This window comes from Osmia lignaria, chromosome 5 (assembly GCF_051020975.1).
Source record: "Osmia lignaria lignaria isolate PbOS001 chromosome 5, iyOsmLign1, whole genome shotgun sequence".
NCBI lineage: Eukaryota > Metazoa > Arthropoda > Insecta > Hymenoptera > Megachilidae > Osmia > Osmia lignaria.
The window spans coordinates 3,912,779-4,047,341 of NC_135036.1; the positions used below are offsets into that span (position 1 = coordinate 3,912,779).

Consider the following 134,563-nt stretch of genomic DNA (forward strand, 5'->3'; position numbering starts at 1 on the left):
ACGTGCCCTATTATACCGACGTGGTGCTGATGCACTTGATCACGATTTTTTTATTAAAAAAAAAATTAGATGAAAATGTAAAATAAACGTTTTTTATACAAAGTTTTGTTTTTGAAGACGCTGACTGTAAATATTCACCTGGTACACATGTATTTTTTTGGTCCGGTTTTACAGACCGCGCTTTCATCTGCACTTGCGTTTGTGTTTATGAATACATAAAATGTTATGGACTGATATATTGATGAAAAGAAAAATTTGTTTTAAATTCGGTACACTGAACAGTTTGTTGTATTCTGTATCTTCGATGATCAATTAATCGTATACACACATTAGCAATGTTCACAAACATGAATAGAGTTGATATTATGAAATCTGTTGGCCGAGACTTATCGCTAATCAAGCAGGTACAAGTGTACTTGACGGATGATTGAAGTCCATTTTCTCGAAAATAAAGCTTGATATGAAAAAATTTTATTCAACATTTTCGTCTCATTTTGTTATGTAGAATCACCTCTTTCTAGGTTGTACCACCAGTTACCTGACATCATATATTTCTAAATAAATTAAAAAATGTAATCATTTTAGTTCGCAGAAGTCTACACGTATACATTTAAGTTACTTTCAAAGTTGCAATATCTTGGGATGCAACTGTAGTATAAGGGATGGAAAATTCATCATTTATTGACGGTACCATGGACAATTATGGGCAAGGTAATATTCAACCCTTACAGAAAAGTTTGCTTTTGGAAATTAATAGGTATTCCAACAAGAAAACCTACATACCGAATTATTAAGGAATGGTTGTTATATAACACAGCAGGGATCCAATGCAAGGGAGAACTATGCTACAACAATGGTGTTGTAAAATATTAATGAAAAACAATGTTTGGATAGAAATTGCGTAATTAGGATTGCTATTATTTTATTTACACTTATTAATATAAAAGTAGAGTGTTTGGGAAAATGTTTTATCTTTTATGCTTAAATCTGAGGATTGGATTACAAAGAAAGCTTTATAAAACTTGTTCTTATTATAAAATATTTTATTTAGGAGTAGTTTACTTGACAAATTATATTTTTAAACATTTTACTTGCATTAAAGTTGATGCAAAAATCCTAAAGGTTTCTATATATCTTCTGATACTATCAGTCACATAGTATCACAATAACATGTGCAATAATTACAAATAGGGGGGTGGGACAGGGACTTAAAATTTTACTTTTCTAGAGTGTGGCTCCAATGTTAATTAATTAGGCCCCAGATCCCTACTGGTCCATCGGAAATTTTGCCGAATTCCTGATGGCCAGTTCGTCTATGGTTACAAAGATTAGGCTAAATTCTGTATATGGCTTAGCACCCTCTTGCACTGGACCCCTCAATTGTGTACTCCACGCCAATCGTCCGACCTGAGTCGAATTGAACATATTTCATTGAGTTTCTACAAATTAAACAATAAAATAAAAAAGTATATTTTACAGATGAGGAATTTTGAATACTCATTTAAAACATAAGTTTAAAAAGTACCGTAAAAAAAGCTATTTTTTATCATTTGCCTAAATTTTATTATTACACAATCTGATGCAGAATAAATAATTGGAGCAAACATAGTAAATTTATAGAGTGTATGTAAACTTTTGCAATTTTGTAACTTCTGGGTCCCGAGGCTATCAAAACTTTGCTGATTTCTTCGGTTGATAAACTTGATTCAAAAATTGCAATTTATTCTAAATAAAATTAAATAACATTTAATGGTAACGAAAAATAATGATTTACAAATAAACAATATTAAAGAACAAATATTGAAAAAGTATATATTTTAACAATTTAAAAATTTAAAAAGTTCAAACGGAGAGAATTTTTTTTACATTTGCAGTTAAGTCCAACATTTGCAAAATTAGAGTATATTTTAAATTTTAGAATTTTTTGACGTAGTGAATGAAAGGCTTAAAGTGAGATTCCCTTGGACAGTGAAGCCCGGGGCTATAGCCCTCTTTGTACCCCCTTTGATCCGGTGCTACTTAATAAGATAAAAATATTGAGCATTAATAGTCAAACTTATCATTATCCTCTGCAGGAAATACAAAAATCACAGGAAAAGACTGGAATATAAGTATGTAGTCATCTACCCATGGAAAATACATATATAATCAAGTACACTCCAGTAGTTACCACATATGCATGTATAAGAATTTGAAATATAAGAACTGCACTTAAGAACATGCGTTATAGGCATTGAAAATGAAATTGTAAAAATAACTAATATTGAGGATCAGCATGAAATGGATAAATATGAGAGAAGCTAGATGTTACTACGTTCCAAACTCATATTGGTCTTTTTTATTGATTGAATTTTGTATATTACATGAGTAACTGTTAGTAAATATTTTTTAAGTAATCAGGTCACTTGAAACTTGTTGTATAATATCTCAGATCATCCGTTTTGATCGAAAATCCATAACGAAACAAAGAAACAGTTGTGCCGGTAAACTTGTAGGTATCTGTTAGAAAATTGTGGGAAATATGAATATTTTATCGTACGATGGGTTAAATAAAGGTGTATAACAATCTATTCTGTATATATACATATCCATTGGCGTAATTAAGAAGGGGCTAGGGTGGGCTTAGACCCCCTAAAAATGTGGGTTTGGTGGTCCCTCACCATTCTAAGATTCTAGGGTTTTAACATTCTTTAATTTTGAAATTTTAAAACTCAAAGATTCTAAAATTCTAAGATTCTAAGATTCTGTAGATTTGGTCTACTTCAGAAAAAGCTTCTAGTTACGCCAATGCACATATCTTCACGAATATATAATATATCAAATCAAACCAAATTCAAAATTAAAATTTCACTGCATAATCTTTATTTATTCGTAAACTTCAATATAAATTTCAGCCCTCGGAAAGCGGATGTTCCTGGTAGCAATCACTTTAACCAATAACCAAAACGTCATTATATATTAGTCTAAAGGTTGAATCGTATGAAAACCTTAAAATATACTTTCACGCGTAAATAACTTATGCAAAATATATATTCTGTATCTAAACTAAAATAAGTTTGAAAGTCATCGCTGCGAGGGTTAAAAAATAATCTCGAAACATCATCGCTTTCCCTTAGTTTTTCATTGAACGGAGTTGATTAGTTTGCCTTCAGCCAGTGAGTGGTTTAACTATCGAAGAAGATCGAGAGATCGTCGCGTCGAGGTAGTAGCAGCAGCGACGAGCGAGCGAGCAGTTTGATATTCGTTCGACGCGCGCCATGGAGCCCGTCTGCGTATGGACGCGGAATAAATTATCCCGATGTCTATCCCTCTTCTTTCCCTCCCTCGATTCTCCTCTCGCTTCGTTCAACCGTCTTTCTTCCAACGCGATTGTCTCTTTCTCCAACGATCTCACTCCCACCGGCCATCGCCTGTAATGATTTCTTATTCGTAGTAGTGGGACGATACCGGAAGTGAAGTCAGAACGGCGGAACCGGGCATTCACTCAATGGAAAGTTTAAGTTTCTTTCAGTGCGTGGAAGAAGGGCCCGAGCGTGGATCGGTGTTCCGCTCGCGTGGAAAATCCGCTTCTTTCGCTAGGTACGCAGCATTCCCGCTCGTGACTCGCGCGTGCACGGAAGAAACTCGAGGAACGGGAGAAACTCTTGCCAGTCGCTCGACCTCGCTGTTCTTTCTTTCCTCGCGAATCAACGTCGCCAATTTACTTACCTGAAGAGTGAAAAAAAAAAAAGATTCCCTCGGAAGGGTTGAAAATTCGCGCCAACCGGAGATTCGCATGTGTTTTCGCGACGTTTTCCTGTGCTGCGAGAATTACTGTTTCCACTCCGTTTCGAGGGAACAGGAAAATTGTGTGCAATTTCGTCGGTGTCGAAGAACGATGGTTTTGGTTGATCTTTCGAATCGAAACTAAACCGAATCGTTTGGATTTCGGTTTATTCGTTTCTAATCGTTTCAACGGGATGGCAAGGAAACGTAACAGAACTAGACTTTTACCTCGAAATGGAGGACTACGATAATTAAATGAACCTCGGAGAGTCATCAACTAGTGGAATTAAACGAGATGAAATTTTATTACGTTACTCATCTTCTCGGTTTATAATTCATCCTCAGACGTTTATTCGCGTTTGAGGTGTTAAATTTTTTTTTTTATATCAAAGCTCTAGATTGAATTATTCTGGAATATGTTTATGAAATTTTTCGAAATAACACAGAAGGCGACAGTGGTTGTTGAATTAAGGATAACATTCTTGTAACGTGGCAAAAATGACTTTATTAAATTAGGGTTTCGTCATTTCAGTGCTTCAATTTCGATGATAAAATGTGACAAATGGAATAAAAGAGACTTTGATTGCGAAAAAAGAAAGAGTTGAAAATGCGCAAGACGACGAGGCTTCGTTTTATTACTTATGTTAGTTTCACGGTTGGCGGTTAATTTTCAGCATTTTCTGCGAAATAAGAGAGGAGGTACTTTCACTTCGATGCCCTGAGTGTTTCTCGATGATAAACATCGATTCGAGTATCGGAAAAAAACGTTCCTCGACGAAACAGTGACAAAGTGATATATGGGACGTTGTTCAAGATATAACAAATCAGAGAGGCGTTGTCGAGACTGACAGAGAGGGTTTAGCTGCATTTGCGAGAGTATTCTTCAGAAATGGTCAGCCAACACGCGATGGCCACCACGGTTCGAAAAGTTAAGCAGGAGAATCGTCTCAGGCGGCAAAATCAAAACCAAGGTACAGAAATATACTGATTGACATTAACATTCGGATACTCGATATACTCATTTATAATTACGTTACAAAAATAATTATTTTATGGTATAATAACATTATGGTACAATATATTCTAGTTGACGGAAAAATACCTAACTTTCGTTTATTTAGAATAAAATTATAATATAATTGTATTGATGAATTGAACTTTTAACTGGGAATGACGAGTTAACTCGTCACTGGAAAATGCTTTTCCGAAGCACATGACGACTTAACTCGTCACTGGAAAATGCTTCTCCGAAGCATATGACGAATTAACTCGTCATGGAACTTTGGAGACGACCCACGTAAATTTAAACTTGATACATTTTTAACTTTTTAACTGGGAATGACGAGTTAACTCGTCGTAATACAATTGTGACGGCGCGAATAGAATGCGCTTTTGGTAAGTTAGCTCTTCAATTAAAAAATTAATTTCCGTGTGCCACTGACGTAATTAATTTTATAGTGCTACTCCAACCAAAACAGTTGTACTGACCAAAATTATGCTTAAACATTTTTTATAAATATTTATCAATTCAACTAAAACTATTGGACTCGTACTGTTTTTTAATTAGAACCGTTTTTTAGTTAGAAAATTTAAATTAATTTATTAACTTTAAATATAATTGAAATAGACGTTATGCAATGGAAAATGATTATTAACACTAGAACTACCAAAGGGATCAAAATGTCTGTTTTCTAGTTTCTTATTTTAAATTAAACAATTTTATTAAGGTATTTTTCCTGGAATGTACATATGTTGGTTATTGTCGAGATAGAGAATGGATATATGTATGGAATATGTTGACTATTGTCGAGATAGAGAATGGAAACATATTAAATTATGTTTCACCCTGTATTTATTTAATTTTTTGTATTATTTTCAATTTAGAAATTAGTGTTCATCAAACGTCGGAAGTTATAGTGTTAAAATAAATGTAGCGTGTTACATATTCAAAAAGTCAGTTACTGGTTGTTGGTTAGTAATAACTTTCTAAAAACAAATTTCTTGATATAATGTTGATGTTTATCTTTGGAAGAACTTGCTTCATTAATTTAATCACATGTTGAATCATTTTCTCATTTATTGCCACCGGTTCTGCGTAGGCACGATCTGTTAGTAATGTTTGGTTGGCTTTGTCTTCCACTACATACCTTGGAAGTTACAATGGACAATTCATCAATGAAATCATTGGCTTTTATGTATCCTGGCATAACAGTATCGTAAACGAACATTTTGATCTCTAAAGAAAGTGCAATAAACGTACGCTTTTTTCTGGGAAAAAAGAAAACGGAGTTCCAAAAATATTATAAATATTATTTGTGAAACTGTAGATTATCCCAGTAAGAACAATATATTAACTTGAAACTTTTTCTATAGCATCAACGAAGAATCCTCCCACCCAGTAAATTTTCTCGGAAACAGATTTCATACATCTCATACAAATCTTCAAAATTTCAAAATTTCAGATCTTCTAAAAAATTATATAATTACAAAATTTCTATTTGATCGGGCCTACCCCAGAAGAATGTCCAAGTTACCCCAATGAGTATAATGAATCTAATGTGAACGAATTTTTCATTCAGCAGTAAGTTTTCCATGACATAAATAGGTTGGTATGGATATGGATAAAAAAACAGTAGTAGCATTACGACTCATAATTAGACAATCGCAACGACTCATGATTTCTGATATAACAAAGCGTACAGGGAACATGATTTAATTTCAATTTACAAATAGACATTAATTCCGTTACGGTAACGCTAATTATTTTGTTAAAGAAGAAGACATCTAAACTCAGAGCAGAATTCTATGGTGGATACATCAAAGTTTGCTCGAACTAAATGCAGCTTTATATGCAACCAAGCACTGCATTAATTACAAACTGTATACAATTAATTCACACACTAATTATTCTTTCATTAGGGCTTAATGTAATACGTTTTTTGTATCTCTACTGTTTCTTGTTTGAAACAATAGAATTTAATCACACTTCTTACTGTTATGTTTGATTATTATTAACATTAGAAATAGCAAGCACTCAACGATAGTATCTGTACCTGAAAGCCAGACTAATCCAACAGTATTTTATTTCTTTAAATTCAGTTATGTACGTACATCAGTTTACTGTTCTTTCCTTATTTTATAAGAAGTATAAAGATATATTTATATTGCATTCTAAACAAAGAAGGTATACTCATATAAACTATTTCGATTTTTGTACAAAGTAATTGGGTTAGTTTGGCTCTCAAGTACATATATGTAAATTGTTAGAATTATTGTAGCTTGTATTCAATATTTATAAAATAATTTAACAAATTTTGTGAAAAATAAGGCTTTCGAATTTTTTGTACACTATTTCAACCTACAGTTTTGAAATAAAAGAAAAATTAATTGATTATGATTAGAAAAGGGAATTTGGGTATAGAATTGAATCTACAAAAGTTTTTCCAGTAGATACTATTTTTAGATAAGATTTATAAACAAACTATTGCTGATATTAAAATGATCCACACTATAGAAGGTTTGGATAGATTATCCAGTTGTAGGAAAATTTAATAATATGATATCTTGCACAAAGCTGAAACCGTTTGCATTCGCTTTCAAATACTATCAAAACCAGTGACACAACCATAACTATCCAGATTTTGGGGGATTTTATGTCTACCTTCTTATCGTTAGTATCGTGATAATATTCAATTAAATTTTTTTTTATTTCGGTTTATTTACAACAATGTTTTCTGAAATTTTCGAAAATATTCTAGTATTTATTAAAAAGAGATGTTTTTTAATTTCTTAATAAGGGAATGAAGTGACTCGTCCTAATTGCGTTACTGACTAGAAATATAGGAGAATAATATAGGAGAAAAAATACCTTTCATATAATCTCGTCGTAGATTTATTTATTAATTGACAAGTGTTAACATTAATGTTTTTGACAATAAAACAATATACCGTTAGAATCTTTGAAACGTCTCTACTTTCGGGAACGACACATTATATCACATGATGTTTCACGCGCTACTAATTTTGTCTAATAAAAATCTTTTCTGTCCTTTACCGTTTTGGAACTACAATTTGGCATATATGTATCTACTTAGATCTCACAATAAAAATGATTGCAATATTCAATTAGCACAATAATTGCAACATTGAGGAAAACGTACTCCATAAGGTTTAGAAGACTCAGGTGACCACTCTATCAAAAATCTTTTCTTTAATAAATATTTAAATATTTAAAAAATTTTTAATCACGTTGTCAAAAATAAACAAAAATTTAAAAAATTTAATTTAATATTATTATGATGTTAATAAGGTATGAAAAAACTTTGTTTGACTCTTCTATCAAACAATTATGGGTGCATCACTGTTTGAAAATCGTATTGATTGACCTATTAACGCATTTATACAAAAGAAAATAATAAATCCTTTGGAATAATAATACATAACCTTCTAGATACATAAAATACAAATTACTATTTACTTTTTCTTTAAAATTAGTCGTGTAATAATGTTTCTTATACTTATTATTAGCCATAAAAATTGAATTTATTTTGAATGCTCATACGAGACCTCTTTTAATTGAATTTTCAATTGTTAAACCATTCTTACACGAAAACTTCGATAAGATGAAACCTACTCAATTTAGGTTTAACGAGATTTTAGTGTATTTCTATTTTCGTCATATCGGCGGCCCAGTTTAAAAAGGCAACAACTCAAAATGCTATGAGAAGTGTTTTGAGAAAATTCCGTTTCAAAATTTAATGTTGCTTTGAAAATTCCAATTAATATCACTCTAATTTAACATAAATAACACATTTTGGAGTAATTTGAATCATCACAGAATTTCGCTTGCCCTCTTGAAATGGTTATTTCATAAATAATTAGTTCTGTACAGAGTTAATCCTTATATGCTGCGAATAAGCAGAGTTTGAATTTGTGCAACAATGGCACATGGTTTGAAATTGTTGATTTTTTCATGTTTTGCACCTACGATGAGCTGACACATTTTCTTCTTTTTATGATATAAATAATACAAAAGATCTATTTTTTTAATTGTTGCCTTTTATAACTAGATCATTGACATAAGGAACACCGTTTAAATAATTTTAATAATTATAAGACAATATCCCTTCTGGAACCACTTGTCTCAGTTAAGTATCAGGACACAATAATTACATTCTGCAACAACATAGGAATTCTTAACAGTTTATGATAGACAACTGAGGATAAATATCAACACGCCACTCACCGCATTAATCAACCTTATGTTCATTATATGTATATTAGAGTTATACTTATTTATATTTATATTATATTATTTATTACTCATTTATGATTATTATATACCACTAACATTGTAAGCCTGTCGGGCTAAGTCGCTAATGACCTTTGCTGTCGATGCGACTTTAAATTAAAATAAATAAATAAGTAAATAATATCTCTTCTGAAATAAAATGGATCTAGTTGAACAAGTCTAACAAAATTATTCTAATGTAATTATACAAATAAGTGGAAACTTATACCTAAGTGGTTTTTATGTAGGTATTGTTAAACTGATCGACTATTCAGAAGCTGATTCTTGAAAATATAATTACCTTCGAACGAAATATGTATTCCAGATGAGGAGGAACTTTACAAGCCTGTACCACCACCGAAACCGGTGCCGAACAATCAGAAGAATCAGAACGGGCAACAGGAGAGCAGGGTGCAGACGGTAGCCGAGCAATCATCTCGGACGACTTCCGGCGTAGAAAGGAACGCCACGTTAGACGACAACCAGCTTCGAAGTTCTGGGCAGACCATTGCACCGGAATACAGGATGCCACCGCTTTACGGGGAGGAACAGAGCTCAAATCAGTCTCAACAGGCAGCTAATTTGCAGACTCATAGTAGCAAATTTCCGGTAAGCGCTAAACAGCTTATATATTCCTTACTTACTGCAATAATTGTGCTGTTGGATACAAAAAGGGCCACTAGATGCTCAGGCTCTTTTTTAGCAAAATGATTAATTAGATTCTACACTCTTTTCTACGTTTCTTCGTTGCATTCTCAAAATTGACGAAGTTACAGCAAATGTTGTAAATCAATGTTGATCAATTATTGCCGCCCTTTCCATGGCCTGCCGTCCGATGGTTAATATATTACATAATTCAAATTGTGTTAATAAAACTATGAAAAAGAAATATCAAACTTTTTAACGTTACAGATTGTTTTGCAACAATTTCACTACATACAAGACACAATTAGGTACCTTTTAAATTTTTAGAAACATTTTTCTTGAATTCAACACAGTACTTTCTTTGTTACCTCCAACAGTAGAATTGCAACTCATTAATCATAATTTTAGTTTGAATATCTTGAAGCGTTACAGTTTTATAAGAAAAATGCCAGAAAATACTAAATTGGTGTGATAAGATATCAAACCTCCACAAGAGTATTATAATATTCTCATTTAATATCGTACACCCACATTTAATTATAAAACAACCTCTATATTGAGCTATGCTACTGTTGCTGCGAAATTCTCTCTCTGATCAAGAGTAATTTAGTATACTATGCCGCTATTATTAAAAAAAGATCAATTTCTTTATGTTTTAAAATACTCTAAATTTTGTCGTTGTCATAAAAAGTCATCAATGTAAAAAACAGTGAAGGTAAAACATTTAAAAGAAGTAACTTTATTAATTTAACTATCAAAGATTTTCATTAAGCTACTTGTTTTTATCAATAAAATTGAATCCATAATATCACTTTTTTCTTATTAAAAATGATTAGCTTTAAATAGAAAACATTTGTTAATTCAATATTGTATGTATTCTTTCCAGTTATAGACGTTATGACTAATTCACGAACTTCCCTCCTCCAAAAAATATAATTCAAATAAACCTACATACTAGGTTTAGCAAAAATAATAATCACAAATTAACCTGAAATATTTTTAGTATTTAATGATTCATAACAGCTATAATTATCACATTGCAAGATTAGTACGAATTACTTTAACAACAATAACGACGCATGGAGGTAGAAATAATGGATAAAAAATATGTATTCGATAAGAGAATCATAATACAGGGCCGAATTAATATTTCTGGGGCCCCAAGGCTATCAAACTTTCGAGGGCCCCCTTGGTAGATAAATTTGGCCCAAAAATTAAAAATTTATTCTAAATAAAATTAAATAACATGCAATCAAATAGCAGCAGCAAAAAAAGATTTCATTCAATCTTTTTTAACATAATAAATAGGTGGTTTATAACAGAATTCGCGACAAAGTGGAGCCCGGAGCTATTAACACCTTAGACCTTCCCTTAATCCTGCGCTGTCATATGTGTAAAAACAAATCGAAAATTATAGAAAGTAATAAATGAAGAAATAGTTTTTGTAATAATATTTTTTAAAAATATTTCTAAAAAGAGCTTATCTTTAAACAGTGCCAGGTCAAGGGGGGATTAGAGACCCCGTTCCAAATTCATTTATTGTATCAAAAGTTTCCAAATTTTGGAATCCACTATAATTTTGTAAATTTTAGTTTCAGTTGCTATTGTAAAAATAAATTCTCTTCTTTTAAACTTTTCAGATCATTAAATTATTAAAATATGTAATTCTTTAATGGTTGGTTGGTCTCTAATATTATTTATTTGTAAATAATTATTTCTCTTTACGATTAAATGTCCTTTCATTTTATTTAGAATAAATTGCAACTTTTTAACCAAGTTTATCCAACAAAGGGGGCTCAAAGCGAGTATTAGAATTAATAATAATAGCAAAGAAGGAAGAAGCTATTTTTTGTTTTCTTGATATGTATGTACTTATACTATAGAAAATATTTATCAGTCACGTGTCATTTGAAGGGTAAACGTAATTAAAATTAATTAGACGTATAATTATCTAAGTAAAGAAAAATCAATTTTTCAATAAGTCTCCATTGTAGATCATGTGAGAAATTCGATATTTTCCAATTCTGTATTTCTCCTCACTTTAAAAAAAAATTGAAATACTTGCTGAGAATTAGGTACATATACCTAATTCAAAACGAACGTGTAATTTCGCAAACATTATATTAAAATTAACCGGAATTGGTTAGTATATATTGGACTTAATTCCATCCCTAGCAGTGGATGGAACGAACAAAAAACCTCATCATAGAACTTCCATTAATTAACGCATAACCAGCCGTGTTCAAACATTGATCGTGAAAGATAGATATCATTAAAGGAACAAGTGGGGGAGGAAGGAAAGATAACAGGAATATATGAAGAATAATGTAAGCCGTTCTACGCGATGTAACAGCGTCACGAACAGTAACGCCGTGTGTTAATTAGCGATACACCGTATGCATTAATTCCACGTGCGCGAGAAGATTGCGGGCAGCCACGGTAGCTTCGCTTCCTATACGAACAACAGAAACTGGAAACTTTTGTTATAAACTCGAAATAGGCGTGCCGATGAATTTTACTACTACCGATAACGCGACGAGTTCCAAGGTGTAACTGACTGAATATGGCGATTCCACTCGCGGACTTTGATGCACCTCCGTACGGTGACTGGACTTGTTTCAAGCCGATGAAAAACCACCACGGTTAGAAGTCAAGGCGTAGCGCTTTATTCGGTATGGTCTGCTCCGACTTTCTAGTCTCCTGATTTCTTTGTTCGTGTGATTCCTTTTAATTGCAGTTTTCTCTCGACGAAAATGTCCAAGGACAAATCTCCTGCATGATTTTCTAAATTCATGCGATAACAATACCGTTTGTTTGTTTGTGATTTAAAATTTCTTAATGCCGAGGAATACGTGTGTCTGTACTAAAATGGTGAGTAGATCCCTTTTGATATTTACTGCGAAAAAGATTTTTCTATTTTTATAAAAATAATTTAAATACATATTTGATAAAATTAACATGTTAATTGACGTGAAGGTCACTAATGAATTAGCACTACAAATTCAATATAATCCTACTATTATATAAAAGGACAGCCCCTTTTTCGTTTGGAACCGCTAACCGCGAAAACTACTGAACCAATCGTTACCAACTTTTAACTACATCATCTTCATGGTCCACGGAAGGTTTAATAACAATAAAATCTACCGATTTTCCATTAAAATGTTATTATGCTGTTAAAAAAGTGATTTATGATATGTGAATCCCTGTCGCGCATGCGCTTTTACCGCCTGCAACTGCGCACGCGCTCTTGCGCCGCTGGAGTGTAGTTTGAGAATCATCCACTAGATGGCAAACGGCATCTCCACGAACTCCACAAGTGAGTTGGTGAGTTCAGACCTATAAGACAGGCATGGGCAGCTAGTTCAGTATAATTCACCAATTAAAAAAACGAAAGAGAAAGTATAATTTTGGTTATTATTCTTATTATTATTATACTATACTGTACTATTAATATATCGTATTCTCACAATTTTAATAACCGATACTATTAGACTGTGAATAATTATGCACGTTTAATATAAAAAGTCATAAGTATATAAGATATGCTTAAGATATAAAATATTATTGTTATTATTAGTATATTTAATAATATATACAGGGGTATTTAACAACACCTTTGCAATTGTTCTGGTACATTATAGTTTGCGGTACAATAAATTGCAAGCATTTTTTATAAACATACATAATTTAAAAAACATTTTTTAAATAGATAATACAATTCAGTCATACTATGTACATATATTATACATCTCTATAGAAACTAATAAAAATAAATCTATGGAACCCAGTTACTGAATCGTAAATTTTGTAACTGTGTTTTATACTTTTATCGTAAATTTTGTAATAGATACTTTCTTTTATCGATTTTGTCAATAACAAAATTTGTATCACTTTCAACCTACCTCTGCATTAATGTTTGTCTCCTTTTTTAGTGTGATGAAAGATACATTTTTTTATTATCATATTATATTTACAACTAGCTTTAAAAATCTAACCAGTTGTATTTTTACTTACATCGAAAGTATTTATATAATCGATAGATTTATCCCTTTTAAGTCTTCTGATTTCTTTAGCCAGTTCATTAGTGTAATTGTTCTTTCTATTTTTGTGTATTATTGCGAATTTTTCTATTGGTACTTGGAAAATTCTGTAGCTTTAAGTCTTTATGAAGAGTATACTTGAAGCCTTATTCCGGAATCATTGGATGATATTTATATCGCTTTTTAGGCACATCCCTATAGTCGTATTCCGCATGTCCATTTTGGAACGATAGCAGCTTTATAGAGTAGTTTATTGTGTAGCACGAGTGGTGATTTCAGTCCCAGGATCCAGTAGACATGCTTTTCGTTTCTAGGTTCAGTTGTTTCCTCTTCATTTTTATGTGATTTTTCCATGTAGGTACATAAGTCTTGTGTCTAGATAGAGACCAAGGTATACGACGTTCTTTTTTATCTTGAGATATTCATTGTACAGTTTGACGTTCGAGCATACAACATATTTTGAGGTAAACGTGCTGTGAACTGATTCACTAATATTCAATTTTAATTTTTCACTTTTTTGTCCATTCTGCTATCTTGTTCACTACTTCCTGCAGGAGTCGTGATGCCACAAAAGGGTTTCCGCTAAGAACGCAGTGTCATCTGTGTACATCGCTGATAGCACACCGTCGCTGTCAGGGAGATCTACTTTGTAGATGACAAATAGTGAATGATAATACACTTTAGCAGCATTGTAGGGTGACTAGATCGATGTAACTAAAAGTCGGGACAGTATGTGATGACCAAACAAAAAAAAATTAACAAGTAAATAATTTTTGCTACACTTTATGTATGTTTGCATTATACTCTATCGAGTGAATAAATGGCGAATCGATCAATCGATGATTACTGATTAAATCGCTACCACGAAATGCAATACGTACATTGGAATCTTCTACAACTCTAAACTCTAAATTTTTCACTGAAACAGTGAAACGTCGAGTCTATTTCTAGAGGTGTGCGAATACTCGATTTATTCGAATATTCAAATTTCGAGTTAAACAATGATCGGTCGGTTGAGCCGAGTCGAACGCTTGAATTTGCCGAGCTACTCGAAATCGACGAATTACTTGAAACAAAAGCGAACTACTCGAATATTCGAGCTAAAAATTCATCTTCAAGTAAATCGAAGTTTTACGACGCGACGGCTCGAATATTCGAGTAGCTCGCTTTTGTTTCAAACAGTTCATCGATTTCGAGTAACTCGGCAAATTCAAATGCTCGACTCGGTTCGAATAATCGAAGCGAGTTCAGCTCGGTTTGTAAATTACGAGTACTCGCATACTTCTATTTATTTCTGTCATTTCTGCTATATGGCAGTACGGAATAATACAAGTGTTTCGACATTCGATCGTAACGATTGCGGAACAATTAACAATAGCGGAAAATTAAAATCATTCAATAAGCAAAATAGCGACATTATTTTTAAAAATAACCCTAATCTAATCTAACCAAAATAACTACATGGAACACCTTCCGAACAAATATAATTTTATTAGGAAAATGAATACAACAAATGTAATTTCTAACTTTCCTCTTAAAAACCAAATGATTTAAATTTTCCGCCGTTCTAACGATAAGGATAATGATGATATCACTCGTGCAAATATGACTATCTTTAGAAAGCAGTCCTGATTTTCTACTTTAACTGCAGTATTAATAATAACATTCATTATTTATTATATTTAGATGAAAGTTGTTGAAAGTCATTCCCCTTACTATAAACAAATTTCCTTATAAATATTTTAAAGAATTGTAAAATCCAATTTTTTTTAAAACGAGGCTAAAAACGAATTCTAAGGTAACAGACACAGTGGTTGAACGAGTACGACTGATTAAGTAGGCCCAGTTATTGAATTTGCTTTTCTTGCATCTGATTAATTATTAGAGTTGTTCAAACATTTGTAACTTATTTTACTACGTTGAGGGGGGGGATATTCTAACTTTTGAACAATAATGTAAAATTAATGAAAAATTTGTTTCTTTTTTTAGAAAAAGAAGATAAAAATACGGAAATTGCAAATATTTGAAATTGATCCAGCGAAAAACGTGGATATCTCTATGTGGGCAATTATTTAAAGAAATAAATAATCTAAAAAATCATATTATTGAAACGTAAAGTAAAATAAGAGAAATCAGAATTTCCACTAAATATTTGTATAACTCGTTCTGTATTATTTTCATATAATAATTCTGATTTTCTGTATGAATCTATTATTTTATCTTAACTATTTTGTCTAACTTATCATAATATGTATAATATATAATCTTGTTTTAAAGCATGGTATTACAAAATTATTTCAAATTTAATAAAGAGACTGGAAGGATAAGGAATGGTATTACAGAATTATTTCAAATCTAATAAGGAAATTATAGTTGTAAAATTATAAAGCTACATTTGTTAAAACTATTTAAATGAATAATTATTATCTGACATGTGCTACCATTTTGTCTCACAATCAGAATGTATTTTGTATTCAATACGACGCGATGATTGACTTTGGGTTTATATGTATGGAAAAGGCTATGCATTTTGATCATGTTTTGAATAATTCTATTTCCATATAAGTTAATATTGTGTTAGAAACCATGAAAATCAGCGGAGCAAGTAAAAAAATTCATTGCGGCAATCCCCGCTATAAGAGGCAGTATAGACTTAAGTAGTGCAAATTACGTTTGAACGAGTCACGGTTGCAGGGAGAGCGTAATTATAAATGCAGTCGAGTGAGAATAGTTGCTCGTTTAAAAATTTCCTGTTTAAGAAATTATGGTAAATTTGAAAATAGCTGATTATTTTATAAAATTGCGCTACCTCCGACAGTGAACAATTTTAATAAAAATTACCTTTTCATGTATTCACAACATCAGTATTAACCCTTATTGGAATAGTCCATTTATGTAACGTGAACAGACAGTCGGAATTCGTTCAAATATACTGCCGCATCGGCTAAAAGCATGGATCCATCTTATTCAAATTATTCTTTACGACATAAATCACACAGGGTACACCAGACTCTTATTATATTGCCACGGATGGAGCTGCAGAAGTAGAAAATTTATCAACTTTCCAAGTTTTCGTTTCGATGGGGGAGAGAAGATAGAAATGTTTTATTTTCATAAATTTTTTTCGAAATTTACAAGCCGAGCTGAACTCGCTTTTTTTGTTCGAGCCGAGTCGAGCGCTTGAATTTGCCGATTTACTCGAAATTAACGAACTGTTTGAAACAAAAGCGAGCTACTCGAATATTCGTAAAACTTCGATTTACTTGAAGATGAATTTTCAGCTCGAATATTCGAGCCGTCGTAAAACTTCGATTTACTTGAAGATGAATTTTCAGCTCGAATATTCGAGCCGTCGTAAAACTTCGATTTACTTGAAGATGAATTTTCAGCTCGAATATTCGAGTAGTTCGATTTTTTCGAGTAGCTCGCTTTTGTTTCAAGCAGTTCGTCGATTTCGAGTAGCTCGGCAAATTCAAGCGCTCGACTCGGCTCGACCGATCGATCATTGTTTGACTCGAAATTTGAGTACTCGAATAAATCGAGTACTGGCATATATCTACTTCTAATAAAGTTTACTAAGTAATTTACCAAGTTAACTAATTAAAATTTAAAAATGTGTTTTTGTTTTAAAGTGTGTTAAAATCCTTTTTGATCCACTGTATGTGCTTAAATTTAACTATTCTTTAGTAGGTTCAAATTGTTCCGTTAATCCTGTTTCTCATGTATAATTTAAAATATCCATAGAATTTGTAATTTATGTTACACTTTCTAACAACTATCTATCATAAAATCTAAACTTGGTTTCAATTTTCTCCTAACTGTATTGATATCTACCTATTTTTATTGAAACACAAGATTTACGATTCTATTGTATTTTGCGAGAGAAAGTTAATTGTGAATAGTTATTAACACGTTTATACTAATTAAGACTAAAGCAGGAAGCAATTATTTTTGCCAAATAAAGCGCGAACACGATTTGCGAGTAGAATGCAAAGTACTGTATTGTATTTAACGACTTATGAACAGTTCTTCAAGTTGCCGACACAAAGCAAGCATGCATAATTTCGTCATGCTAATAACGAAAACATAATCATGCTCTTCATATTAATTGAGACTAAAACAGGAAACGATTATTTTAACTACATAAACTTCTAATATGATTTGTAATTATATCGTTTTCAACAAATTATGAACATTTCTTCTAATTACTGAAATAAAGCAAACAGTATAGTTATGCTAGTACAGTGGTACCTTGGTATACGACCTTAATCCGTTCCTGATGTTTGGACTTATACCGAATAGGACGTATACCAAACCAACCTTTCCCATAAGAAGTAATGAAAAATGATTAATCCGTTCTCATGTAAAAAAAAGCTTCTATTGATATTATACTTACATTAATGGGGTTGTAAAATAATTTAAACACTGTTTATGTCATGAACAGCATTTAAACGATTTCCTAGAAGTTTATAAAAAATAATCACTAGTTTATTTAACATAATTAATTTGTAAAATATAAATGTAACCTAATGATACATTCTAAATTAACAAACCAAATGGAATAAACTTTATTGCTTCCTGTATTGCAGTTGTATTTTGTTATATATGATATTCTTACTTGTATTAACTTACTTGATTATTAACTTAATTTTTCCTCTGAGATAATTATTTAAAAATGACGCAAAATTCACATAAATAATTGATATCGTATACCGATCAAAATTTGTCATTTCGAATTGGACGTATTCCAAAGCGGACGTATACCGAGGTACCACTGTATAATACTTAAAGAATTATATAATTTTTTCAAATATTCAAGTAATGAAATTTTCAAACATTTAACATGTACCGGGTATTTCGTCATAATTGATGTATTCGCGATCAAATCAAGCTTCTTCAAGAAAAATGGTGATGTCCTGGGTGCTTGACCCTTCTCCATAGGCATCCTCGGAGAAAATGAAATATAGCAAAAGGGAGCCCATGTATACAGGAATTTAGCCCTATTGTTTGCGTGTAAATATTCACACCGGTAAATTTAAATTGATATTTATATATTATTCATATTTCTCAATTATATACTAAAGTTTGTAATATTTAATAATTAGTAGTTATATTACTTTTGTCCCTAATTACTTTTAATATTAATATTATCAAAATTAAAATTTTCAGAACTTCTACTTCCCCTTTACTACTACTTTCCCTGGGGAAGCCTGATTTGATCGCTAGTTTGCAACCGGAAACCGGGTGATTCTATACCTATGAGAAATAAGTCGAAATTAAAAAATTAAATTGTTTCATGTTTGATCAAAAAAAATACAGAACATTTATTATTCAATTTAGTAAATTTCATAAATTCATATGAAAACACGTTCGAACTTAAACACTTAAGATAAGTCTGAAAAATTATGTTTCGAATGCAGCACCGGCTTTCGAATTTTTCGAGTCTCGATTTGAGTTCGGTTCCCAAAATTGCGGGTATGTACCCGAATAAATTTTCAGGTCCTCGTCTGATCCGCCCGAGGCTTGGGTGCCCGCACGCTCCTATCGATAAATGAAAAACAAGAACGTTATTGTTTACTAAAAATGTTTATTATTTACTAACAGAGTCGAATTCTTATTTGACACACTGTAACCTGAAGTTTCTACTTTCTACAGATTCTACACTTTCGCTATTTAGCAATTCTATTTGTTAATTCATGAAATTCTTATTACTGGTGAATAAGAAAATACCGTTGAAATTGTACACAACTTTGTATCGTATCAATTAACGTTGTTCGGTATTTCTGAACAATTGTTTCATGGAATACTCTTTTCATCGCATAGTTCTTTTGACAAAGAAACAAGTACCTGATTCTCAGTACAGAACAACAAAAAGCAAATACCTGTAAAATCAGAATCTCGTTACACGAGTCGTCCGAGGAGCATGTGATTTCTCGTACTACTATAAGGTGGTGTTTGAGGAAACACACATTTCTACAGTTTTAGTAAGTTACTATAATGCTTTTTACGTGTACATTAAGACTCGAGTATCTAATAGAACGTAAATGATAATGAAGTTTAACAAAATGATTCTCACGTTATACTTTCATATTTATAACCCATCCACAAATCAACAGTTCGACACCTGATGCGAACAACATTGTAACTTTTGTTACGCTGTTTTGCAACTATAAAAAATTAACTTTTTTAATAATAATACTCAGATATCAGTATTGTATCTTTCCAGTATATATTTTGCTCTATTCTTGTGATAACTTCGAATTTTCAAAAAATAATAGTTTTACCTCTTTAAAATTTGAAGAATGTTTAAGTAGGCTTTTTATTTAAGAAAAGAAAAAGTACCTCTCTTATTATTACTATCACTGGTAGTTATTATAGTAAATATATATAATTTTATAGTTATTTAAGCATTATTCGTTAATTGTAGAAATATAGTACATATTAGAGTGCATATTATAATGCATATTCTAGTTGCATTAGATTCACATTAGATTCTACAATGCACATCTAGATTCACCTTGCTTCGAATAATTAATTTGTTATATAATGCCTTTATCCACTAGTGGCTTGAATTAATGCTATCGCAAATGGATCGATCTCGTTTAACGTGGGGCAGTTTGTGATTTTCTATTGATAATAGAATTTAGATAAAATTTAAGTAAAAGTATTATTATACGCATTGGAAGAAAATTTAAACATGAAAATCGCATAAAATTCGCAACCAAGAGGTTTTAGCATTGGCGTAGTTAACACTTTTTTCTAGGATGGGCCAAGCTTCTTATTTTTGTTAACAAGTATTAGAATTTTGGTATTTTATAATTTTTGAATTTTGAAGTTCTAAAATTTTGGAATTTTGGAACTTTAGAATTTCAGAATTTCAGAACTGTAGGACTTTGGAACTCTAGAATCCCAGAACTTTAGAACTTTAGAGCTTTGAAACTTTGGAGCCTTGGAGCTTTGGAAATGTGTAACCTTGGAACTCCAGAACTTCAGAACTCTAGACCCTTATAACTCTGGAACTTTGGAATTTTTGAATGTAGAACCTTAGAAGTTTTGAATCCCGCAATTTTGGAGTTTTAGAACCTTTTTTTTTTTTATTTTACAGGAGAGAAAATACCTTTATGTACGCACGGGTGCTCCCCCTGTCGCACTATTCGGTTAAGGGGGCCCGGACACTGTGGGACTCGTACCACTCACGCCAAAAAACTCGGAGTAGTACCGGAGTTTTAGAACCTTAAAATCATTTTACGAGTATAATCATATAATTATAGAATTATAAAGGGGTCAGTTCAAACTTTGAGGGGGCCAGGTCCACTCCAGCTTCCACCTAATTACGCCAATGGTTTTTAGTTTAGAGACAGAAGACAAATTATACAGAAAGTGCAAAAAGTTTCTCGATTAAGTGCTCTGAAATTGGCGAATGAATTCGATCAAAAAATGGAAAGACAAGTGCGTCTCCAAGGGATTCCGCAGACACTCATAGAAAATGGGTGTAACGGTCGAGTATCAAAAAGAACTGATAAACGAATAAAAGAAAATGTGTGAAATTCAGGAGATACCTTAGCTGTATAGAAGAGGTATAGTTTGCTGACGAAAGGAAATTTAACATTTTTTCTGCTGATACAGTACCTTTAATCCCATACATGGCTGTGACAGTGACAAACTGATCGCAGTACGTTGTATGGGGTTCTGATGAAAGATAACAGTGGCCAAAGGATTAAAAGTGAAGCGCGGTTTATTACAAAAAAAACTAGACACTGAGTTATGTGTCCCTCGCTTTAAATATGTCATAATATTCAATCTTTCGGGCATATTATAATTGAATATTATTGAATGTGCGCATTTAGCTCTGAATTTTGTTTTATTGAACACATAATGGATTAAACAGGGCAGAAGAAGTATGCTCACCCGAGGCAGTATTTCAACCATTAGAGCTAAAATATTGGTCTTCGTCGAGATAATAATTTAAGAATAATTTAATACAAAATATTGTACGAATATTTATACGATATTTAAATTTGTATAGAATAATGGCTCCGAACACAACGCTTGTAAGATCTCGATTTCTACTCACTTTGTATCTTTTCTGAGATTATAAATAAAAAGTATGCAGTAGTTGTAAAAAAAATTTTAATTATTTTAACATTTCCGCGACTGCTGCGTGAATCTCTGATAGATATTTCTCAAGAAAATGAAGGAACTTATTTTGATTCCAAACAGGAGGGGATTAAGATTTCTGGTGCCTAGAGCTATCAAACTTTCAAGAGTTCCCTTGGTTGATAAACTAGGTTAAAAAATTCAGATGCATTCCAAATAAAATTAAATACCATTTAATCGTAAAGAAAAATAATGGTATACAAATAAATAATGTTGAAAAGATACATATTTTAATAATTTAATGGTTTAGAAAGTTTAAAAGGAGAGAATTTGTTTTTGCAATAGTAATTGGATCTAATATTTATAAAATTGTAGTGAATTCCAAATTTTGGAAAGTGGGGCCCACGACTATAACCCCTTTAGACCCCCATTGATCCGGTGCTGACATCAAACTTTAATTGATAAAAACACTAAATTATCGGTACTACAGATTTAACTTACACAAATCAATTCTTTTCAATCAGAACGAAAGGATTTTTTACGTCTGAGAGACATATTAAAAATTATGTCAGTTAACACATTAAAGGTCGCTAAAAATCCTTCTCGCAAACATTTTTTTATGTAAAATGAGGTTATGTACAAAAATTTCAGTCGAATCGCATTTGACAGATTTTCGGAAATACAACTGTATTAATCACATTTTTATTTTACGCAATTGCAATAGATTATGCGATGGAATACCACGGATATGAACAATTAATTGTTTTCTTAATTACCTTGTATAATTCTTCAGTTTTTATGGTTTTCTCCACTAGTAAACCTTTCATTTCTAACTAACGGCCATTCGACTTAGGACCACTACCGGTTCTCGTCCGATCACCGAAGTCAAGCTAAGTTCGGCGCGGATAGTACTTGGATGGGTGACCGCTTGGGAACTCCGCGTGCTGTTAGTTCTTTTTTTTTCTTGAACTAAAAAAATTTTTTGACAGCCGTATTCGATAAAACTCTCGTATTTAATTTTTAACTGACTTCGGAAAAGGAGGAAGTTATTCAATTCGATCAGTATTTTTTTTTTTGTGTTCGCCAATTACTCTGAGATGGATGGATCACCGGAACGGAACCTTTTGCATCTTGTAGAGTATGCCTCCCGATTGGTCTCGCAAAAAATATTTTGCATTTTTTCATTGCTAACGATTTTTTTGCAAAAAATGTAATGCTTCATTTATATTTTTCACCGTTTACTCTGCAAGGAACCTACCGATTGCGATGAAACCGTTTACATTTAGTAGGAGATATATCCGCGATGATCCCACTTGCAAAAATTTATGAAATTTGTTGTTGTTAATAACTATTATTATTGCAAAACACTCCTTGTTTGATGGCTGCAGCATATAGTCGTTACTCTGCTGATGAGTGAAATATAAATTATTTTATACTCCCTCTGTCCCATAATGATACAGGGTGATCCTCTCGCTACGCTACCCAAAGGAAGTGCAGCCACAATAGAATGTAGAAGTCGACATCCCATTTCTGTCATCGCTTAATTGACCGAGGTGGTCCCTGCAGCGAAGACGACTGCGTACGTGAAAATGTGTTAAGAAAATATTCTGTTTTCCGCAGTGCTTAAATGGGATTTTTCTGCTCATTACACACATTTTCACGCACACAGCAGTCTTCGCTGCAGGGGTCAAATAAGCGATGACAGAAATGGGATGTCGACATCTACATTCTATTGTGGCGGCACTTCCTTTGGGTAGCGTAGCGAGAGGATCACCCTGTAGTAGCAGTTGATGAATTTAATTTGTCCCATAATAACAGTAGCAAAAGAAAATAAATGTAGAACACAACATTTATTATCAAAAAACTAGATTAAATTGAACAATAAATTAAAAATATTACTCCTAATTTTTATTTTGAGTGTTCAGATAGTTTTTCTGCATTTATTATTCCATACAACTTTTGCCCAACGAGTCCTACTACACCAATGTGGTGCTGATGTACTTTGGCAAAGAAAAAACTTGTTTAGAATCACCTTGTCAATCATCCTTCTTCGGTTGTTGATGTAGTCGTTGGACACCCTGTATGCGTGAGCTTAAACGCCCCACGTGGCATGGAACATAACGTGTACAGAAATTGGTCCAGCACCGAACGTGTTAAAATCTGGATCAAGAATTGGCAAGAACTGGACAATCGCAACTCGATTTTTGCTTGAGAACTGTTTTTTTTCATCTTACTTTTATAATGGGTTGATATTCATCTGAAATAAAACAATTGATTTCGATCGACGGATGAAATTAGAAAAATAGTTATAATTTGTAGTTAGGTTGACCTAAAAATCGAAAGATGTGTCAAAACAAATGACAGATGTCATGAAACATTGATTTTGATTGAAGGCTTCGCAATTTTGCGCTACAATATAACTTAGAGCTGCATTCACCAATAATTATTCCCGTTTAAATATTCACTTGCTACTATTATTATGGGACAAAGGAAGTACTTTTTAGTTCATTTTGTTAATGCAGCAAGAGGTTTTATTAATAATTGTCACGTAGTTGTACAAACGAAATATAAATTATTTTACACATCTCGCAGTCGGTTACATTTTTTGTTAAAAATTATTTTATGTAATACTAAAATTTGGAAGATTTATAATTCTGAAATTCTGAAATATAAAAAATGTAAAATTTTGAAATTTTGGAATTCTAGTTTTGAAGTACTGGAATTTTGAAATCTTAAAATTTTAGAATGGTGAAGATCTATATTTTTGTGGAGCGGCCAGTTCAGATTTTTTAGTGAAGACAGGCTCATTCTGATACTTACAATTACAATGGTTTGGGATGTATCTTAAATCAGTAAGGCAATCTAGACAATCTAGCACATATTAACATTTTTCTGAGAAATCATTGAAAATAATGTAATATTTTATTCAGGAGCTCAAATATTTTTGTAACACAAAAATTGAATATTTCATTTTATTTAATTTTACTTCTTTAATACATAGTAAATAATTTATTGGAAGAAAGAAGAAACTTGTTCCCTTCATAAATAATCAAGATATCGATCTATTTATTCAATCATACTCTGGTGTCCACGCTGTATCTGTATATGATGAGCCAGTAAAAATGACCATCTGAAATCAATAGTTACCTACTAATTTTATTAAGAAGGTGTTTTAAATAAAATTCATTCTATTGTAAGAAGACCAATTCAGTGATATATATTCTAATGACCAAATAGTTTTTCATAGTCATTGACAGTTTTTGATAAAATTAGGTAACAAGTTATTACAGGTAATCGTTCTTATTAACTTACCTGGTTTAATAAAGTTGTATTATACTTTTCAGTTGATAACAAAACAAGATTAAAAAAAAGCAAGTTACTGATTGGTTATAAATTTTAATTACATAAATGAGATTATTATAAAATTAGTGTCTAATGATATCATTTAGGTACTGAAAGTGTTTTGCTAGAACACGTTTCCTGAACCGTTTTAGTTGACCATGTTCTAATAAAAACATGGCCTCAAGCACTTATACGACTTATAAGAATTATTGTACGCTCTCTAATAACGAATCGTTGTTGTGACAGATTGATACGTATTTTGACGTTCTACAATATTATAAGATTCTCGAGAGATCTGAACCCAACATCGACTACTTTCATAACCTAATTATTCCATTTCTTCTTTTGAATTCAAATACTACTGAACACTTTAATATCTATACACATACTGTGTGTTCCACTAACTCCGTCCACCTAAAATATATTCGTTATTTTATCAATACTGTGGTGCTTATAAGCGGAGTATGACGCCCCAGGCACCCTTGGGCCTCGTTTCCGTGATGGCCGCAAGATGTCGCGCGTATAATCCATCCTTTTTCGCAAGCGCTCCATCACGGGCCTTGTCGATATATATACAGGGTATTCGACAACAGGTGGGAGATTTTTTAAGGGGTGATCCTAGGGATCACAATAAGACGAAAATCAAGAATGACGAAATAGCGTTTGCGGTTTTGTTTTCCAGTAATTAACGTTTAAAAAATCGAGTAAAACGCGCCTAAAACCTGCAATCTGCCCAGCACCGACGACTGAACGTCAGGTCAGCAAGGGTAGATACAGTCATAACCAAGAATCGAAGCCGAATGCTGCAGTACCGAGAAACAGAATAGCACGAGGTAAGTTTATACTATTCAATGATTCTTGGTTATGACTGTACCAACCCCTGCTGACCTGACGTTCAGTCGTCGGTACTGGGCGGATTGCAGGGTTCAGGCGTTTTTACTCGAATTTTTAAACGTTAATTACTGAAAAACAAAGCCGCAAACGCTATTTCGTTATTCTTGATTTTCGTCTAATTTTGATCCCTAAAATCACCCCTTAAAATTTTGCCCACCTGTTGTCGAACATCCTGTATATCATCTGAGAATATAGAACCCAGGCGTCTGTGGCAGGGACCATCCACGTCAACCCCACTGACGAGTTCTAGTGGACGGTTCCCGAGACGAAACGCCATAATTTTTCCACCGGCATCCTACAATACGCAAAAATATTTCAAATAAAAGTTATAGGATTTAAAGCAGTTAATAATAAAGTAATAGTAATTTCTTGATAAATTGAGAGATAAAGAAGATATGAACGTTACTTTCGCTTTTTTAAATGGAATGCTTAAAAATTACCGTTCCTGAGATAATTTGACTTTATTCGTTACATTACTTTCCTTATGAATGCTATGGAACATGTTCGAAGTGTCGTCCATGTGCATCAATACATAGTTGTAACCTTTAAACTGTTGAATTCGTTATTGTAGCAGATAATCCAGATCGAATAATCCAAACTACCATAAATTCAAATTATAGAAAATTGTATTACGTCATTTTTGTTGGAATAAAAAAATAGAAAGAATATATCTAGCAATTAAATAAATTTCATTTTACAGCAGATACTCATTAGTATGAATATTAATTCCACAAATATTCTGGATCTGACTGACTCTTTTAATTTAACATTTATGTATATTCGTAGATATTTTGCATTGGTTATATACAAGTATTATCAAAGAGACGATCTTAAAAGCGCTTTGACATTTTGCTTTCAAAAGGAATGAAAGCACTTTATTCCCCCTCTAACCCTTTGCTCCTGTCTCCTTCTGAATGCTCTATTTCTTCTCTGATATCAACTTCAATCTCGGCTCTTTTTCTCTGAGAATAAGCAACCGCTTCACCGGCTGCTGAATTCTTGTATGAACAGCAAGTATGATGCGCGTGATAAAACGTAGCGTCCCAAACTCAATGGACACGAGAATATGTGAGATGATTCGTTGAAAAACGAACGTTGACCCTTTGTACGGAGGATAATGGAAATCGGATCAGTACCTTTATTAATTTCACACTTCCGCTACCTTTGTATTTAGAATGGTCTTTAACTGACAAGGAAAGGACCCTGAATAACCGGCTTCAATTTTAATATGCTTTTGCAGGCTGTTATTCCAGATCTTTGATGATATTGCATTATAAAATGAAATATATGAGATGTAGTTACTCGGTAGCTTTAAACATACAGTAATTAAAAAAAGAAAAAACACGTGGTTGAATAATGTAATATGAAAGCTTATTCAAAATTTTCGAATCAAATGATTATAAAATTAAATGTTTAAGTTCTTCGATTATTCAATACAATTATCAATGGAAATATCGAAAAATAACTGTTTAACCCTCGATCGGCGGACCACGAAGAAAGCCACAATTTTAATATAATTTTGTATTTCATATAATTTTCATTCTCTACATTTTGCACTGTTCTTTTAAAAATTATTTTTCCAATATATAAAACTCTAATTAAAAAATTATACATTTAACTTTAGGTTAATATTCTTATATATATTCTATAAATGTGGGTCACGATTGACCCACGCTCCGCTGTTCATGGGTTAAACATCGTCGTGTTGAATATTAATGAGAGGTACTATAAACAATTAAAATTACAGAACAATAATTAAAGTTCAATGTGTAGCGTAAATGCAACTGGAAATTGTAACAATATTGTTGGCAAAGTGGAATAATTGCGTGAATGTACTACTACTTCTTGACTGAACAATTATAAAATGGAATATTAATAGTCATAATTATAGTATACAAAAATTATAACACTTAGCTAAATAATAAATATTGGTCTTTAGAGACTTTGTGCAATTATATACCACAAATAATAGAATCATACGTCAGTATAACAAATTTGACATCATTTTCATACGATGGGTGCTAATAATAGTCGCTAATTAAAAACCTCCGCTTGTACAGCAGAGGTGACGAAGTGGAGGCCCGCGGGCCAAATGTGATCCGTTCCCCTACTTGCCTGCTATGAAATATCGCAGGAAAGCTATCCCCTCCATACGTACATGATTCCGCTATCTGTATGTAAGCTTGGCGGTAAGACAAATAGTGGGGGGGGGGGATAACTGGGGTTGACCCCCCCTCCAGATCTGCGTCTACTTACATCCCAGAGTTTCCAGCTTTCCCCGGAGGATTTCCGAGATTTCCGGGTTCCCGATCATCCTCGTAGGCCTCTCCTCATTTACTCATCGATGTTCCCAAGGAAAGTGGTGATGTAATAGGAAGGTCCTATATACAATATACTCGTTCGGAACCGAACAGTTGTTTATTACGAAGCAGGTATGCTATTGGGCTTGACGAATGAGAGATCGTCAAGATACGTCACTCGTAGATACGATTGAGAGATCCAAGGTAGTGGCAAACGGACCTCTCACTCATTTCTCGGACCTCTCACTTTGCGGGCCACTTTAAACAAAGAAGAGGGGATACCGAGTTGCTTATTTCGAAGCCGAGACCACTTGCTTATTTCGAGACAATACTGTACATATATAGGTTTATTGTCACCCCACCATTTACGCACAAACAGTTACGCGGGAAAATTTGATTTGATATCTAAAATATTACTTTCTTCTAAATATTTTTAATATTAATGTTGTCAAAATTTAAGCTTTTGAGAATTCCTACTTCTCCTGTAACGCCATTTTCCTCGGGGAAGCTTGCTTTGCTCGATACTGTTATCAAAAAGTGATATGCCATACAAACATTTCTGACTACAATTATGACTCATTTCTGAACTGACTGCATAAACTGTGTAAAATTTTGCTTGCTGAAATTAATTAATGAAACGTTGCACAATGACGCTAGATACTTATCGTGTTAATTATAAATTAGAGGATCGCACGACGCGACGAGACGGATTCTGCATAGTGAATCTACACACACTTATTAATGTTTCTAGACAGTTGCAGCAACGTACATTTGCATTTTTGGATTATGTTTCATTGATCTCCTATTTAAACACTTCATATTTTATTTTTATTATAAGTTAAAAAAATATTGTTTTATCAGCAACCAAACATTTTAAATGCATTAAGCTAATATCATATCAAATAAAATCCATATAATTTAATTTTTGTTGTTTATTTTAAAATATTACTTGATGAATACTTGTACCTCATTCATTTGTATTATTACCTCTACAATATGATAACACTATTGAATCACAAATATGAAAAGCTAGTTTTCCTCAACAATTTTTATCAAATGAGAAAACTGTAATGACAAATTGTTGAAATTTGTTTTAATTTTACTTCTTACCAGCGTCGAATTTCCAGGCCCCATTTTCTAACATGCCCTGTTATAAGTCTCCTATTAACTATGTCAAAAAATATTGAATTAAATTTATTTTTACTGTTGCCCTTTTCCTTTACAATGAAATATTATTTAATTTTACTAAGAATAAATTTCAATTTTTGAACCAAGTTTATCGACTAATGAAGTCCTCGAAGATTTAATGGTCCCAGGCCTCAGAAATCTTAATTCGGCCGTGCTTCTTAACTTATTAACATTATTAAACTATTGCTCGAAATAAATTTTTTGTCGGACAGTAAACGAATACCAAACCAGTCTAAACGACTAGCTTCAAGTTTCTTGTATTAAATTATAAACTTTGTCGAGGCATTTTTATTGAAATGTATATTGATTATCGTCGATATAAAATTGGATGTGTGTATTAAATTATGTTTCATCCTTTATCTATTTAATTTTCTACATTATTTTCAACTGAAAAATATGTAACTGTACATCAAACGTCGGTAGTTCTAATGTTAATTAACATAACTAGGAACATTGTTGGTGTTTAATTAATAAGACTCTTAAAGATGATGTGTTTTGTTTGCGATCACATTTTGAAATGTTCTACGAAATGTGTGACCGTCGGTGTGTTAATACACAGTTGCCCGAGGATCTAACAAAGGGAAACTAAGAAATGCTAGGTGTATGTTCCACATTCGAGCCCAAGCATTGCGTAGAAACTAGTGTTCGGTGAAATCTTCGGTAACAGCGCGTTGTACGTTTGTTATGTTCTTGGGAAAATTCTCAGAGATTCTCTAGCGAGACAAAGGGGGCATCATACCTGCGTACCGTTTACCGGAAGTCAAGAAGGGGGTTGCGATAGCCGTTTAGATACATCACTTTTCTCCGTGGATCGGACTCTCAGAGGCGAGAACAAATCGGACAATTGTCGATGACGACATCCTACTTCCATGCTAGTTTGCTGCCTCGAACTTTACAGACTTGTCCTCCGTACCTTTGTTGCGTCTTCGACAATGCAGTTACGCGTTTCAGTCAGTTAACTACTGACGAATTATCTACCATTACGATTCAAATTGGTAAAGTGCTGTCTCGTTATATTGATTTATCAATCAATAATTAAAGTACATTTAGGTACAATGCGGCATTTTCCCTACTACTGCGTTAAGATTAGTTTATATTATTCAGTCAGAAACAGGAGGTTTACGAATATTCTACTCCAGCGATTCCCAACCCTTTCATAAATGCGTACCACTAAAATATGAATTCAAGAATTCTAGTAAATGCTATCAAGGAAAGTATGTTCTGTACAATATCGAGCAAAATTGACTTACGTAGGATAAATGGAAATAAAGGGGAAGCAATGATTTTGAAAATCTTAATTTTAACGATATTTATATTAAATGTAGCTTAATATAAGAAAAAAATTATGTAATTTTTAAGCGCCAATAAATATTATAAAATTTAGTATATAATTAAGAAATATGAATAGTAAGATTAATGTCAATTCAAATATTCTTGCGTACGTACATGTGCAAGTAATGGAAGGCCACAGATTTATATCTCTCTATATTATCATTTCCCCTAAGAAAGCTGATTGATATTTCTCTATATTATCATTTCCCCTATGAAAGCTGATAGATATTTCCCTATATTATCATTTCCCCTAGAAAACCTAATAGATATTTCTCTATATTATCATTTCCCCTAGCAAAGTTGATAGATATTTCTCTATATTATCATTTCCCCTAGCAAAGTTGATAGATATTTCTCTATATTATCATTTCCCCTAGGAAAGCTGATAGATATTTCCCTATATTATCATTTCCCCTAGAAAACCTAATAGATATTTCTCTATATTATCATTTCCCTAGGAAAGCTGATAGATATTTCCCTATATTATCATTTCCCCTAGAAAATCTAATAGATATTTCTCTATATTATCATTTCCCCTAGGAAAGTTGATAGATATTTCTCTATATTACCATTTCCCTAGGAAAGCTGATTTGATCGCGAGTGACATAAGTATTGCAGAGAGACTATACGTTTAATTATATTGTTATTATATGTTTCTTTTCTTGTTTCTAATAACATAATTGTATAAAAAACTGTTAAAGATCTTATACTGTATAATACACAAATTATCCACGTACCACCCAGCTGTTTTTCGCGTATTATTAGTGGTACGTGTATCACTAATTGAGAACCACTGTTCTACTGCATTCTTCTTACACTCAAATTTAACAATACCTTTTTAGAGCGCGGATCTTCCCTTCTTTCAAAAATTCTATATACATAACATTGCTAGACGTAGGAGTGCAAGTAACGATGGGCAGAAGGGTTACCTATCTACTGAGAAATAGCAACCTTTTTTTTTTAAACTAGGTAAAAGTAGAGCGAGATTCGCTCTAAAGCTAATCCTTGGAACTAAACTAAAACTTTTCATCAACTTATTTTGAAGTGGCAAAAAAAAAAAATTTGTCGGCCATTCGTTGAGATTTTGACCCACTAAACACAATGGCGCAAGAATTTTTTCGATAACTCTTACCGTTTGGCCTGTACAAAAGTGACAGAAAGTCTAAATGCTTTAGCCCCCTTCTCAAGATTTTCAATCTTAGATACGGGTTGGCTAATAAATACTAAAACATTTTCGAAAATTTCAGAAAACCTTGTTAGGAATATATAAAAATAAAGGCAATTAATATTATTGCGATACTTATAAGATGTAGAAAAACTGTTTTACTCCGCATCGGACAATTATGGTTGTCCCATCGGTCAAATGATATGTCTGCAAACTCTACTTTTAGTCTTCTTGGTTCTTGAAATTCTAAGGTTTCTTCTTTGTCCAAGAATGATTGAGTTTGAACTACTTGTATTATGATTTTTTCAAGCATTTTGCACAGTGCAGCTTCTATAATAGAATTTATGGAGTTGAAGAGTTAAATTCGATAAGTTTGCAGTAGTTAGTAGAAAGTTAATTACATTAATTTTACAAATACCATTTTGTAAAAACTGGTTATTACTCGAAGAGAATCACTATTTGTACTTTCAAAACTAGTTAACTGCTCGTCTAATCGTTGTACCTTGATATTTACCGTTATTACCTTTTTCGTCGTTGATATTATCTTTAATTATATGATTTCTAATCATTTTGCACGTGTAATGACCATGCAATCTTAATGGCAAGGAAAGCAAACATATTTTATCATCAACGATACCCATTTATGGATTATAGTTTACACTGTAAACTAAACACTTTAGTGATAATTTTGAACACAGTAATTATAGTAATTATGCAATACTATATGTTCAATTTATAATAAAACGAAGACTTGATTCGTCTGAAAGACAATACAAACTTCTAGAAAAGGGGGGTAGGAGCATTTAATTGTCTTGAAAAAATTATTTCCATAGATACATAGACCTTCAGAATTTGTATAAAATTGATACAAATATTTTTTTAATATCTTTTATCGTTTAGCAGTTATAAGCGGATAAATGGAAGGGACGATATAGATAAAAATGGTAATTGTTTACGTTCCAGACTTTTGCTTCATGTCGAAAAATGTTACGGAATTAACCTAGTGGGCTCAATTGTCATTACGTTTATAATCTATAGTAATTGTACATTGCTAAAATATTACGTGCATTGACGTAACTAAGGAGATGTCAGGGTGAACTTGGTCCCTTCAAATGTTGACAGACCCTTCATAACTCAAAAATTTAATAATTTTAGCACAGCAAATTTCCGAAATTCCAGAACTCTAGAATTCCAGAATTCAAAAATTTCAAAATCCCGCAATTATAATTTAATAATTTAAGTTCAAAAATCCATAAATTCAAATTTTCCAAATTCCAAAATTCTAGAATTCAAAAATTCTAAGATTTCAAAATTTCAGATCCCAAATTTATAAATTTTCAACATTCAAAAATTCTAGGAATTTCTAAGAGACCTGGCCCATCCCAGAAAAAAGTCCTATTATACCAATGGTTACATGATTGCGTATCAGTATTTTTGCAAGTTGATTATCTTCAGATGCAAATAATTAGATAATTAACAGAAATATAAAATTATATAAAAGACATAGTTATTGCGGTGCATAATGTTTCCTAATATAACAAAAAAAGCGCAATCGCACTGGCACTTTTCGAACGTACAATGATTTATATTGTGTTTCTGTAAGTAACCCTGGCACTCAAACGGTTAAAGCGCCAAAGTAACACCAATTAAATACGACAAACTTCTTATGTTGGTCCAAAACAATGTTAGGCTATGTAAAAGTCGGTGTATGTCTTTATTCATTTGACAATATTACACGCTTCTTCAGTCTCTTTCATGACGTTAGCAATAGATTTATAATTTCTATGGCGGTTTCAGTGGGGGGATGCGTTCTCCTAAGGGTAATAAAATTTATAAATATAATGTCACATTCGGAAAATCTTTTTACATGTATACCCAATAAAATGTTAGAATATAAATTACAAGCAATTTTTAAATCTTATAAAAAAAGAAGTATACTTATGTATGTACTCGTGTACCCCCCATCTCCCTCGCGACTCTTGAACCGGCCATTGTAAATTATTCGTTCAGAGAAGGAAAAATTCTGAGATACTTTCAAGAAAAGATTGTTATAGGTAATAAGATGCGAATTTTTATACATAATGTAGTAGATCCGTTCAGACACATTATATTTTTAGACATTTCACGTCCGGCATTCTCGGCAAAAATGTTTTATCGGATGCGATACGTGTCCGAAGTTGCCGGAACATGTATGAATGGGCACGTCCATATGGTATGCATTATGTTCTGACAGTTTACTTTCAGTTGTATTCTGTTTTTTAATGAAATTTTCTATTTTTCTTAAAGAAATATGTATTGAATTCATACATAGACATCCTGTAATATTGAAACAATTTTTCTTCCTCATTCATTAGTTCTTTAAACAATGTTCAATATCTGTATGTACATCAGTTTCTTCTGTTTTAGCATTTTATGAGCAGCATAACGATGTTTTCTGTTTTTATTATTTGTATCTAATAACAATTCTATGCAGGCTAGATCTTTTGTGAGAACCTTATTAAACGATAGCTATTCTACAAAATATAGGCGTTTAGTGGAGGGGGACACGGTTTCGTCTTCCCGGACGCCTTTAGTTTGGACCGGGGACCGCTAGGTGGTAGCGAAAGATCGGTGAGTGTTCTCGCAAGCAGTCACCCGGCATGCAGTTCGAATATATACAAGTTCCGAATTACCGTATGATAGGTGTCTGGGGCAGGGATCGTCTGTTGTCAGCCCCACTGATGAGTCTGACCAGGCGACGATCCCCGAGGCGAAACGCCGCCTTTTTTCTCTCCTACAAAAATAAAAATATATATATGTTGCAAGTACTTTACTGTCCCACCGACTACAAGAAAGTCCCATGAGAATAATGCAGTCACAACACTTGACGTCGGCCGTGACGTTATGATTGGTCGACGTGGTCACAGCTACTAATAAAATAATCAGGCTCGTGTAAAACTATAAGGGAGTCAGTCGATGTGTGTGCGTTATTAGTAGTAGTAGTATCTCCTCTTGCCCCTCTTCTGCCCTCCCGCGAGATTTCTTGTCATAGGTGAACAGTACTCTTTATATCTGACGCTGCCGGGGACACATATTTAGAGTACAATTGGCGTTTGCTAATTCCCCCCAATGGAATGTGTGTGTTGTAGCTATGTCACATAATAAACAAAATTGAAAATAATAGCCAGTGAAATGTTATAACTACACCAGAAAAATAATAAAAAAACTGGAAAAGGCACATATGCCATTGACGCTTGAAACTCCCCCGTGTCTTAGAAGAGACCTCTTCCAGAGTCCGGAATGCGAGCAATTATCGAGCGCTTATTTAAAGATCGGTTCTTCACAGCAGATTTACTGTTTATTGTTTTGTGTACATATTTACCAATTTTCAATAGGTTTTCATACTGTTTATACTGTTTTCCTAAATTATTGAATCTTTCTATGTTTTTTAACACTTGAATAGCGAAGTCTGGGTCAATCGTGTCCCAAATTTACAAAACGTATACAAGGATATTAAATTAAATTTAAATGCATAATTTCTAGATAAAAAGGTTTCATATGTTGGAAGAACAATTTTTAAAGGAACAGTATAAAATTTAGAAAATGAAAATAATATAAAATACAAAATTAAATTAAAATTGTGGCTCCCTGTATAGTCCGTCGTCTGAAGGTTAAAATGAAAAGTAAAATGTTATAGGTATATGGTAATTTTGGTATGTATCAAATATTAACATTTTGTTCTCGTATATTAGAAAAGGGCTATTTGAAGGACCATAAAGATATTTAGTATATTTATAATGAATTTATTTATAATCACTTTATAAACTCTACACTAAATCATTTATTAAGCTTGCTTATTGTCGGATGTACACATAACATGATACTTTATCCAACTTACAGGAAGAGCAATTATTTTCGACATACAATGTTACATATTCATTAACGTATATTACACATCATTATTACGATGCAGTATAATAAACCACACTGGTTACTCCATGAAGAGCAATAAAATAACCTATGTGCATATGTATACATAGTCATAAACATATTTAAACAGTATTAATGTTAAAAATATGCATTTTTATAATAACAAGTTAAATAGCTTTGGGTCTTAAGTGAATTTATACAAAAGATACATTAGAAAACTTTTACAAAATTAATAAACTTTTTGGTATTATCTACCGTAAATTCTATAATACACTAATTGTTAAAAGTTTTTTATTGAATTGTCATTATTATGGTATTATTACAATATAATTAGTATTAAAGGAATCATCGATTGATTCCCTTCTTGAAAAAATTGAAATTGGAATTGTGGGATAAAATTTTGTTACATGCAGTTTTCGTTTAAAAAAAAAATTAGTTTGTTAATGAAATTATAGATATGTATACATATGTATATGTATAGTTGATTTTGGCATGTCATAAAGAATTCAGTTTTTTAATTTTTATTAAACTACTTTCTACAATCTTTAACAATTTCTGTCTTGCGTTTTGAAGTTCAAACTTTGCAGGATGATTTTATCGCTTAAACTTGAATTGCCGCAACTAACAAAATTATGTATGTATGATTTTCCACTGTTTTACTAACAGAGGCGGAATCGAACTTACATTTCTATCGACATTAATGACATGACGGTCCGTCATGTTGAATACGGACCTTAATTTTAATTAATTGAATCCCAAACTCCTACCGTCCCACTGGAAATTTTCCTAAACTCCTGATTGCCGTCCATCCCTCTCTACAAGTCTACAAAATTTCATCCACGGTTGTTAAACACTGTATATAAATTGCTACCATAAGATTATAATATTATCGTTATTACTTTTTAAAGAATGTTATTTAACAGACAGAATTTTTTAATTTAGGTTAAATAGTTCATTTAGTTATGCTCCATTAATAATGACCAAGTTTGCAAATTAACTTAATATAAAGTAATTACATGGTTCATTAATGTTGTAAGTAGACTGGGAATATTTATGCAAGGTAATATCGGACATTACTTGATTGTTTTCTCCAATATAACGTTTGATTTCTTTAAGGATCCTTGTCTCTTTTGCATGGAAAGATAAGGATAGATTTCGCAATTTCGTAGTTCACAGATTTTGTGGCGAAGAAGCAATATTTTCCCATAATTCTTTTTTAAAAATATTCTTGGTACAATTATACAATGCCGTACAGAGCCAGATCTTGCGATTTGGCTTTTGAAACATTTTATGAAATACATTTGTGTAAAAGAATTGTTTACTATTTTTTCCAGAAAGCGCTCTGTGCCGCGTTAGACATATTTCTGCTGAATACGAATATCGTAATCATTACGCGTTTCTCTCAGAATTGTTTTCGAAAAACATGAATTACTTTTTTGTGTTTCATTTTTACTCTGCCAATGGTGCTACTGTCATATCCATGTAGCTGTCGAGTAATAAACAAAACCATTATTTAATTAACTAGGTACGACCTGCTCGTCTCTCGCGGGCCCTTCGTTCCCCGGAAAATTCGCGTTTTTGAAATATAGATCGTCAGAGTCTGAAAAAATTATGGATGAAGTTCCGAATACGACCGGTCGCCGATCAAGATGAAATTTTGAGGGGGGGCGGGGAGGTGGGAGGGAACCCCAAATATAAAGTTGTATCTTCGGCTTCCTATTAGTTTTCGAGATATTAATTAAAAACTTTCGTACAATACATAGAATTTTTCCTATACAGACGTAACTAACACAACCGTCTTCGCTGTAGTAAGCTGACATCGTCAAGTGTCGAACAGCCGTTGACACAGCGGGGATTCCAACCTGACTATCTATAGGGTGTCCTATTCAAAACTTTGGAGATACGACGACTGTTGTAGCGTTGCCGGCCGCCTTCCGGCGGTCGGAAATTTATCTGCCCTAACCTAACCTACGTATAAATCAAATGTGTTTAATTCCTTGAGAATTAGTAGTAAAATATAAAACATAACGTAATGTAACTAAAGAAATGGATTTTACATGGAACACCCTATAGAAACGGAAGCCGATATCGCTATGGTGTGAACGACTGTTCGACACTTGACGATGATGGTTGCTACAGCGAAGACGGTAGTGTTAGTTGTGTCTACAGGAAAAATTCTATGTATTATACGAAAGTTTTTAATTAATATCTCGGAAACTAATAGGAAGCCGAAGATACCACTTTATATTTGGGGTCCTCTCCACCCTCCCCCCTTCCCCTCAAAACTTCATCTTGATCGGCGACCGGTCGAATTTGGAACTACAGCCAAAATTATTGTTAGGCGCGCATGCGCATCCCTTTTCAAAGACATTTTCAAAGCGCTGCTAAAATGTGCGACCTATAGACTTTCTACAACAAATGGAAACCCCTGTAACTTTTCACTCCGACCACATAGACGCACAGACGCAACGGTTTTGAACTACATAGTCTCAGCGATATCTTTCTAATGACGTGTAGAATGTATCTCTAACCCCATTAGTTCTCGAGTTGAAAAGTGACACGGACAGACGTCTTTAAGCTTTATATACCGGGTGATTCACGAGAAACAGAACACCTAATTATCTCCGTTCGGTTTAAAGATAGAAGAAAATGTTACAGAAAAAAGTTGTACTGTTTAAGGAGACAAATATGGCCGTATAAACAGAATTTCCGATTGTTATCGTTTTCAAGGTCTTTTGAAGGTCATCGATGATTTTTAGATTGCACCATATATTTTCAACATCATAGGGTTGTAGCTGATGTCAAGACGAGTACAACGATATGGTACACTATGACCTTCAAATGACCCTGAACTGAAGAATAGGTTCTATTCCCTCTGATCAACGATTCCAAGTAGCTGGATAGGACGTAATGGACACGTACCATAGCCATCTCGCTCACCCGATTTAGCTCCTCTTGAGTTTTTTTTATGGGGAACACTGAAAGATGATGTGTATCGTGATCAATCAAGTACACCAGAGAACATGCAAGAAAGAATAATTAGATCTTGTAGATCAATTTCAACAGAAACGATTGAAGGGGCAATTAATTGCCTTGCAGGACGTTTAAATTCTTGCGCCATTGCTCAAAGTCATCATTTTGAACATTTAATTTAATTTAAATAAATTGATTGCAAAGTTTGAAGTTATCATTGCTTTATCACTTATTTCAAGGTCATTAGAAGGTCATAGTGTACCACATCGTTGTACTCGTCTTGACATCAGCTACAACTCTATGATGTTAGAAGTATATGGTGCAATCTAAAAATCATCGATGACCTTCAAAACACCTTGAAAACGGCAACAATCGGAAATTTCTTTTATATCCCCATATTTGCCTTCTTAAACAGTACAACTTTTTTCTCTAACATTTTCTTCTATCTTTAAACCGAACGGAGATAATTAGGTGTTCTGTTTCTCGTGAATCACCCGGTATATAGATAGATTATTTAAATTATAGTTTACTTCGACAACGCTCATCGTCAGTACTGTTACAAATGTATAAACATTTGCAGTCCAGTTATAAGTGTCTGCAACCTGACATAATTATTTCGCTCATTTCTCAATGTCCTGATTAATTATAGTATAACGATATACAGTTATTTTGTTAATCTAACAATGTTCTAATCATTTCCAATGTTCTATCTCTGATCTACAATCACATTAGTGTAACGTAATTCCAGAAGATTCTTCAGAATATTCTGTAAATTATACTTTCTTCTCATCTTTGTCGTAACAAGATAGCGCTAATTAGATACTTCAGAAACATGTGGTAGCGATGTACATCTTAATGGGACACGGAAAGTACGCGTGATTCATCGCATCAAGTAAATCTTATCGAAAATGACTTAGAAAAATTTTGTAATTACACTTTGTACCACGTAACAATGTAAACATGCATAAATGTATAATTTCGTGTTCTTCATAATTATAATCCTTCGACTAAAAATTTACCGTTTGCAAATTCATATCTTGAGTATCTCGCACTTAACTTAAAATTTCAATTCAGTTTCAATTAGTTTACTACAGTTGATTTGTAACAAGTGTTATCTGAAAATTATTAAAAACTTTATGATGAAAATAAAGTTAATGTGAACTTTAAAATACTGAAATGATATTATTTTGAAATGTCATAAGTTCTATAATTGACTGTAAGATGAATTATGTTACTTATGTATTTGGATAGTTTTCTTACTATAAACCTGGGGAGTTATGTTTTTATCATCATCTCTTATGTACTCGTTCTTTATTAAGCAAGGTCCCCGATGGCTTTTTTATTATTACCTTAATTTGCGTTATTGTAGGAGAGGGGAGAAAAAGGCGTTTCGTCTCGGGATCGTCTGTCCGACTCGTCCCCAGTGGGGCTGACAACAGACGATCCCTGCTCCAAACAGATTATTGTATAAGGGAGCCTTTGTGGAGTTTAAAACCCGTTCTGCCGTTCCCAAGTTTGCACTTATACCGGCGCGGCGATGTTAAAGGGCGCGATTGCGCTATTTATACCTACCTCCCAGCAGCCACCTCCCAACCAAGTGGCGCCAGGTAGGTCAGCGGGTACGGAAGGCCCAACACTTGACTCATTGTCGGCGTGTAAGGAATTTTGGTCTAAGACGACGCTTCTACTTTAACACACTCACCTGAGGGGGTTAGAAATTACACTCACCAGACGCTTCACGTCCACAGCCAGAGAGTCCCCCCGTTTGCCATCGGAATAGCCAATGCCCGGACCACACCACGAGGAAGAGGGGTTGGCACAGCACATGACACCGCTCGCTGGGGCTGGGTGCAAGGTCCCGAACGGCACCTTTGTGGTCCCCCTGCCTCAGACACCTATCATGCCGCAATTCGGAACTTCTATATATTCGAACTGCATGCCGGGCGACCGCTTGCGAGAACACTGTCACCGATCATCTCGCCGCCACCTAGCGGTCCCCGGCCGAACTAAAGGCGTCCAGGAAGACGAAACCGTGTCCCCCTCGCCACTTAAACGCCTACATTATGTTATTTTGTGTTACAACTATGTTTTTTTCGAAGCTAAGGTGAATGTTATTAAAAATCGTGATTTTTATTCTTAGTTAACAGCATATAGCAAATAATATGTAAATATTATTTAATAATAGATAAATACCTGCGGAATAACTAGCCGTTAGGAATGCCTCATGTTCATTATTTATACAAGCGCGAGTGTTTTACTCGTTGTCACCTTCTTTGTAGCCAAGAGTAAGGAAGATAGCCCGCCAGAGCTTTATCTTACTTAGTTTGAACATTCCTATAAAAAAAATCTTCAAGCCTGTGGAACGGCCATCACGAAAAAATAAACAGACGTTTTTAACAATTTTACCGTGACGTACAATCCTTGCAATAATTGTTTCATGCAATCCGGAACTTCTGAAGTGAGTTACCGAAGTTTAATGGTGTAGTTATCTCGAGAAATAAGCATAACGCTAACTATGGGAATAGCTTATTTTCACGTCACGGTGGTTTCTTATTTGCAAAAGTATACAGGGAATTCGTGACAACTTGATTACTAAATAATAATTTTCTTGTACTGCAAAATTTATGTAAGAGAAATTTAAATGAAATATGTTTCCTTATGTAGAAAAATAATAAGTGATTAAAGAAAACTGATGCAAAAGTTGGACATACAATTATCAAGGAAATCTATGACTTCAATTAATTATCTATTCATAAATTACTATCATGTAATTAACATGATATTTACATACATAATCCATATTCACATGAAACAATGAATTCAGAGATGGTGAACTATTCAAATATTAATATAATTTCAATTCTTATTGTTTGTATATGAAAACCCTATAAATTATTTCAATAGAAGAATATAATATTTCAGTAATAAAATATAAAAATACAAAAAATGGATTCGCATGCGTAACGGTGAACTCGTTTTACGGACAACTAATTTACAATTAGCAACATGCTCGAAAGTTTCCTTCTTTGTTCGTTTTTATTTTTTTGTTCATAAAAAGTTATAACATATAAAACGGTATGAAAATGTACGGAGAATTATTCATAAACGTTTCACGTTGCAACGCCATGATTAAACGTGCTCGTTTTCCGCTACAGTAGCTTATTTTATCACACTTGCTTTCTTCAGGCCGTGATGCGATCTCAAGGCGAGTTTAGTTCAGTGACACCTCTTTTTAGATACATTATTATATGAGAGCAAACATCGTGCAAGTTGCTCGTTTCACGAGCCGCGTTTCTGAGCTTTCAAATCCTGTTCTTGATGTTGTTTGGAAAAATTAAATGGTTATCGTGCAAGCGAGAACGGCATACTGTGGAATAAAACGAACTAACTGCAATAAAAAATTCAATAAATTGAAGAGATATTAACGTCTTCTGAAACAGAACTAATTGTGTTACAATATTGGAAGCGTGGTTTCATTTATTCATTTATGATATTTATAGATTATATGCATACAAATGCAGTATACAGAGTGAGATATCTAAAACGAATCATCTGAAAAATTATGCAGTTCTGCATCGATGTATCGAGGTGGGGGCCAGGGTAAGCTTGCCCCCCCCCCCCCCCCCTCCCCATCCTAAAATTTGGAGTGACTCCTAAAAAATGTGGACCTTCACCATTCTAAAGTCCTAATCGTAAGGTTCAAAAATTCCAGTATTTCAAAACTTTAGATTTCTAAAACTATAAATGTTAACAATTTCAAATTTCTAAAATTTAAAAATATTATTCTAGAATTCTAGAATTTTTAAATTTCAGATTATCAAAATTCCAGATTTCCAAAAATTTCAGACTTCTAAATTCCAGATCCTAAAAATTTAAAAATTCCAGTATTTCAAAACTTTAGATTTCCAAAACTACAAATCTTAACAATTTCAAATTTCTAAAATTTCGAAGTATTATTCTAGAACTCTAGAATCTTTAAATTTCAGATTATCAAATTCCAGATTTCCAAAAATTTCAGAATTCTAAATTCCAGATGCTAAAAATTAAAAAATTCCAGATTTTCAAAATTCAAAAGTTCAAAAATTTCAGACTTTTTACATTCCAAAATTCCAAATTCTAAGAATTCAAAAATTTCAGACTACCAAAATGTTTGAAAAAACCATCAAAGAAGAAGGTCCAAGTTACGTTAATGTAGTTCTGATAAAAAATAGAAATAGAAATGCACTTTTTAAACGTAGCTATATACTCCGGTTAAAATAATGTTAGTAATAAGAGTAACAATTAAACAATAGTTTTTTAATTTACAGATAGAACGCGAGGTGGTTTTGTCGTCAGGAGACAAGAATTCCAAAATCCCTATTCTTCACGAGTACAAACAAAGGACTGCCGGAAGAATCGCTATTGCACCGGATGCACCGGTCAAGCAACAAGCTTGGGTTCAAGAGGTAGGTTAATTCTCTCACTAATTACCATTATACTCCTGACGTGCAGTATCTTACTCATAATTTGTAAAAACAACTAAGTTTCTTTATCTGTATAATTACTTTATTTTACTGTACACGTAAGAAATTTTGCTGAGAAACGGTGTTGTACAAAAGAAATTTTTTTATTACTCTACATTTTATGGAAAAGTATTATACCTTTCTCTTAAGACTTTAACGTATATTTTTTCTTTAATTTTTTGTTTTAGAACAAAAATTATTCGATAAAAGATTTATAAATAATATTTATGTAAAATTCTATCAGGTACAAACAGAGGAGACTAATTGTAAGATAAAACCGAGATGTTAAGATAAAAAATCGTGACTCTGAAATTAATAAACTAAACTACAAACGGCAATTGTGGTTTATTACAAAAATCTATGCTATTCTATGATAGCTTACGTTCAATTTTTTTAGACAGAAGAAAATTGTTGAAAAGTGGTGATTTCAAATATCGGTTCAAAGTTATGATTTTCTATCTGTAGCAATGGAATTTATCCAATTGGTTTTCCAACTAGCACCGCTTCCATAGGCTCATTCATAGCATATTCTACACTGCACCTAGTCTTCGTTCAACTTAAATATACCATAGCATTCCTGACAATAAACATCTTTCTTTCTATTCAGTATTATTTCTATGACTATCTCTTGATCTTTTGTTTATTTTTACAGATTTGTTTCTTCATTATTATTTAGTTTTAATTTTAATTACCGTATCGGTATACAATTATTATCACTACTTTCGTGCTGACGAGAAACAGTTTTCAGATTTATAAATATCCAACATTGGTCTAATTAGATAGGGGCTAGCCCCCCACCGGGGGGGCCTTCGTGTGAATTAATCCCCCACCATTCTAAAATTTCAACACTCCAAGATTTCAGGATTTCAGAATTCAAACATTCCAGATATTCAAAATTTCACAATATCAAGAGTTCAAAATACCAAAATTTCAAAATTCTCAAATTGCAAAATTGCAAATCCAAAATTTTTAAATTTCGGAGGGACCTGGTCCACTCTAAAATAAAATCCCAGTTACACTAATAGTATTCACTATATAAAAAATGTATATTGGATGCTAAAAGTCTAAAGGGAAGATGTATTATCAGCAGTGAAAGTATAGTTTGGAAAAATGATAAATCGGTTCCCGATCGGTTCTTCTAGTGATGGGATGTCGCGTAGCAAATTTTTTTTTTATATATTGCATGACTGAAATCGACGGCTAGCGACTTTTAGTGATGGAGGGTTGGCGAACCTGAGTGAAATCAAAAAGAGACGTTACGTTTTTTCAGTTAAAGCTGAAGCTTATTGCGTTTTAGTTATTTGTCTTATTGTTAGAAATTATGGTTTTACGTTTTACAAGGGGAACTACCCAAGTGTTACACTCACTTATTAATGAAACTTTGCCAGCTTGTAGAGCTCGTCGAGCTGAACACGCCTATACCCCGTTTTGTGGGCAGACGACTAATTATTTAAAAGATATTAATAATTAAAGTTAGTTACTACTTACATTGAGAAGTATGACAGATTCACATATACAAGTCGCAATCTAGAGATCCACGGTTCAAATCCTTGATTCCCAACATTTTTTTTTTTTTTTTTTTAATGATAATTTGTTTCTTTTTGAATAACTATTACATAAAAATTATCGTAAAAAAAAAATTTTTTTGGAAACCCAAGGATTTGAACCGAGAACCTTTAACTTGCAAGTCACGAATTTGCTCCATGGTTAAACACATGACTCGTAATCTAAAGGCCCTCGGTTCAAATCCTGGGTTCCCGTTTTTTTTTTTTTCTTTATAATGGTAATTTTTATGTAATAGTTATTCAAAACGAGACAAATTATCATTAAAAAAAAAAAAAAATGTTGGGAACCAAGGATTTGAACCGTGGATCTCTAGATTGCGAATTGTATGTGTAAGTTTGTCATACTTCAGAATGTAAGGAATAACTAACTGTAATTGTTAATATCTTTTAAACAATTAGCCGTCTGCCCCCAAAAGAGGGTATAGGCGTGTTCAGCTCGACGAGCTCTACAAGCTGGCAAAGTTTCATTAATAAGTGAGTGTAACACTTGGGTAGTTCTCCTTGTTAGTGTTCATGCATGATGCAATTTATATTTTTGTTTCAATTATTTTAAGAGTTTAATATGTGTTTAGTTCCAAGTATTTTTTTACATATAATAAATAATATATATATATATATATATATATATATATATATATATATATATATATATATATATATATATATCATAGAAGATGAAAGTGTTTAATATTTTTCAATCCCACAACATCTAGTCTTACCTAAGATACTGTAGAAGTTTCTACTGTTTGTTAGTTGTTCGTGTGAGAGGCCAGTTACGGGGTTAATGAGAATCTATCGTCAGATCTTAGTTATTACGAAATCTTTTATTGACGCGATTAGTTCACGCGAGTGCAGCTCATGCGGTGATTCAACACCTACGTGAATTGTTGAAGGTGCGAGTAGGTGTCGGTAATGCACGTGTCACAGGACAATGTTCCACAATTGTAGGTTGCTTAGGGTACTAACGCCAAAGGGCGTGCAAGGAACGTAGAAAATTATCTTATGGATCTGTGATCAGATTATTCTCTTTCTCCAACATACTGGCACACCAATGGCATTTAAATAACATTAACCACAGGAGCGGACTAGGATTTAAATTTTTAGTGGAACATTAGTGACATGGACTATTTTGTAGTATACAGGCCTAAATTTTAATTCATTAGGCCCAAAATGCCTACTGGGATTCCTGGGACCTACCAGAACTTTCTCCAAACTTCCGACGACCACTTCACCCCTGACTAACTGACAGCCAATTTGTATCCCGATACTCAGTCAATTAAAAATCTGGAAACCTATACTCTCCATCATCCCTAGGTTTTGAGAAATTTAATTTTAAAAGATTTGAGCTTTTTGTATTTATAAACGATATTCAATTTTTGTTTACATAAAATAATTCTGTAGACTCAGGAATAGATTAAAATTTCTGGGGCCCGGGGCTATCAGACCTTGGAGGGCCCGCTTAATTGATAAACTTGGTTTAAAAAGTGAAATTTATTCCAAATAAAGTTTAATTACATTTAATCGTAAAGAAAAAGGGCAATAGTAAAAAAAAATTTCATTCAATATTTTGTGATATAGTGGATGAAAAATTTATAACGGGGCCCTCTGCAAAGTGGGCCGGAGATTAAAACCCCGCTTAGTCTTCTTAAATCAGGGTTGTGTAGACTTTACTGACTACATTGATATGAATTTTAAATACCTTATAAATGTTTAGATTATGTTGTTAATTTATGAAGAATTAATTCAGTGCTAATAATTTTGGTAATCAATTTAATATTTAAAAAATCTTTAATCGGTTTTTTTGGAAATAAAGTCTGATTTGAACAAATTTTATTTTACATTTCTGTTTTATGTTTTCATGTAGAATCTCAATTTTCCCGGTTGTACCGCTAATTAAATGACACACTGTGTGTTGACATCCGCCTTTTACTTACTAACACATTACAATCGTCATATATTTTTCTTTCTATTCCTCTCCCATCATTGTTTTGTTTATTTCTTCATCTTTCTAACTATTATCTATGATGGAATATAACATTAATTAATAATTCTAGTTGAAAGGCATATTGATCTGAAGGTAATTGTTAATATTTTCTAGAATCCAATCTTTTATTACAATCAACTATGATTTCGTGTAAGAATATATCGTACGCCTTTTGCAAGTTTCTGATATATTAATGGTAGTCTCTTTCTAAAGCTAAGAAAATAGAAGAACAAAAAACAATTGAAAAGTGGAGGTGCTTATGTTACTCTATTTGAAAATGCGAAACATAGGTAACTGACATGATTGAACAATTGCGCCCATGCACAAGCTCCTGGAAAGCAGTATTCGCATTCCTATGATACCTCCTCTGTGCGTCTTTTTCTCATTGACAACAAGCCTGAAATTTAAAAATGTTTTGCTGATGGGCCAATTGTTACATTCATCATTTCTGTAATTGCTTTCATTAAACATTGATACGTAGTAATATTTATAATTTAAAACTTCACGCTATAAATGCTTAGAAACTAAGTACCACACTAAATCGTTAAAATTTTAATTATTTTTCGAATTGCCATTTAAACATACCTGTAGTAATGTTGTTTAATAAATTCTTGAACTATATCATCAAAGATACTTAACTTTTATCACTAACTTTTAAGGGTTGAAAGGGTTGTTCTCACTGCCTAAATTTTGCGATAGCTTGTTCTCGATTGCTCAAGAATTTGCTTTTTCCAAACTCGAAAAAATCAACTTTTCTGGTGTTGACTAAAAAAATGGTTAAGTGAAAACACGCTATCGCTACTTAACTAACAATAAGTAGATATGTGTCTTGAATATCCTGGAGTTGACAGAACTTTCAATTTTTTAATGTATGTATACTGCTGATGTAAATACCTTAACAGTATCTTTTAATTTTTTACATAAAATTGTGATAAGGAATTACTCAATTTAAAGTATATATTTTTTATTATTTTGAAAGTAAAAAGATTCGATAGCAATTTCCAATTCAGTAATCTGTTTTTAATATTCTCACTACAGTAACCTATTTATTCAAATCCAAAAATCCAAAGATTCAAAGATCGAAAAATACAAAAATTCAAGAATCCAAAAATCCAAAAATTGAAAAATTCAAGGACCTTTTCTTAAAATTGTGCAAAATATTAAGCACTTAATACTGTTAATAAAGCTAAGGAACTAAATTTAACTTAAGACAATCCGAGTTACATCAATGAGTTCAATACCTTTTTTTATTCATACACATCTAATTGTGGAATATAAATTTCATAATAAATAATAATTCCATTAATAGTTTATTGGAATAAATGGCTATCATAATAAACTTTTTATATACCTATATGTTATTTATGTACTAAAGTGATCAGAAATTGAATTCTTGATGGAATAGCTATCATGTACGAGTCGAAGTGAAAGCTTTTGCCTACGAATTTAAAGATTAAGAGACAAGATTTACACAAAAGGTTGGTGTAACTTCATTCCATTATATCAAGTGCAGATGATTTTAATGATGATAGTTACATTGAATGATTCGTAGGTGAAACGTCGATGCAAACCACAAATAGAACAAATTAACATATTTTTTTACTACTTACAATTGTACCAACATTATTATCACCACTCTAATAGTAAACGATTTTCTAAATTGTGTTTTAGGATTTGAAAAATTTTAGAAACGTATGTATCGTAATTATTATGCGTTTCTTTCAGAATTATGCCCGAAAAATGAGAATTATTTTTGCATGTTTCACTATTATTTCATTGGAGGTACTTCTATCATCTTTAACTCAGAACTTACAGTATAGTGTTTGGAGGTTTTTAGCAAATAATTCCCGAAGTCATATACACGATACCACCTTTAGACATACATTTCTTTTTACGTTTTTCATTAAATGTTTGATAACATATAGCATAGTTTGTAATCTTACGAGTAAGTTTTATTCTGTGGAGAAAACTGTTGTGTAGATTCAACGAAAATATAAAAACATAATAATCTATTCCCAAGATATCATGTTGATCATGTAAGAAAAACGACTTTAAAGTTTTTAAACAAGTTCGTGTTTTCTTGTGTTAAGCCGGTCGTTATCTTTTACACTGCAACATCTATCATTTTAAGAATTTTTTATGGAATTTTCTGTTAAAAATTTCTAAGTTACGAGGCTTTCATAAACAATAAACAACAATTTCGTTTTCTAAAACTGAGATATCCATCTAGCCTCTTAAGTTTTCGAAACTTAATGGCATTCAATAGGTTTCATTATTATAATCCTGTTTTATAAGCTTAATATTGGAATTAGATTTTTCATTTAACTGAAATTAATTGGTTCGACTACACGCTTTACAGTTACAATATTTTTTTAATATTAACCAACGTCAGAGAAAGTTACTTTCCATTTTCCTTCATTCCTTGATAACAGCACAAAGTATTTTATTCTTGAAAGTTGCATTTTATAATTCATAATCATGGAATGGTTGACATCAATAATTTCTCTGTTTCATGCTCATTTTCTCACCATATCTATTGTTCAGAAGTACACACTGTGTCTTGTTTTCTTTTTCCCAACTCTCTATTCAGGCGAAATTATATCACAAAGAAAATAAGAATGGTTAGATACACATGACAAATATAACCAAAATGTCCTATTTTCACGTTGTCTTAAATATTGCTAAATTGTTGCATATTAATCCTTTCAGCTCTGAATTTTCTGATACTCAAAAAAAAAAATTGTTTATTACTGCCATAAGAACTCCCCTGCAAGTTTAAACGAATTTCCACTATAGACATAGAAACCAGGACATCGTGGCAATTGCTACCACCAGGTTCACTGCAAGTACAGCAGAGCTCTAAATAAAGGTGGCAATTACCACCAACAGCGCCGACAAGGTTAAATGGCCTATTTCGAAACATTTACTATAAAATTACACTTATATCTTATTAATTTAAAGCTTTAATTTTGCTTGGAATACATCAATCGTTCATCAATATTTTGAATGTGAAGCTATTATATTAGTTACAGTGAACAATGACCGACTTTTGTAAGCATAAAATTTGATACAATTTGGTGACATAAAAATATCACAAAATAACTTCTGACACTTTTAAATAATATATTTTCTTATTTTTTATTAATAAGGTTAAATGAATGTATTGCTTATATTTTCATTAATTGTAAATACATTGCTTGCTGCTGCGAATACAACGTTTGGGATTTACCTACTTGTCATTTGTTTTATCCATTTATGACGAATTTATCAGTCAATTTTTTAAATGATTATTTCACTGATGGAGCATTATCTGAAAAAGATAACGAAAGATAACGAAAAATGATCAGAAAGCAAAATTCTAAAGTTTTCATCATTTCTCCATGACCCGAAGGAATATAATAATTATGTGTTTCGTGCTGTTTAATACTTGCACAAGATATATTCCGTAAAAATAAAAAATTTCACCTAAAACTCATAAAAATTATTTGTATTTTATTTATTGAACAAATAAGATTTCCGTATCGCGTGTACATTCAATTTTATGAGTAACTGTACGTTAGTTTAACGTAGCATAATCCTTACACGATAATCGTTACTTGTGGGGGAACCATAAATCAGAAAATCCTTTTTGGTATGCGTAAAGCGTGTCGCGTAGCCCTACGGGGTATAACTTCACTCTTCTTCTCTATCTCTCTCACCCCCTCCTCTCTATCTTTTCGCTTAACAATGTCAGTTGTTATTCCAACCACATCCCTTCCTAAGAACCGGAGGATTCAGTCTGACAACTTTGAAATTCTCTCTGCGGTTTTGAACGGACACGCTGCTATTAGCCATTCTCCGTTTTCTTCGACAGAGAATTGTTTTCGGTGGTTCCAGGCAAATTCTGTCAGAAAATTTCTCTGCGTGTCGGTTCAGCGAGAAATTTGTTTCGTTTCGAAGGAATGTCCGCGAGAGGAATGATTTGAATAATTTTCGTGTATGCCTTAAGCCCTAATGCTATGAAATCTCCGTGTTAAATAAGAGACGGAAATTTCTGTAAAGCTACAAAGGTATAGGGTCATCTTATTCAAAATTGCATTTCATCACACCAGTTAATCCACGAATTGGCGGACCATAGAGAGAGCCACAATTTTAATGTAATTTTTCATTTTCCAAATTTTACATTGTTCCTATAAAAATTATTGCAATGAAACTCTTTCGTTTAAAAATTATACTTTAATTTAATATCCTTGTATACGTTTTGTAAATTTGGGTCACGATTGACCCAGGCTGGGCTGTTCAATGGTTAAAATCATTTATATATATTAATTATAGTAAGACAACTTATAGGCTACAAGGTAAAGCTTAATTTCTGAAAATTCGATTAAAATATGTAGAATCAAACCAAGGGTATACACATGTATTCTTGATTGCTACATATGAGATCGTTTTATTCCCCTTTGTATCGTGAGAGTGATGAAAAAAAGCATTTGAACATGGGACATGTTTCATATTGCCCGTACTCGACATGTTCCATATTGCCAGCACCTACACTACAGAATGATTTACAAAAGGCACTGGAAGTAATATATAATATTATAGACTTAAACGTGCAATAAATTAACAATTAAAAAAGCAGATAAAATTCAACAGTTAGTACACTGTTCTTTCTATCTATTACGTTACATACATATGGACCACTGTATTACACCCATTGCAAATGCGTGTTCCCCCATTAAGATGTGTAAAAGGATGTAATTAAATTTGGTAAATATACTGAATAGGGGACACCCTTCCATTGATCTTTACTTATAACTTAACCGTCAGTCAATGTTTATTAAAAATTTATTAACAAAAAAATTTACAAAATTGAATTATTTTCCTAACTCAAAGTAGTATTGAAATCGATGTATAGTTAGGGAAGGGGCTCATCCCGTCCTTCTGCGCCCCACCCATGAAAACACCCTAACGTAATCTAACCCTAACCCCGTTTTTATTTCCCATGAGTATGATTTCAAAATAGAAATCAGGTTAAGTTAGGTTAGGTTAGATTAGGGGAAGGGCAAAGCCTTTTCACCGAATTTCTTTTTTTACTTTATCTAATAGAAAATTATTTTTGCTTGCCAAAAGAATGCAAAAGTTTATTTTTAATTGGCCACATTTCATACTTAATGAACCAATACTGTGAACTTCTTTACATTTCCAGCACCTTAATTTATTACTTTGGTGCAGATTATCAAACACTATTAATTATATTGGCAAATATAGGTAATAAAATTTAAGTTTATTTTATTCGAAGCTCCAATCGGTAAAATCAGGACCGGTTAAGATTTCTGAGGCCTAGGGCTATCAAACCTTAAAACGCTCCATTGGTTAATAAATTTGGTTCGAAAGTTGAAATTTATTCTAAATAAAATCAAATAACATCATAAAGAAATAGGGCAACAGTAAAAAAAGATTATAAAGAAGCCTCCTGCAAAATATGGCCTGGGTCTATAGCCCCCGTAAACTTTCTCTTTATCCAGCACTGAATAAAATATGAGTCAATAAGAATCTGAAATCCTCTTATATTTTGAAATGCAATTTGAAAAAATAAATGTAATAATTTTTCAGGGAAGTCAGATGCAAGAAGTGAGACAAGAGGGTCAAACAAGGAATTATCAAGCCCCGGAATCTTACGCGTAAATATTTCCTCGATAATACCGCTCGATGAATCTATGAATTGATTTTTCCAATAAAATCCCGATTTCTACGAAGGTCGACGTCCGCCGCATCGGCACCGAGGACGACGAAGATCGATGAAGAGAAGAGCAAGTCCTTATCGAGGACTTACCATACAATTAAGGACATGATATCCAGTCGTTTCGGTCAAAATCGTAAGGACACCGAAGCGGAACCGGAAGCGAGCTTAAATAACGTCACGGAGGAATTAAGGAAGTCTAGTAGAAGCATTGACGAAGAAGAGGCAAAGAAGAAGGAAGGAATTTATGGGAAACCACGGGCACAGGAACCTTCCATTAATATGCAACAATATCCGAAAAATGCTTGCGGTAAGTGTTTCTTCAAGACAGAACCATTTATCTTAACCTTTACGGCTTAAATGTTTTTTTAAGAACTCAGGTTCGGTATATAACCTAAATTGACTACAAGAAACCGATTAAAGTTGATTTCAGAGCTGGATGTCTTACCGTTTTCGAGATATCGTGGTAAAGTTAGTTTCTGTGTATGCGCAGTATCGAATAGCATATGTTCAGTATCGAATAACGCATGCGGATTATTGAATAGCGCATGCTCAGTATCGAATAGCGCATGCGCAGTATCGAATAGCGCATGCTCAGTATCGAATAGCGCATGCGCAGTATCAAATAGCGCATGCGCAGTATCGAATAGCGCATGCTCAGTATCGAATGGCGCATACGTAGTCCCAAAATTGTATAAAACTTCCTTACCACGATATTTCTAAAACGGTAAGACATTCAGCTCTGAAATCAATTTTAATCGGTTTCTGATAGTCAATTTTGGTTTCAAAGCTTCTTTGAACCCGTACAAAATTATAATAAAACTTCTGCATCTTTAAGAAGTAACTTCAGAGGTCTACCTATTTAAATAAACAAATTGTGTAGAATTTTAACTACCATTGAAAACAATCGGTAATTACCAGTATCAAATTGGTCATCGATATCTTAATTATTTTAATTATAATAAAAAATTTCTAACTTATCCTTTTGAGAATCTGTTTAACTGCCTCCAAACTTTTGAATGATATTATATATTTAAACTAAAAATTAATACCAATATATTTGAAAAAATCAACTGAAGTTTGAATCTTTGTCAAAACCAACTTTCTAAAAAACTGAAAGTGATGGAAAAAACGGTTCACTGATTAGTAATCAGCGCATGAAACTGTAAGAAATGCATACTGGATATCGGAAAACACAAAAACAGTTGGAACTTGTTAGTCAGTATAATTAACATTTCCTAAACTCATGCGTCACAGTTTATTGCCATTCATGAAAACTGTTATTTTTGCTTGCTTCGTAGAGCATATCGAACGATGACCTCCTAACAATGCAGTAGTTTTTAATTAGCTCCAGAAAATGGTTGCTGAAGAACCTTTAGTAGTTACACGTGATGTTTTTATTTCAATCACAGTTATAACTTTTAACGAACAAAAGTTTAATATAACGAGGAATAAAATGTGTAATTAATAAACAGATAATTTAAACAAATTGTTCCGTTTGAAGAATAATTTTTTGCAAGAAATAACTCGCCTATTTTGCAATGCGAAATTAATTAATTCTGTTCCTCATTATTAAATTTATAACTTGCAATTATTATTTATGAATAATCTTTTTGAGTTTTTATTACTTATTAATTATTATTTATGAATAATCTTTTTGAGTTTTTATTACTTATTAATTATTATTTATGAATAATCTTTTTGAGTTTTTATTACTTATTAATTATTATTTATGAATAATCTTTTTGAATTTTTATTACTTATTAATTATTATTGATGAATAATCTTTTGGAGTTTTTATTACTTATTAATTATTAAATATAATAAGTTCTATAATATAATAAACACTTACCCATTAACAAAATGAAGTACCAATTTCTTTTTACCTAAAATTTTTAAGACATGTATTTTTACATTACAACTTTACTCGATGAATTAAATGGTGTAAAAATTAGTTCGATAATAAATTCGTTTCATTGTTTAATTAAACAACTTTGGAGTAAAATTGATCCTATTGAAAAATTTGTACTATTATTTTTATAATATAATCACACGCCATACGTATATGTATCATGAGTTCGAGAATGTCAGGGCAGTCAATATAGCTACTCTACATTATTCGAGAGTGAGTAGCCCCAGATATGATAAAAGTACATCATTGTTTTAGAGAACAAAAAATATGTACAAAATGAAAAATATGAATATTAAGAAATTGAAATTTGACCACGAAAAATGACTTTAAAAATCTCTATGGGGTAGCCAGCAGTGGTTATGGTCTGTACCATCTACATCAGCATTTCTCAACCTGTTTTTTGTCTTGTCAGGAATTTGTCTTCAATGCTGTGCTAATCATAAATTATGTAAATTTAAAATTAGTTCAAAAAAAATTTTTATTTTGTAATTTTATAAATTAAAATTTTATTATTATGTTTTTTTATAAGAAAATTTTTTAACGCAGGCAGGTAAAAAAAAAAGGTAAAAAACCGCCGGACCGGCGCGGCGGTTGAGAATAGCTGATCTACACTATAATATAAAACGTAGTACATAATATTTGTGTAACATTTTGATGCTCCAGGTCAATATGGACACTCGTATAGTTACCTGAGCAATCAACAGAACGTCCCACTTCCTGGACAACTTCAGCCGACATCGCAGCTTCAACCTAATTTGCCGGGTCAGAGTGCTCAGCTTCACGTGACGCACCATGCACCGCCTGGAGGAGTTCAGACGGTCCATCAAACTCAAGTTCCCACTTTCGGCCAATCAGCGACAGGTGGTCAACAGGTGCAAAATGTTGCTAGGGAATACGTTGTTCAGGGACCATCTGGATTGCCAAGTCAGCAATTGCATCAAGGACTACATCAGAATTCTCAGAACCAGGTAACCTTTAATTTCCTTTTACGATCCGTGAACCACTTCTAACTGGGAATTTTCATCTCAATTTCAAGCATTCAACGTAAGAATTCTTTCTGAACGTGAAATTGTGTTTGGTAATACCGGTTAAAGTATTATTTCAAATAATATAAATAACAAATAGTTCATCTTATTTCAAATCATGAATATAATTGTGGAAATAAAATATTTTGTTTATTGGAATAAGTTTTCAAAGTACAATTGTTTAATTTTATTTCAAAAATTTATTTCATGGAATAAAATATTTTATCCTAAAACATCCATATATTTTATCCTAAAACATCTATATATTTTATTCGTTGAATAAAATACATAAAATTCATGAAAGAATCGAAATAATACAAGCTGCAAGGTGATAATTTATTTATGGGTAATATTTTTCTTTAAATTTTTATAATAGAAAATAATTGATGGCGTATCAAAACTATTGAAAATGATACAATTATTTTAAAATAAGAATTACAAACCCTTAAAGCTGCCCTTAATATTAAGTTTAAAAACTCGTTTCTGTTAACTGCGCGATTTTTTTAATTGCATCTGTTAGCTATTCAATATGGAAATTAAAGTGCATTTAAAACAACTTAAGCAAAGATAGACGTGATCATTATGCATTTTTACTTTTTTACCACGCTATATAATGGATTCCCGGTTTTGTCTAATTCAAACACTACAAAAACTTTAAATCTAAATTTCCCTTTTATTTCGATGAATTACGCAATTTTAAATATGCGCAGTTATTGCTTGTGGCGTTCTATATAATTGTACATATAAAGTTTTGATAAAATCGATGTTCCGAAGGGGGTGCGTTCCCCCTTCCTAGTTTAGGCAATTTCTCCTCAGAAATCGGTCATGCGGAAATACCGTTTAAATAAGGAATGATTGGAACGTTTCCGATACGCGTCAAATGAAATTGCCGGAGGCTATTTCCGCCATCATCTCTGGAAAGGTTGTTTTTACGTAAGGGAAGATAACCTTTTCTCGTACAAATTTAGAAGGGGCTATAGCGCGATTCGTGCAGTGACGAACATACTAGCTTGCCCTGGGGAAACAGACGAAATAGAGGATGGAGGCTCCGCTAATCACTTTATTATTCGAAAATTAATACCTTTATTCAATCTGGAATTTACTTTGGTAAATTCAAATTTAAGTTGATTCATTCATTAATAACGAATAATGGCCTATTTATCCATATTGTTAACAGTTACGAAATGTACCCCCATTCTGCATCTATTTTCCCCTCACCGGTTTCAAACAAAAGTTAACACGTTCGCGGGCGACTACTACTGCATATGCAGTATTTCCGCTTTGTTTTGGTGGGTCACCACTGCATATGCACTACATAATCTTTCAGACTATTGGAAATTATATGCCATATTCAGCTAAACGTTTTGCTGGCTATCGCCTATCGCGGAAGTGTTAATATTTGAATTTGACAACACATTACCCCTAGGAATGATATGCATTGATTGCTTTAGTCGTTACTAAATGAACCAATTCACTTTGAAACGAATTAAACCGAATATTTGCCTTATGAAAATCACGTAGTATCTCTCGCGTATTGCATCGAGTGATGGGTCCCTTCCCTTATAACTTACACCGTCTTTTTCCCTAGGGAAAGTTGGTGCGCTCGACACTGGAGGTCCTATTCAAATATCCACAGTACGTGATACGTGTTCTATATTTATACCATTTAAAGCCGACCACACGCGAGACAACATACACTGCACGTACAATCCTTGTCAGCTACCTGATGTAGCACCTTGCTTTACGGAAGAATTTCAAACAAGCTACTAACGACAGATTTTCATGATTCTTCCGATATGACTCATCAACGGCATAACGTGTGAATTGAAGGTGTTGTTGTCGGTATCATATTGATACTTTGTGACGGCGAGAAGTTCGGGTATGTGACACACGCACTTAACACGCACCTGTCACATTGCGAAATAAATGTCGCTTGATTGATTGATATTTTTCCCTCGATTTTGAGGGCGGCATTATCTAGGGGTTAACGGCCCCCTTTCTGCCCGAGGAAAGTTAGCGTCCACGCGCACATGTACGCCTTTTTTCAAATCTCGTCTATTTTACCATACTCTTATTTTCCATTCATACATTTCGCTTATTCATTACTCATTTTCGCTATCCGCTATTCGTTGCCAATGATTTACATTCCAATTTAATTTGGACATTCATTTTTCGCTCAGAACTATTATTTTTTAATGCAAATGATTATTTAACTAGGGACAGAACTCCCAAATGCAGAAGGCTCACGGTCTACCCATGCAACAACATGCAGTAGGAAACACTATGCAGCCAACAAATCAAAACTTCCAAAGTCCGCAACAGCTTTTGCATCAAAATCAAAACCATCATCAGAGTCCCAGGTTCGCACAGCAGCACGCGCAGAACATGCATCAACGTCAACTGATCCAGCAGATGCATCAGCAGCAGCTTGCTGGCCAACAAAACACTCCATCCGGCGTGAGAAACGTGCAACAGAGCTACTTCTCGAATAACGTATCCTATCAACAGTATCAGCAGGCTCGACAGGCAATGTCAAGGTCTCAAATCGACCTGCCTAGTACTTCGAGGCAGACACAGGAGCTGAGATTGTCTGGGCAAGAAGTGTACTATCATTACGCCCAAGGTCGACCAAGGTACGGAGTGCCTCAGGTGTACATGAAGACCGAAAACAATCAGGAAGTCGAATTTCAGCGACGAAACTCGACGAAGGGCATCGAAAAGGCCGCATCGCAACCTCAACTCTGTTACGAAGACGAAAGGGTGAACGAACAATCTAGAAATCCAGTTGACGCTATTAAGGCTCTCACGGTGGATCCGTTAGATAAAGAAAGGTACGAAATCACGGTGGAAGACCGTGGGCTTGGCGAGTTTGGTCGAAGCGATTCTCAGAGAAAGGACGAATACAGGCCAGAGACCAGTTTCGGTATTCGTAGAGATGACACAGTTAGATGTTCGAAGAGAGAACAGGAACAAGTGGGAATATCTGGCCAAGACAATCAAGAATCAGAAGCAACATCCGTTCAGAAGAGGATCGAGGAGTTACAGAAGCGTGCTGAAGAGAATCATTACTCTTCGAAATCGTCCAAAGAAGGTATGGAAACGGACGGAGCCAGAAATTCATCCAATTCGAAGATTGGAAATGCCGATAGCTCGAAAAGGGCCGAGAATCAATATTCAAAGGAGTCAACAGTGAAATCAGAAACGAGGAAAGACGATCTGGAACATAGCATTGGCCGATTGAAGATTCAGAATCAAGGATCTGGATCGGATTATGACAAAGCTGGACAAAGCTCCTCCAATGTTGATTCGGGAAGAGGATCTGCTGTTTATTCCAGCGGAAGGAGACCACCACCGGAAGACCAAACTCATCCTCCAGGTTTGTTGTTTAAACTTCAGTTATGCCTGTTTGCTGTGATGCATGTTTCAAATGTTTTGCAAATACCCATCTCCCTTTGAGTTGTGCAAAAATGTGTTAATGTTGCTAGACGAGGAGTTGCTGTGAGTCACTTAACATAACCCTTCCGGTCATGGCGTCCTCATATGAGGACATACTATACAAGGTGTTAAAAAATACTCTTAAGACCCCTACACCGCTGAATAGATCACGAAAAATCAAAATGAAAAGTTCTGTAACATTTTTCGATGGGATCAGTAGTTTAGCCACATTTCGTTGTTGAAAATTGACCAATCAGCGCGCAGCTTGAGTGGCAAGACCCGCGAGTAGAAGACGCATGCGCGTTGAAGGCGACACATCCATATATCTCCACAGACTCCTTCGAGGCCTCCTCCGAATCGATGTAAGCGCCATTGAAAAGAATCGGCCAATCATGAAAACACTTAATTGAGAAATTTGACATTTCACGGTGTGACATCTAACGTCATTATGTAGAATAATAAACAAAAGTGAGGATTATTTTGCTTATTTATCAAAGTATGAAAAAGGTTGCTTTAGACAAGTTATATGGTATCAAAAGCGCCTTAGCAGTACAGTAATAAGTTCTTTTTTTGCATTGAAACTTTGCAGAGATTTAAAGATCAAACTGATCTCTTGCTATACGCGGTACTCTTTACAAGACGTAAGTACCTTACCATCTACCTGACAAAAAGAGCTTCCTTCAACGCCATACCTTTTATACGTAGTTTTAATTTTACGTAGTTTCATTTTACAGTACGATGAGACAAAATAAAATGAAACAAATGGGTTTCTTAACACTATACATCAGCGGTTCTCAACTAGTGATACGCGAAAAGCAACTGTAACATACAGTACAACAATTTTAATATGGTTTGGTAATCGTATATGTTAGTGTTCTCTGTACAATTATTCTTGTGTATGTTCGTGATTAAATCAAGTTTCCCTAATGAAAATGGCAATGTAGGGAAAACAGCTTCATATATAGTATGTTCGACAAGAAGTGGGGCGAATTTTAAGAGATGGTTCTAAGGGTCGAAGTAAGACAAATATGAATAATTACGAAATAGCGTTCCTAGTTTTGTTTTTTAATTATTAACGTTAAAAGATTCGAGTGAAAAGCACTTAAATCGGGCAATCTGCACAGCACCGACAACTGAATAAGAGGTATTATAAGTGATTAATTGGGGCACATACAGTCATAGGCGACAGTCATTGAATACTAGAACCTTACCACGTGATATTGTGTTCCTTTTTATTACAGTATGAAAAATAAAGTGCTGACAAATCGTTGCTTAATATTAAACCATTTTTATTAAACTCGGAGGAAATGTTATAACCCACACTGTACTCACTAAAATTAATATTGGGTTGTCTATTGTTCACGCGTTACATTAACTATTGCAGTACTTACGAACAGAATAGCACGTTCTAAGCTTCTAGTATTCAATTACTGTTGGCAATAACTTCACACATCCCTACTGGCACGACGTTCAATCGTCGGTACTGTGCAGGTTGCCGGTTTTAGACGCTTTTCATTCGAATTTTTTAACGTTTATAACTAGAAAACAAAGCCGCGGCGCTGTTTCGTCATTTTTAGTTTTCGTCTTATTTTGACCTTCAAAATTATCTCTTAAAAGTCCTACCTATTCCTGGACACCTTGTATACATACATATACATCTGTAGCCTCCTACCAATTACGTATAAGCGTTTTCGTGGGAGAATTTGAATTAATAGTAATTTTGTTATTGATATTTCTTAATTATATACTAAATTTTATAATATTCAATAATTCAAAATTACATTAATTTTTTTCTAAATTATTTTTAATATTAATATCCTGAAAATTAAGGTTTTGAGAATCGCTGCTTCCCCTGTATCGCCATTTTCCCTAGGGAAACCTACTTTGCTTGATAGTCTCGAGAACATAAGTACATACTTCTCTTAATGGTACTGGAATTCCTGAATTTTGGTTTCTGTGGTACACATGTATGAAAAGGTTGAGAATCGCTGCTACAGATTATACCTTGTGTATCAATGGCTCCTAATAAGAAACCACTATCTCACGGGAAACGATTATAAACCACGTATTTCGTGAGAGTCGGTGATAAACTCAACAAAACATACGTTGTTGAGACAGGTCAAAAAAGCCGTATCTGTGACGTATCGACCATCAACCTTGTATTTTTGTAGCACCACTGGAAGAATCTTGTAAGTCGATTCCCGCAATTTTATAGAAGCCGTGATAGTAAATGTGTTTGCAGGCCTTGAATTACTCCCGTTTTTATATTATAGAAAAGTCATTACAAATTTTTATTAGCACCATGCCTGCAGGGGTAAACGAATCTTCCTTTAGTACCACTGTCAATCAAAAACCGAGATTTTGCGTAGATGCACAGATGAAAAAAAATAACAAGTTACGATGTTAAAAATATTGACAATTCAAAAGATATTTCAAATTCTGTATAAAATATTTCATTTTTATTGTTCTTTTTTAAAAAATAATATTCATTCTTTCGGGCATGAACTCTGTAGCTGTAAATGAATAATATTTAAAGCTGTATTTTCGTCAATTTTTACGTTGCCAATTTCTGTCAAGCTTTTGCATGTGCCAATAATTTTCTGACGCACTGTATGTGTATAAGTAACAGAATTGAGATGAATGTCGCTGTTGCAATTTCAAAGTTCATTTCGCTGACATAGTTCGTATGTACAGTAAATCCTACATGCTAACAAGATTAATTGTACATTGTCTTCTACAAAGTATAAATTCCCTGCATACTAGATTACATTGGCGTAACTAGGAATTTTGGATGGGGTGAGCCTGCTCCTTTAGCTTTATTAACAGTGTCAAGCGTTTAACTTTTGCATTTCGTTTAACTTACGCTTTTACGAGAGCCTTAAAATCCTAGAATCTCAAGGTTTTGAAACCGTAGAATTTTATAATCTGAAAATTTGATAATTTTTGATGTTAAAATCTCGGAAACTTAGAATTTTGGAATTTTAGAATAATGAGGGAACTAGTCCATAAGGGTGAGAGTGGGTAGCTTCTGTCTAGCTATTCCATTGGTACTTTTAAATTCATTTTCTTAAATTATTTTCTATCACTATAGATTGGTAGACATGAATATTTGTACTTATCATCACAACGCTGAAAACAATTAATTACTTTATTATTTTCTAAATGATTATTTTACCAACTATTTCACTATCATCCATAAACAATAAGGCCGACGATCAGTAGTTCAATTAATTACGTTGTACCTATCTGTATTTTTAATTATTTTCCCTTCAATGTTGGAAGGACCAGATATGCAGTACTTTTCCCGTTTCTTAAGACATGTAAACTCATGTTGTGAAAAAATGTTTTGTTCCCAAATTCGATCAGTACCAAATTTCATCTATTCTTAACATCCTTTTCTTAAATTCACAGTATTGTTTAATGATTTTTAAAGGCTATGGATCTTTTGGTTATGAAAGGTGACTAATCATTTTAATTACTCATAAATAATTAAAATTGGGCGTTCATGTTTTCGAAGACAATCCTTACTTTTGTTGTACCAGATCGATGTGTATTTTTTTTTTCAGTACAGCCACTCACTGTTTGTTAAATGTCACTCTTCTTTCTCGTTTGTACAGTACAAGACTCTGAGTGGGTGGACATCGTTGAATCAGAGTTGAGGAGTATTCTGGAGCCAAGAGATGTCCCTGCGATGGCACATTCCACTTTATCTGAAAGTGTATCATCGGTAACACCACCCCTGCCGCCGCTTTCGCCCCATGAAAGTCCCAGAACACCGAGAAATCGATACTCGGCGAGGTAACGTTACTTCAAACAGATCTCTTCGTCTCGTAACCGATGTCACTTCCGGTCACTGCCCCGGGCTACTTCCGATTATTTCTACCCTTCGCGTAGATTGAAACACCGATATCGGTGTGCTGAAGCGACCAACCGATGAAACTACAACAGGGGCGAATCCAGAGGGGGGCGATGGGGCCGATCGTCTCTTCAACAGTTATAAAATCCTAAAAAAAATTTATTTATATCGTGAAATAACATTGCTTTTGTTGGTAATTTTTTAATTTTTAATTTTTATTACATTTTAATACGTTTTATATTTGATCTTTCATTAATGAATAACTTATTTAATGACAGGTATTTACTGTAAGTGTGTCAAAGGAGATTCAAAAATATACTTTTACATATTTCATACCCCCGCCCCCAAATAAGGCTTTTGGATTCGTCTCTATCGAATTATGTATTGTAGATAACCCAAAATACTTTTTCTATTAACAACTATTACATAGGGTTAATCACAATAAATAGAACGAAATATCTAAATTACATAAATACCTTCATTGATAGTAAAAACATAAAACAAATTTATTAATAAAATATATATGAAATCTAAAAGGCTATAACATAGCAGTAATATTTCTTTTAAGCGAAGGTTCTTAAAAGATTTAAAGATCAACTGTACTTATTTAAACCAAACTGTATATTTTTTTACAAACAAAATTGATTTTTTTATTGATCTGCATAAAAAGGTGTTAAGATATGATTTGAAAAAAAATCAATGATATAAGACTTGTTTCATATAAGAAATATAAAAGCACATCACCCATGGTTGATTTTTTGAAAAAATTAAGCTCTCTAACAGAGTATTAGGGTACACTTATAAAAATATTTATATTAAATTAATGAAACTTGTGTTTCTATTAACTAAAATAAATTCCTTATCATACTATATAACAATTACTTCTTCAACATCATTATAAATATGGAAAAGAGGAAAAATATGAACCAATTAATTAACAGTCAAAATATTTATCAGAACTTTTGGCAAATAAATGCATCTAGCAAGATTAACAAATGTTTATTGTATTTCCATTCGATTTGTAATTTCGTACATAACATACTGGCTCATATGCTTTCCGTCTCTCGTATCGAACAATAATTACTTAAATGTCGTGGTAACTAAATATTAATACGGCTTAGTGTAGCTAATGATTCATTAGACGCTAACTAAAAGCGAGCTGTTCGTTCGACTATACTATATTACATACTTTCACGATACTTAACCGTCTTCCACTGCTTTCTCGGTAACCTTAACAGTTGCATGTTTGTGGGTCTTTTAGCTTACCATACGGATCGAAACCTAATTACAGCGATTACAGCAAGGTCATGGAAAAAAGAGGATTCTCGGGCAATTCGAAGCATCGTGGGGCCTCGACTTCGAAGAAAGAGACGGCAAAGAAATTCTCCCATCGTAAGTAATACCTTATCCCACGATACTTGCAATTAGTTAACCACTTCATGGCCAACGATACGTGTGTGTCCCATTTGAATAATTGAACTCCGGATTACAGATCAATTCTGGAATATTAACCATTTTTATGAGCTGATTTGGTGATTTTGTAATTTAAATAAAAATTTTATTAGAAATAATATTGGAAGGATGAAATTCAATATTACACCTGTATTTTTTTTAAATTTATTCATCAACTTCAATTACTGTTGGTGTTTATTTATTACTTCGTTATAATAAATTTTTATATTTAGGAAATTTTCATGAATATATTTTATTCATTTCAAGATTAATTGTATTTACAGTTAGATTAATTGCTAATTATGAACTCGATTTTATAAAAATTATTGCCTTATCAACACTTAGCCAATTAAGATTAATAAGAATTTTAAGATTAGGATTTAAAAAATTATCTGTTCTTCATTTTGTTATTCATCCTTAGTTTTCGGCGTCGAAGCGGGAGATCTAACATCGACTACAACTGGACTCGATTTAGACTCCATGTTGGATAGGAGCGATTCTGATCTGAGCACAAATGATGCCAGAACCATTAGGAAGCAGTTGGAAGGCTTAGAGAATATGTACAGCGAGGTAAGATATACCATTAGATATAATCTTGTGTGATTTAATTTCATTACTTCTCATTGTTTGTGTACACATATCATATGTGTATCATTTTTATAATAATTTTTTTATTATTTTTATAATTTAACATTAATATTAATTAATGAATAAACCCGTTCATATCTAGGAAATATCTGATCAATTATGTGATTCACTGTAAGTGAGAGAAGTAACGTCGACTCACGAGAAACCATAATAAAAAGGTGCCTTATTGATGATTGCAGGTACTAAAATTGCTAGGTGGGAGTGTGAAGAAAAAACGAAAGGCTAGAGGTCTTACTAGTTACGGTTCGGTCTCCTCATTGCCAACATCATCCGTTTCGTCTAGACCTGTCACCAGGCATCATGATAAACGTAGATCCCATGTTATTGACGATAGGATGAAGAAAGCCAAAGACATCAAGGTCAGTTATACCTATACGAAACCTCTGTTTTATTAAACATACACTGTATAGAATTATTCATGCAAGGGAACCCATAGGAAAGGGATGGAAACTATTAATAAAACTATATATAAATATTAATAACAGAATATAATACAGATGTATGCGACATGTGTGTAGTAGACGTATGCTAGAATCCGAAAATATCGAACTTGGTCGGATTCTCGAAAGTACAGAAGTTCGAGAACTTGAAAATTTCCAGTCCCCGATAGTCCAATCAGGTTGGCAATAATTTTGACCGTCTCGGGGTGAATTAAATACCGCTCTCTCTGAACACTTCTAATTTACGGCCATGTTTAATAAAGTTTGTTTCAAAATATAGTTATTCAAATTTCAGAAATATCGAGTCAACTGAAATGATTCCCGGCCCGATTCGAGTGTCGGGTACCTGAAATCGTTGGGTTCTTGCAAAATTAGTACCCATCACGGATGTACTATTTATTTTAAAAATATAATAAGATTAAGTACAATATATGGTATTTGCAATTGAATTAAATGTAATTCCTTATGAAAGCTTAATACCCATTTTACCAAAAAATAAAGGTACCTTTTTTTCATGAAAAAATGTGAAATTCAAAAAGCTTAAATGTAACAAGGAAATATACTTTATAAAATGTCAATTAATATTTATAGTTTCTTTTACATTACTTGACTCTCATGTTTAAGAATACATAAATCACTAACTAATTTTTTCTTTTCAATTACTGATTGCAAACGTATTCCATGTTTACAGAGTATAAATAAACGCTTTCAACGATTAGAATCTCACGTAGTCACACTTGCGAGATCGGTGGCACACTTAAGTTCAGAGATGAGAACCCAACATCTAATGATACAGGTGAGAGAATCTCGTTAATATTTATTTATTTATTTCATAAACGAATAATAATCAACCTTTGATACAATAATAATGAAATGCAAAAAATGAACCTAAATTCTGAAGGAAACTAATTGTAAAAACTGACGATTTGAAGCTGTAATAGTTTTGAAATTAAAAAAAAATCTAGTTAAACATTACAATTATAAGGAAAACTACAAATTATAATTTAATTATATTTAAAATTAATGAGCAATCAGTGAAAACATTGATAATTTAAAAAAAAAATTTGTATTAACTGTGAGGTTCAAAATTGGCCAATTTCTACCGTTGTAGATTCAAAAGTAATGCTGTTATTTAATATGTATAAAGTCAACAAAGTCGCAAGAGTGCTCGTCCTTCTTTTCTGTTTTTGGTGTTGCGATCGTTCTTTCACGAAATAGCTTTTTGTTGTGTAAAACGCGTATAAGTTATTTAAACTATTGAATATGTATTTTATGTCCCATGTTTCATTACGTAAATATAAATATATTTGTTTAAGTGCAAAACAGTGTCGTGTTTGAGAAACCTTGACATATATTAACATTGTTCTCTTAAGAACTGATATTTTTTCCTCAAGACTAATGGTTCAAATAGGTACCACCAGTTTTTTCATCTCCAACTTATTTCTATATTATTAAAAATTATTAGAATTTCAAGAATAAAATTTAAAAATTTAAGAATTTTAGTCCCCTCATTTTTTAATTTTCTAATTTTAAAGTTTTAAAATTTGAGAAAAACCAAGTCAAACCTTTGATTATACTTATATAAATTATAAAAATTTATCGGAGTTGCGAATGAGTACTAAAAATTTGTTTTCAAAGGGTTAAAAGTACCTCGAATAATCGAAATTCCACTGTACCTTTATGTTATCAAATCATATCAAACTTCTAATATTTTGAAATTGGGCACTTAATATGAAACAGCAAATTTAGAAATGATTAGAAATTAAGTATCTAAAAAGTTTTACATTTTAACTTCTCGTAAAATACATAGATATTAAATTGTCTATCAAAGTACGTACACAATGTAAATGAAAAGTGGGGGGTACAAGAGAATAGTAGAATAGGTAAATAGAAAATCGTGTCGGAATTTCCGAAACTCATTACTACCAGGTATTCGCAGGAAATGGAGAACATAAGGGGCGAGATTGCTGCACTGAGGACACAAACGAGCATGGCAATGGTGAGGTCACAGTCCCAACCACTAATCAAGGACTCCGAATTGCCAGCCCTTTCCAATCCTTCAAGGGTGAAAAAGCTCACCAAGTTCTTCGGCACGGAACCACCCTTGATCCGATTATTCCTCAGGGAACTTGGGTATGAGGTACGTATATATTTCGAGTTTGCGCTATCATACTTTCAACCCAGGGACGCTCAAACAAGTCCCACGTACAGATGCATGAGTGCTGTTGAACTTATTATGGGCATCATTGTCTCAACTACTGCGATTTATCGATCTACGATTAATAGTAGGAAGTTTTGTAATGATGAAGCAGTTTCCCCACTCCTAAATGATTCTTCTCCGAGACGAAGATGTGCAGTATCGAGCAAAGTAGGCTTTTATATGTAAAAAGATGTTAGAGGCAAAACTTTAATTTTGATGATAATAATATTAAAAATGATTTAGAAACAAAATAATACAGTTTATAATTATTGAATATTATAAAATTTAGTATATGATTAAGGAAGATGAATAATAACATAAATATCAATTCAAATTCTCCCATGTGAACTGTTATACGGAAGTATAATTTTTGCTTATAAAATCACCCTCTGCCCGGTTCAGTGCCGGCGTTAGGAGGGGTGGTCGGGTAATCGTCCATGGCGCTAGATCTGTAGGGAGCGCCGCAGCCCGGTGTCCCTAGTATGCAAATATACCGATATTTTCTCATTGTCTCTTTTCTCTATCTACATCTCATATGTAATATTACATATATGCTATATGCATACATATATTTCAATGGGCGCCATGATAATCTTGCCCAGGGCGCCAATATTGCTAAAACCGGCACTTGCCCGGTTGTACTATCCGACCCAAGACACCCTGTATTCACCCATCGATGTGTTGTATTGGTTCACAATTTACCAGCAAATTACATTATTTTATCAGCCATCAAATGTTATATCCACTTCACGGTAAAGTGCGTGCATGCGTTATAATTGCCCCGTAAAATGGAATTTTACTCGCGAATATCCCTAGAGGTAGAATCATACTGGCGAGCGATATAGCTGTATCGAAAGGGTTAAACTAAAACGATCATATACAAGGGTGATTCTCTCGCTACGTAAGACAAAAGCCGTGCCGCACAATAGAACCCCTGCTGTTCCGTTTCTTGTTTTCGTCTCAGCCATAAACACACACAGAGCAGTTTTGGGTCCGGCGATATGGCCCCTGGGTCTCTTTACCTGCAACAACCGCAGGGTTCCATTGTGCGGGACGGCTATTGTGTTGCGCGCAGAGAGAATCACCCTGTAGAAGCCAACATCCCATTTCTGTCATCACTTACTTGACTCCTGCAGCGAAGACGGCTGTCTGCGTGAAAATGTGTGTAATGAGCAGAAGAGTCCCATTTAAACGCTGCGGAAAACAGAATATTTTCTTAACACATTTCCACGCACACAGCCGTCTTCGCTGCAGGAGCCATTTACATCAAGTAAACCAGGCCTGTCGAAGTAGGGGAATCCACTCCTGGAACACATGTTTCGGTTCCCTTTACAACGCTGCTCCTTCAAGTAAGATGAGACGGTTCCGACCAGGGGTCGGAAACTCTCCTTTACAAAAAGTCTAGCATTGACTGTAGCGTCATCTACTAACCATCCGTCATGAGTGTACTAAAACTAGACATATATATATATATAAGTATACTGTATATGCCTCTGATATATATAGTACTTCTCAGACTGATATATATACACCGCAGTTCACCAGAGTCCATAACTGCGAAAAGACCAGTTTTCGTTCTTCGCGCATCTCCAGTGCGCATCTTCGCCCTGATTGGCGATACTCCCAAACGAAGTGGAAAGCGATTGGCGGAGAGCTCGCTGCGTTCCCCCACTATCTTCCAACCTGCGCGTCGCAGTTATGGACTCGGGTGAACTGCGGTATATGTATATATATAGAATACGAAATTTTTGATAGTATTAAAGTGACTGCTAAAAATCAGAGATTTATGATTTAGCTGATTTCTTATCTTTAAATCATAAATCTGTGATTTCAAGCAGCCACCTGTAGGGATACGATAATAAATTAATAATTATTAATTATTTGGACTCCACCAAAACGGACGCTATGACGCTATGACGCCAAACCACGCTAAATGATGCCAATCAATGCCAATGTAGGCGGCGCTGATTGTCGTCGTAGTAGCGCTATCTACGTACTGTCCGTCATCAGGGAACTAAAACTGAAAAGCCAAAAAAATCAGTGGGAGTTTCCGACCCCTGGTTCCGACTACCGTCTCTTCGTCTTTCCTAGCGGCGGTACTGTCTCCTTGGAGAGATGGTAGTCGGAACCGTCCCATCTTACTTGAAGGAGCAGCGTTGTAAAGGGAACCGAAACATGTGTTCCAGAAGTGGATTCCCCTACTTGGACAGGCCTGAAGTAAGCGATGATAGAAATGGGATGTCGACTTCTACATTCTATTGTGGCGGCACTTCCTTTCGAGTAGCGTAGCGAGAGGATCACCCTGTAGAAGTGTGACTATCCACATAGTTATCAATAAATTTCGATAATATCGAAATGTTATCGATATTTTAATATATCGATAATATCGTTAAGATATCTCTAACTTATTCATAATAATCGATAGTCGCACGTCTAGTGGTATAGTCTCCGCCCTAATCGACCCTACTACTGTTCATCGATAACAAGAAATCTCGCGGGACGGCACAGGGGCGAGAGAGGATACTACGCATACATTGACTAACCCCCCTAGTTTTATACGAGCCTGATTGATAGATGTGATCACTTTGACCAATCATACGTCACGACCGAAAGTACGTGTGAGCTGAGGCCAATCAGATTGCGTTATTCTCATGAGACTTCTTGTGATCGGTGGACAGTACTTTCAAGTCTGTCAAATGTAAACGAAACCTGCTTATCGTTAAAACGTTTTAGTCACTTTCACTGATATCTTCAATTACCTACTTTCCCACATTACAATTTTCCTCCTTTTAAATATCATTTCTGTTGAACTTCAAATCAGTGAGTAAATATAATTTAGTAAATTTTCGACGAAATTATTCTTGTTACAGAAATATGCAACTGCATTTGAGAAGGAAAAGGTCGGAATGGTGGAACTTCCGTACCTAAGCGAAGAAAGGCTGCAAAAAATGGGAGTACCTCTGGGACCACGGTTGAGGATTCTTCAAGAAGCACGAATATCGGTGTGCAAAGATCCAATTTACGTTGTGTGAATTCCATAATACGTAGTTCTCTGGTAAACTAAAGAATAGTCTATGCACCGAATCGAATGAAAGGGAATAAGAAATAAGGTTCGAGTAACCGTTTCCTTTTCATTTTTTTGAAGACATTTAACAATCATCAGTTTTAAATTGTGAAAAGTGATCCGCTGAAAAGTATTTTTTAACAATGGATAATTGTTGCTTGCAAGACCAAACAAACTTGCAAGAATGAAACAAGAAAACGAATGTGTAGCAAGAAGATTGAAAGAAGAATGAACAAATATTGCTAAAGTCTTATGCAAAAATGTCTTCTACTGTTTGAAAGACTAAACTGGACTTATCATTCTGCTATAAATTCCAAATATGAGACTCGAAACTGTCACTAACATTGTGCACTTTGTTTCCTGTCTAATGGAAAGAACATTAATATTCTCTTACGTTTATGTTTGATACAAACTTTATTCAAAGAAGCGATAATTAAATAGGGTACATTAATTAATAAAGATACTAGTTTCAAGAATAGTAATAATTCTAGAAATTTAGTTATTCACGAAATTGTTCAATTTCGCTTAAATAATTTATTATAAATTATTAGTGACCTAAACGTCGTTACGTAGAATAGTAACTTCCTTACTCATTGCCTTATTATTAGTTACAAATTTCATGGAAAAATAATTGATGTTAATCAAAACGTAAATAATACCATCCATGGTATTATCATTAATTATAAAAAATACTCATTTTTATTATGCCAGCGTTTGATTAAGGGAAAATCTAAGAGGGGCTACAGCCCCGAGCCACACTTCCACGGGGCTTCGTTGTATACCTTCCACTTGTTACGTCATAAAATGTTGAATTAAATTTTTTTTACTATTGCCTTTTTTCTTTGCAATTAAATGTTATTTAATGTTATTTAGAATAAATTTCGATTTTTCACCATATTTATTAACCAAGGGAACCCTCGAAGGTTTGATAACTCTAGGTTCCAAAAATCTTAATTTGCTCCTACTTCATGCAACTGAAGTAATTGTTTACCAACAATTCCAAGTGATTCCCTCAGACTTTAATAAAATTTTATACGTTGATAAATCATGTTATTACGAACCTTTTTGTATGTACATACATACATACATACATGGCTATGGACGTAGATAATCAATAATTTAAAAGATACTTAAAATAAAAGCTATTCGGGCCATTATAATTCAGGTACCATTTTTCCAAATTAGTAAATGCAAATGAATTTGCTTTGTAATACTTAAAAATTTGAAGAAATAGTATAGGATAGCATAAATTTCCAAAGAATTATATCAACATGTATTAGGACATGCATAATTTAAAGTTTAGGCATTCCAATCCCTATAATACAGAAAAAAATTTTAATAGTTACTCAAAGTAATTTAGAAGAAATTGGTTTTTCTGTTATACCTAACACATATAAATTGTGAAGACAGCAGTTTATCACGCACTTATGTACTACACATATTCACGACGTAGAGCCGGCGGGCGAGGGGCACGCGAAGGAGGGACTGCAGCCAATCGACTGTCGGCGTGAATATGTGTTAGTGTCACACGCCGCGACAAGTTCGATGCAACTCAATGTACTTACAGTACCGAGCATGGCAGACTTCATTTCAGAAAATGCCGGGAAGGATGAATTTTCAAAATTCTAATTTAGAAGATGCTAATATTATATAAGATTAATTTAGGAAAAGTTAATATGATTTATAATTATTAAATAGTATAAAATTTAATATACAACTACAAAATATTAGGTAAATAAAAATTACACGCAAGTAATGGGGCTTTCTTCCACTGCTGCGTTTCATGTGTGAACATTTATTTTTGAAAATTTTACTTAATATTTCTTTTATTTCTAATATTTAGTGGTTATATATTAAAATTTATAATATTCAATAATTAAACTTTATATTAACTTTTCCTGAATTAATCTTGATTTTAGAATTTTGAGAATTACTCCTTCCCATCATTTTTTCTAAGAAAGTCTACCATGCTTATACTGTACCTAATTATATAATTATGTGAAGAAAATACAATTTGAAAAGGAATACTCTTTTATTTGTTAGGAACTGTTACAGCAAAGTATTAACCGTCTACGTGGAATATCATATGGGTATATACAAAAAGAATTTGTAATAATATCATCTACCAATATGCAAAAGTTTACTAATTGTAAGCTTTGAAGAGGACACTTGTGGCGGTTTCCTTGTAAGACAGACGTGCACAATTCCACCTATGTTTTCAGATGTTTTCACTACTTATAAGAAATTTATAAACTAAGAACTAGATTTGTTAATTAGCATTATTTTAGAGTCTGTAGAAAGAAAAAACTTCGGTTTACAGCGTCTCAACCAAAAATTACAACCTGCTAATAAATAATAAATATTTTTGTTAAAAGCAACGTGATTGATCTTATTTTTTACTTAGAATGGAAAAACCCTAACTGTTCGATTTTAATTTTATTCGACTTCTGTACGATGACAGCATACAGCTTCCTAATGAAAAAAGCGTGGAAAGTGTAAAGCGTAAAGGGTAGGCACTCGACTGTTTGACAATTTTAAAAATCTAAAAATGCATATTTTTGATATGTACCATGAAGTTCTCAAAAAAAAGGTACTAAAGTTTTATTTTAGTTTTATTAACGGAAACTTATCTCTTTTTTTTACAATTTTATTGCGACACAGAAAATATTGTAAAAGAATATTGCATCGAAATTATTAATATTTAAAAGAAAGTTACAGCATTATATTAATAAATATTTGGTGTAGTATAAAAGGAGAGACGTTTAGCACTCTCTTAAACAAGGATGAAAGTATATATGTTTTTTAGATGTACTTGTAATTTGATTAAATATTAGTTACAATTAAAAAATTTAACAGTATTTGTTAAACAACATTAATTTCTTATTTAGTATAAAAGCAACCGTAAAATTGTACAAGTCATAAATTCAACAAAATGTATAGTTGTTAAAATGTTAAACAGATGAATTTGGTATGGAATGTATTATTTCTGCAATAGAATTGTAAAATGAAATATAATACTTCAGTGAACCGGATTCGATTCGACGATTTCTCATTATCAGCTAAGTAATCATTTGATTTCATCAACAATACTTTAGCCAATTTTAGCTTCACACTAATCTTGAAAGCGTGTATTTTTAATTGGTTATATCTTTAAAGTTACCTAATATTTTACACGTATCATTAGAAATATACAGGGTGTTTCAACTAAAGGAAGTCACTTCTCCTTTGATTTTTATGACATGAAAAATGTTCACGGCACAATTTGAATGGCTCCAGTAAAGCAATACCTTAATAAAACAAACTTCTTTTATCAAGTTATTTATTCAGTGTTTTTTAAAGATCACTGTTATTATTTAAACAGAAAATGAATATCTTTTCTATTACATTTTGTAGTGGATGAAAAAAATACACTTGTAAAATAGAATTTCATCACATTATTGGTTTTCCAGTCCATATGAAGGTCATACTCGAATGTATTTTTTCATCCCTTAAAAAATGCCACAGAAAAAAATAAACGTTTCGCAAATAAAAAATCACAAAGACTTTGAGAAAATACAGAATAAATTATCTGATAAAACATTTATTTTTCAAGGTGCATATTCCTTCAAATGAATGGTTTGAAGCCATTCAAATAGTGCTATGAGCACTTTTCATATTTAGGTGGCCTCTTTTAGCTGAGACAGCCTGTATATGTTATCATCTTACAATAGCACGTTAAAATCGAAGTTGAACAGTTAAGATTCTTCCCTTGTCAGTGAATATGTTCCATAATTTATGAACTAGTAATTTTAATGTTACTGTTAATATGTTACTGAACATCATGTTATTGCTTCTGTGTGAAACCATAGTTTATTTCTATGTATTATAGTTAGTTATTTTTAATAAACAAGTATTGCTGTCTTGTTTGCAATTTCACTATTAGCAAAATTAAAGACAGCATAGTACACTGGTGTTTGTTTTACCGTCGAATTTGTTATGAAATAGAAAAATGTTAATAGAAACCAAGCATTATGTTGAAGAAATTAAGAGAAGTATTGCAACAGATCTGATGTTGATTTAATTTAATAGATAATTTTCTAACTTTGTTCAGTTTGTACTAGTTAATTAATTATTCATTTATTATGTCATTATTCAGAAATATTTCATTATTTCCTCTAATAAAGTATAAGTTTAAACATAAACTGTACATATTTTGTTACATACACCTTTGTCTGTACACTCGAGATTAAATTAGGCTTTCCTAGGGAAAATGGCGATATACGGGAAGCGGGAATTTTCAAAATCTTAATTTCGATGATATTAATATCAAAAGTAATTTAGAAACAAAATAATGATTTTTAAGTATTAAATATTATAAACTTGGTACATAACTGAAAAATATAAATAACGAAGTAAACATTAATTCCAATCCCACGTAAACGTTTATATGCAAGTGGTGGGGAGCTGCAGATTTGTATGTATACTCGGTGTTTCACACAACTCGGCCGAGCTTTGAAACGGTAGATGATGAAAATAATTTTATTATGGATTAATGGATTAATTAAACTAATGGAGCATCGTATGATGCATGTATAAATTCTCAAGGTGGGAGCATTTCAACATCATTATTTTATATGAAATTGTATATTTTTTCAAATATCATTTGGTGCATGGTGGTATTCTCTATAAAAAAACTATTAAGAAACTTAGCTCGAAAAATGATTAGTTTGGATTCTAAACTTTAGAAGATATTTTACGTAGAAGATGTAGAGAAGGAAAACTAATCATTTTTCGACCCAAGTGCTGTTGAGAGATGGAAAGTACATTAGCGGGACGGTACAGGGGCAAAGGGAACATTTCGCACGCTCCGCCCTATCCCCACGTTTGATCCTCACGTTCAAAGTTCGCCGCAACGCTGACTTCGTACCATGTCGCTTTGTCGCGGTCTAATTTTTCTTCTTTGTCAGGCGATGCGATTAGTGTGTGATCGCATTGGTCAATAGCGCGCAATGATCTAGAATGTGCGTGAAGCCTGACGTACCGTCTACGACCAATCGTACCCGCATTCCTTTCCCTAATGTAGTTTCCATCTCTCAACAGTACTGTGCGTTGCAGCTAAGTTGCCGAGCACCGACAAACTGAACCGACAGCGGGGCAAGGGGACTGTGCGTTCGCTCCACCTAATCCCCTCCAGGAGCCCGTAACTTGAGAAGTGAGTGGCCAGATTGCATAGGCGTAAAATTTCCATATTCGCGGAAGATGTATTTAATTATATATAAACATGCGATTTTTTCGAGATATTAATGGATTTTTTATAATACTCGCTCTTGACAACAGTTGTTATTATGCAAAATTTATAGAAATTACATTATGGAAAGTGTAAAAACTCTCCTGTTTTCTTAATAATGTAAACCCCGAATCTACGTCTACGTCAATGCGTTTGAATCGTCGCTCTCAATCGCGTCATCTCAATCTGTTTCAATGTCTGTCCTTAGCGACGTTCGTCATTGTGGATGTAAGAGCCTCGGCCAATAAACATAATACGTGTGACTGGAGGTAGGTCAACGAATTTGATTGGACGGCAACTTAGCTGCAACGTACAGTACCTAATACTTTTTTATGGAAAATAACGAAATGCATCTAATGATGTTGAAGAAACCATATAATACCATTTACAATGTAGGCGTTTAGTGAAGGAGGGGCGAGAGTTTCGTCTCACCGGACGCCCTTAGTTCGGGCCGGGAACCGCTAGGTGGCGACGCGAGATCAGTGATACTGCTCTCGCAAGCGGTCGCCCGGCATGCGGTTCGAATTGGTTCGAATATACAGGGTGTTCGACAACAGGTGGGCAAAATTTGAGGGGTGATTCTAGGGATCAAAATAAGACTAAAATCAAGAATAACGAAATAGCGTTTGCGGCTTTGTTTTCCAGTAATTAACGTTTAAAAATTCAAGTAAAAAGCGCCTGAAATCTGCAATCCGCCCAGCACCGACGACTGAACGTCAGGTCGGCAGGGGTCGGTACAGTCATAACGCGATTACACGTTTGTAGCGAAAATGCAAATTCGCAAATATCGTCGAATCGAGTTTTCGAAAGCATAGATGTATCAGAACTCGAAAATTTCGTGTACCCAACACTCGGACCGAGTCGGGAATTGTTTTGGCCGGCTCAGAGTGAATTGGATACAGTTTTTAATGAACATTTTCAATTCATGGTCATGTTCAGCAAAGTTTATCTCGAAACACAATTCCCCAAATTTCTCGCATACCTTTAGCGCTATGTATCATAATTTTACTACTTGTAATCTATTCCTATTTTCCTTCTAGACTTACTACACATCACTTTTAAGTACTAATTTATTTCAGGAGATAGGTAAGAACCTAGAAAATATAACGTTTTAAGGTTTCATTAAATAGATACCTACTTAAAAGAATTGTACAATGCTCTAAATATTAACATAGTAAAATTGTGCACACCTGCATGCTTTAGTATTGAATTAGTATAAGTTCTCATTTTTAATCAAGCAAAATTTTTTGCTTTATTATAAATTGAAAAATCAAAAACATGATTCACTAAAAGATAAACAATCATATCAGCTATATGTATATGTACACACATGTACTTAAGTACATACATCAAATACCATGAAGAAATATTGACAATTGACAGAATTATTGTCTAGAGAATTTTCAAAGAATATTTCTAAAAAGAAGGATTTTACGAGACCACATTATAAGATTAAAATCTTTAAATGTGTAAAGCGTTGTACATATGTACTTTCTCAATAAATCTTCATCAAATTGTACTTCATAAATTGATTTAATTTCCTTTTATTGCTTTAATTGGTTTAATTGTTCGCTGGAGAATTATTGCCTAAGAACATACAGGCTTAAATTATTGCCTATTGATTGCGACGCACACTCTTACAATTTTAACTACAGTTTCGTCAATTATCAGAATTTTCTGATAACATTTGAAACAAAATATTCTTTATATTATATACAATTAAATAAACAAAAAAAAAGAAGAAACAAATTTTTAAATTTCAAGAGCTTTGGGTTTACTACTCGAAAAAGTTATTAAAGGCTTCGGCAAGGATAGGATTTATAGTGTGTACTTACGTGATTTCTGCTATTTTTGAGGCTGTAGATAATCGTGATCTACAGCTTCTAACTTTTCGTAATTTATTACCAGGAAGTTCCTAAGCAGTACCAGTTTTCGACAGCAAGGGCAGCGAACACCCAAGGTTACCTTAAATCTAATTTTTAAAAACGCATAATAAAAAATTGCACTATCTTCGAGCCGGAAAATTTTTATACGCATACTCGCCCAGGATAAATGATACACTAAATCCGGCCCTATCTCATAAGGGGAGTGGACATTTTCTGCGGTACCTTGTTCTCAGAATCTACTGCAACTATCAACTTCAAATTTTTAAAGCATCTAGTATCACACTAGGCCAAAGAGAGTTTTGAAATACTGAATAGAAAAAATTATACAACCTTATTAACACTTGAGTCCCACGCAGTGCAATCGCGCTGTTCTGATTTCATGACGAAAAGACCCACTACATTTCATCTTGATGTTTAGTTTTTTTAGAAGCGGAGGTGCGAGGGAAGAGCAAAGCCTATTTGTTAGTTCCAATACTAGAATGTTTAACTAATGTGGCAGCACTTCATGCGGAAATAATTTAGATTTTTAGAAAAATAACGGTACATTTTTCAATCTTTCATTGTTAATAATTTTTTACTAAACAATGACCGACGGTAAAGTTATAAGGAAAAATTACTCGGGAAGGTATCGCCTATAAGATATGTCAAGATATGTTACACTCGAGAAGGTTATGATAAATTCTCTTACCACGATGAAATATGACAACGTAAAGCGACGAATGAGAATGTTTGCGTTTTAATAAAATTATTGATGGACACAAACTTGAAGCTTTTGTCATTTACCCGTCACATGATATTGTTTTTCTCGATATTACAAAATCGCAAAAATTATTTTCAACTGATGAGCCATGCAGAAATACAGGGGAAACCGGATATAACCGATTTTTGTTAACCCTTCTTCTAATCGATGACTAATTATGATCATAAATGAAGAATTGAGATTTACGCCAATTTTAATTGCTGTTAACTTCTAAGTGCGTGGACCGATCGCAATGAAATTTTCAGCATGCATATGTTACGAGCCGGAGGGGACGGCTGCGTGGCCGGGGCTATATTTTGGTTATGGAGTTGTTAATTGGCTTGACCAGTGTTGTCAGTTAACAACTGGGAGCCTAAGGAAATAGACGCGGAGACGAACCTACGTATGGCTAACGTAGGGAGCTCCAGGAGGTTGGTTATCGTGGACGAACCTACGTATGGCTAACGTAGGGAGCCACAGGAAAGGTGAAGACGCGAGGACGAACCTACGTATGGCTAACGTAAGGAGCCTCAGGAGAGTGATATGCGGACGAACCTACATATGGCTAACGTAGGGAGCCGCAGGAAATGTTAGTATTAGGCCTCGTAACTTGAATTATCGGTGCATCTCGAGCGTTATAAGTATACCTTACTATAAATGACCTAAATTTATTGTCTTGTGCCGGAACTTTACATATGTTGCGTGTAATTGTTGCGGTATTGAATGAACGATTCTAGATTTACAACCTTGTCAAGGGAATAAAATGAATTGAGTTAAACTGTTGAGTTTCGATTCCTCGACGTAAGAAAATAATCCTTCTCGCTTTTAACGCGAGCAAACGAGGCCGGACTTCAACTGTAAAACAATGCCTAACAGCAGACAACGTACTGTATTGTTAAGTGATAGCTCGAAGGGAACTTGAATACCCGAGCTTGCAGAGTTCCCTCGTTGCAGAGATTTTCCGTAAATGAATCGCACTGACACATACTGAACTCTTTCTAGACCGTAACTAAACCAAAGTGCCTTCGTCGCCACCCTTTTTATACCCAGAAATTGGAGTAAAAAGAATGGTGGGGGCGGACTCTACGTGACTCCGAAGGACCGCGCCCTTGCTTCGCGTTGGTCTCGAATTTTCTAGAAGGCTGTCTATGCCGGGTGTACGCATCCAACTTCAAATAAGGAAATTTCCGAGAGAGAAACGTAACATACTTATAACTTCTAAATGCATTGACCGATCTCAATGAAATTTTCAGTATACACATAAATTAATTCAATCTATGAGAGACATATTTTAAATGTTCATTATAAGCTCGCATAAAAAAGTTGAAAAATTACCCTTCGCTATTTTTTTTCACGATTTCACCAAATTGTAATTTTTTTAAAACTACAAAAGAGTTTATTTTAGTAAATTAATTTTGGTAACTTCAAAAAACCTCGACATTTGATCCAATTTTAAGAGGTACATATATATTTTGTTTTAAACAATGTCTACTTACTTTTATCCGCGACTGTATGGTTGCCGGCCCACGTGGTGCTGTTTAGAGAAAAGGTAGGCAAGTGACAATCAATAGCCAACGCATACGTATACGCAGAATTCATTGTAGTGGTAATGATATTTTTTTGTGAATACAGAAATGCTTCTCACGTTGTCCGTAAGGTGGGAAACGAAGATAGACAATACGGTTAGAACAGATACTATTTCTCAGAGAAATTTAAATCTAGCCTATCTGTGTGCTGACACAAATGCACAACGATGTTATAATAAAAACAGTTTAACTTTCTTATTTTTAGATTTTCTTGCATGCAAATTGTTTTAACATATTGGTACAATTTTTCTGATTAAAATGAGACCAACTATGACATAATTTGGACTATATGGTCGAAAAAAAATTCGCATTGTAAATGTTTCCTTGTACATAAAATAAGTAAATGTGATCCAAATTATATCATGTTTGGTCTCATTTTAACCAAAAAAATCTTAACAATATGTTAAAAAAATTTGTGGGTAAAAAAAAGTAAAATTAAGAAAGATATTTCTTTGTTATAAACTGAACTCTCATCAAAGAAGCCGCATAGCGTGTCGCGTGGCTGACTTCAATAAACAGAACATAGACGTCGGATAAGACATACATAGGCGTAGGAAGAAACCGGCGGACAAAGTGGATAGAACAACATTGGGACAACGTGAGACGCTTTACTGTACTGTAATTCGAAAACCAAAAGAGTCCGATATTTTTGTAACAAGAAAAAGTTGTTTAAAATGTCAAAGTCTACAACATAATCAAAAGTTATCTCAAGCGGTAAGGGAGAAGTTTTTCTACGAATTCACCCCGTTTCTTTGACGAGAGTTCATGACTTGGTAGTTAATAATAAAGCAATAGAACCTTTTAAGTTTACTTTTTTCACTTACAAATTTTGTTAACATATTGGTGAGATTTTCTGATTAAAATGAGACCAAACGCGATATAATTTGAACAATATTTATTTATTTTATATAGAAGGAAACATCCCCCAAGTAAAATTCTTTTATCGTTCAAAGTGGCATGAATTAGTAGAGAGTTAAATGCAGATATACGCACTTACCTTCCAGTTAATGCTCTTCATCCAAAAAATATATTTTCAGCCCTTTCACTATGCATTGAATATGCGCTGGTGCTCTAACACTATAAAATGTGAGTCTTTCGAATATATTTATTAGCTCCGTTTTTGCTGCTTCATCGTTGTGGTTCTCCATCATTTCTTCAGACTTAAAACTCTCCTGGAGTTCTTTTAGAGAAGTTCCTTCTTCCTTAAGTTGCTGATTTTCATTTTCTGCCGTCTCTTCCTCCGCACTAGATTCTTCGTGATACAGACGCACCAAACGTATGTTGTGGCGTGCTTTAAATTTTGCCAACCAGCCGTGGCTGGCCTTGAAACTTGAACACGATGGTAAATCTTCTTTTATTTGCGTAGCTTTTGCAAGCATTAAAGCGTCCGTTATCTTATCCCCAAGTGTCCTTTTTTCAATGTACCACATTAATAAACGTTCATCTAGTTCGTTATAAACTGGTTCCACTATTCTTCGTCGTTTTTTCTCTCGCTTATTCTTATTCGCGAACATGTGAATCCTCGGTGCATTGTTTATTATTCGACGAATTGTCTTTCTGTTCACGCCGTACTTTTTTGCAATCGCGGATACAGATGTGGTATCTAAGTCCTTCAAAACATCCAGGCGTTGTTGCATGGTTAAAACAATGTGCTTTTTCCTACCCGCCATAATTGTCACTTACAACCAGCGTTTTGATATTTAGGGACAAAGGGACGCATATGACGCCACGTTTTAGTTCTTTCAGGAGCAGACGATGGTGATGTCATGTATTAGTTTTTACGACTGGCGGCTGATGGCGCTGGTATCGATTATGCTGTGGGAGTTTGAAAAAGTGTTCGTAGTCACTTACCACCTTACCGACTCTTATATGATGTCAGCGGTCAAACCGAACTTAAAGCACGCTCCGTTTTTTTTATTACTATTCTGATAAATAAGACCGGAGGTTCAATGGTTTGGCAGATACATAAAAGTCCTGACATAAGCCCGCTCTTAGGAGCGTGCTAAAAACGCGCTAGAATAAAAGTTAAATAACTAACCGAAAATTGAAACGAAAACCGGGCTGTTATGAAGCTTATGAAGGTGTCCTTTCGGTTCTTAAAAAAGGTTTGAGCTGAGCATTTGAATGTTGCCAAACTTATAAAAGAACAGAGAGGGGACGAGAAAAAGGTCTGAGAATCAAAGAAACTAAGAAAAACATATTGACGAGATAATATTAATTCAACAATAAAACTTTTTTTATTTTTATTTCTGCTAAATGCAACTTGTACCAACTTGAAAAATTGTACCAATATGTTAATAAGATTTGCATGTAGAAGAAATAAAAAATAAGAAAGTTAAACTGTTGTGTTTATTATAACATCGTAATTTGTGGCTGATCAGCTGGTTTTTAAATTTCTCGGCTGCTACGGGTCTCATACCATCTTTTTCTTTTACGACTTGTCCTCTACTACCCATATTATTCATTTTTGATTCCGTACTTAGAGACAATTTGAGAGGATTTACTATAATGATATACATTATATAATTCATCAAACTTCTTTTTTTTAATAAAGCTAATTCATTCTGGATTGATTGGAATTATATAAAATTGTAATAGATTTGCTCTGGTTATATTTTAAAGAAAACCTAATGTAACTTGACCTAAACTTGCTTAATTTGTAATTCATCACATCCCTTTTTATAAAAAAGCTAATCCAATTTTGGTTGGTTTGAACTAGAACAGTAATAGGTTTGGTTACACTTTGCCTGTAACATATACATACGTATAAGACATTTCTGTAGTTTAAATTTGTCAATCGATCAATTCGGGCCAATAAAATAATCGAAACGTTAACAAACAATTAAATGAATCGACTCTATTGGTTTGATCAATAAGAAACTCAAGCAATTAACGTGACCGAGCATCGAAGCATTGAAAACGAAAAGCAAAAATTAATTTGCCAAAGGAACGTCCAAACACCTTTAACAAAGTGGCATGTTCAACGTTTTCATTAAAAGAATTACATGATATTTTCTTTCAATTGTACCCTCACTATATTTACTCCAATCATTTTACAATGTCATAGCAAGCAAGTTTCACAAGTAAAAGAAGTATATTTTAATATTTATTTAGCCATTTGCATAAGTAGATATTAATCAAAATTACAGCAAGCTGCTCACAAACAGAATCGATTAACTTCATAAAATGAAATGTAGGAAAAAGCGACGATATTACAAACATAATTCTTTTTTAAACATTTTGGAGTTTACGAATAATCACAAGGTATGTATTGTGATAACTTATTTGAGATATAGGTTTCATATTGTAACAAAAATATATACAAAACATTGCTCATCTTCATTTATGTTGTATTCTAAGTTAATCTTTCGTGCTAATTGTAATATTACATTCACGTATAAGATTTACAGTTGTTGTTAACAATTGTTTAGTAACTTGCAATTAAAGACTTAATTACAATTGAACGATATCTAATATCGCTTTCAAGTACATAATGTCACAGCAATACGATATTGTAATACGAAACATCCAAGCGAGATAAACATTGTGGTATAAAGGTAATAGCAGTAATAATAACAATTCATTTCTGGAAAAAATTGATTTATACAAGAAGAAAATAACGCATTTTGCAACTGTTTTGCAATTGGCAGAAGTATGAACTTTTCTTTTTTTTAACTGTATGTTTTTGAATAAAGCATTTAATTAATGGTCATTTGTTTAAATAATATTGTTGTACCAGGAGAACTCATAAATTAACACAATACTAAATGAACTAAACGATATATTTAAAGGGGTAGACATGGGTAATGCAACGAGGTAATATTACCAGCATAAACGGGCTTAAAAAGGGGCTTACAGGATTATACTTTCCATCCTTATATGAAAAGATTGTGAGCTGAATAAGGGTTCATTCGAAAGAGGAAGGTTCAATGCAGGGCGATCTGATTATGGTTCAACGAGATTCTGTTGATATCTAATAATATGAGTGTCCAAAGTAGAACAAAAATCGACAAAATACACCCGCAGAATTTTTAGGTTACTAAAAGAGTTTTGTGACGCAAACGTTGACCAGATCCTTATTTAGCTCAAAATCTTCTCATATAAGGACGAAAAGTATGTATATTCTGGTAATGTCACCTCACTGCATTACCTGTGTCTACCTTCATAATGCTATAACAGATGTCATTCATAGAGTTCTGACAAGACAATTCATAGATCTGTTCTCGATCACTTCTCGAGACCTCTTTATTTACATATCGCGCGGTTGTCCAAGTGACCGAGGCAACCGGAAATCCGTAACCACTCGATCGAAAGGGACAGTTTCTTGTGATGGAAACACGATAGCTTCTCGCTGTCGCATCGCAACAATATATTAAGAATTTGAGTTTTGCATTATTAGTTTAAGACATATGATGTCAAGTTTTGTTTTTTAAATGGAACCATATATTTTTTTTCAGATCATGTAATAGCGCTTCTCAAGACGAATTCGTTAAGCTTCAAGGTATACACTCGATTTTAATTAGTTTTCAAGATATAACGTTTCCCGATTTTCAGTAGATACGTCTTGGTTTGAGTGGCAAGTCGTAAAAGCGGTCCTATTGTTCCGATAAGTGCCACAGCGGGGTCTACGCTAGGAACGGCAGGCCCAAATAACCGCTGTGGCACTTACCACAACAATAGGGCCGCTTTTACGACGTGCCACTCAAACCGAGACGTATCTACTGAAAATCGGGAAACGTTATATCTTGAAAACTAATTAAAATCGAGTGTATACATTGGAGCTTAACGAATTCTTCCTAAAAAGCACTATTACATGATCTGAAAAAAAATATATGGTTCCATTTAAAAAACAAAACTTGACCATCATATCTCTTAAACTAATAATGCAAAAGATTTTTCACTTCGGCCAAAACATAGGCCCCCTTTCTCCATGCAATTTCCATATCAACAATTTTTTCTATCATTAATAGTTACGGAATAAAAGCTCTGTATCAGTTTAAATAGGACACCGTGTATACGAACTGCATGCTGGGCGACCGCTTGCCACCTAGCGGTCTCCAGACCAAACTAAAGGCGTCCGGGGAGACGAAACCCTCTCTCCCCCGTCACTAAACGCCTACAGGATATGTGTTTTTTAATATGAACTAGTCTCTAAATAATTTTATTATGATTTTATTATGATCTTATCAGTTATTTTGTTAATAAATGAGGGTTGATATTGTCGGGTAAACCTAAAGCTTAATGAACCTTTCCACATTTACTGAAGAAGGTAATTATTCGGAATAGCGAGATCCTCATCGATTTCAATGACCTTGAAATACATATGTTCCCAAGGTTATCATTCTGAGCAACTTTTCCCTATTAGTAATCTATTTATTAGCTAACTAACCAGCTTATTATTGTTTATAAATCAGTGAATTTGTACGCAAATAACAAACCGGCTAGTTAACTAATCAGAGAATTACGTTAGGTTAAGCCAGTCATTAACTGGTCGGCTGCTTTTTATGTTTTTTAAGTAAAAAACTGAAAATATTCTACTTTCTCGGATTCTTCTGACTGATTCCTGGTTTTAATGACAAATTGAAGTTCCTAAACCTCATTCAAGCTACCATATGCATGTCCCAAACATTAACCCTTTGACTGTTGAGTTCTCTATGCTTGAACGTTTTCTGTGTACGAAATAAGAATCAAGTCAATAATACTTATTACTTTTCTTTTTATTCTATTTCATTTCTCAGTTTATTCTTTTATTTTCTTTTTCTTTTTCAATGTTTTGTGATATCATTATAATATGACAACATATGGTGTGTAATTAGTAATATGCATTGATAACTTTTATTTGATTATGATTAGAATATGAAAGAAATAATCTATGGACGAAGATATGCGTCCATAGCCTGCACCGATAGCTTTTATCGGACGCATATGTACGTCCATAGCAGTCAAAGGGTTAAAGATGTGATATAATAAATACATTTTTGCGAATATTGCAACTGATGAGTGACAGTTATAGCGGATGTGCGTGTGGGTTGGAACTTCTGAAAAAGGGCGGACAGCAATAGGTACAGTTAATTACTTAACGGAAGTACATCTGTAAATAAAGTATAAATCAGTGTAAAAAGCAAAATCGATGATTATCAGGTACAATCTTGAATTGCTCTATTTTTGCAAATGCAAATATCAAAATTTTATGTAACCATACTTGTAATTGCTTATACAATATTAAAACAGTAGAAACAATTAAATCGTTTTATCGTTTGGCACGCGCACTCAACAGTAACATGTATAGGGAAAAGTTGATTAAAATAATGATCTTGACAACATATTTCGAGGTCATTGAAATCGGTGAGGACACCATACCCCTCCCTCCTCCTCCTCCCTCCTCCCGCCATTTCGAATAGTTACCCCGAAAAAAGTATGAGCTGTCACATTATCAATAACAGATACCTATTTATTTAAAGACTGATTTATTAAAAAACATTATTTAAGAAACCTTTTGCTCAAATAATGCAATAATGGTAAATAGTTTAAGACTGCAATTTTATTGTGTATTATTAATATTGTATGATTAATATACTAATTAAATTTCATGTGCTCTATTACTGAAACTGAATCTCAACGTAAATTGATACGAAACCTACTTTAATCAAAATCTGTTGTTCTAGTAGCATTTAGTAATGTTGCAATTAGAATTACTGGAGCAGAAAGTAATTTCAGCTGATATAATATGGCCACACGTAATATTAATATCAAAGAATCGATACCAGCTCCTGTATAATAACAACATAATCGTGACCACAAATAAAACCAATCACTATCAGTGATCTTGATCATGTAAAGGACACACCACTTTAATTCTCAAATGATATTTCTTATTATCGAATTCTCATCATTTATTGCTAGCTATAAGTTAGGTATTAATTTCATTAATTTACTAATATTTGTGTTAATTAACACCCCAGTCCCAACTAGCAGCGTTTTATAGCTATCTATTTGTAAATTGAAAATAAAGTATGTACATATAATTATTTTTATATCTGGACAGAACTCAACATACAATTAAGAAGAAGTACCTTAAATTCTGTAGTTTAAAATAAAACGTCTAAAACCAGTCGCCCATCGCACCGTGCGAACTAATAAGAGAAAACTATTCGTCGAGTATTATTATAACTCTAAAACATTCATGAATATTTACATTAAACATTATTTAGAGTAGAAGTTCGCTAATGGGAAATCTCCGGAGTGGCAACTCCGACTTTTCAAAAAAAGTGTTTAATTCTCGTGGACGTGACAGTACAGTGCAGAACGGTAGATTTCTCCAGAGAAAATAGCGATGTAGTGAAGGTGAAGTTGAAAATATTTCTTACTTATATACTAAATTGTATAATATTTAGTAATTAAAAATTGCATTATTTTTATTCAAATTATTCTTAATATCAATATCTTCAAAATTAAGATTTTGGGAATTTCTGCTTCCCTTATAGTGCCATTTTCCCTAGGGAAGCCTACTTTACTCGATGCTGTACATATTTCTTTTGCGCAGTTCTTGGTTATCACGATTCTTGGTAATTCACTTACACTACCATCAAATAGTTTGGAAACAAAGAAATTTAAATAAATAATTCAACTGCATTACTTAATATAAAATATATACTTCACCTTTATAGTAATGTAGAAGAGAACAATATTAGAATTAAGCAAAAGAATACAATCTACAATCACTTATCTCGACTTTTTAATTATTTTTTAAAACAATTCAAATGTTTCCAAACTTCTTGGCGGTAGTATACATTGAATAACATCAAATGAGGGAAATAAAAGAAGTAAGATACGCTATAACCAAGTTTGGTATTTATACATATATAAAATAATCTGGTTATTTAAATTTAAAAAATGTTGATTTTTTAACATTATGCCTTATCACTCGAATGGCGGACCATGAAGAGAGCCCCAATTTTAATTTAATTCTATACATATGTTCTATATGTAGTTTTGGGCTTGTTTAAAAATGATTAATTGTGGATTAATACTCCCCTTCAATTCACCGATTCAATTGCAAATGAGAATTTCGAACGATAACTACTTAAATATCACGATGTTCGTATATTGATGCGCGCCACTGTAATTATCATGCTCAGCGTCGATTAAACTTCGTCCAAGGTCTGAAGTCATAACAGCAGATCACTTGGTGGCCCGTACACTGTACGTTATAACAGTTAATATGAGATTATTCAATTGAAGGAAACTGCTGATTCATACGGAGCTAGCCAGCGGATAGTTTAAACAAGGTTTTAGTAGACGCCGCAGCTTTACCTGCGTCTTAACCAGTTAACTGCGAAATTTGGTTTTAAAAATCCTTCACAGTATGCCTAATGAAAATCAAGCAATGACGAGTATACATATCGAACGCAGAACGAATGCTCCTATTATAAATTTTAAGAAAGGAATACAGCAAAACAAGAAAGGATCACATTTTTATTCGATGAAGAATTAACAATTCATTATTGAAAATGTTATTATTATTAAAAACTTAAAAATTGTCAAAAAATAATAAAATTCGTAAACAAGAAAAATTAAAGAAAAAAGTAATTATCAGAAATTGAAATGTATATTAAAGTATATAAAATAATTCGAAGAATACCAGATGCATTGGAGAAAATAATAGTTAAGTCAGTTTGTAAAAAGTAATACATTGTACAGGGAATATCCGAATAATCAAACTTTTTTTTATAAAATACATAGCAGTTTTATTCGTAATATAAGGGAAACATACCATCAAATGACATTTGTAATGCTTCTTATTGAAATCTTGAGTTTTTATAGTAAATGGTAATTTTTTATTCTACACGAGTATACACATCAACCGCACTGAAATAAAGTTTTGGATTGATGAACACAGTTAACTAGTTAAACAATGGACAAAAGTAAAAATCGGATATACTCGTACAATGCAATTGTAATTCATACTTCATCATAAATAACCTACGAAAATGGGCAATAAAATATAGAACTGGTAATTTAAAATTTGTATGTAGATCCTGATCACACTTTTCAATATCGACAACTATTTAGAAAACAGTATTGTAGTGTTTGATATTAAAAATGTGATTTATTAGAACTAAGGATACACAGATGATAATATTATGTTCAACGCAACTCTTTTCTCTCTCGACTCTCAACGACACTTCTCGACTCTCATTCCAATCTGTCGCTTTTCGTCAGGAAGAAAACCCTCGCTGGCCCTTTCCCTACCGCCCTCCCTCAAAAAACACCCCCGACGCATCGGCCGATCGCCTAGTCGAGGCCTGTCCAAGTAGGGGAATCCACTCCTGGAACACATGTTTTGGATCCCCTTCCAACGCTGCTCCTTCAAGTAAAATGGAACGGTTCCGACTACCATCTCTTCGTCTTTCCTAGCGGCGGTACTGTCTCCCCGGAGAGATGGAGCTTGAAGGAGCAGCGTTGGAAGGGGACCCAAAACATGTGTTCCAGAAGTAAATTCCCCTACTTGGACAGGCCTGGCCTAGTCGTTGGGTCTGTCTTCTGTCCGTCAACGTTCTCACTTTTATAACCCTTTTCCTGTCCTTAAAACTAACGTTCTCTAAACCTACGATACTACAGTATCACCCTCAGATATTAATGATTTTTTAATATGCTGTTAAGATGATCATACTGAATAACTTTTAAATGGTTTCACTTGACGATCGTTATTTATTAAAAAGTTATGAATAAAGAAAGACCAAAAAATTTAAATATTTATATCAGTACCGAAAGATGTAGTATTTGAGGACAATGTTATATGCTTCTTATATATATTGTATTTATTTTTACCCATAGCTTTGATGGAGAAATTGTATTAACTTAACATCTAATAAGTTCTGTAAAGTTAATATTAGGTATAGGTGTGCGAGTACTCGAATTTCGAGTCAAACAATGATCGATCGGTCGAGCCGAGTCGAGCGCTTGAATTTGCCAAGCTACTCGAAATCGACGAACTGTTTGAAACAAAAGCGAGGTACTCGAAAAAATCGAACTCGAATATTTGAGCTGAAAATTCATCTTCAAATAAATCGAAGTTTTACAACGGCTCGAATATTCGAGTGGCTCGATTTTTTCGAGTAGCTCGCTTTTGTTTTAAACAGTTCGTCGATTTCGAGTAATTCGGCAAATTCAAGCGCTCGACTCGGCTCGAACAATTGAAGCGAGTTCAGCTCGGCTAGTATTAGGTATTAACCTAATCTGTAATTGTTAACCTGAGTATTAGTGTTAAGTATTAACCTTCCAGAATTTGTTAGATTATCATTGATTGTTGAAGAAACTTTTGCTGAATCCTGTATAATTTATAATATCCACTTCTTCATAATCCAATTGGACTGTTGTCTTGTTGAAAATAAAAATCTTCCAACAAGCTCAATTCATTTACATTTTCATTTTGATCTGGTTTAAAAATGGGTATACTTCCGAAAGGCCCCATCACCCCAGGACAACCAAACTTCGGATTTGTAGTAATTGAGGGACGATAAATCGAATGAGACCATTTTCAGAACTGGCAAATAAACCGTTCTCGAGATATACAGGGTATTCTAAAAGTGTGGAAACCCCCTATTACCTCGATAAGAACGCATTTTCACGGAAAATGACTAACCTAACCTAGGTTAGGATTAGGGTTAGGGTTAGGGTTAGGGTTAGGTTAGTCATTTTGCGTGGAAATGCGTTCTTATCAAGAAAATAGAGGGTTTCCGCACTTTTAGAATACCCTGTATATCTCGAGAACGGTTTATTTGCCAGTTTTGAAAATGGTCTCATTCGATTTCTCGTCCCTCAATTACTACAAATCCGAAGTTTGGTTGTCCTGGGGTGATGGGGCCTTTCGGAAGTTTCCCCCCATACATTCTTATACTATGATCGAGCTACTTCTGTGGTTTCACAGTTAAAAGTAATTTCCACTTTTATAATTGTTGATTACACTCTCTCTATACATAATATTATCCATTTTAACTAATGATATTGAATTTACTTTCGTCTAAGAAAATAACTTTATCTGAAAACGTATTATCCTTATCAATTTAGTTTCTTGTAAAAGTTAATCTCTTCTTCCTATTTGCTTTGCTGATGTATTGTAGATCTTTTCCAGGCACACTTTAAAGCAGCAGTTATCGATCAGTGGTACTTGTACCACTAATGGTACGCGAGAAATATCCGAGTGGGCGACTAATTTGTGCAATATACTTTTTAAAAATTTTAATATTGTTTGATAATTGTACAATATCGAACTGGAACGGTACGCTTCTCCAAGGTAAATAGCGATGCCTCCCACTTCCACCCACCAATAGGAGGCCACGGGGAGAATGATGTAGGGGATCCAAACATATACATTAGATCTGTGGCCACCCACTATTATTGTTCATATTTCTTAATTATCTACTGAATTGTATAATATTTAAAAATTATAATATTTTGTTTCTAAATCACTTTCAATATTAATATCGTAAAAATTAGGATTTTGAGAACTTCTGCTTCCCCTATAACGTTATTTTTCTTAGGACCGCCTACTTTGCTCGATAATGTACAATTATACTCTACAATTATTCAATTAGAACCAAAGAAAGAAATTAAGTGTATAATCTCACTTAAATTATTATGTACAGAACATACTTTCCTTGATGGTACTGGAATTCTGAAATTTTTGTTTCGGTGATACGCGATTATAAAAAGATTGAGAACCACTGATTTATGTATATGTATTTACATCCTTCCCAAAACTATTAACAGAAATGCTTCATTTACAAAATTACAATTTTTTGAATTCATGGTGGTTGACCCCTTTCCAACTTTAAACTCGATTATCGAGTCAATTGCGCTGCGTTTTAAATGAATTAGCTACGAAGGTTACATCTGAACTAGCATCTATATCATTGTGTATGTACACGATGTACGTTTACGATACAAGACACTTTGAATCATCGGTGCCAGAAATAAGAGTTCGACGATCGTTCGAGTGTGGTCGCTATGCGGATCAAGCATAGAGACCGGCAAAGGGCTATCGTGGCGCGACCTCAGATGGCCAATCAAAGACGAGAAATAATTGGACGCAATTGTTAAATTGTGCATTTCCTAATAAAAGTGGCCTGGCCAGTCTAGCCGTCGATTCTGCCGAAATTTCAAAAGTGTGCGGCTCCTCGGTCGGCCAACGAGGGCGACCATTCAAGTTTCAACTGTTACATCGTATGCGACGAGTCTTACGATCAGCTTTACTTTATCTATGTGATTTAACACTTTAACACGTTGATTGCCACGGGGGAAATGGGCAATTGTTTTAAGACACAATGAAAGCTCCAAAATTATTAAAAATAGGAGTAATTAATTTTCAACTTACTAATTACTACGTTATTAGTATAATAGCAAGTAGGAACGGATTAAGATCGACTTATATTATCCGTTCAGACACAGAACGTTTCTGTTCGGTTTGGTTCAGGCAAACATTGTCATTGGTTATTAATCCTTTCGGTCACGAATTATTTTTTCTTCGTATATCTTTTGAATCGAATAGGAGATTTAATTATCTTCGAATAGGAGATTTTTCAGTTGTATAAAATGTCTCCAAGGAGGTCCGGGGGGTAACGCGTTTACAAACGGTAAAATTTGCAGAATTTAGATATATCAACCATTTATATAATATGTTCTCATATGAGGACGCCATGACCGAAAGGGTTGAATACAACTGTATATACTATATTCCTTAAAGGAGCATTTTCGACATACGACGACCGACATTCCCGAAAAGAATAATTTAACTAAAGCAATCTAACCATGACTGATCGAAGACTGTCATACTACAACACACATTTAATTCAGACAGAATTTTGTCAGGGAACAAACTGAACGTATGTTAAAATTCATCATGTACCACAAAGAATTAATTGAATTAGTTCGGAATCACGACTTTTTATACAATCAAGAGAATATAAATTATAACGATAATAATAAGAAAGATATTACTTGGAAGGAAATTGGAAAAATTTCCTTCGTTTGCTGTTCACGAACTGCAAAACGACGTTTCCTTTTCTCATTTTCTTACTCTTCATAATGCTATGCTGGATAGATCTTTCAAAGATGAATGTGGAAACATTTTTAAACGAAAGAAATTCTTAATCTGTCGTTTGTTGTTGCCAAACATAAATTAGTGATATATGTAAGTACTATGTTACTTTTATCTAAACTTAATCTTAGGTTAGCTTAAACCTATCCAAACATACAGATCTGATTTTAGAATAAATTTGAATCACTGTATTTATCCATTGGGTTTTGATACTTTGATTTCGTTTCGAATCGTGATCAACTTTGCCGTGATTGATACCTCGATTTTATTTATTGGGACCCTGTCTCCTAATTACATTTTTGTGTTCTCTAACAAGGGAACATCGGGGACTGATACACTCCGATTTTGATGAAACTTTGCATAAATATTTATTAGACCTGTTTATGAAGATAACTGTAATTCGTTGGTGCCCGTTTTTCACTTTGAGGGAGATATCAACCCTTTTATCCGAACCGCCCTTTCTATATACGCACTTATAAATCGTAAACAACAAAAGATATCAAAAAATAGTTTAAATAAAAGTTATACCGTTTCTTGAGGTCTATAAAGCTGCGTGTAAGTTTTTTTTTAAATCATTCTTTTTGCAAAATCGAATTCCCCCTCCCCCTCCGTTTTGAAAAACTTTACGCAGCTTTATAGACCTCAAGAAACGGTATAACTTTTATTTCAACTATTTTTTTATATCTTTTGTTGTTTACGATTTATAAGCACGTATATAGAAAGGGCGGTTCGGATAAAAGGATTGATATCTCCCTCAAAGTGAAAAATGGGCACCAACGAATTACAGTTATCTTCATAAACAGGTCTAATAAATATTTATGCAAAGTTTCATCAAAATCGGAGTGTATCAGTCCTCGATGTTCCCTTGTAAGTTATTTGTTCTGTTGCTCCTTTGTTAGATAAAAATTTACTCAGCGCTCCCTCCCCCTCGCCTGAAATTTGTAAGTAAACAAACGGAAAGACTCACTCAGTAATCAATTTACACTCCCCAATTTCGTTTGACTCTACTACCGTCCCCTATGAATCGTTCCAGCCCAACGCCGACAAGGAGGCGGTATCACCCACTTTGGGAAGCACTGGGTGAACTAACATTTCCGTTACCTTAACTTTGACTGCATGTTCTGCAATCACGGTATGATGTGGAAACTTACAAAACTTCCCGTTTGACATATGTTCCTTGCCTGATAGCAGTGTCGTAAGCTCTCTATTTGGTATATTTTCTAGCACGAAGAGGACTGCTGCTTTAATTGACGTTAAGTAAAAGTATATCTTGCTTCGGCATTACAATATTCGGACAATTCAGAGATTAAGAATAAAATATAATAAAATATATTACGACAATCAATAATACTTTAGTACCTCGTAGTATAACTGTTTTGATTAATGGGTTATTAATAACTTTCTGTACATACTGTAATTCGATTCATGTTTACTCATCCCTTAATTTTTGTTGCAATATTTTTTTACAGGTTGTTGTTATTTTTCTAGTTCTACAATACAGGGATGGAGAATATAATACCTTTAGACAATTATGCAATTGAAATTTTGCAATAACTTGAGCTGTATATTTGCAACTGCTACTCAGAAGAGGTTAAAAATATTTGCTAATTTCCATATTTGTTGCATTTCTGTTGTTGTCCATAACACTTTTGATAAAAAGTAATTCATCAATCTTCATTGACAAAATACCGCTCCTTACATGATATTCTTGCAACACTGTGTTTAACTATCCGTTTTGTATGTTTTATTATAAATTCTTCATTTTTTGCGCTTTGCCATAACGCGACTACCAAACTTAAAAACATGAAATTTGCTTTTATCGACAAATGTAACATTATTTTACCATTCACTTCTTTTGCAAACAATTTCTTTCGCAAAACTTAAAAAATATAGGAAAGCTATATAATCATTTTATATTTCTATGTTAATGCAAAGTAAGTGCAAAGAATAGATCTTGTACAAGAAAGAATGTCCTTTATAATTTTATTTTAATTAATCAATTTAAAACAGAAGCAGTACATAATCCTTATTAGATGTTATAGGCTCAGAAGTTTAGAATTTCAATACTAATTAACTACAAGTGTAGCTTCAAAACTGTGCGTCCTGTGCGAATTAAATGTTGCTCCAGTGGAGCGATTGAATTAGATTTAATCAACCACATTGACGCGGAACGTGTGCACAATTACTGCTTATTGCAAATTAACACAGCTTTCCTATTTAAAAGCAATGAAATAAAATGTTAGTAAATGTAAAATAATTAATCATAACACCTTTAAAGAACAAAGGTAAACTTTGGCCAATTTTAGTAGTAGTGGATAATTATATATCCTAAAAGCAGTGGGACAGTTTCAAAAAATAAGCACAAATATAAAAATGGAATCAGTATCACAACTTTTTATCACTTTTCTCGTTCCTCTTCCTATTGGTAAAATCAAGAAAATTCTTTCACTTAATTATTGCACATGTTTCAATATAATAAATGAAAAACTAACAATAAAAATTGCATTACCAATATATCGTGAGAAAGTTAGAATAAACAAGTCTAAACACATTGGCGTAACTAATCGTAAGTAACGAGGTGGATCAATTCCCTCCATGAAAATGTAGATTAGCCATTCTAAACTTCCATAATTCTGAGATTTCAAATTTTCAAAATTATAAAATTTCTGAGGGATTTTGCCTATCCGAGAAAAAATCCTAGTTACGTCAATGTTTATACAAATCTATTGTTCCTTTTTTATGTTATATTCCCATGTTATGCTATTTTCATGTGTTCGATGTATAACTATTAGTTTCGTATTCTATAGAATATAGAGGAATTTTGTATTTTCACCTGATTTCAAAAATAAAAAGAAAGTAAACAGAAAATGTTAAAAATCAAGTTATCAGTGCATTTGCAAATATTCGTGCTTACAAATATTTTACAACCCTATTGTCATTTTTGGAGCATGTACTTAGATTCCTTTGATTTGTGCTGATTTAAAATAATAGCAGGAAGTAAAATGAGAAAACTGTGTTCTAAGGTGACATTCAGTTTGTCAACTTTCCCATTAATTCTCATCCTTAGACATATAATTGACATCTGTGACTTTCTCAGAGCATGCAATTTCTCCATTCAAATTAAAGAACGGCAGAAAAGTTGTAATAATGGAACGATGATTATAATTACATTTTAACATTTGTGCATATTTATTAGGTGTACAAATTAAGGTGGTGCCTTTAGTATCAGACCTTCTTAATTATCATTTTAAATTTGAATAATTCCCCGTGCTTCTATGTATTTGAATAACAATTACTTAAATAATTGAAATTATCATGATTTTTTAAAAATAAATCTTCAATTAAAAAAAAAAAATAGATAAGTCAGAATTAATTTGTACACCTCATATAGGTATAGTAGGTTCCTTTCTGATCTTTTTTGGATAATGCAGTTACCATTTTCTGGTACTTTAGAAATGCAGAAATTCTTTATACATATATGATAGAAAGATTTTTCAATCAAGATAGAAAAATTTCTACAAAATAAGTTGTAGTGTCGATTACATTTTAATATTTCCATCAGTTTACGAAATTAGTTTTTTTTCAATTATAATTAACACATACATAATACACTAAATGAAAATTAAATAAAAAAGTGTTATTGTAAAAAGTTACATCTTAAAGTCACGAATACGTACCATCGGTAGTTGTTAAAATATTGTCACACTATTCTTAAATTTTTAAATTGATCTTTACTATTTTCCTTCATAATCTTAATACTGTAAAATATAAACTATAGGATCCACTGTTTAATATTTTATATATTTTTATACAGCAATAATTTCGTAAATGACTATATTTTCTCAAAATATCTGAAAATGTGGTTTTTGGACTTGTACTATCTTTAAACTCACTGATTCAATTGGGATAGCTAGTGAATCAGCGCATGAACAATAGAGTGTGATAAACGTGGTTAGCCGTACATACATTGGAAGAAATAAAGCAAGCGCGTACAGTTTTCTCGCGGTTAAAGATACAATCTCAATTGACCTATGGCCCCTACTCTTGGACCTCTCCTCGGCCATCGTTCGCCTTCTGTTCATAAACTCGACCCGTCTTTCCTTCATTTCGCGACGATCGTCCATCGAGGATGAACCGACACAGTGAATTCATCTTCGTTTTTCTGCTCCTGGCCTTGTCCATGGTTTACGCAGAACTCATCCCATGGCGACCGTGTCCTTACCCTGATTGTGAGTATCAATTCAAATAATTCAATTATTTCACTCGCGGGTTAATGGAAAATAAAATTCAAATTCAATAACTCCCTGTGCTTTTTGTGATATGTTAGACATTGACTTGTTTAGAACATTTGTAGCAGAGTTTGATAATAAAATCAAGGTAAAATTTTTATGTAGTTCAAAATCTTTATGTAATGCTCATAAAATTTCAAAAATTTCTCAAATTTATTCGGTTCATTAGAATGTTCTGAATGTTTCAAACAAAAATAATCAGCTTAAGAATAGAAAGCTGGTTATAAATAATTGTCTCATGGATAATCTTCATTAAGATATCTGTTGTATTTTTACCGTCCTGATAATGGAACATTTAATGGAAAAAATACACTGACCTAACTACTATCTTCTAAATATATTTCCATAAAAACAACTTGACAAATTTGAAAATTGAAAATTGTGGACTTTTAGATTCTGAGATTCATACGGAAATCGTTACTTGAAAATTAAACAATAGTAGTTAAACATTTTACCAACTGTACGATATTTTAATTAGCTTTCTCATGATTATGGTGTTCTCGAGTTGATACCAATTTGTGATTATAGTACGTAAATTTTAATATTGTTTTCCTGTGGTTTATTAATATTTACTGTATCAGCTATAAATTGTACTTTAACCCGCGAACAGAGGAGTATAGGTCAATTGAGATTCAAACATACAAGGGTATTAACCTAAAATTAAATGTATAATTTTTAAACGAAAGAGTTTGATGTATTGGAAGAATAATTTTTAAAGGAAAAGAGTCAAATTCAGAAAATGAAATAATATGAAATTGAGGCTTTTTTGATAATCCGCCATCCAATGGTTAAAACGTATAAATTTTTCTGTGTACAGTACTGAAGTAGTCAAATATAAATCTATTTTATGAAGGAAAAAGAACATTTATGAAATATGTGGTCATCAAAGTGCTAATATTTATAAGATACAAGTGCATTGTTTCATTATTTAAGTGGAAAGTATCGTTTATATTTAGTGTATGAATTATAATCAAACGTGTACTGATTATAAAAGATGAATTTCTACAAGAATGTTTATACTTAAGGGTTATTAAATTCAAATGGCTTGATGTAAGAGGATACCAATGTCAATATTTATAAAGCTTAGATATTAACAAATTCATGTTCACATAATTTCTGATACAGAAGTTTCTACTGTTTCAAATTTCTTTTCTAATACAAAAAGAGAGAATTAAAGCTTATGCTATTTATATTTAACAAAAAGCATCAGTTTATTAAATAACTTTATTTAATTTTTTGATACACCTTTAAATCATCAGGCAATGAATATAAATCGTAGATGTATTTATCAATTATTCTGTTAAATACATCGTTTTTCATTTGTTTAAATTGTTTCCAATTTTTTACTACTGTATCAATAAGTAACGCATTTAGTTTTTTATTTAATTTTGTGTTACTATATGTATACATTTCTCCCATGTAAGAAAGAAGGAAACATATTTAAGTATTCTGCTGATATATAATGTAAGATAATTACGCAAACCATAGTGTTTACGTTTCAAAGATAACACTGTTGTCAATAATTATTAATTAGGACGTAAATCCATACAGACATTATCAAAAGTTCGGTACCGTAACAACTAATTTCAAGCCACTGCCTTCAATATACTAAATTTGAAATTTATTAATAGTATTTATTTACTATCTCTTTGATGAAATTTACAAAATATAATCAATTACATATCTAATTGTATTACGTCTGGACAAGTTTTTTTTAATTGGCTTTTCGTAATCAAAAAGTGATCTAATGAAGGAAATTTTATGTTTAATGTGCGGTCATATGAAATTAGTTGAAGTAAATCAAGTTAATATTTTTTAAAGACAGTTAAACTTTCCTTTAACACAGAATATAAAAATGCGCCAACTTTGGAATACCTAAGTCAATGTAATGTCTAATTGTGCATTTATGTGGAGTCATATGTTCTGTGATTTTATAATGCCGATAGATTGCAATACAATTGTGATTAATTAAAACTTTGTTATTGCAAACGGATTTCCTTATTGGCACACTGAATGTATTTAAAAATGCAAATCGTTTGAAAACTAATTAACAAGTAACTATTGATAATGAATGACACAAAATTGTAGATGTTCTTATAATTATATTAGACACCAGATGTCCCCAATTAAAATGCCAAAACTTTGCTGTCGTATAGGGGACCAATAAATTCCTTTGGAGGTTTATTTTTGTTTCATTTTTGAAAAAATCGTAAAACAGAAACAAATGGAAATTTTTGTTTTTTCACTTATTTATTTAGGATATTATCTATTTATTGAAGATGCTATTTAAAATGCCATCAATGGTACAAAAAACTCTCGCAGCAGTGCAAGCATCACTTTTAGTTATAATTGCAGCTAAATTGCTTTGCAATAGCATTGCTTTGAAAAATATTTGGTGTACTACACCACAGATTTAGTCTCTCACGATTAGTTATACTCTTATGTTGATTAGTAACAAATAATAGTATACAGTGTTTTCATTAAATAAATGATAATATGAATAAATAAGTGAAGAAATAAAACCTTTTTTGTTTCTTTTTTATGATTTTGTTCTTCTTAGTTTATTGGTCTTCTACATGGTACTGAAGTTTATTTAAATTGTAGCACCCTGTATAAGGTTTGAAACTTTACCTAGTCTGTGAGTTACAGAAGGTGTTCGACAAAAGTTAGACAAATTTTAATAGATTATTCTGGGGGACAAGATAAGACGAAAATCAAGAATGACGAAATAGCGTTTGCGGCTTTGTCTTTTAGTTATTAGCGTTGAAAGATTCGAGTGAAAAGTGCCTAAAACCAGCAACCTGCATAGCACCGACGATAAAAGGTCGTATCACTAGGGGCGTGTACAGTCACAGCCGAAAGTCATTGAATACTAAAAGCTTATCACCTGCTATTCTTTTTTTTTATTAGAGTAATGATATAAAGTGCTGAAAAATCATTGCCTAGTATTGAACTTTTTTTTTTATCTCAGAGGAAATGTTATAACACACACCATACTCACAAGGGAATGGTCAAAAGGGGATGATAGAGTTGTTCGTCCAGCCTATGTTTATTCGAAAGAGCATGAAACGAGGAGTTTATGGTGCAATTTCTCGGTGCCATTGGCCACGGGTTCAAAAGTTATGGGACTTTGAAATTTTCATATTTTTAAGTGCAAATGATTAGAAAACATGAGAAATCGAAATATGAAATGAAAATTAACTGTAATAGTGACAAAGGCATGAATTTGAGATGATTAAATGATGTTTACTAACAATTAAGATGAGTTTCAAGGAAAATTGCATGTGTGATGGAATTTGCACTTGTGTGATCACTTGCACTTAAAAATATGAAAATTTCAAAGTCCCATAAACCCGTTGCCAATGGCACCCAATAATTGTGCCATAAACTCCTCGTTACATTCTCTTTCGAATAAACATAGTCTGGACGAGCAACTCTACCATCCACTTTTGACCATTCCCTTGTCAGTAAAATGAATACGGGATTGTCTACTGTTCACATGTCATTAAATAATGCAGCACTTAAGAACAGAATAGCACGTGGTGAACTTGTAGTATTCAACGATTGTTGACAATGACTATACAGGCTCCTACTGACGCGACATTCAATCGTCATGCACTTTTTACTTGAATTTTTTAACGTTTATAATTAAAAAACAATGCCGTGAACGCTGTTCCGACATTCTTGATTTTCGTCTTATTTTGATCCCTAGAATCACCCCTTAAAGAATCTCCCACCTGTTGTCAAACACCCTGTATATATAAAAATTATATACTACTGGTATTATTATTACACCTACAAGAATAAAATTAGGTATTAACAAGAAATGTAGGGGAATTACCTTTTCTTACACGCTAATTTGAAGTAAAATATCATGTTATTTATTTATTACATTATCTTTATCCTGTGGGATGTATTGTATAATTCCATAACATATAGTATTGGAAAATCGAAACTTCGTTCTGAAAGGTGATTTAGGTTCTTGGAGTCTCAGAAATGCAAACATTCCGATTTTGCGAAAAATTCCCAAATCGATTAGATCCTACCTCCTCAGGTTCTCATACATCTCTGGCAGCAACATAAGTTGCAATTTCTACTGCCGAAGTGCTACTGTACACTATTTTTAGAGCTACTTTTCAAATTAACTTGTCCACACTCTTGTCATGATTATGGTGGAAGCCATCAACACATCTCTATAACAATCATTATTCACTCAAGTCTTCATAAATTGAACGAACGGCATTGATAACTGTAGCTAGTAGCGAAGTAGACAAGTAAAGATGCAGATTACTGGAGCCACCCCCGATTTCGTTGACCTTCGTATATGTTGTAAAGGGCATAATTCTGAGTAACTTTTTTTTATAACTTAATCGGTGGTTTCTTATATTTCTTAAGATATTTAAAATAGAAGGAGGTACCAGTAATACGTATATTTCATCTCCTATGGAATTACGATACATTCAAATTATGCACTAAATTTATTAAGTAATTTCTACAAATATTAATCAAATAACTTAACCAAACTTAATCCTTGTTTTAAATTCGAAATCAGAACACGAGCAATCGTGACTAAAATTAAGTTATGTTAGATTAAATTAGATTAGATTATTTTACTTTACATGAATTTTTACTAACAATAAGATTTGTCTAAACAACATCTTTTGTTCATCAGTTATCTTCATTACAATCTATCCTAATATCACCTATCTTTATTCATATTCCATACAATTCAAATTTAGCATAATACAACAATTACGAACGGTTTATTTTTTCAATGAAGATAGACTAATTAAGAGTAAATATTTATGTTTGCAAATAGTCATCGAATCATATATTTCAAATTCTGACTTTTTGTTCCGAATCAACTTACAATCAGTGCTGGCGTTAGAGGCAAGGGGGCGCGGTCGGGCAATCATCCAGGGCGCTAGATTTGTAGGGCGCGCCGAGGCCCGCTGTCCTTAGTATGCGAATACAATACATACCAATATTTTCTCATTGTCTCTTCTCTCTATCTACATCTCATATGTAATATTACATATATGCTGCGGCATTTATGTCTACATCTTGCCTAACGCGTTTTTTACCTACATAGATATACAGAGTGTTCGACAACAGGTGGGCAAAATTTTAAGGGGTGATTCTAGGGATCAAAATAAGACGAAAATCAAAAATAACGAAATAGGGCTTACAGCTTTGTTTTCCAATAATTAACGTTTAAAAATTCGAGTAAAAAGCGCCTGAAACCTGCAATCCGCCCAGCACCGACGACTGAACGTCAGGTCAACAGGGGTCGGTACAGTCATAACCAAGAATCGAAGCCGAATGCCGCAGTACCGAGAAACAGAATAGCACGAGGTAAGTTTCTACTATTCAACGATTCTTGGTTATGCCAGTACCGACCCCTGTTGACCTGACGTTCAGTCGTCGGTGCTGGGCGGATTGCAGGTTTCAGGCGCTTTTTATTCGAATTTTTAAACGTTAATTACTGGAAAACAAAGCTGCAATCACTATTTCATTATTCTTGATTTTCGTCTTATTTTGATTCCTAGAATCACTCCTTAAAATTTTGCCCACCTGTTGTCGAACACCCTGTATTTTAATGGGTAATCGTTAATCTTGCCCAGGGCGCCAATATTATTAGATGCTTACAATTAGAAACTATCAGAGACCACCTCTTATGTAAGTTATAAGGAAAAGCTACTCAGAGCTATGTCTTTTACAATATATGTATGTAAAGATCAACGACATTGGGTGTGGTAACAGTAATCTAAATATTTACCGCGAAGTAAAATGTTTTGGACGTAAAATATTGCACCACCAACACGTCCAATATTCATCCAATTTTTCTTCTGCTTCACGTCCAAAACGAAATCGGTCATAAATTAAATTGTTTCCTAATCCTTCAAAACATCGAATCATTCGAATCATTAAAAGGAAAAAATTTAACAATTCATTTCGTAACAAACGCCTCAATATGGGAAAAAATAGTAAAATATCCATATGATGTAAAATAGTAAAAGTCCATGTTTTACGAATTGATTATTATCGAAATAGGTAACTATACCTATTTAGTATGCGGTTTTACTCGGATGTACCATTCTGTTCTGGTTTCCCCTCTATAAATTATTTATACATCAATTATTAGTTCCAAAAACTACATTATAAAATGATCATTCTTTTTTTTCAGCTAATACACCATCAAATTGCACCATACATGAAGTGTATTTAGATCCCTGTAAAGAAGCTGCAGAGGAGAAACCATGTAAAGTAAAAAGAGGAATTACTTCAAACATGACTTTTCACTACACACCTGGTAAGTCTTCTAGCATGTATAATTTTTATCCATTATCCAAAACTTATTTAATTATTTTTTCTAATTACGTATTCCCTTTCGTTATATGCAAAAACTCATATTGAAGTAATATTTTGAAACAGAGATATACCTATATTTGTACTTGGATCAGAAAGAACAAAATTTACATTTTGATTTATCCAAATATTTTAAATAATTTTCGAGAACAAAAATGATAAAGTTTAGGGGTGTTTCTTTCATACCTCCATGTAAAGAGTTGAAATCGTTCCATGTTATTCTTTAGGGAAAAAGCATTCCACACGTGTTGGACATTGTTTATTAAAAAATGATTAAATGAAAAAGTTTAATAAATGTAACAGATGTTATGAATAGTTTCACGAATGCAACATAAATTCTGTTCACATTTGGTTTGGAAATTCTTTTAAAAAGAAATAAATGTTAATTAAAATAAAATCAAGCCGAACATAAATGAATTTTATTTAAAACATTAAATAAATGATTTTATAACACGCTCACTTCGTATGGCGGTGAATACAAGATTTTTACAATGATATATTTATAATATTACTTATATTATAACTTACAAATTATATTATAATCAGGACCGAATTAAATATTATTATTACCTCAAATTACACATTTAATTTCAAAAAACAACTGTAATAGTTTAAAACAATTTCATTCAATATTTTTTGACATAGTATATAGAAGGATTAAAAGAGGAACTCCTAGAAAGTGAGGCCCAGGGATGTTGCCCCCTTACTGTTAGATATCCCCTTCATTCGGCGTTGCATATAATCATTAGTTATGGTCTTATAATTATTAAAATATTTTTTTGAAAATTCCACCTTGCGTTCCTCATCGGGTGGGTAGCACTTGGAGGTAATTCCCATATGAGGAGCACAAGAAAAGGGTTTGAGATTATAATAATTATTACACTTTTCTAAATTATTTCGTTCATTTTATTTTATTTCAACTGCTATTATACCGATTTTGTGTACCTCGTCAGTGCGACGCACATGGAAGTAATCCCAGGCGAGGCACACAAAGGAGACTATGTGTATTTAGTTCTTTCGAATAACATAATTAACCTTCCTTGGAACTATTGCCGTATTTAACTGCGTGTTCAATAAGATACAGGGAGATTCTCTCGGCGCGCAACACAATAGCCGCCCCGCACAATGGAACCCTGCTGTGTTTGCGGGCAAAATGCCCAGGTCAAGTCGTCGGATCCAAAACACACAGAGCAGTCTTGGGTCCGACGACTTGACCTCCTGGGCTTTTTGCCCGCAAACACAGCAGGGTTCCATTGTGCGGGGCGACTATTGTGTTGCGCGCCGAGAGAATCTCCCTGTATATGAAACTATTTCCGTTATGGAAGAGATCTCATAAACACTCTTCGCTACGCGATTAGGCAGTGCTTCGCACTCGGAATCCTTCCCATGCCAACCGCGTAGAACTGAGGAAAACATGATTTTTAGTTATACTTTAATTTGAGTATCTCTCCTCCCTGTAGTACAAGCGCTAGTCGGTTCCTATTCGCGAAATGAATATAGTTAATAAAAAGCGGCATAGACGAGAATGAATGACGGGGAAGATTAAATGATACGAAAAGAGTGTATGATAACCACTGCGAATGTTCGGGAGCCTTTCGAATAAGGGTCGAATAGGGCAATAAACATACACGGTAAGAAATTTCGAGAATTTGCCTGGCAACCGAAACTTTGCCAATTATTTCAAGCGAAGGAATATTTTCGACTAAATTATTAACGCGTTTACAGCCAAAAATTACGGCTGTAGTTCCGAATACGACCGGTCGCCGATCAAGATGAAATTTTCAGGGGAAGGGGGGAGGGGGGAGGGAACCCCAAATATAAAGTGGTATCTTCGGCTTCCTATTAGTTTCCGAGATATTAATTAAAAACTTTCGTACAATGCATAGAATTTTTCCTGTACAGACACAACTAACATTACCGTCTTCGCAGTAGTAAGCTGATATCGTCAAGTGTCGAACAGCTGTTGTCACAGCGGGGGTTTCAACCTGACTATGTATAGGGTGTCTTATTCAAAACTTTGGAGATACGACGACTGTTGTAGCGTTGCCGGCCGCCTTCCGGCGGTCGGAAATTTATCTGCCCTAACCTAACCTACATATAAATCAAATGTGTTTAATTCCTTGAGAATTAGTAGTAAAATATAAAACATAACGTAATGTAACTAAAGAAATGGATTTTACATGGAACACCCTATAGAAACGGAAGCCGATATCGCTATGGTGTCAACGGCTGTTCGACACTTGACGATGACGGTAGTGTTAGTTGCGTCTGTATAGGAAAAATTCTATGTATTGTACGAAAGTTTTTAATTAATATCTTGGAAACTACTAATAGGAAACTGAAGATACCACTTTATATTTTGGGTTCCCTCCACTCTCCCCCCTCCCCCTCAAAATTTCATCTTAATCGGCGACCGGTCGTATTCGGAACTACAGCCGAATAGATAACTCGAAGACAGAGCAAGAGAACAAGGAAGTCAAGAAGGGATGAGAGTTCTGTTAGCGCGTGACGACAAACCAATCACGGAATGGACCGTGCTCTTCGACTCGTACTAGGATTTGCTAGTGATGTCCTCACGCAGGGTACCGATCTCAAGTCGAACCCTGAGACTACGATCACTGACTGAGGCAAATCACTCTTCATCGAAAAATCGTTAGGTACGTGACGTAGAGCCCGTGTAACGTAGAGACTGAGTTTGCGTCGCGATTCGTTTAACTGATTGTTCGGCAAAATACCGACTGCCGGTCAGGCTAGTCGTAGAATTCTCATCTCTTCCGTTTGCCAGATTTTTAGACAACATACAGCAAACTTCCAAAGCGAATATACTTATGTATACTTCTATCTTATATTTTTCACCATTGTGCTTGGTAAGTTGTCCATTCTTTCTTTTAATGATGAGTAGTTGATCTTAGGAAAAACAGGAAAGTTAAGATATTTCAGTTCTGAACTATTAATCAAAAGAAAATTTTGATTTATTTCTTGCTCTAGTAGGTGAACGCGTTATATTGATTGCCGTAACTTTCAACAAAGAAAAAGTAACAATAAATATCTATCCCAACCCTTTCTTCATCCCCAACTTATTTTTATACCTATTAAGGAATTTTAGGATTTTAGGATCTTAATTTCAGGATTTCAGAATTTTAAAAAAATCTGATCAAACCTTCGATTATATTTATGTTGATTGTAAAAATTTATAAAAGTTGCAAATAACGTAAATATTGAAAGTACGTCTTCAAAGGGTTAGAAGATTAATTTGAAATCCCACTAACGATGGCCATATAAAAGAAATGTATAAATTGTTATTCTGTAGACTTCTCGTCAGACAAGATGAACGTCCGAATTTTCTGGGCTAGTCAAGTAATGGATATTCCATTTTTGGGAATGGACCCCGATGCTTGCTTATCAACCACGTGTCCAGTCGAAGCAGGACAAAGATACGTGTATCATGCGGAAATACCAATTCTGAAAAAATATCCTGTTGTAAGTATGCAACACCATTCTATTTGTATACCTATTATTCTTAACATTTTCATCTTAACAAAGCTAATCAAAAATTACATTTGCTATCAGTAAAATAAATATTCCTATTAGCAACAAATTGTTTATTTTACTTAATTGCAATATAAAAAAGTTGCATATACAGTGATCTATTTATTAAGACCTTAAAACATTAAAATTATAAATATTTTATTTATTATTTCATAGATTATTCCTTTATTAAATACAGTTATAAATGTTAATAAGGTGGGTTATTAAATATTACAGGTCTGCGAGAATTTTAAAATTTCGGTACCCGATATTCAGATCGGGTCAGGAATTACCAGAATTTTAAAAATTGTTTCGGAACAAACTTCGTTGTGGATTGAAAGTATTTACAAAAAGCAGTATCTAGTTTAGTCTGAGCCGACTAAAACAAATTTTGACCCGATCTGAGTATCGAGTACTAAAAATTTGTAAATTCTCGCATATGTGTATATTTTTAAGAACCCAAACCGATTCGATATCCTCGAGTTTTCGCACCTGAGTATCGGGTACCAAAAATTGGCAAATTCTTGCATATGTATATATTTTTAAGAACCCAAACCGATTCGATATTCTCGAATTCTCGCACACCTTTATAAATAAATACGTACTCTTGAAATCAATTTCTTTCTTTTTCCCAAGAGCTTTGAAATTTGAGAAATATTAATTTATGTCGTAAAATGAAATTGCTTCTTCCGTTATTGTGAATTTATTAGATTTAAAAACTATGTATTTACTGCTTAAACTTTCTGCTTAATATTAATGATTATTATTAACGATAACGATAAGTACAGTAATGCTTCGAAATAAGCAAGTGGCTCGGGACCGAACAGTTGCTTATTTCGAAGCAGGTACCTATTCGGCTTGACTTTGTTCTTGAAACGGGACGATAGAAAACGCGAGAAACGAGTGAGAGATCCGAGGTAGCGGCAAATCATAAAGTGATCGGTCGAGCAGCGATGTTATTTTTTGGACAAGGATAGAATATAACATGCCCTCTCATTCTCGCACTATGCTTTATTTCGAAGCAAATATACCAGACTGAGAAAGCATTATATATATTCCATCCTTCTTCTACTAACCGATGTCACTGCTCAGTCGAGCGTGAAATTTATTACCCTAAACATCGGCTTCGCGCTTTGATGGACCTCTCACTCGTTTCTCGTACCTCTCACTTTGCGGGCGACTTCAAACAAAGAAGAGGGGATAGCGACTTGCTTATTTCGAAGCAGAGACCACTTGCTTATTTCGAAGCATTACTGTATAACGTGTACATGAAATAATAAGGTCCGCCAGTTATGTTATTCTGACTTATCATTTCGACAATTCGAAAATTAAATAGTTTGAGTACTTAAACGTAAACTACAGTATAGACTCGTTATAAGCAAAACGCTCGGGACCGGACTTTTGTTTATAACGTGTAGTTCCACCATTGTTTGATATTTGCCGACTGCTTCGAACGTAGAAAAGGACAGCGAGTGAAAAAGAGGACGGAGCGAAAACAAACCGTTCTATGTCAGTGAGGCAACACTAATGCAACAACGTAAGTTTGTTATTTATCATTTTTTTTCTATAAAACTTTTTCCATGATATTTCTGACATTTTTGTAATTAAAATGATACCAAACACGATATAATTCGGACCATATTTACCGTGTAAACTAGTTACAACCAAACGCACGGAACTGTCTTTCGAAATCCTCGCACATTGTGTTTTGCATCGGACCGAACAAATATACACGGTAAGTATGGTCCGAATTATATCGTGTTTGGTATCATTTTAATGAGAAAAATGTCAGAAATATCATGAAAAGTTTTATAAAAAAAAAAATGAAAAATAACAAAGTTAATTTGCCTCATCGACATAGAACGGTTTGTTTTCGCTCCGTCCTCTTTTGCACTCAAGGTTCTTTTCTACGTTCGAAGCAGTCGGCTAACATCAAACAATAGTGGAACTACACGTTGTAGGCAAAAGTCCGGTCCCGTGCGTTTGGTTGTAACTAGTTTACATGGTAAATATGGTCCGAATTATATCGTGTTTGGTATCATTTTAATTAGAAAAATGTCAGAAATATCATGGAAAAAGTTCTATAAAAAAAAAATGAAAAATAGCAAAGTTAGGTTGTTGCATTACTGTTGCCTCACCGATATCTGATCCAAGATCATGTTACGCTACTCGGCGGGCGAGCTTCGAGACGTCTCGAGGGGTATACCCCCCAGTGGTGGGGATGGTTTCTTTGCAAATATCGTACAGATCTTTTTAGCTTATAACGAGTCTATACTGTATTTCAATTATTTGGCGTTTGTCGAAACTTTAGGGTAGGCGGCACTTCTTTTGTGGCGCGTAGCGAAAGAATCATCCTGTAAGTCCATTTTTTAAGATACATATGTATGCAGGGTGTTCAGAGATTTACTAGCCAGTGTTTTTCTTGTAAACGGTAAATATAAGAACAAAATGAAAGAGGAAAGTTTAATACTGTTTTTTTTAATGATGCATATAAAAATCTTTCATGTTTATACGATTTGTTGAATAACGACTATATTTGTTTCAGAGAACGTATGACGTCAAATGGAAAATCTGGGGTGAGCAAGAACAAGAATGTTGCTTCATGTTTCAATTTAAAATCGTGAAATAATATCAGCTATATGTGAGACGTCCAATCGCGACAATTCAATCTGCGATTTTATCAATTAATCAAATAAACAAATCATTACGACTATGAAAGTGTATTCTTATTTCTTCTTCTTCCATTTTTATACACACTACCTGCTAATTAAGGAGAGAATCCCAGTTAAAAGATCGAAACATTTTTTTCTTCCATAAGTCAATTGTTTAGTGCTTCTGGAAGACTTTGCAAAAATTAATAGTTAATATTTTAAACGTAATCCCCTCAAAATCACTTTATTCAAACCGGTATGTAATATAACTCAAAAAGTATTTCGTGAACTTGTAGAAAAGAAGCTTTTTTCGCGAATATCTCGCAAACCAATCGAGTCCGAGATATTTAGAGGAAAAAAGTTTCTTAAAATGTCGAATTTTACAACATATTCAAAAATGATCGGAATCGGAGGGAGTCCGATTTGATTACAAAAGGGCCGACTTTTCTACTTCATCAAATATTTTTTGAGTAATCAATTGATTTTTACGAATGCAAAAAAGCAAACTTACTTTCTTCGTGTAATGAAGCTCTAACACCAGTTGAAATTGTTTAATTTTTTCATAATGTTACACACCAGGTATGATACAGGGTTGGGTCACTTACATACATAGGAACATCTATACATATACATATATATCCGTTATTTATGATTTTATAGAAAAAGTGACTTTATAAAAAGGTATTCGTATGGCTACACCTGCCATTTGAAGCTAGATAACTTCGTTCGCAGGACTTTTTTCATAAATCTATAAATAAAGAAGATATTTAGGTATTCCCATTTAAGTGATCTATTCTGTATATTGATGACGATTTAAAAAAGAAATCATAAAATTTAATGTGATTAGATGCTGATTGTATATCTTTCCTACAATAAACTTTCTAAAACAAAAAAGGAATGTTATTCCTCATCTCCAATCATAGTCAGTGATTATTTGGCAGAAATAAATATTCAAAGCATATCTGATTATACTGTTGAAAGATTAATATTAGACGATTCTCTAATAAATCATTCAGAACAATTATCAGAAAAGTTAATTTTTATTTTTAATGAGGTTATTTTTAAATGAGGTTATCGTTGTAATTTTTATCCCCTTGATTGTATGGTACATAATGTGGTACATTGTACATTGTGGTACATGATGAATTTTAATACACGTTCTGTCCGTTCCCTAGCAAAATTATGTCTGAACCGAATGCATATTATACGACAGTCAATGTTCAATTATGTTTTCCAGGATCTGCTCAGCTGTCAGCTGTTCGAAAGCAAAACACGTGCTTGGAAAGTTGATATTCTAATTTTCAATTGCTTACATCTCGGAAAGGATTTCGTTAATAATTTCGTTAATAAGCCTTAACTAACATTTTGGCAAAAGAAAGAGTTATTCAGAATCACCTCAGCAACCACCCCTCCACGGAATTCGATCTAGTTCTGAGACACCCTGTATGTATAACGAGTATATTGTTATAGGTATCCTCACCTACAACTTCCGTGCTTCTTCTTTCCGTTCAATCCTGCCTCTCCCATGGTGGCAATAATGCGAAAAGTTCCTGGTAACTTCCTGACTCTCACCTTTTTTTTACGCGCCTTCATTCTAACATTTTCTTTCAGCATTTCTTTCAGATCATCTTTACTCATCTTTACTCATCTCGACCAACTTCAAGGAAAACGCTCATAAGCATACATCATCGACATCTGGAATAAAACCTCGACCAACCGGTTCCACCACATACTTCAAAAGCAAAATGTTGTTCAAAATTACACCCCCTACCACATATCCAAAAATTATTAAGATCGGAGTGGAAAGCAAACTTTTAAATAATTATCCAAATATTTGCAAAATATGTTAATAATTTTTGTAATATCTTATTAGTTGCTTGAGTCTGAAATGCATTTTTATTGCTTTGTTTAAATAATTGTATTATTCTAGAACATAAACTATAAAATACTACCAAAGGATTCATAAATTTTAACATTAGGGTTTTTACTATGACTTACTAATGATGATAAGGTATTTAATGAAAGTAGGGAGAGAAAAAAAGAAATCCGCTGCGGATAGGATTCGAACCTATGCGGGAAAAACCCATTGGATTTCGAGTCCAACTCCTTAACCACTCGGACACCGCAGCTTGTAACAAAGATTTTTCAAAGTTAACTTGAAAAAGATAATGCAATATTTTTAACAATATCATATAAAATTAATTTTATTATAACTCACTAAACAACAACAAACTTAACACTTGAATAAGAGTAATAAATTAAGTAACTTATTGCAACATACTTTTTCGATATCATAATAGAAATTTAGAAATATAACCACTAAATCATATATTATTAAGCTTAATTTGGATAAACAAACAACACAATTGTTTCAAAATAATTCCCTTCGTTACATTTTATATATGTATGTACTTTGAAATTTATATAAATGAAAACCAAGTAATAGTTTAAAATTGTTTTCTATTTATATCAAATTCTAAAATAATAAATCTTAGAGTACAATATATTTAAATTCTTTTTCCAACTTTTGAAAAATGTGTTTATTTTTTATGCGTAACGAAATAAGTAACGATAGTCACCATGGTATTCATTTTAGAACGTACTGCTTTTGCCACCTAGTGACAGTCTTTGAAAATATAATAACCGTAAACCTACCTTGAACTTAATTGATAAACTACATCTGGAAAGAACAAATAATGTAAAAAAAAAAAATTTTAATTAAGTAACATGATTAGAACTTAACCCTTCTATATTAGTATGTGCTTTGTAAACACGGTTCTTGCAAAGTATGATCTGAAAATTACAGAAACTCTCATATAATACACTACTTTTGATAAATGGTTTTGGTACAACACGATGTAAAAATTGTAGGAACTTTTGTATAATACAAAATTTAAGATAAAATTAATAAAATATCCTGTGCAGTACACTTTTCTGTAACATATTGTCATGGAAGAGATATCCTCGAAGTAGCTTCGTTTATAATACCATAGAGGGTGATTCTGACTATGTGCTAACAAAGAGCCAGTATGCAGCTTTGCCCCAAGTAAAATTAGAAAAATCTGCATTATTGAACTGAAAGGAAAATTCATTATTATTTATCAAGTTCTGTAGTTTGACTGTATGATTTTCCCGCAAATAGAGTAAGCAAGCAAGTAGATGGACGAGCGTAGATTAATTGATAATTATAAAACAAAATTAATTTTTAATGTATGCAATTTTTTTATTTCGTAGAAAAACATTTATTGTTTCATGAAAGCAACATTTTTTATGAAAATTTGTTTTGTACACAAAGAATATTTTGTAGTGCTTGCTTACGTTACCACCATGTGCTAATCGTAGATTTTAGAAGTAAACTTGTATTTAGGCGTACTGCACAAAAGTATATAATTTATAAACAAATATGTAAACAGAGAAACATGTAAGTTCGTTCTATCACCCATCTACTGGTAATAGGAGTTATAAGTACAATTTTCATCATTTTATGCTTGAATAAATTAATTTCTTTACATGCAATTAATTTTTTCTTTAAATTTATACAGTTATATGGGCACAGTTTCTGATTTTTTTTTTATAAAATAAATATTTGCATTTTATTTTTACAGCATTTGTATTGTTTTATTTTTTTCAATAAAACACTAAGATTTTTAACCGACTTCGGAAAAGGAGGAGGTTACTCAATATATATTTTTTTTAAATGTATGTTCGCCGATTACTCCGAGACGAATGGATCAATCGGAGCGAAACCTTTTGCATCTTATAGAGTATAACTCCCGATTGATCCTGTTAAAAAACATTTTGCATTATTTCATTCCTAACGAGCTTTATCGCAAAAAACGTAATGCTACATTTATATTTTTCGGCTGATCGATGATCTCACTTGCAAAAACTTATGGAATTTTTTGTTAATAACTATTGTCATAGCAAAAAACCTGTTCCTTGATGTTAGTCTCCAAGGAATGTAATGTTCGCGATGAAACCTTTCACATTTAGTAGGAAATATTTCTAAATTCGATCAATATATTTTTTTTTTTTTTGATTATGGTTATTAAACGCACACCAACCAATAAAAATGCAAAACCACCTTACGATATCCTACAAATACTGTGTTACGTTCCGAACAGAAATTTTTACAAATTTTTCTTTGTTTTTTTTTTACATCGACCGGATGTGATTCGACAATGCATATAGCATTCTGGGAACTCCCTAAACGAACGCAGAAACGGTCTTTGATGTTTTTAAGATAGTCTATCTTTTGGATATTCCTTCCTTGAAATCAACGTGGTACCACACTCCGAAAAATACAGATCAGTTTCACTTCTAAGTATCACCGGATGTAAACCCGAAACTCCATTCGTGTGATCCGATAATGCTGAGCATTCTGAAACGTTCCTTATCGGCCTCGCGAAGATGATCAAAATTCTTCATACATATATACAGGGTGTTCGACAACAGGTGAGCAAAATTTTAAGGGGTGATTCTAGGAATCAAAATAAGACAAAAATCAAGAATGACGAAATAGCGTTTGCGGCTTTGTTTTACAGTAATTTACATTTAAAAATTTGAGTTAAAAGCGCCTGAAACCTGCAATCCGCCCAGCACCGACGATTGAACGTCAGGTCAGCAGGGGTCGGTACAGTCATAACCAAGAATCGAAGCCGAATGCTGCATTACCGAGAATCAGAATAGCACGAGGTAAGTTTCTACTATTCAACGATTCTTGGTTATGACTGTACCGACCCCTGCTGACCTGACGTTCAATCGTCGGTGCTGGGCGGATTGCAGGTTTCAGGCGCTTTTAACTCAAATTTTTAAACGTAAATTACTGTAAAACAAAGCCGCAAACGCTATTTCGGTATTCTTGATTTTCGTCTTATTTTGATCCCTAGAATCACCCCTTAAAATGTTGCCCACCTGTTGTCGAACACCCTGTATAATAATTCAAATTCTCTATTAATTTAATAAATTCTGTAATACATACTGTATTTCTTCCACGCCAGTCAGTCCAAGTTGCGAATTCAAAATTTTATTTATCATTTGTCTAGATTTAGCAATTTGTGTTAATTTTGAAAAATATATATTCCTTTTCATGATGTTGCGATTGGAACGAATTTTGTTAAAAATTGATTGTACTGTAATGATTATCGACATTTTGATTATAACAGGAAGAATAAAGGAATATACTCGAATTAGAAAGAGTAAGATTAAACGGAGAGGGAAGCGCACATATCCCTACTGCACTTAACGATTAACTAATCACGGCTCCTCACTCCTCACGCATCAACCTCGCGGCCTAATTTGTTAGGCGCACGGTAACGCAATGTAAACAATTTCGGACTAGGCTCACTCTGGTCTTCCCCGAGGGTGCCAAGTTGCGACACTCTTTGACGTACAATCGCGAGGTGCGTGTCGGATAGATCCGTGGAGTGGTTTAGAGACGGGTTTTGTCGTTAGTTTGTTAAAGAGACAAATATGGCAAAAGACTCTAATTTCAGGTATAAAAGTCTTCAATTCGATTTGTTTTTATTATTTTTCAGTTTTATTTCTCTTATTTCTTTTTATACATATATATATAAATATATTCAGGTAATTTTAGTTTAATAGATTTTGCAATAGTTCGGGAGTTTCAAAATTTCAAGCAGTGCAGTAGCTGATTGTGTGTGTTCTTTTCTTTCTTCAGGAATCAGGCATTTTAGCAGACGATTAGCAGATCATAGAGTTTCAGAACCATTCGCAAATACATGTATATATTTTGGTGAGTTATTTTCTCCTTTACTCTTCCAGTTTTTATTTTATGAATAATTTAGCAAGTAATTTCCAATAGCCAGTAATTAACTCTGGGATTTCCCTAAAACTGGAAATTTCCAGTCGTAAAAGCGGCCCTATTGTTGCGGTAAGTGCCACAGCGGTTATTTTTTGGGTCTGCCGTTCCTTGCGTACAACCCCGCTATGACACTTACCGCAACAATAGGGCCGCTTTTACAACTTGCCACTCAAATCGAGACACATCTACTGAAAATCGGGAAATTTGTAAACGTTATATCTTGAAAACTAATTAAAATCGAGTGTATACATTAAAGCTTAATAAATTCGTCTTGAGAAGCACTATCACGTGAACTAAAAAAAAATATATAGTTCCATTTGAAAAACGAAACTTGACCATCATATCTCTTAAACTAATAATGCAAAAGATTTTGCACTTCGGCCAAAACATAGGCCCTCTTTTACCGTGCAATTCCCTTATCAACAATTTTTTGTATCATTAATAGTTACGGAATAACGGAATTATAACTCTTAAGCTGGGACACCCTGTACATCCGGTAGCGTTCCGAGCACACACGCGTGCGCCGCACGTAACAACCTCTTTACTTATCTATTTAAAATTTAAATTGTTCGTTAGATTGTGCGTTAGATTAACCTACCCTCAGCAAAGCTTAATCCAAAATTAATGAAAATCTATTTGTGTAAATTAAATTGTTCGCAATATCAAGTTTGGTTTTAAATGATAATATCTGTCAGAATAACTAATTGATAGTATTATATCTGTTAATTTTGTTATCTGTTAATAATTCAATACAATGGTCACGTTATGATGTATCAAGAAATGAATGTCGCGTTATTTTGAATGCTCTTTGATACGTGTTTCATCTAAATGTATTTGTCGTGTTAAACACGAATTCGATAATAAATACCTGCAAAAGATAGCACAGCGGCGAGGTAAATCTCTATCACCTTCACAAATCTGACATAATCAAAATAGAACTTGTAAGAAATTTCCGTTTCTAAACTACGTTCTATAGAATATTAATGATCAAAGGTATTAATATTTCAGAAGCAAAATATCTATTAAATAGTAAACGAAATACTTGTAACTTTAATATTGCGAAGTTTTAGTTAATAGATTGCTTTATTTGTCATTTTTAATAAAATACAATAAACAATTGATTTCTAATGGCTATGTTTGCTCTATTTTTTTTTGCTTTTCTTTTCTAAAATCCAGAAACGTAATATATGCCATTAGATCTGATAATTCTTCAATAACATTTCATATCTTGTTGGAACATTAAAAATTGATAAATTGGGTGATTCACAAATATCATATTTACGCATCAAAAATATGTACTGTAATGGAAGTGATAAGAACGGCAAGGAAGTGGAAGAATTGGCCACCACCGAAATTCGTTGATATTTTATAATCAGTCAATTGACTATATAAAGGGAATCGACAATTCTGCCACATAGTCGTGATCAAATTGCTAACCAAAATTTTTGGAAAGTTTTATATCTCGAAGACAAAATGAAGGGTATGCTTGTTTCACAATATTCCACTTCATGAATATCATGTAATTTATTATTGTCTTTTTATAATATTTTCTTTGTCATCTCTATTTCAATTAATAATTTGATTAATAAACAATACGGAAAATTAAAACAATAGGCAATCAATGTAGATGGAAGAAATAATTCAAAATCATTGAATGTTAAAAGTTTTTAGAGTGCATAGCACTTATTAGACAAAAAAATCATAATAAATATGGGTACAAAAATCATCAACCCATTAATAACTCCAAATATTCAATTTTAAATAAATATTGGGCTTGTACTTATCACTACGAAGTAAAATAAATATTCGAATACTATCACACTTAAACAAAATCATTTCAGTAATTATTTTCAATAGTTCTTGCTTAAAAGATACCAATTTATGTCGAGTGCAAAGGGTTCAAGTTTTAATAGAACTTCCCCCCGTGCGTTTCGTTCATGTAACATTATTATCCCAATATATAAGAGCAATTAGATTTGTTATTTACATTTTTCAGGATTATTTTTCATCACCATTGCCGCGTATATTGCCTACATTGTATATGCTGAAGACTTGCCGACCGTGCATTGCCCGCAGTACGACGAAAATTCAGATGGGCCAATCTATGCTCCACACCCGTGCAATTGCGGCGCTTACTACCTTTGCTTACCACCTCTACATAAGCCCATGAGGTGCGAGTTGGGTTTACACTTCAACAACGCCACGAAGAGATGCGATTATCCATGGAAAGCAAATTGCAAGCTTCATCCTAAATGCTCGAAATCCGAGATTCTAGATGACGTAATGTCTCAAGAAGAAGTAGTATCTCAATAAGAAGCGGGAGTAGTATCCTAGGAACAACAGGGAGTACCACAGGAACAACGAGGAAAATTATCTGCTGCCTTCTTCCACTAAGAAGTATTCTAAATCTACTTTCTTAAACATAATGTGTTTAATGTTCTAGCGTGTACGTTATTCATGTACTTACATATGATATAAATTAAAAATTTTCACACAGCATATCTTTTTTATTTTGAGCTTGAGAAACCTTTTATGCACCGCCTGCCTTAATAATGAAGAATCATTATGCATTTAGTAATTAGTAAAATAGGGATTAGGCTCAGTTTGAGGTCGAGGATTCCATTTTTATTGTAAGGTTGAAGCAATGTTTATTAGTGTGTAACGTCACAAAGGGACTTACTTACTATGTACTTACTTTGTTAGGGATATAGGTTCGTGTGGTGCGCGGTTAAGAAGTGAAATTGAAACGTTAATGCGTTTCATCAATTGTTTATTATTGATTGAATAGTAATGAATTAATCAATTAACGAAATATTAATCAAATAGTCCTTTAGATTAGATTCTGCCCTAGAGAGGAAATATAAAAGAAAATAATATCATTAATATTAGAATAGAATTCGCTCTAAATGAAAATATAAAGAAAATATTGTTATTAAACGCAGTTGAATATTATAATACGCGACTTAATCTAAAGATACGGCTATCACTCTGATTTATCAAACAATTATTTAACTAATTGGAAATAATTATGATCAATGACTTGTACGGGTCCGACAGACATTATTAAAGGAGTTTTCTCTACAGGCCGCTGATCGGTTTCTAGTACCACTAGAGCTGTATCAGGCAGGCCGTATTCAAAAAGCTCGGGTTCTCGCTAGTTCATTGAACTTGATAGCGAACCTTCTGATGCTTGGATAACACGTTGCGAACCATGAGTAAAGTACCCCAGGTCTATCGACGTCATCCGTACTTGCTATTGATAAAAAGATATTGCTAACGAATTAACCTAAGTTTCTCTGCAGCTATTGCTCTACCTAAAGGCTGATTCAGATACGGCTAGTAATTTAGTCGAGTGGCGAGTAACTACTTACTACTAAACCGTTTAGCGCATAGAAAAGTGTCCGGACTAGTACAGTTGAGCTTTGGAAATCGAGAGTACAAGATACATCGCTTAACTAAAGAAATGCGTCCGGACAGGTCTGTTCGGGTTCGGGAGCCTAGTTAGTGGTAGGGGAAGCCTAGTCAGCGATGAGAAAAGCCTAGTTAGTGGTGGGGGAAACCTAGTCAGTGGTGGAGGAAGCCTAGTCAGTGGTGGGGGAAGCCTAGTCAGTGATGGCGGAAGTCTAGTTAGTGGTGGGGGAAGCCTAGTCAGTGGTGGAGAAAGCCTAGTCAGTGGTGGGGGAAGCCTAGTTAGTGATGGGGGAAGCCTAGTTAGTGGTAGGGGAAGGCTAGTCAGTAGTGGGGGAAGCCTAGTTAGTGGTGGGGGAAGCCTACTCGACTAGAAAAATCCAATGAAACGGATCTACTCGACTAAATCGTTTTACTATTGTAAACTACTCGACTAAATTACTAGCCATGTCTGAAGCAGCCTTAAGTAAGCTAGCGTTGAGATAACCCTCGGTCGTAGCTGTACTATCACAGTGTTAACTGCATTCGACCTAAGTGGAAACCGTTCTTGAGCGTGGTCGAAACCAAACTGACTTTGCTCCGCGTGGTACACCTCTATTTATACCCGAAATTCTGTTGACAAAGCACGATTTCCGTAAATTTCCGAAAATTTTGTTATGGTTTTTTTCTACTTCTCGAAATTTTGCATGCGCTAGTACGTGCCCCCTACTCTTCTTTCTGATGCAAACATCTCTACTACTCTCTTTAACACAAGCTTCCCTACTGCTTCTATTAACGCAAGCGTGCACGCCATCTAATGCTACGAGATTTTACTATTATACATTAATTATCGACTAAAAATTACTTATCATAAAACTAAATTGACAGCGGGACGTTACAAGTGCGATAGAGTATTAAAATTAAAGGATTTTTACTTTTCAATCGTCTTCGAATCTCTAAGGAACTAATATGATCAAATCATATCGCGATTTATCAATGGAGCTTGTTATCTGAACTCAACTAATGAAGTGAATCATCTTACAACTATAATATATTTCATTTGCATAACTATAGCTTGTTTTTCATAAATTGATTTCTCGCGTATAAAAGGTATAAGGTAAGGTCATAAAAAACATAATATAGTGCCGAAAATAGGAATAGGATATAGGAATAGTGATATAGGAATAGTAGGCTTCATAATTGGCTTCATATTTGAAAGTTATCGTTATATACTAAATTTAAAATAGTTCCTAAACGGAATATTCATCTCGTGTAAAGCAAGCATAATGAGTAGTAACTTTCGAATGATAAGGTGGTTAGTAACATGATAGGATCTTCTTCCCCTATATCCCTTTATTTCTTTAGGGATAATTACTCTTTGGCAGTATATGTACATCATACCATCGCTTTATTATTATTACATTTACTAACATCGTACTTATACACATATATGCACAGTTTACCATGATTGGGGTAACTAGAATTTTGTCTGGGGGTGAGCTACGCCCAACAGAAACTTCGGAATTTTGGAAGTTTGAAATTTCATTTTCAAAATTCAGAATTCTGGAGTTTTGGAATTCTGAAATACTGCAATTTGGAACTGTGGAATTTTAGAATCTTAAAGTTTCTAAATGATGAGTGGGTCAGTTCACGTTTTTGAGGGGGACAGACCCATCCTAGTTCCTGCTTAGTTACGCAAATCTTTACCACATTTTTCATGTTTTATCGTAATTTACTATTCAAACATATATATCGTTTAGTTTATTTACAGTGTATATGTATAGTTTCGAAACATGTTTCGTATAATTTCGAAACAACTTAAAGAAAACGTTCCGATAATAAAGTATGTATTACACTTTCCTCTTACATAAATCGCTTCAAAAATGGTAATAAATAAGTGAAAATGTGACTTGTTAAACTTTTGCAAGTGTTCGTAATTCAGTGGCACCGTACTATACATTCCGACACTACATGCGTTGCCATAAAAACTGCTAGTTCGGTATATTTTTAAATATGAACTGGTTTATTATTAACGAATAATATCTGTAGCTGCTATTGAATTATATAAAGTGTTTCCTCATATTTGAAAAATTAAATCGAAAAAATATAGCAATCGGAACGAGCAGCATAAAGCGTAGAAAGTTTTAGCTGAAAATAGAAACATAAAAGAAAAACGAACAAAAAAAATTTATCTTCTACTAAAATTTGTCAAACATTTAAAAAAAAATTAAAAATGATAAAGATATTTAAGTGGTTTCCTTCAGCTGGAATATCTTATAGCGCTAAACATGCTATTTCAAGTAATTTGTCCAATAATCTTTTCATCCTACACAAATTTACATTCGCATTTCGAGTAATACCTTCTCCGCTCTTATGGATAAAAAATTATGTCATCGAACACGACAGATTCACCATACCAAAAATAGCAACAGCTTAGACGAATTTCGAAAATTCGACGCGAAGTGCTATTACGTTAACTGTTTTAAACGTCGCACAGTGGAACAAAGTGAATTGAAATTGATCAAATAACGATTTTGGTAATTTTATGAATTGAAAAAATGTTAACATCTTCTGAGAGAGAACTAATTTTATTATAGTACTAGCGATCGTCCTTCGTTCACGTGAGAATTAGAAATGCAAATTAATTTTGATTTAGCACCTTTTATCTTGTTGAATATAAAACTTTGGTTGCTTAAAAATTAGATGTTTTGACTGGTTCTTTTTTAATCCATTAAGATATTGTGATGAAAAAAAAATGTACAATATATTGTGGCATTTAATGGCCTCTATATACCTATGAAGGCACATTAATATACACTCAGTACTTTTTGAGATTAGCTCAAACAAACCGATAGAAAGAATCACAGATAAAAGTTCTAAGAGCAGTTGTTCATGCTTAGGTATCATGTAATTAAGTAAATAAGCCTAGGTATAGATATTTATTTTGAAATCACAGACTGACACTCCAGTTTTATTTATATGTAGTGATGTATTGATGTATAGATAGGAACCATCGTTTTCTTAATAATTGCTTTTATTTTTCTGTAATTAGAATTCCAAGCCAACAAAAATCATTCAATTTACAATTCTGAAATACGTTGCTTTAAAATTCATTTCAATGAATGGAGGGGGGGGGGGGGGGGGGGCGTATACAGTCAGATAGCTTGGTGGATGAGGATCACAAATATGGTAGTTCCAAGTGTTTAAGTCTTAAGGGGGCGGAGATATATCTCCCTGTAGGGGTTGAAAGTTGCGATGAACTTGAATTTCACTCGCCGCAAGCGACCATTGCTTCTTTACTATTTCTGGCCCGTCTACCGTTTTATATTTTTCATTATTGTATTTCACATTTCAATATATATTTTATTTTATTATGTTTTAATATTTTGATAATATACTATTTTTAATTATATTAATAAATTTTAATTTTCTTTAACATCTTGTTAGCCTCCTTATCGTTCCTATAATATTAGCGATCTGATGAAAGGGCCCGTATGGGACTAGCGTATCTCCGAACTCACAACATTTTTAGACCCAATAGCAATAGAAATTGTTAGGGTAAATTTTCAGCGGTTACGGCGTCACACGCGCGTTGCGCTAACAATAAGGTTAATCACTTTGCTCGACTACCACACTACCACATTACACACTGTTACACTCCTACAACAGTTGACCCACACGGTAGCGTTCCGAACACACGCGCACTCGCCGCACGTAACAACTTCATATCTTGTTGGAACAACAAAAATACCTATTGTGATGGAAGTGATAAGAATGGTAAGGAAGGGGAAGAATTGGCCACCACTGAGATTCGCTGATATTTTAATCAGTCGATTGACTATATAAAGGGAATCGGCAATTCTGCCACATAGTCGTGATCAAATTGCTAACCAGAATTTTTGGAAAGTTTTATATCTCGAAGACAAAATGAAGGGTATGCTTGTTACACAATATTCCACTTCATAAATATCATGTAATTTGTAATTGTCTTTTTATAATATTTTCTTTGTCATCTCTATTTCAATTAACAATTTGATTAATAAACAATATGGGAAATTAAAACAATAGGTAGACAATGTGGATGAAAGAAATAATTCAAAATCATTGAATGTTAAAAGTTTTTAGAGTGCATAGCACTTATTAGACAAAAAAATCATAATAAATATGGGTACAAAAATCATCAACCCATTAATAACTCCAAATATTCAATTTTAAATAAATATTGGGCTTGTACTTATCACTACGAAGTAAAATAAATATTCGAATACTATCACACTTAAACAAAATCATTTCAGTAATTATTTTCAATAGTTCTTGCTTAAAAGATACCAATTTATGTCGAGTGCAAAGGGTTCAAGTTTTAATAGAACTTCCCCCCGTGCGTTTCGTTCATGTAACATTATTATCCCAATATATAAGAGCAATTAGATTTGTTATTTACATTTTTCAGGATTATTTTTCATCACCATTGCCGCGTATATGGCCTACATTGTATATACTGAAGACTTGCCGACCGTGCATTGCCCGCCGCAGTACGACGAAAATTCAGATGGGCCAATCTGTGCTCCACACCCGTGCAATTGCAGTGCTTACTACCTTTGCTTACCACCTATGAATAGGCCCCAGCTATGCCCTGATGATCAGCATTTCAATAACGCCACGAAGAAATGCGATTCGCCAGCGAATGCAAAATGCGAGACTCATCCTAAGTGCCCGAAACCCGAAAACCAAGATGCAGTAGTGTAAGAAGAAGCGGGAGTATTTTCTCAGGAAAACTACCTGCTGCCTTCTTCCACTAACAATAAGAAATATCCTAAATCTAATTTTGTGTACATAATGTGTTTAATGTTGTAGTATGGATGTCAAATCAGTAATTTAAATATCATTCGTGTATCTACACATGATATTAAATTAAAGTTTTCAAATTTACAAATTAAAAGTTTTCACACAACATATCTTTTTTATTTTGACTTTGGAAAACCTTTTATGCGCCACCTGGCTTAATAATGAAGAATCATTATGCATTTAGTAATTAGTAAAATAGGGATTAGGTTCAGTTTGAGGATGAGGATTCCATTTTTATTACTGTAAAGTTACAACAATGTTTACTAAATCGATAGAGCAGGCCTGTCTAACTGCTAGAAGCGAAAGAGCCACTGCTCCCACTCTTACCGCTTCAGACTTCAGTGTCAGTAGTGAGGCAGATATTGGAAGAGTCGGGAAACCATCTGGAAGAGAGGAGGCAGCTGAGCTGAGCTGCGCGGTAGGGGAAGGAGCCACGAGTGGCCCGCGGGCCGCAGGTTAGACAGGCTTGCCATAGAGTATTAAAATTAAAGGATTTTTACTTTTCAATCGTCTTCGAATCTCTAAGGAACCAATATGGTCGCTATTTATCAATGGAATTTGTTATCTGAATCCAAGAGATGAAGTGAATCATCTTACAACTATGTTTCGATAATATCTATTGTTTCATTTGCATAACTATAACTTGTTTTCATAAATTGATTTCTCGCGTATAAAAGATATAAGGCAAGGTCATGAAAAACATGATACAGTGCCGAAAATAGGAATAGGATATAGGAATAGTAGGTTCCATAATTCGTCTTAATATTTGCATGTTATCGTTATATACTAAATTCAACAACTCATTTTAAAATAACTACTAAACCAAATATTCATCTTGTGTAAAGCAAGCATAATGGGTAGTAACTTATAGGATCTTCTTTCCCTACATCCCCTTATTTCCTTAGGGATGATTACTCTTTGGCAGTATATGTACATCACACAATTGCTTTATTATTGCATTTACTAACATCGTACTTATATACATACATGCGCACTTTACCATGATTGGGGTAACTAGAATTTTGTCTGGAGTGAGTCACGTCCAACAGAAGTTTCGGAATTTTGGAAATTTGAAATTTCATTTTCAAAATCCAGGAATCTGGAGTTTTGGAATTTTGAAATACTACAATTCGGAACTGTGAAATTTTAGAATCTTAAAGTTTCTAAATGATGAGAGGATCAGTTCACGTTTTTGTGGGGGACAGACCCATCCTGATTCCTACGCAAATGTTTACCATAATTCTCGTGTTTTATCATAATTTACTCTTCAAACATACATATCGTTTAATTTATTTACACTGTATATTAAGGATGTGCGGCCCGACTAATATTCTGGGTTCCCGACTAGTCGGGCGGGCTCGGATCTAACCCTACCCCTTTCACAACCACTGGTATCGGGCCGATAAGGGCCAGAGCGAAGACTAGAAAGGAGAGCAACGCCGCTGCCACACCGAAGAAAGGAGATCCCGTCCCTGAGTCCGACGACGACCCGCAGGAAAGCACACACACCCCACCCCCCAGTCCCAGTGGGGCCATCTGTACGCCAAGCCCTAGGAGCCTCAACAGGCAGCCCAGCGCCGATAAGCCTCTGCTAGCTCTTTATCGACCTCTATCACAGCCAATCCCCAATCGATCAAGATCCCTCATCCAATTATCGGTTGTAATCACCCGATTTGAAGACCCAATCTCCGATCTACATCCGCTCCCCAGAATTCCCTGCGATGGCGACGAGCGATCAATTAGAATTCGAGGCGTCACGCGAAAGCGATTAGATTTCAGATAGCAATTTTATATTCCGAGAAGCGATTTTGGGAAAGCAAGTTAAGAGTAATATCGTAGAAGCGCGTTTATAGAGTGTATGAGTGTACACTGAGTTGCATTGAATTTGTCGCAGTGAAGTTGGCCACGCATGCACTCGCCGACGCGGCGTGAATACGTTAGTGAATTTGTAGCCAACTTCACTGCGACAAGTTCAATGCAACTCAATGTACGCAGGTGTCCTAAGATACCGGCACAGTATAGGAAAGAACAGTAAGATCACTCTGCCAAAAAGCGTACCAATAATTGTCGCTCGCGCATGACCGAATCGCACAACCAACAATATGGCGGCTGTGAATATATATGATAATAGTTTCTTGCATTTTAACCTCTGTTACTTCTAAAACATTCCTGTTGCGATAAAATTCAGTAAATTTTATACACACATATAAAATATGAATGAAAGGGTGCTAAAGTGCAAGCAGTGACAGCAGTAACAGGCGTTCTGGGGCACCCTATATTTTATATCTGTCAAATGATATTTATCCAACGTTTCTTGTACATTTTAGATATAGACATTATTATTATTATCATCATTGTTTTATCAAAATATTACCACTTTATGAGTTGTTTATTAATTTCTAAGATATGCTGTATACATTATACATTTGTATATAATTTATTAGGACTTTATTAATTGAATAATTGTTGTATATAATAATTGTATTGTACAGAGATTTCAATAAAATGTGTATTTTAAATAAATGTAGATATTTAATAGTCTTTTTATGGTATTCTATTACGAAATCTCTTTTTGATTGTACCGAGTGCTTTTCAAATTAGAGCCCGCGCACAACCAGCAATATGGCGATCTATTGGTCATGAGATCAAAGGTGCCGACACGGAGTGAGCCTATTGTTCTTTTCTATACTGTGATACCGGTAAGCCCTTACCATTGTAAAATCTACGTACACTGATTGTGAGTTCCATCGAAGTTGTCGCAGTGAAGTTGGCGCACTAACACATTCACGCCGCGTCGGTGAGCCGATGGGCGAGGTGCCGACGACGCGGCGTGAATGTGTTAGTGAATGTGTAGCCAACTTCACTGCGACAACTTCGATGGGACTCATTATACACTAACGGCCACCTCCCGCGTACTATTCTTCGTAAACCGCGATATCGTCCTGTCCCCGGTTCCGATCCCTAAAGATCCCTTGTTCCCCGTTAAATACTCTCGATCATGAAGAACCTCCTCGAACCCTTTACCCCGAGATCCATATTCCCCACATTTCCTACCCTTGCGGACTCCCCCGCGTAGTCTGTGACGGCCAGCTACGGTCGAGTATTGTTGTAAATACTCGATCGGTTTAGTATTGCTGTAAAATGCTCTGTAATATTTTAATGACAGTAATTAATAACAGTTTTCAATGAAAAATGTAATTTAAAAAAAAATGAATAAAGCTATAAGTCAGTATTTATATTTTCGGTAATGATACCAATTAAAGGCCATAACGCAAGGTATAATTTTTCAAAATTTCATCAAGATATTTGGAATCGTACCAAAGTCACGCATTTTTGATCGGCAAGAGATTGTTCTGTCCCATTGTACGTTCCGTCACGTTGTATATTATGGAATGAAATCTCGTTGAGCAGAAATCCTGTGGAAGTGGGCGGATTTACTGGAGGATCTGCCTCGAGGCAGATACATCCATCAGTGCGATAAGCATGGAACGTGTCGAGTACTTTCGGAATGCAAAGCCGCCTGGAAGATTTGAATAAGAATTGCGAAACCAGCTGACCACGTACAATACGCAGTGTATCCTGAGCGGATACACTTTTCCCTCGTGCATGAAAGAAAGTCGTGATACACGAAAGGAAGCGTTCGGTTTCTCTATGTATGTAACCCACATTCGATACGATTCGACAATTCTGTTTGATCCGATTCTACATCTTTCACGTACACGGTTCTGTTTCAAGTAATATTATACTCACGCCTATGTATAGGGTTACCGAAAAAGGATATCGGTATTTTAAACGCGTATAATTTTGTTTTTTGAATACAGAAAATGACCATTTTTAGTATCGCCCAAGAAATAAAAAATTCATGCAAACCTTTAAGAATGTCTCTCAAGAAACGACAAATGTATTTATGACTTTCTCGAAAAACAATGGGAAAGTTGTTAAAGATAAGTGGTAAACGTCCCCTTTTACATACATTAATAGGAATTGCTCATTTTTCCATAGAAGAAGCAAAAAGTTCTGAAAAGTCAACCTGCCGAAAAGGTCATTCCCAGTTCACTTGAGAACCTGGAATATCTTGCTCGCTTTTTTCATTATAATAAAAAACAATGTAATATAGAGAAATATGATTTGGTATTGTAATAAACATGGAACGATATAAATAGTTACATATTTGTGTCATTGTGGTACAAGAACCGAGGTCAATATCAATCTAATCATTTATAACAACATGACCTTTAAATAACTTCGAATTCTTTCTACATGATTATACCATTGCATTGTTTCGCAAAGTAGCGCAATCTGATCGTGATGAATTATTACACTGGACCAACCTGATTGTATAGTAAGCATACCAGTATTTACGACCTATTAGTTACAATGGTAAGTGCCAAGAACTGTTTGATGTTAAAGTCATGAGAAGTGTGTTTACTAATATGTATTAGTCAAGGTTCAAATAACCGTAGGAAACATTTTCTGCATTTCTGAATAGACTACCAGAGAGTCATTCGTTCAAAGTCTATAGAAGTGTATCTACTGAAGTAGATAGACATCATTTTCAGCATTTGCTGAAATAAACTTTTATATGTATTAGTCTCTCAATCATTCATTTTTCAATTTTTGGTCCTCAATATAATATAAATAACATATTGTTATAGATTAATTATTAAATTGATCTTGATCTTAGTAATTACAAAAATATGACAATGACAAAAATAGGAGGTGTCATTAAAAAAAAATGGTGATCTTAAAATTATGAAAAGTATGACCATGAGAAAATTTTATTTTATTTATCGCAACTAACAAATTGAATATATTACATTATATTTAATCTAACATAAATTGTTTCTCTTATACCATATTGACCGCATTCTAAGTAGTAATTCAGTGTTTAGAACCTATTATAGCTCAACCTAATTTAAACCATTATTAATCCATGGTAAATTCATTAATGAATAAAGGCAAAATACTTCAGCGTGATGCCAGTCATTTTATTATTTTGCATAGTTAAAATATCAATATCTGTGATGAAAATATACTACACTAATCGGGTAATTTTTACGCGGGTAATCATTGGTTTCACGAAAACAGCGCGTAAATGGAACCCTGAAAAGCTGAAGATCCGTTTAAGATAAAGATCCATACCACATTCTTAAACATGTATTTAGCTCTTACTGGGGTAGATAAATTACTGTAAATAAATTACACTGGGGAAACCCCGAATTTATGTTTCCACATAACGCATCGTGGTAACATCTCAGCTCTGGTAGCTCAAGTGCGTTAAAATGAATCGGCGTAAATGGAGACCACGTAAATAGTATACTATTTTTGAAAATTGGTCCGTAAAGGAGACTATATTCTAATTTTTTTTTTGTTTAGATTTTTCAATATTTATCTACTATTCTATAAAATTGCATTTGTTTAAAACAATTGCAAAATCACTAAACACTACACATATCTAAATTTCAGCAAAATCCGATATGGTGCTCCGAAACATGGTGTCCGATTTTGCATGGAATGACCGCTGTACTATACAATAATTATCCATCTTTAACCCTTTCGCTGCCACGGTGGTCCCATGGGACCGGCACTTGTCTTTTCATTTGGGCCATGGTGGTCACCGGTGATCACCACTAAGCAAAATGTGCTATTGGCAAGATTGTACCGTTATTTTAATATATTTCGCAGTTCTTTGCCATTATAAAATTTTCAATTTTGTGGCCCACCGGTGCAAGTTCAAAAATTCGCGTGGCAGCGAAAGGGTTAAACATTTATTATTCGGCTAAATGCAATGTAAGAAGTACAAGCTTCTTTTTGTCGTAACTTTTGAACCGTGAACGTCCCTGGCCTCGGACAAGGTGCATTTTACTCGGGACCTTTCATTTTATAATATATTCAAAAATCAGGGAAGTCAATGTCGAAGCCTTTTCTCTATAGGTTTACTCCAAATATCGTATTCATTCATACCAGCAACTTTCGTTTCAAGTGAATGGCTATTTTCAAAAGCAAGGCAGATTCTTTTTAGCAGAGAAATCAGATCGCAAGTAAAATGAACAAATATGCTGTATGTAATTAAGTTTAAACAAGAACAAATCTTTGGAATGATAAATGAATCCATTATGCATTGCACTCTACTTCGTTTACTCGTATTTATCATAATGATATCTTAATGATATTATTGAAATATCGTTAAGTACACAAAGATATTGTTGATATATCACGTGAGCAGGTATCAATCAGCTTTTGGTGACAATCTACAATCTACAGCAACACCTCTTTGGAGTTGTTTTTTCAATACGTGACACGCACGTGACATTCATATTTAAATTCCACACAAGATACTCTTATAAAACTCAGTGAAAACGAAAACGATCAATTATTATTGGTATTATTTTTCAAATAATTTTGCAATAATTTTTGGATAAATTATTAAAATAAATAAAAAAAACCGTAATTTTTCACTAATATGGAATTATTATGTGAATAGAATATTCGACTAAAAAAATTCATTAAGACTCCAGATCAGGCCTGGCCACCACACAGCCCGCCACGTGAAATTGTGCGGCCCGCTGGGTGATTTTATATTTCTATTGAAACTTTTGTTTCTCGTTGTATGTATACAAAAAATATTAAAGAAATGATAATTTGCATGTGTCATTATTATAATGTGCAAGTGCGACTACGAACTCCAGTTCGTAGTTACAATACTTATATTACATCCGAGAGATATTTCAACTTAAGATATTTTGCACAACGAGTTGTAAGTGCTTTTGGATCCGCATATATTTGTGAAACATTTTTTTCGAAAATGAAATTTACAGAGTTCATCACGTGCTTCATTAACTGATGCCAATTTAGAAAGACAGCTAAGATGTGCAACGTCGAACGTAAATATAGATTTAAAAAAGTTAAGTGAAAGAAAGGATAAACAAATATCTCATTAATTAAGACTCGATAGTTAATTATATTCAATCATAGTATAACAATAAAATTTCATTCATTTTGTATTTGTATTACATTTTTTAAAAGCATGTTTACCTACAGTGCGGCCCGCTGTAACGTTACACGTCATCAAAATGGCCCGTGAAACCATTTGAGTTGGTCAAGCCTGCTCTAGATGTATTCATTTGGAATCGCTTTCAAAGAAACGCTTCAGAAAAATATCTATTTACGTATTTCTGAAAGAAATTTTGTTGCACACTCATATAAAAGGTACAAGGTATGTTTCACTTAAAAGTAAGTTTGTGAAAAGGTATCCACTTAATAGGAATTTGCTAAGAATTATAATGGCTTCTCAAAGTTTGATTATAATAGGTGAATTATGGGTTGGGTATAGGAAAATGGGGCACCCTCCGATCGAATTGATTTTTTCACCATACATAGCCCTTGAGGTAGATAGCCCAAAAAGTGGTTTTTGCACCGATCTCAGTGAATACATTATCTCCCCTCAAAAAATAAAAATAAAAAGAATGATGTACTCACTGACAATAAGATCGGTGCAAAAGACCACTTTTTGGGCCATTTCAGTTTTTGACCCCTGGGAGGGGGGGATTTAAGGGATGGGATGACCACCGTTGGAATCCCCACCTTAAGGACTATCTATGGTGAAAAAATCAGCTCGATCGGGGGGTACCCCATTTTCATATAATTAACCGAATTATGTTTAACTAATTTTATATAGTGTTTTGAGACCGACTGATTATGATAACAATAGCCGATTGATAATATTATCCGTGATTATAATAACCGCATCCCACTGTATGTATATAAAACCCACGCACATCTTATGTTATCTGAGAAAAATTAGAATATATTGTATAAAGATATGTAATTGCATGAACATCCACAGTCTAGTAATTATACATCGTGACACATTATTAAATTCGAAGTATAAACAAGTTTTTGTTCATTTTTCAAAAAGAAAGAAAAGAATTTAACTTTCGTAAGAAAAAATTACTCTCTTGAAATATACAATATACACACTTCCAGAAACGATATAAGATTTATGTAAATATTGTTTCGGCTAGTGTTGTAGTTTATGAGTCAAACACGTATAAGGAACAGGAATAATTTCTCTTAAGTATAAAAATAGCACCAACCGAGTACAATAAAATTCGTGCAAAAACAATCGCGCAAAATCACGTGAAAGTCGGTGTGTATTACTTATTGATCGTCTTTTGTCAGTTGACTAACAAAATAAGGATTTAAGCTATAATTCGTGATTGTTTACTGTTTGGTTATTATCATCTCTAATTTCTTTCAAACTTCAATATATTGTAAAGCCTTGTTTGAACAGGTGAAGTATCATTGGAAAAAGTGTCGCAAACAATTCTAAAGGCCTCTTAATTTTATATTTGAATTATACTCAAACCTAATCTTTCCTAAAAACCTAAAATTACAGAATTTAATGCTTACAATTAATACTGAAGAACCCATCCTACAGAAATAGCAAATAAGAAAATCTTGAAATCTCTGAATCATCTTCACCTTCAGATTCGTCACAAGCGCCACGTGGCGCTCCATCTGACACCGTTTAATTTTGTCCAATTAAATTTTGTTTTATCTCCTATCGATTTAGAGCTATGTATAGCTTGACTCATTGTCAGTTGCGTGAGACACCTTATATGTATATTAAAGTGTGTAGTCACTTTTATTATACCTGTTTCATGAAATTTATATAATAATATCAGAAAGATTTTACTTATACAGGTAAGTCTCGATTAATGCTAGTTCACATACTGCGATATTCGATTTAGATCGAATTTTAAAATGATACCAGGTCGCATCTAATGCGAACAAAAATTCAGTTAATGTGAGGCTTGCGAGACTTCTTTCAATTGGTAAAACTTTAAACAATAATAAACATGTTTATGCTATTATAATTTAATAATATACGTATGAAAGGTATATTTCAAAATTTTGATCGTATATTTTCTTTAACTAAGAAACAATTCCTATATTTCTAGTATTCAAATAGTACGAATTCAAATAATGCGAACAATTTCTGGGATTTATTACCCGCACTAATCGAGACCTACCTGTATTTGGGCATTTAGATAAATTAAAGCTAGATTCAAACAAATTATAATAATATTTTTATATTTTTTAAATCATATACATTTTTCATTGGTATGGTTTCTAGTTTACTAATAAAGGTCGTGTTAATTGGTACATAAACTAATAAAATTAAAATAAAATAGTAAAAATAATTAATAAAGTGATAATAAAACAATAAAATAATTGTTCTATTTGTCCCCATCTTCAAATAATTAACTTTAGTTACCTATATAACTTTAAATAATCAAGGAAGACAAATCATTTTCTATTGTATTCAAAATGCAAATAATATTCTATACTATTTGAAAATAAAATTATTTTTAAATTTGGAATTGAATATTTTTTATTTGTATTACGGACAGAATTTAGTGAACGAAACATCTACCTAAAATAAGATTTTATTTTCAATATCATATACTTGTGTGTATCTAATGTAATCTTATTTGAGAAAATAAAATAATGCTTAATTTCAAATACATAATTCATTGCTCTCAAGTTTAATAATTTGAAATTCCAATAACAACAGAATTAGCAAAATAGAATAAAATCGTGAAAAGAATGTCATTACAAGTTTTTATGTTTTCATTTTTTTTTTTTAACGTATCCATTAGTATCCGAATAAGGTTTAACGCTTGTTCTCATTTATTTTTATGTAAGCTACATACTAACCTCCTTTTTTCTGTGCAAGGTCAAGTGTGAATCACCGGATTATTATATTAATTTTATATAATGCTGCACTCCATATTTTACTTAATAAAATATTATCTAATAAAAATTACGTGTAATGTGTTCCATATTCTGTTTTTGTATTAGATATTTTTCATTCATAATATTAAATTGTATTTAAAAATTAGTGAATTCAAAAAAATGTTTTGTAAAACTATTTAGTTTTAAGGAGGAATATGTTAATCAAGGCCACACAATTGTAGACAGGTGTCTTAACAGGGAGCACACAAATAGATCCACAACTCCAGGAAAGACAAAGGACGATAAAACGTTTCTTTCATTTTAACAGTAACTTTAATACTAGAACTATCGGCGTTCAAAAAACGCTGATTTTTAAATTGAAAATAAAATAGATATAGAATGAAAAATAAACCAGCATATGCAATAATTCTTTATCTGAACAAAAGTCAACGTATATTTCAACAAGAACGCTTTAACAAATTTTACTTTAAAATAAAAAACTTGAGTAATTCTAGTGTTAAACAATATTTATTTTTTACAAAAAAAGATTTGTTTATATTAGTATATATATATAAAATATCGAAAAAATTAACATAAACTTTTGCAGA

At 33.3% G+C, this 134,563-nt stretch overlaps 4 protein-coding genes, 1 long non-coding RNA gene and 3 other non-coding genes across 9 annotated transcripts; 7 read left to right on the forward strand and 1 right to left on the reverse strand.

Annotated features, from left to right (window-relative positions):
* The first annotated feature begins 3,468 nt into the window (after positions 1 to 3,468).
* Positions 3,469 to 73,569, forward strand: LOC117609892 (uncharacterized). Of its 2 annotated transcripts, none has more exons than XM_034336651.2 (14): positions 3,469 to 4,736; positions 9,381 to 9,664; positions 43,251 to 43,388; positions 52,587 to 52,654; positions 52,731 to 53,023; positions 55,289 to 55,593; positions 57,868 to 59,026; positions 62,703 to 62,883; positions 64,203 to 64,333; positions 64,815 to 64,963; positions 65,221 to 65,400; positions 66,173 to 66,277; positions 67,411 to 67,621; positions 70,552 to 70,687. In XM_034336651.2, the coding sequence occupies exons 1-13, from the start codon at positions 4,655 to 4,657 to the stop codon at positions 67,618 to 67,620; spliced, it is 3,285 nt and encodes a 1,094-aa protein (XP_034192542.2). In that variant the 5' UTR covers positions 3,469 to 4,654; the 3' UTR covers position 67,621; positions 70,552 to 70,687. The 2 variants fall into 2 exon arrangements, with proteins under 2 accessions (XP_034192542.2, XP_034192541.2); XM_034336650.2 differs by having other exon boundaries at positions 3,475 to 4,736; positions 67,421 to 67,621; positions 70,552 to 73,569.
* On the forward strand, positions 22,673 to 22,793 carry LOC117609897 (5S ribosomal RNA). Its single transcript, XR_004582718.1, has one exon. It is a non-coding gene; the product is annotated as a 5S ribosomal RNA (ribosomal RNA).
* Positions 73,485 to 73,549, forward strand: LOC117609899 (U6atac minor spliceosomal RNA). Its single transcript, XR_004582719.1, has one exon. It is a non-coding gene; the product is annotated as a U6atac minor spliceosomal RNA (small nuclear RNA).
* Positions 73,570 to 97,389: 23,820 nt separating the features above from the next.
* Positions 97,390 to 110,225, forward strand: LOC117609895 (MD-2-related lipid-recognition protein). The gene is made up of 4 exons (XM_076688501.1): positions 97,390 to 97,550; positions 103,798 to 103,923; positions 107,290 to 107,459; positions 110,053 to 110,225. The coding sequence occupies exons 1-4, from the start codon at positions 97,451 to 97,453 to the stop codon at positions 110,134 to 110,136; spliced, it is 480 nt and encodes a 159-aa protein (XP_076544616.1). The 5' UTR covers positions 97,390 to 97,450; the 3' UTR covers positions 110,137 to 110,225.
* Positions 110,226 to 112,205: 1,980 nt separating this feature from the next.
* Positions 112,206 to 112,287, reverse strand: TRNAS-CGA (transfer RNA serine (anticodon CGA)). Its single transcript has one exon. It is a non-coding gene; the product is annotated as a tRNA-Ser (tRNA).
* A 2,793-nt stretch (positions 112,288 to 115,080) lies between these two features.
* Positions 115,081 to 117,005, forward strand: LOC143305314 (uncharacterized). The gene is made up of 3 exons (XR_013062199.1): positions 115,081 to 115,653; positions 115,839 to 115,913; positions 116,428 to 117,005. It is a non-coding gene; the product is annotated as an uncharacterized LOC143305314 (long non-coding RNA).
* Positions 117,006 to 117,319: 314 nt separating this feature from the next.
* LOC143305313 (peritrophin-1-like) lies at positions 117,320 to 118,481 on the forward strand. Its single transcript, XM_076688309.1, has 2 exons — positions 117,320 to 117,462; positions 117,979 to 118,481. Exons 1-2 carry the CDS (start codon positions 117,456 to 117,458, stop codon positions 118,293 to 118,295), a joined length of 324 nt encoding a protein of 107 aa, XP_076544424.1. The 5' UTR covers positions 117,320 to 117,455; the 3' UTR covers positions 118,296 to 118,481.
* A 4,726-nt stretch (positions 118,482 to 123,207) lies between these two features.
* On the forward strand, positions 123,208 to 124,320 carry LOC143305324 (uncharacterized). The gene is made up of 2 exons (XM_076688369.1): positions 123,208 to 123,303; positions 123,820 to 124,320. The coding sequence occupies exons 1-2, from the start codon at positions 123,297 to 123,299 to the stop codon at positions 124,113 to 124,115; spliced, it is 303 nt and encodes a 100-aa protein (XP_076544484.1). The 5' UTR covers positions 123,208 to 123,296; the 3' UTR covers positions 124,116 to 124,320.
* Positions 124,321 to 134,563: the final 10,243 nt, after the last annotated feature.

Excerpts from the sequence above, each read along its gene's own strand:
- LOC117609892 (XM_034336650.2), top strand. The coding sequence starts at position 4,655 with ATGGTCAGCCAACACGCGATGGCCACCACGGTTCGAAAAGTTAAGCAG. Across the intron at positions 9,665-43,250 it reads CTCATAGTAGCAAATTTCCG|ATAGAACGCGAGGTGGTTTT; the intron begins GTAAGCGCTAAA and ends TTTAATTTACAG. Across the intron at positions 59,027-62,702 it reads AGACCAAACTCATCCTCCAG|TACAAGACTCTGAGTGGGTG; the intron begins GTTTGTTGTTTA and ends TCGTTTGTACAG.
- LOC117609895 (XM_076688501.1), top strand. The coding sequence starts at position 97,451 with ATGAACCGACACAGTGAATTCATCTTCGTTTTTCTGCTCCTGGCCTTG. Across the intron at positions 103,924-107,289 it reads GACTTTTCACTACACACCTG|ACTTCTCGTCAGACAAGATG; the intron begins GTAAGTCTTCTA and ends GTTATTCTGTAG. Across the intron at positions 107,460-110,052 it reads TTCTGAAAAAATATCCTGTT|AGAACGTATGACGTCAAATG; the intron begins GTAAGTATGCAA and ends TATTTGTTTCAG.